Source organism: Haliotis rufescens, unplaced genomic scaffold, assembly GCF_023055435.1.
Source record: "Haliotis rufescens isolate VD_foot unplaced genomic scaffold, xgHalRufe1.0.p SCAF_26, whole genome shotgun sequence".
In the NCBI taxonomy this organism is placed as follows: Eukaryota; Metazoa; Mollusca; class Gastropoda; order Lepetellida; family Haliotidae; genus Haliotis; species Haliotis rufescens.
This window is the reverse complement of record NW_025963957.1, coordinates 7687554-7831732: the sequence shown is the minus strand read 5'-3', so window position 1 is coordinate 7831732 and position 144179 is coordinate 7687554. Positions and strand designations below refer to the sequence as shown.

Sequence of the window (144179 nt, the reverse complement as noted above, 5' to 3'; positions counted from 1 at the left end):
CGAGAACTTGCGATTTAAAAAAATATATATTCTTCCAAAGCGGCACCATTAGTCTTTTATGCCAAAACATGATGAACATATGCATTATGCATTGCAAGTTTGATTTAAACACATTTTATTGCGGAAAATCAAATGGATTAGGCACAAGTGACCCACTTACGAGGCCTTCTCCTATATACATTTCATTACATTGTGGTATGTGAATAATGATAATGCAGAATAAATGTACGGTGCATAGGAATTACAAGTAATGAGAAAATATAATAGCACACATATTCATATATATATACATTAGTACACACTAACACATATACCTACATACACTCACACATATACATTTACATATGATGAATTTACATTTTTGGTATACAATGGTACATGATATATTTATAAATTAACACAGTAGTTAATAAACTAATAGACATTTTAAATTTATGTGAAGGGCGGGAAATATAGAATGTAACTAAGCTGTGATAATTTCATGGAATGCTATTGTTTTACATCAAAATCAAAGTTATAACGATTACCCAAACTGAAAGAAAGATAAAATAAAATAAATAAATAAAATATACAAATATAACTTAGACTGTTTGTGTTGAAACAAACATGTATTATATGTGCAAGTCCTATGAAAAATCAAGATAATTTGAAAGTAGCTCGTGAAATATAATTGTTGTTATGATTCTTGTTATATTAATATACTATTTAAAATCTGTTTTAAAATCTGTTTGTTTCTACACTAAATTGATGGACATATTTAAAAATTAAGTTATTTTGCTCTTCGGGGAGATTTTTGTTACCACTAAGAATTGTTTCTAAATTTGGCTGAGTCCCTACATTCCTAATGTTGATAAACAAAGATTGTCTTATTAAAGAATATTTTTTACATTCAAGAAAATAGTGGAAAGCATTTTCGCATGGGGAACCGCAAGGGCAAGAAATAGTGTCTGACAAATTAACCCTAAATAAATCATCATTTAGATTGCTACATCTATGTCTAAGTCTTGTGTGTATAATATTAATTTCACGCTTTCCATAACTGAAATATTATGGAGATTTAATAACATTTGGGTAAAGTTTTGTTTCTAATTCAGCTACAGAGGTACTATTTTTAATATTTTCATTTTGTGAATTCCATTGTTTTAAAGAGTCTATTATAAATGATTTCTGAAATGTACTTGTACTGGCGAAAGGTACAGTCATGTTTGTTACGTAGGTTATAATTTGAAGCAGCTGATCTATTGTGGGGTAACAAATCATTTAGATATAAGGGACATTCATTTATTATTATTTTGTGCACTGACGTAGGTTTTTTTAATTTTTCATCTCTCTTTTAGTGGTAGCTATATAGCCAGCCGGTTTCGAAGTATAAACTTTCTCTCGAGGCAAAACCTGTCACAATTCTGGCAGCGTCAAGTTGTATTAATTCAAGTTTATTTTCGTTATAAGCAGAACAATTGTCCCATACTTCCGATGAGTATTCCAGAATAGGTCTGTGGTCGATGTAGTTTTTTTGTATATATTTGTTTTAATTTCATTTTAGGTTTTTGCATATATTTATTATAAATAGCTAGTTGTCAGTTTCAGTCAGCTATAACAAAGTGTATCTGACCTGTCTTACCTACGAACTGCCCCATGGCCAGAAGCTTCATTTGCTGATTGGCCAAGCTAACACCTATTGTTAAACTGCATGCTTTGATTACACTGCATACTCTCTCAGCACATGAACTGACAGCATAAAGACATTATCTTAAATCAGGTGAGTTAAATGGTTACATTTTCTATCTTCTGTTGTATTGAAATAATACAGTATGTTTAAAGTGTAATAATAAGTAAACTAGACGGATGTAATCTAATATAAATGTTGATTATGTCTAATTATTTAAATCTGCATAAGCTAAGCTAAACAACCGTACTTTATCACTTAAATATATTCTATCACTTCAATTAAATATGTGTGAAAGTGTTTTTCTTCAAGAATGTTATAAAAATCTTTTTAATGTACAGATTCAGAGGTGATACATGTAAATCATTGTAAATAAACGGCGTGTCTTATCCTGTTCAATAGTGTTTAGTTTATGTATTATTTATTCAGATCATCTATGTCCACAGGGTATGCATTGTATTATTTATATTTGTCTTTGATGACCACATTTAATATAATATTATAATATCATTCGTTTCTGTCTTAAAGTATTGTATATGTTTATACAGAATATGTAAGCGTTATGGTGTATATATTAAAGTCAAGGAGTTATCTCCCTTGTATGTCGGTATTTTGTCGCATGTATATTACTGCATTTGTTCTGTTATAATCGTTTAGCGTACAGTCTATCTAGTGGTCTAATGGATGACTGATATGTGTAATACTTACTTGTAATAAGCCTATGCTATGTATCTAGCATTAATGATAATGTTTTCCTTATTATTTATTATGTAATTATGTGTTTCAGGGTGTCTGATATCTTAGATCCTTGATCTTTGGCATCTGCAATAAAGACCTCAACCCTGTAGTATGTGTTTGTTGATTCGTAAAAGACATGCACTAAACTACTACAGGTCTTATAAATGTCAGATAGATTTCTGACAGATTATATCTATTTAATTTCTTTTTAAGTTTACGCATAGCTGAAACCATTTTCGCTGTTGACCTAGCAATAATTGAAACATGTGCAGTCCATTTCGCATCTTGAGAAAACGTGACTCCCAGATGTTCGTGGGTTTCTACATGTTCAATGGCACTGTTAGCATAGCCAATAGTTGGATATTCCTGTACCTGTTTGTGACTAAAAAGCATGTTTTTTGTCTTGGTTGGATTTAAGTTTACACCCATGTGCTTGCCCACTGGTGGAGAGAGAGAGAGAGAGAGAGAGAGAGAGAGAGAGAGAGAGAGAGAGAGAGAGAAGGTCTTCATTTAGTAATTTCTTTAATTACGACCATATCAGTAGATGAAGTTCCAATACATGTATCGTCGGCGAATAACCTAGTGATATTTTAAAGATGATCAGTAATATCATTTATGTAAACTAGAAATAGGAACGGCCCCAGTACAGAGCCCTGTGGGACCCCTGCTTTAGTGAGTTTGGCAACGTGCTGACAGATAACTACGACACCAAGCTAATAATTTACCAGTTATACCATATTGTTGAAGTTTATGCAATATACCTTTGTGCCATACCCTGTCGAATGCCTTAAAAATATCACAGAATATCATACAAAAATATTTATGATCATCAAGCGAATTACAAATGTGATGGTACATTTCAATTAATTGATATGTAGTACAATTGCATGAATCCTGATTGATATTTGGAAAGTAGTTTATTCTCATGAAAGTAATTATACATTCGTTTTAAAATAAGTCTTTCAAAGAATTTCCCAAGACAAGATAACAGTGAAATAGGCCTGTAGTTGGAAGGGTTGGATTTATCTCCTTTTTTGTACGGAGTCATAACATTAGCTAGTTTCCACAGTGATGAGAATGTGCTTTTTTCAAGAGACAAATTAAATAACAAGCATAAAGGATTGGCTATTGATAGTGATATATGTTTTAGTAATCTGTGATTCAGGTTCTCCGGACCGCTTGCTTTATTTACCGGTAGTAGTATAGACAATGACAGTTCTGGACCACTTCCACTGGAGCCAGATTTATATACCTGTGCCGCCACTACAGAGGGAATATTTTATGTCAAAATGATGATGCGATTCAACGATCGTTATGATTCGTATTAAAAGAATGATCAATTTTAATTAATAATTGATATAATTCACTATAGCCCACGAGGATATTAGAAAGGTATAAGAGCAATACAAAAATTAACCACCGCGGCTAAGGTATCTAGAGATGTGACCAAGGATTGGCTAAAAACAAGCGAAGTTTGATATTTTTACTTAGTTCTAAGCATTCGTTTAAATGTGATCCAACGATAGTAAACAATCTATTTTTAATCTCCAACCAGTTCTTTGGTTTTGGTACAAAATATATGATGCGCTTGTTGTCTCCCTTGTTCTATGAACTTTTTTTTCTCGTCTTCGCTAATACCACTGGTCTTACGAGAATTGGATCGAATCTCCTGCTTCATTGCGTTGTTTTTGGTTAGTTCTGACAACACTAAACGAAACTCATTCTCAGATATCTTACATGATCTTACATGATCCTCAATACTGTTCAACTTTGCTTCGGTGAGTATCAGAATATTATCATGTTTTAATGCTTTCTTTTGCAACTTACGAGAAATAAATTTTATTGCTATTCCTGCCAGTCCTGAGACTCTGGCCACTACTTCCATACCAAGTACGATATGCGCGGCGATTATAGTTGATAAAAAAATCAACGCCGTCTACAACGGGTCCCATGCTAGCCGTTACAAGCGCAGTGTCAACTCCGTCGAGAACATTCACTGCTCTGTTGTACTTTTTATACAATCCAAGTCTAAACTCCCTCTCCTTCTCTATTCAATGTTTTATGTCGGTTATTTGATGTAATCGTAATCCATCAACAGTATCCATCTTTTCAGATGCTTCATCTAGCACTGGATATAAACCGATAATGTCTATTATTATATCATATAATAGTCTTTAATTGGTCTTGTTTCAATGTTTTGAGAGTATACATCAACCATATTAAATGTATATAATGTAGCATAAATACTTTAGTAAGAGAAATGCTGTCACTTTTATTAACTTGGACCCCCTCGAGGGTTGCAACGGGTGATACTCCCATATAAATAATACAACAACGTCGACGCTCGTGTTTCTTGAGCCATTTAATTGATAGACCTGGTAATATCTAAAAGGCATCTTCTGGTGCATCTCCAAACAAAACTTTAATAATAAGTGTAGAAGGATTAGGTATAGCAATCAAGTTCTGTTTTATATCATTGAATTCAGTAACCAAATTTAAACTAACATTTTTTACTGCGGGACGACTCAATAACATATGACCTGGGTTTTCTGGTAGGGGAGAGACTAACACACTTTTTCGTTTTGAGCTGATATAAGCCCCGAGTACGATGCCACTATTAATTATCTTAGTTATTTGATGTCCGTTACCCATCATGGTATATCGTTTGGGTAATGACTATATTCAGTAGCCACTCGATTTTTTCTTCGATCATGGTCCCTTTATTATCATCATTGCGAGTAAGATTGTATGAAGGGTTTTTATTGAGTCTACTAACGTCAACATTACTTAAATCTCCTAGATTACCTGTGAATGTAACTTCTTTCCGCTTGTATACATTATCTTGTAAGTGTAAAGCATATAACTTTCCATTGGTACCGGGTTTACTAAATCCTTCTGTGTCTCCAACATCGGAAAGCGCAATTGTATTACATTGTCTAGGGTTATTGCTCCAGGGCCAGATGAATCAACCATTATTTATAATATGGAGTGTTACACTCAAGTATCCTGTATGCACAGGTTGATGTTTTACATCTAATACAGAAATTTTTAGATCTGAAATAAAACCCCGCTTTAATTTTTTATATTGTAGTGATGAGAAATATTCCGTACTACCGCTATTGTATTTTTCATCTTTGACTGGTATAGCTCTTAGTTGAGTTGAAGGACTTTCGAGTTGAATATTATCCGTTGTACTGATCTGATCAAGATGGATGCACAACTCTTTATAGGTAACTAAATCAGGCAATTTAACTCCGTGTGTTGTTTCGTTGGGTGGTATAGATATTATTCCTCCTCCGTTTTTAAATCCAAGTGTAACTGCTATGTCCTATTGAAAAATTATTTCATTTTCTCCAGTGCTTAAAATCAGCATCTCATTCGACTGATTTTGTGTGATAATAACTCCCAAAGGCTTAAAAATTTCATCATTTAGTGAGCATACACTGTAATACCCATCAGATATAGTGAACAAGTCTCCACCTAATAGTAATAACTTATTATTTACTCTCGCAGCACTTATATTGGTCCAAAGCGGGTAATATGTTAAATCCCAGAGAGCAACTTCAAGTTGACCAGTCGAGTTATCGATAGTATAAAGCAGTTCAATAGACTGGACATTTGTTATTCCTTGGAGTGTAACCTACATATTAAATATACAAAGATACTATATCATAACTTAAAATTTTATATGAAATCAACTTACATTACGAATCAATCGATTTTAGTAAGTGCATCTGGTGCTAATTTTTTTGTTAAATTTCCTGATATCAGGGTCACGGCAACAAGCGATAAAATGGTGCATGATTTGTTCCACAATCCAATGCAATTTTTGCAAGTTAAACTTTGCCATATTGTGTGCAACAACTGGATATGGTGTATCTCTTTATGCTCCCGGATTTTTAACTAAATAAGTCTGTTTTATCATTTCACGTGTACTATAAGATTAGACATATACTTAAAGAAATAAGTGCCCCATTACCACAGGATCAAGCATGGAATTCCAAAAAAAATCCATACAATAGGTTCGCGTATGAACGTATTTGTCAGGAATTTAAAATTTCTACCAGTAAAGATTGGCGTATTAAAGGACTTAACCATGGTCTAGGTGTTCCGTACAGTGGACAAAAAACTGTTATAGAAGAAAGTGATGATTTAGTTAAAAAAACTCATCAACCATTCGATCCATTTCAGTTGTTACAGAAAAACAATCTTTTTGTAAGAATGCATAATCATATTCATGGCTGGTAACTTTCGAGTAACGATTGTAGAGGAGATTTTATGAGTTTTAAGTGTTGTTTAGCTTATATTGTTACAAAATTTGTGCAACTAAACCATACTGTGAACACTTGGAATGAATTTTTGTAAGATAAAACAGAAAATAATTTTACTAATCCAGGAGTTGCAAGAGTTAATGAATCAATAAGAACTTATGTATGGGCAGTTCTTGGTGCACAGTCGCAAACACGAACGGCAATAATTGGTTCTTGGACGGCACTCAGTGCGCAAAAACAGTTTCTGGCAAACGCAGAGGATGCTATTAATTCACCAGTTGGCATACCATCTTCTATAAAACGTTATCAAGATGTATTACAGTATGCTCAATCCAAAGTAGACTACGTTTATGGGGCAGGACTATACATGTCTCTGAGTAATATGGAACTTAAGATTGGTCAAGTGATAGGCTATAATAATAAAATTGTTATTGCTTCCGATCAACAAAAAACAGGTTTAAATTCAGATATTAACACCGAATTAATAACGCAAACAAACACAGGTGAAACGGTAATAGTAAAACCACAGACACCACATGTTTCACAGCCATCTACTGACTCACAACCACAAGTGCCGCCACATATTACCGCTAAAAATCAACAACATATTGATGAAAAAACAGCGCTTATAGTAGGAGGAGTCGCGGCTGGTTTACTCATGATTTTGATAAATAGTTCTTAATGAACTGATTTGGATAAATAGTCTTTAACGGATAAGTACAACAGCCCGGCAATTGCTACGATCAGTGCCCACAAGTTTTGACTAAGCCAAGTGGTGGTCTTTGCTAATAAATTCAAGAGCCAGGAAACAATACTCCCTATTATACCGGGAAGTGCAGATGCGGCTTTCCCAGCGAGCTTTCCCAGTGCTTCTCCTAATGCCTTTAAATGCTTTTTTATCCACTCTTTTACAGCACCCTTATCACTAGGTGGTGTGCCACCTCCTGAACCACCACCACTGGTTAACGTGAGAGTCAAAGTCGATATAATAAATACCAATGCGGTTAAAATACTGGCAATGGTTATCCCCTGTTCTCTGAACAATGTTTTAATTCTATCGGCCAGTGTGGTATCATCGTCAAAGACTTGATCGATAGTTTCTCAAATTCCACTGATTTGTGAACGAAGTGCCTTTCTATTACTCGAAGCTGCTTCGAGGTGGGCCGATCTTTCGTCTTCTAAGTTACGCAATCTTTCAGCAACGCAGCGTCTACTGAATTCATCGCCCGCTGTTCAAGTTTTGTTTTCTCATAAGCTATATGCTTATCAAGTTCAGATAGCTTGGCTATATTATTAATGAGTTCTCCCGTACTGTTTGCATTGCCTTGTCAAGACCCCACGTAATTCCCTTATATTGTACACAAAGGATGGTACCTTTTACGTGGAATAATCGTAGTAGGTATCCAAGATCTATGACATCGAGTTCAGTACGCACAGCCCGAAAAACCTGAGTACTCTTCGTAGAAAGTTTTTCTCGTGAGAAGTCTACAAGACCTAATTCATTACGAACAGCGTCGATGCCATGCTTACTGGCTATTGTAGACAAGGCTTGGGGCTTACGAGTATGAGAATTCATAAGATCAATATCAGGAGAGCCACGCAGTCGCAATATTCCTTTACTATCTATCGTAAACTTTAATAGTCGCAATAATATCGTAATAGTCACGACCAATAGGAGTTTCTTTTAAGGCATCGTAATAATCATTAACGGCTGGTTTCAATAGTTTATCATTAAGATTCATAAAGCTAGATTCATCAGTACCCTCTTCGATTGTACTAGTATCAGTTAAGTTATCTAGATTAATATCATCCATTTTTATATTACACATAAGGGTACATAATTTCAATGTTCAATAATTTCATAAACAATGTCTTCGCAATACGGGCGCAAGTTAAACCCACAACGTAGACTTCGGGATCCATTAGGGGTCAAAGCAATTCACCAGTCTGTAACTATAACTAATAACTCAAGTACCATTGATCAGAATCAAACACTTCTGATTCGCTTTCTTAATCTAGGCGCTCACGGTGTGTTAGTTCCAGGAACTGCCCGACTATCATTTACAATCAGTTTGAATTCTACTGACACTAGCAGAGAGCTCGTTCAGAACATAGGTCGTGCGATTGTTAAGAAAATCGCGATTAAAGTTAACGGTAATGAGGTTTTGAGTATTGACGATAGCGATGTATACTTCTGTTGCATGGTTTTCTTGAGAACGGCTACAGAACGGAAACACTTACAGTACCAAGGTATTTGTAAACAGAACACATTGAAACTGCGTGTGGGTGCTCCTACTGGTGATATTACCGCCATAATAGATAAGGCCGTTGCTGATGCATTTGGTAACCGATTCTATATTCCACTCAACTTTGAATTACTAGAAAGTGACATGCCCTTCTATGAAGCATCCCTAAGCAATAGGTTAGAATACGAACTCACTTTTAATGACTACGGCAGAGTAATCAAAGCTACTGAAAATGGTAGCTATTATATTGACAATATCTCACTGGAGTATGATATGATAACAGATCCTGAATTAGCCAGACAAACTCGTAACCAGTATACCGGAAGTTTAGCCATTTTATAGGATCGCGTGCTTCGACACCGAGAGATCACCAGGAACAAAAGAGAAACGACGAGGAATATTAATCTAAACGTCCGCGCTAGATTGTTGAAGGGTATTTTAATGTTGTTTCGAGGACCGCTCTGAAGCATTTGCAAGAGATACCGAGGCGTTCTACAACCCTAAGATTACAAAAGTAGAATTGACTATCAAGGGCGTGCCTAATCAACTATATAGTCAAGGCATGCGAACATATCAACAGTGGGATGAGATTAAAAAACTCCCTTCTATAAAACGAAGCTCAGAACTAAACGCGGTCGTCAAAGATCTATCTCTCAGGGATGTATCGATGGCTGAATTCCTTACCACTAAGTACACTTTATGGCTCGACATGAGAACCACAGACGTCGATCAACTACACGGAAGTGGTAGTAGAATAGAAAATGCTGGCGAGGGTATTACTATGCAGATATCTAAGACACAGGAATCTGATGGTAAATTAAATATATATTTGTACGTTATTATGGATGCTCAACTCAATATACATAATGGTAGATTCGTGCAAGCGATCTATTAATAATCTTTTACCTAAAGAACCGCACTGCGCTATCCATTGGGCAAACGGGTTGTGGGAAAACGATATTTTACAAAGTCATCACCTGGCTGTTTTCACTCATATTATTATTCTGGGTCAGACTATAAACGTTAATAAAACTTACCTATCGAGAGATTGGGTAATGAATGATCCCGGGGTGTACAAAGTTGATCCTGGCGATCGTTTACAAGACTGTTTACGGGTATGTCATGAATCGTAAAAAGGAGAATAAACACTTTTCATAATAGTCGATTCCAGTGCTAGTTAAGAACTTACCAAAAAGAAAGATATGCTTTCATATTTCGCATTCTCTGGTTGGCATATGGAGCATAGTGTTTGAGTCTTTACTCAAAAATACAACTCTGTCCTGAAAGATTTCAGAGAGCAGACCAAATGGGTAGCCCTGTTTCATTGCAAAGACCGAGATTCATTCGAGGAATGTCTACGCAAAAATGATGTTATTTCTACCAAGTTCAAACAGGATAAAGTGAGAAACGGAAACGAAGCACTGTAAACTCGTATTAAAAACTGATCATCCAGCTGCTTATGCAATTGCTTAGCAAAAGGTAGCAACTGCTGAGCAAAAATATAGCAGCTGATGAGCAAAAATAGCAAAATTTAGCAAATATAGCAAAAATACAATAAATTGAACATTTGTGGTTATTATGTAATAATGTGGTTTGAAATCCTCATTACTTCACAACAGTTTATTATTTCAGGCTGTATTTTATATGTCATATTTTATTATGTTAAACTTAAATATCTACCTTAGGTATTACATTATGGAATGCGATGAATTGATCGAACAAATGCTCAAAGATGAGCCAGATCAACATACAGAAAAATCTTTAGATAAACATACAGAAAGACTTGCGGCTTTGGTAGCAGGTGGAAAATGTTCCAAATATTTTGGTGAAAATTATACCACCGAAAAAATTGATAACATGACCGACGAAGAAATTAAAAAACTGTACGCGCGTTACGAGTCTAGACTAGGAGCTACCATTACTAAAACAATAGGTTTGGCTATGTAACAACTATACACAGTCGTAGCTAGTATGTTTCTTCCTATCCCGGCAGAAAATTGCCCGTATTTATGCGAATCTCTCGAGAAAGACCAATTCATCGAACACTCTATAGGCGTGAGTTTTATCATAGATACGGAATGTTCTTAGCGCCACTTACCACCGCTTAAATAACGGCTAGGTATTGTCAATTTAAACATACATGCCCACTTAATAATATAAATAATGGAGACTCAAGTGACACCACAAGTGACCGAGGAAACACAACAAATGAGAGAGGAAACACCAGCCATTTCACAACAAGCGATCGCATCACAAGCCACAGTGACTGAGGAAGGGTGTGCTAGCGAGGAAGGCAAAGGTCCGCAATTCAAATACTGAACATAGTCTGATAAAACTTGGGCTGCCTATGCTATAGGCATTATAGCGGTGGTATGGTTGTTTTTTAAGACTGGAGAAGAGAAAACACCACAAGTTCAAAAATTTGAATTAGAGTTAAGCCCTCATGTAGTGTTATAAAAGCATGACTACTCCAGTTACAGATGGTAAAATGTTGGTAAACGCAATGTATCATTCAGTGGTGGTCAGCAGCTTGGCTATTGGCTATGCCTGTATAGCTAAAATGACTACTAAAGCCACACCACCCAAGCTAGATTTTAATGGTTATTATATCGGTATGATGATTTTCGATATAGGATTAGCGATGTCATCAAAAGATATGCTAATCAAACAAGGGCTTATACCGGAAGACATAATGAAGTAATTAAACAATTGAATATTTTATAAACATAGTATGGCATCAATTGCGATGATGGTTGGTGGAGCTATTGTTAATGCTCTAGCTTTTCGGGGAGTAATTTTTATTTTCTAATCTGTGTAGATATACACTCATGGGGAAGTCAATTCAATGTCAGAAACCATGCGTTGGTATATATTGTGGTACTCATGCTTTTTCCATGAGACAAGGAAATTTAAATTATACGTGTTCTGTGTGTGGGATAGGTGTCAAATGTCGTTATTGTTTATGTAAGAAACACGGTGCTGATAGGGTTAGGAAGCAGATTATTTACGCTAGGAAGAGAGGTTACATCAACGACAGGAATAGGTTGGGGAGAATAATATATATGGAAATATAACCATTTAGACATTTGATTCATTTTGTATATACCACAATGGTTTTCTTGTGAGAGCTGAAAGCTTTGGCAAAACAACGTGGTCTACGTGGTTATTCTCGAATGAGAAAAGATGAATTGATGCATTTACTCGGTTTGGAATACAACAAACCTCAGAATGTTAGAGAACTCAAAGCTCGAGCAAAAAACAGTGGGTTGGGGGGTTGTTCTCGAATGAGAAAGGCTGAATTGATTGATTTACTAGAAAAAAATGAACTGGTTATTGATAAAATTAAACAGATGATGTTGATAAAAACAACCAGATGATGAGTTAAGATTTGTACCCACAGACGGTGTTGGTAAATATCTAAGAGGTTGAAAGATGGATATTAATTCCAACATAGATGTTATTGATGTTAAGCCCATCATATCAAGCAAAATTAACGAGGAGTTAGATAATTTAAATAGTATAAAATACCAGCTAACGGTTAAAATGTCATTGAGTTAAAATGACGCTGAATATACTGAACCTTATGTCTGGAGCAAGCAAGAAGTTATAACAGAATCTGATACTATAAACACATCATTAGATGCATCAAGTCAACGGATACAAGAAATTTTAGAATGCTGGACTAATAGAGGTTCGGGTTGGGTTGTAGATAAAATCAATAGTTGATATATAAATATAGCAAATTATATGCCTTTCAAAGGTGGATCTAATATAGATTTACCCCTGTATTATAAGAAGAAAAAAGCTATAGTTAATGTAAAAAATAAAGGCGATGGTTGTTTAAGAATTGCGATAAGATCTGCATTGTTCCCCATAAACAAAGCTCTGCCCCAGAACATATTCCCAGAATCAATTTATTTCTAATTGAAAAAGATGATAAATATCATTATACATGGATAAAGAGTTTAAGCAGACTATTATGTGATAAAAAAAAACATGATGGAAAGAAATATTTCTCTGAAATATGCTTGCATGGGTACAGCAGACAATATTTATTAGAAGCGGATAAAGAAGACTGTAGAGGTGTTGGACAGACTACTATAAGGATCGATATGCCTAAAGAGGGAAAAAAATTATTAAAATTGAACATTATGGTAATGAAATGCCAGTACTGTATGTAATTTACGCCGACTTCGAAGCACTTATCAAACCGATAGAAAATACAGAACACAATACTGAATGTAGTTTTACATACAAAATTCAAGTACATATTCCTTGTGGGTTTGGATATATAGTTGTAAGGTATGATGGGAAAACAAACCCGCCCGTGATTTACAGAGGTCCCGATGCAGTGGGAAGTTCCTAGAATACCCACAAAACGAAGAGAGAATAATCAGGGAAAATTTATCGTGTAAGAAACCCATGTGTATGACGAAGGATGATTGGAGGGCCTATAAGAAGTCAGTGATTTGTCATATTTGTAATAAACCCCTTAATGGGGATTCTGTAAGAGATCATTGCCACGTCACGGGTAATTATCGAGGAGCCGCGCATAACGAGTGTAACTTGAAACTAAAAATGAATTCTTGAACAATACTCATCCCCCTTGTGTTTCATAACCTTAGAGGATATGATTCTCATCTCATTATGCAAGCTATCTCAAAGACCGACGGAGGTTTAACGTGCATTCCTAATAATATAGAAAAATACCTCTCATTCTCAAAACTATACATTATACGGATAAGGATGGAGAGCCAGAACAAAGCAAAGTAATGAGCTTAGATTCATAGACTCCGTCCAGTTGCTGTTATCTTCCCTGGACAATTCAGCTAATGCCAACAATCCTGATGACTTAACCGATCCTTTAACTCGTCATTTGTTGCTGAGAAAAGGTGTATATCCTTACGAATATATGGATGATTGGTCTAGATTCAATGAAACTAAATTACCACCCCTTGAATCATTCTATAGTAACTTAACAGAATCTAAAATAACCACTGTCGATTATGAACACGCTCTGACAGTGTGGGATAAATTGAGTTGTAAGAATTTAGGTGATTTTCATGATCTGTACTTAAAAACCGATGTACTGTAACTCGCCGATATATTCGAGATATTTAGAAAGACATGTTTAAAACAATACGGTTTGGATCGGGCATGGCACTATTCCACTCCCAGACTTTCATAGGATGCATTGTTGAAGAAGATCGGTGTAGAACTAAAATTACTCACCGATTATGATATGCACTTGTTTGTTGAAAAAGTATTAAGAGGAGGTATATCGATGATGGCAAAAAGGTATTCTAAGGCCAATAATAAATTAGTGGAAGGGTATGATACGAGTAAACCTGATACAGACATATTCTATTTCGATGCCAACAATTTGTATGGATGGGCTATGAGTCAACCTTTACCCACGGGTGGTTTTGAGTGGGTTGATGTGAATGATATCGATGTGATATTGTTCCCCACAGATTCTGATAAAGGATACATACTAGAAGTTGACTTGGAATTTCCAAATTCGTTGCACAAAGACCATAACAGTTATCCGCTAGCTCCCGAAAGATTAAAAATGGTTAACAAAGATTGGATGTCGGAATATCAACACTCCTTGATGGGTAATACTAGGTTAGCTAACGTAGAAAAACTCGTACCAAATTTGATGGATAAGACAAAATATATAGTTCACTACTGAAATCTCCAGTTCTATCTATCGTTAGGTATAAAAATAAAGAAAATACACAGAGTTCTAAAATTTGATCAATGCCCTTGGATGGAACCCTATACAAGACTGAACAAAGATTTAAGAAAGATGGCTACCAACCATTTTGAAAAGAACCTATATAAGCTCATGAATAACTCAGTATTTGGTAAAACTATGGAGAATCTAAGGAAGCGTGTTGATGTTAAATTAGTCAGATCTAATGAGGAAGAAAGACTCAGGAAACTTATAGCCAGTCCGGCTTTTAATAGATATTTGATAACGACTTAACGGCGCCGCATATCCAGAAAAGTAATATAAAATTCAACAGACTGGTGTACGTTGGTATGAGTAGTCTTGGCTTGTCAAAAAACTTAATGTATGACTTTTATTACAACGAACTTAAGAAGCAATATGGCGATAGATGCCAGGTGTTAAATACCGATACAGATTCTTTGTTGATGGAAATACAAACCGAGGATGTATATAAAGATATGGCAGAAAAAATAGATATGTACCCAAAAGATAATCCACTGCACAGCGTAGTAAATAAAAAGGTATTAGGTAAGATGAAGGATGAATGTGCTGGGACCCCTATTGCGGAGTATGTCGGATTAGGACCTAAGATCTATTCTATAAAGAAGTCCGATAATGGAGAGATAAGAAAAGCTAAAGGCATTAAGAAGTATGTGGTAAAAAAGCATGTCAAACACGAACAGTATAAAGAAGCATTATTCAATGGTAGAACATTCAAACACGAGATGAACACTTAAGAAGTGTCAATCACAGGATATATGGATAAAGAATGAACAAGACATCATTATCCCCCTTAGATACAAAGAGATTGATTGATAATGATGGTGTAACTACCTATGCTTATGGTAACCTAAAGCGGTAATACTGTATCGTTGGGAACTATGAGCAACTCTTCCTTGCCCGTTCCATCTTTAAGATAATAAAGAATAGGCTCTCCTTCTTTCATAACCAACCGACTAATGTTATCTATCTTAAGGGACCAAATCGGATCGGTTGCGCGATGTTGGCCCCCTTCGAGTTCACCAGGCTGGTATAGATATCTTATGCTTACTCTATCCGGAAGTTTTTGTTCTTTAACTTTCCTCGGTGCTGAAGATTCGGAAGTCACAAATTTCATTTTAATCGCATCGGATGGTTTTTTACCGATCAATCTCGTTACTTTATTATTCTGCGCTGACACAACAGCTGATAATTGTGTTACCCATTCATTTGATCTTAATCGTTCCAATTTAATTTTGATCCCATACTGATAGCCAAACAAACATTCCGCTAATGTCCAATTAAATCTTCAACGATAGTTTGGCTATGGTGGGCCTCTTTTTCACCACGCCTGATTTCGACATCGTGCTTTGTTAACAGTTTAGTTAGTTAAGGCCTATTGATACATTTTGCGTCTTACCTTCTCATGGGGAAGAAACAAGAGGTCAGCCTGATGAACTTCATTCGTTGTAAAAATGTGCCGGTAAGTATATTTGCCACATCGCTTGTTTCTTTAGCCAATCCTTGGCCACATCTTTAGATATCTTAGACGCAGTGGCTAATTTTTGTATTGCTCCTATACCTTTCCAATATCCTCGTGGGCAATAGTAAATTTTATCCATTATTATTTAATATTGATTATTCTTTTAAAACGAATCATGACGATCGTTGAATCGCATCATCATTTTGACATAAAAAAAATGCCTCTGTAGTGGCGGCATAGGTATATAAATCTGGCTCCAGTGAAAGTGGTCCAGAACTGTCATTGTCTATACTACTCCGGTAGGGACTTTAAGAGATCTGTTATTTCTTGACTTTCAATAACGGTATAACCCAATTTATGATCTCATAGTTTAACAAATGGTGGTAGTGAGGCGCCTTCATCTTCAACATTGGAAACTGACGTAAAATAATCGTTGAGAGCTTCAGCTTTATCAAGATCAGAAAATGCTTCATTTACAGTGTTTATATTAGTGACCAGAGGTGGGATCACAGTGCTGGCTCCAGGCTCTTTGATCAAGTGAGGTAGGAGTTTCCAATAATTAGAATTGTTTTCCTTGATTTGTGTTGATAATAATTCATCTAAGTTAAGATAAAAGTTTTCCTTGGCAGCTTTCTTCAAATTGTTTACTTTATTTCTTTGTTTTCTATATTTAGATATATCGCGTTCATTGCATGGTCGTCTGTCTTTTTTTCTCAGTCGATCTCTTATTCATATTTCTCTTCTTAGTTCACTATCAAACCATGGTTTATCTTTTGGCCTTATTGTAACAGCATGGCTTGGTATGCATAAGCTTACATAGTTTTTAAATGTGGACAGAAAAATATCACATATTTCATCAATAGACTCGCAGCTATTAAACATGCACATCCAATCAGTTGATTCAATCAATTCATTTTACTTCGCATAGTCACCATCTTTATAAATTAGAACCTCTCTGACATAGGATTTTTTCATGTCAATGCAGTTCGTTAGCGAAACAACAACTCCCTTGTGGTCACTTATATCCGTGCTGAAGTCGACAACACCCGACTCTATGCAATTACAATCGTCACTGATAACAATAGGGTCAAGCAGAACTTGTGAATGCTGAGTGACGCTATCGGCTCTTTAATTACATTACGTAAACTCTTCCTAACTAAGATATCATGCAGATGGTGAAGGTTGCCGTTGAGTAAATCTTCGTTAAAATCACCGAGTAGAACAACGCAAGGCGTATACTCTAGAGCAGTTTCAAGTGAGTGTTCTAGTTGATCCCAATACAACACAGGGGTGTTAGGTGGTCTGTACCACGCACATAATAATAATCTCTTCTGAGGCAAGAAAACCTCGAAACACATATTTTCATAATTGCATGATTCTAAATCTTCCCTACGTTAAACGTACAACAATGCCGAGAAATATACAATAATACCACCACCAAAACAATTCCTATCCCTCCTATAGGGAGCATGATAAAGGCCTATTTTCATGTCATTTGTGCTTACAGAATCATCAAGGTGTGTCTCTGTAAAACATACTATGTCATATTCAGAGATTTGCTCAGAAATACGAGGTAGTTTATATCTGAGACTTCTTACATTTAAGTGAAATATGGATATTTCCTTACTGTGCGAGTTTACTGAAACAAGGCCAGGATTTTGCTCGACATCTCTTGCAATATTGAGAAGTAAGATGAGGATTGGCATAATATGGAGTTAGTGAAAGACTGTCCCGAACAGAGGTATATTTGAACAAGACTACAGCTGATGGATAAATGAAAGTGTTCAAAACATCCATGGAATAACCAACTAAAGTAGGCAGTGGATGATTGATTGATAATGCGGAATTTCCCCTTTTTTAGGTGAGTTGAATAACATTTGTTGTAATGCATACCTATCGATGCTCTGTACGCACTCAAATCAGTCATTGGCTAAAACAGGAAATGGTATTATCCAGGCAAGGGCACCGACAGGTTTGCTATTGTTTACGTTATGTGAATCGAAGTTAATTTTTCTATTCCAAGTATGAATCGTACACCAGATACAGTATCTCAAAGTTCTACAATTAAAACTTGTAAAAGTAGAGCACCATTGTACCACTTAACACATGAGTAAATGAAGGGTATTTACATGCAGTGAACTACTTGTGTGTGCATACAGTACAAGAGTGAGTGTGATGACATATACAGTAGCAGACAAACTAAATGAAATAAAGTGCAGTGATAAACATATACATATAGTAAGCATTAGGAATACACGTGCCCAGTTTGTGTTGTGGTCAACACATATGAATGTGTTAGAAAAATGACATGAGTAACATAAAAGAAAGATATAGAGCTATATCTCTCGATGGGTGCACAGAGCTCGATCTCATATATAATTAAACATAATATTGCAACTTTCGAGTCTCATCAGCAAAATTAATTGGATATGGATGTGAGATCTCAGAGTTTGTTTTGTTCTTGATTTGAGTTTTAATTATTTAACATTTTTTTTATGTCAGTTGTGGTTTTTTTTATCATGAATTGTTTTCCACCTTTTTCTTTGCAAGCAAAGATTCTCCCATCAAGGGTCCAAAATTGAATACAATGAAGTGGCCTTGTTTAGATTTAGAAGTTTTCTCACCAAGTCATGGCGATACTTTGTAAGGTCCTCCGTTACAAATATTCTGGAGGGGTGACCCTTTAGTTTCTGTTTTGCCATGTAGACCTGGGTTTTGGTATTGTGCGCAACAGACTTAACAATGACCTGTGCTCGGCCATCAATGATCTTGCCGATAACATGCGAGCAATCAATATCACGCTGAGAGATCTTAGCATGGAGACTTGTATCACAAATGTCAGTGATTATTTGGTGATTGCAAGTATTAGAGGTACGTGCAAGTTATGAATACTGTTGTATAACACAATTTATACAAACCATATTATTTCTGCCGTCATTTTAGTTCATATTCATAACTTAGCGAATCACTACTTTGTCTGCATAGACTGTAAATAGAGTTTTTTCTTTAGTATCGTGGGTGAGAGGGATGTTACAGTGTTAGGAGATGCAAATGTACCCGTTAACATATCCAGATGCGCAGTTATGTGATCTACATGTTTTACACAACTTTAGTGATTACCCGTGTCATCACATTGCACTTGTCAGCACATTTGGCATATTTATCGCAAATATAATTTCACATACAAAACACATTAATTTATTTTGAGTGAAGTAGTTGATTAGATATTTCCCGCGTGTTGTTAGTAGACGCTCACAGTGGTAACGTAAAGACAGCGGTGACGTTGGTTGACTTGCATGGATTCCTACAGGATCGCAAATAGTCAATCATGTAATGGTAATATGTGTCTCATTTATTGCAAGAGAACTACATAATGTCATCAAAGTGGAACAAACACTGTTTGATTAAACGTTTTTAGCATTATGTATTGTTTTTACATAGAACTGTAATCCGCGTCATAGAAGAGACAACATGGAGACGTCCTACAGCACTCAGACTGGAGAGGCCAAGACCCTGGGAGTGGTGGACTTTGCTGTGTTTGGCTGCACACTCTCTGTCATGTTATTTATTGGACTATATTTTGCATTCAAAAACAAGAAGGATCAAGATCCAGCTGAATATCTGGTAGCAGGAAGAAGTATGGGCGTACTTCCGGTGTCCTTGTCCCTGGCTGTGACGTTCCTCTCCTCCATGACCTTGCTAGGACTTCCGGCTGAGATCTACAACTACACCACGATGTTCTGGTGGCTGGCCCTGGGGATGGTGCTGGCAGTGGCGGGAGCAGCGCATGTGTTCAACCCTGTGCTGTACAACATTGGGATCACCAGCGTGTACGAGGTACCTGTGTGCATGTCACAACCTTTCACTCGTTTGTATCGAGATTGATCTTTGAATATTTATTCGTTTCTGATATAAGAACATACATATTTGGTTTCGTACTTAGTAATAACCTTCCATCCTTGTTCTGAAATTTGTTTCATAAATATGTTCTCATGATTTCAATCAGATAATATATCCAGTTGTTCATGTAATGTTGAGCATCGTATTATGTTACCCAGTGATAACTACTTAGCTGTGCATGTTTGGGGTTTGTCTGCTGTCACTGCCTTTCATCTTTGTTCTAAAAATACTTCCTACACAAATGTGTTGAAGAACAATTATTACATTTGCTACGTTTGGTCGTATTCATCCGCTGTCAAGACTTATCAACACCTATCTGAGGCAACATTGTCAAAATGATCACCAAATGGTAAAAAGGCTCTGACACAAAATAAATAGAAATGACCTTGATATTATGTGAAATCCAATCGTCATCTAGAGATGTACCCATCATTTACTTGTTCCACCTTCAAACACGTTACAGTTAAAAAGCTGGACGAGAAATACCTTTCCTTGTGCTTTTATTTCAGTACATTGAAAAGCGTTTTGGAAAAACTGTGAGGACGTCTGTGACCATTGGCTGGTTATTTCAAACAGTGAGTTGTTTCGGTTCAAAAGCACAATTAGTGGAAGTACACGCACGCACGTACGCACGCACGCAAGCACGCACGCACGCATGCACACATATATACAACATCTTTATAATGAGAAACACATCGTTTCGGATCTTATGCTTACTTCTTCATCAGGTGAACGAATAACTGTATATATGCATGCGCACACACAAATACTCCAAATTTGTGGTATTTCAGTTCTCTGGTCTAGCAGCTACTTGCAAATAGAACAATCAGAAATGTGCATCATAATACATTTTGTTATCCGCTTTTTAAGATATGACTTGAGTTCAGTAAGATGTCTACCTAAATCTCATCAGTGTTTAAGGTGCTCCCTTTTTTCTTTGCAGATATTTTACATGGGAACTGTGTTGTACGCACCTGCATTAGCTCTGAAAGCAGGTTGGTAATTACTGCACGTGCAACTCTGAAAATGAAAACTATTGAATATATAAAACATCATAGCCAGAGAATAATCAGTCTACACCACCTGCCAAAACAGATTCCATCTGGCGTAAATGAAAAGAACATGAGTGAGTGAGTAGGGTTTTACGCCACTTTTTAGCAATATTCTAGCAATATCACGGCGCAGGACACCAGAAATGGGCTTCACACATTGTACTCATGTGGGGAATCGAACCCGGGTCTTCGGCGTGACGAGCGAACGCTTACCAACTAGGCTACCCGAACGCCCCTGAAAAGTATTTGAATAGATCACTCAAAATCAGTGAGGACACCGGGTGTTCGCGTTAATGGTAAACATGTCCTACCGGTAGTACCCGCCACTCGCACAATTTGATTAACATGTAAGTGTTTGTTGCCTGGCGCCGCATTGTGGTTCTCCTGCCATGCGACAGCGGCCTGTAATCAAGTGATCTGTGGACCAGAAAATCCAGTTGCTCAATAGCTCATTTACTGATTGTATTAAAACTTAAAATGAAATGTTGATTTTAACATTACATTGTATGTCTGCCGTGTACAAGTGCACATATCAATGTATTTTCTCATGTGACTAATATGATATTTAAACTTACAGTAACTGGCATGGAGTTGTGGGTGTCGATTGTCACGATAGGGTGTTTGGTCACAGTGTATACAACGTTGGTGAGTTACATTGGACTGATCAACCAGTGAGTCACTATCAAACGAACGTGCAAAGCGACTGGTACACTACACACTGTAACTTAACTCGGGCGTTACTAACAATAATTGAGAGACATGTTTAACATCTCAGGTATCTATTCTTTTACTCACTTACAATTTACAAGTTTAGGATTTTAATTGATGAGGAAATATTCATAATTTTACTTGACTTTATTTCTCTCTTTGTCTGTATTGTATGTCCCGTTAGGGTGGTATGAAAGCTGTTCTGTGGACTGACAGTTTCCAGGCTGGGTTGATGGTAGTTGGTCTACTCTCTGTCGTCATCCAAGGCTCTGTCGTCCTAGGAGGATTTGACAGGGCGTGGCAAATTGCAAGTACAAACTCCAGGATCTATTTTGATAAGTAAGACGAAGTATATACTTTTAGATTATTAACCATTTCAATAAATGACAAAGACATAATATTAAAGACATTTTCTCTGGATAGATTATACAACATAAAGAGACCCCTGCGAATGAGGGCCTTTCATACTCCTGTGTTCGTCTGTTACTGTTTTGTGTGTTTGATCATGAGAGACCTATCTGGAACAACTAACTGAGGTAATGCTGTTCAGCTTCAGTGTCGATCCTGGTACCCGAGTGTCAGTCTGGTCCGCTGTTGTTGGTGGGGGTATCATGTGGATGTCCTTCTATTCAGTCAACCAGTGTCAGGTACAACGACTCATCGCCTGTCCAACACAAAAGAAAGCTCAGATGTAGGTTTGCAGGAATTACGGGAATCTTGATAAATAAATGCGTTACAGGGCCACATTCTCCTTTATTACACCACATACAGTAGTAGAGCAAATCTAACAACGAAAACATGACCATAACCATCAGCAAGCTCGACAGAAAGCCGACAGAGACCATTGTACTATTCCGACTTTATAACAGGGATGTGTCAACAAAAACTACCAAACATCGACCCACATAATAAAGGATACGGTAATACGTTTTACCCCGTACCTGTGTCTTCAGGTGGGGAGCTTCGGTACAACACGGTACAACACGGTACAACACTGTACAACGCGGTACAACACGGTACAACATAATCACAGTTAGTACATGTTTGACACACCAGTTGACATGGAAATAGCAACTAGCCAATGAAGTGGAATGTACGAAATTCGTATATATGAATGTATATGCAAGACATGTTGATAATTTGGTATTTCGTTATTTGGAGGAATGTGATAAGGTTGCACTGCAAGTTTCAGTTGCATCCTGAATGCATTTGACATTTCATCTGGATGCTTTCGTATAAACAAACATTATTCAGCAATCACCAACACCTGTTTTCATTAACTGGGAAGTAAATGAATAACTAATAATGTGCTTGTACGAGCATGTCCTGAACGTATTAATATACGCAGTGAAGCTTTCTGCCTCCCAGGCCTTCGCCAGGCACACTCTGTTGGTTTCCTGCTACATCACTTGAAATCCTTGTAATGGTTGAGCTAATACGTGAATTAAAATTTAACGCCACATGGGTACTATTTCAGTCATATCGTGACGAAACAAAATTTGACATTAATAATACATATTCAAACGATATTAAAAAAAAAAAAGAAACGCATAGTTGTTACTGATATGTCAAAACGAAAATAAATACCTATTGTATTCATATTATCGTCAAAATATGTATCAATATTGGTAAGCGCATCAATTGACACACTTCCGTTTGCAACAAATCGATTTTTCTTGAAAATGTTGACTTTGATGTGATTTTTTGAGAATGAGTATGAAATGCATCGCCACAACGCAACAAGTGGCATCTTGCACGTTGAAATTGGGCAGGAAAAGCATGCAGTGTTTGGCAATAAAAAGCAAGCTTGCTTTCGGAAATAGGCATTCGTTCAGAAGGTGTTTCCAAGCCAAATGAACATGCCACGTCTTGATGCTGCCACAAGGAACATCGCCATTGGAAGACTGCAGGTTGGCGAGTCCCAATCTTCTGTTGCCCGACGTCTGAATGTTAGCCAAAGCACAATATCACGGCTTACAGCTCGCTACAACCAAACAGGCACAACAAATGACCGTCCCCGTACAGGAAGAACTAAAGTCACCACACCAGCCCAGGATCGCTACATCCGGGTCCTCCATTTGCGTGACCGTACTGCTACGGGTGAGAGCACTGCGGCCAGGGTGCCAGGACTTAGGAGGATATCAGGCCAGACTGTACGGAACAGGCTGAGAGAACATGGACTGAGAGCCAGGAGACCGTACGTCGGGAACGTGCTACGTCGTCACCATCGTGCTCATCGTCTCCGTTGGTGTAACAACGTGACTGCCTGGAACCTTCGCAACTGGCGACGCATTTGGTTTAGCGATGAGTCCAGATTCCTGTTGCAGAGACGAGATAGTGGGAACCGGGTCTACAGACGTGTTCATGAACGTTATGCCCCTAACTGCGTTCGTCAAGTGGACAGATTTGGTGGAGGGAGTGTGATGATGTGGGCGGCAATATCCTACACTGATTGTACCGATCTTGTCCACGTCCAGGGAAACCTGACGGCTGTACGCTACAGAGACACCATCCTGCTACCACACCTCCTGCCAGCCATTGACGTCCAACGTGAGATTTTCCAGCAGGACAACGCCCGGCCCCACACGGCACGTGTCACAATGACCTTTCTCGCTGCTAACAATGTCAACGTGCTCCCCTGGCCGTCCCGTTCCCCGGATCTTAACCCAATAGAGCACCTGTGGGATGAACTTGATCCCCGTCTCCGTCACCGTCAACATCAACCCCAAACTTTCCTGGCACTAGCTGCATTTCTGCAGGAGGAGTGGCGGAGGATTCCCCAGGCCGGTATCCAGCGTCTCATCCAGTCCATGACAAGGCGTGTGAGAAGTGTTATTCGTGCACGTGGTGGGCACAACAGATATTGATACTCTCTTCACGTTTGAGGAATATTGTGAATGCCTTACCTCAAGTTATGGACATCATTGTATAGACATTGATCTCTCCTAAACGGATGTAAAATTTCATGTACTCAAGTTCATTTCCTACCAAGTTATTCATGTTTGAATATACAACATTTTCTCAGCAAATACGGGTTATGCGTTTCTTTTTTTTAATAGTATATTACAGATGTACGTAAAGCCAGTTTAAGAGCATGTCAAAATATACATTCAGTCAACAACACAATATAAAGACGGGCTATGGATCGCCAGCTACTGAAGTTAGATCACCATACTTGGGACCACAGGGACTTACAATATTTGCAATGCTTGAAGAAGGATTCAATTAATTGAATTGCCCTTTGAGAGTGAATGTAAAAAAAGCTGACTTGATTTGTCTGATAACCTGCTTTGTCTTGCAGTGCGATGTGGTGCAGCGGGGCCCAGCTGGTGCTCATTGTCAGCCTGTGCTGCATGGTCGGGGTAGTTCTGTTTGCCTTCTACAAGGACTGTGACCCCCTCCAGTACAACCTCGTCAGCACGACGGATGAGGTGAACTACTCGGGGATACTACTTTACAGTAAAATAAGGATCGCATTAGAATGTTTACCTCATTGATCGGAAATTTGCATTTTGACATCAAGCAAAGGAACCTGTACTTTCCCCTTGAAAATTACGGGTGAATATACATAGCCTATATTTAGACATATATCAATACTGTTATTATTGTTAGATAACAAACAAACCTCATTACAAAAAGAGCAATATGGCGCTGAATCTTTAATCAATATTGACGTCACAGCCACACTGAGAAACAAGCCTAGTGAGTTCTTCAAACTTAAATAGTGACTGTGAACTCTTAAGTTATCTAATTAATGGAGATAGAGGATATCAAAGTTTCAACTCGATCCAGCACTTTAATATTGTCTTTAATTTCAAACTTCACGAATTCCATATAACATAATTCCATAAATTCAGTGAATATCCACACAATGATTGAGTAATATATCACACACTCCAAGAATAAGTCGTAATATAATGAACAGCACAGTTGCAGGATAAATGCAGGATAGTAACTCGGACAGTAGCTCGGACAGGTTGAAAAACCGTATGTCCTCTATTCCCTTAACACAATCTTCTTACACTCTCTTAGAAACATGTCTTACTTCTTTCGTATCTTAAAACTCTCTGCTCTCTTTCTCACTCATTCGTCCAACTATATATCTGAAATTCTTGTGGGATGCTTATCGCTGTTGATCAGGTCACGACCTCTAAGACTCCACACAAAACAATTAACTTTAAAGTCTTAGCTGCAACATTATACTATTGCTGTCACCAACCCCTGGGAAAATAGCTTGAAATGGCCACTGGCAGCAAGGGCTGGCTGTTTCTAATGTTTTATCTTATAACTATACTAAACACATGCATCCATGTACACATACAAACCCTAACAAAGTTCTAATTAAAAGGATTCTCAATGAACCACAAATACCTAAAATTCGGCTCTAACAGTGACAGCGACCAGAAGGTTTTCAAAAAGCCAATATACTATCCTGCCTGGTAGATAGGGCGAAGATGCTGACGATTAGTAAATATTACTTATTTAGAATAATGCACTTTAACACAAAAAAGAATTAAACACATACATGTTTAGGAACTAGTTTCAATCCTAAGGGTTTTGCGCATTTAGAGTTGTCTATCTCAATACGTTTCGTGTGTAAACACATGACATGACCTCAAACTGACAGCTGAACACATCCTTAACGCAACACCCCCAATTCCAAACATGTTTAGAATTTTAAAACCGTTTAACACGTTTAGAATTTAAACACCTGTAAACATGTTTAGAATTTAAACATGGTTTATAAAGTGCATATCATCAGTAAAATAGGGATGTGATGTATAATATACTAGTGTATTGAAATTACATGTGCAGATCAGATTCAAGGGCACTTGCATAACACATGTACCACAAGGACTAACAATAAACTTGATAGACTATGATTGGTTGCTTTTTTGTTTAACGCCGCAATCAGCAATATTCCAGCTATATGTCGGCGGTTTGTAAATAATCGAGTCTGGACCAGACAATCCAGTGATTAATATCATGAGCATCGATCCACGCAATTGGGATCGATGACATGCATCAACCAAGTCAGTGAGCCTGACCACCCGATCCCGTTAGTCGCCTTTTACGATAAGCAGAGTCACCTTTTACGGCAAGCATGGGTTGCTGAAGACCTATTCTACCCCGGAATCTTCACGGGTTGATAGACTATGAACATAATGATGTACAAATATATCAAGTTAATGATGAATAGGAATATTGACACTTGTGACTTTCGATTCCAGTCTGGGGACAAAGACCCAGTCCTCTTTCTTTTAATCATGACACACATCAGTATGGCGGCCATCTTAATCTTTATTTTTAGACCCATACGGTTCCTGAGACAAGATAGTACTACCTTACAAACCACTCGTATTAAGTGTGTTGGCGTCTACTGGGCACTACAGCACAGCACAGGGGGTTCTGAGGCGGTTTGAGTTCCACCCAATATATCCGCCCTGTTCCCGGATTGTCTGGTTTCCTCGCAATATGTCTGCCCTGTTCCAGGCTTGTCCGATTTCCTCCCAATATGTCCGCTCTGTTCCAGGACTGTCTGATTTCCTCCCAATATGTCCGCCCTGTTCCCGGACGGTTTGATTTCCACCCAATATGTCCGCTCTGTTCCAGGACTGTCTGATTTCCTCCCAATATGTCCGCCCTGTTCCCGGACGGTTTGATTTCCACCCAATATGTCCGCCCTGTTCCAGGACTGTCTGATTTCCTCCCAATATGTCCGCCCTGTTCCAGGACTGTCTGATTTCCTCCCAATATGTCCGCCCTGTTCCAGGACTGTCTGATTTCCTCCCAATATGTCCGCCCTGTTCCAGGACTGTCTGATTTCCTCCCAATATGTCCGCTCTGTTCCAGGACTGTGAGATTTCCTCCCAATATGTCCGCCCTGTTCCCGGACGGTTTGATTTCCTCCCAATATGTCCGCCCAGTTCCAGGACTGTCTGATTTCCTCCCAATATGTCCGCCCTGTTCCAGGACTGTCTGATTTCCTCCCAATATGTCCGCCCTGTTCCAGGACTGTCTGATTTCCTCCCAATATGTCCGCCCTGTTCCAGGACTGTGTGATTGCCTCCCAATATGTCCGCCCTGTTCAAGGACTGTCTGATTTCCACCCATTATGTCCGCCCTGTTCCAGGACTGTCTGAGTTCCACTCAATCCGTCAGTCCTGTTCTAGTTTTTTCGTTTCCACTCGTGTATGTTGTGACCCCATCACTAATGTATTTTCACAGTTTTCCTGTACGTTTTCTATACGCTGCTTGCATTACACTACACCCATCATGCCGTCTGCCTGTCATGTGTTAACTTTTCACGAACATCATGCATTTTACTTTTACCAAGTCCTTGAAACTGTTTTCATTTTGCTATTCTGCAATAGGTCGCATTCGCTTGTTTCTACTCTGTTTCATGGAGGCTTGAGCGCTCGGTTCCAAATTATATACACGATATGTAATCTACATTTAGACTCAATTCTGTGAGAGGCCTTAAAAAGTGATACACATAAAAAAGTGAATGGATGGATGTCAACTTCTTCATAATGAGGAACACAACGTTTCAGAATGAATGCTTACTCCGCCATCAGGTGCATAAATGCTAGGATGCAGAGAGCAGATGTATGTACATGTAAATACAACAAATGTAATAAGATCACAAAGGTGGACACTTTACAAAGGAAGCCAGCAGTAATGTAGTGCTGAGAGGATACTAGCAATGGACAGTGCAAGTGGAAGCCAGCTGGATTACTTGACGTTGATGGGGATAATGCGACAATTAAACCAATTATTGGTAACGAGTTCTTTATTTTCTTGTAATGGCGACGTTGCTTGAACACGGCATAAGGATCTATAACGTCGCCATTACAGTAAAATACATAAATTGTTATCCATGAATTGTGTCTACTTTGTCATCCGTCAACTTCTAAGTAATGCCTACTGTGTCATCCGTCAACTTCTAAGTATTGCCTACTGTGTCATCCGTCAACTTCTAAGTAATGCCTACTTTGTCATCCGTCAACTTCTAAGTAATGCCTACTTTGTCATCCGTCAACTTCTAAGTAATGCCTACTTTGTCATCCATCAACTTCTAAGTAATGCCTACTTTGTCATCCGTCAACTTCTAAGTAATGCCTACTGTGTCATCCGTCAACTTCTAAGTATTGCCTACTGTGTCATCCGTCAACTTCTAAGTAATGCCTACTTTGTCATCCATCAACTTCTAAGTATTGCCTACTGTGTCATCCGTCAACTTCTAAGTAATGCCTACTTTGTCATCCGTCAACTTCTAAGTAATGCCTACTTTGTCATCCGTCAACTTCTAAGTAATGCCTACTGTGTCATCCGTCAACTTCTAAGTAATGCCTACTTTGTCATCCATCAACTTCTAAATAATGCCTATTTTGTCATCCGTCAACTTCCAAGTAATGCCTACTTTGTCATCCATCAACTTCTAAGTAATGCCTACTGTGTCATCCGTCAACTTCTAAGTAATGCCTACTGTGTCATCCGTCAACTTCTAAGTATTGCCTACTGTGTCATCCGTCAACTTCTAAGTAATGCCTACTTTGTCATCCGTCAACTTCTAAGTAATGCCTACTTTGTCATCCGTCAACTTCTAAGTAATGCCTACTTTGTCATCCATCAACTTCTAAGTAATGCCTACTTTGTCATCCGTCAACTTCTAAGTAATGCCTACTGTGTCATCCGTCAACTTCTAAGTATTGCCTACTGTGTCATCCGTCAACTTCTAAGTAATGCCTACTTTGTCATCCATCAACTTCTAAGTATTGCCTACTGTGTCATCCGTCAACTTCTAAGTAATGCCTACTTTGTCATCCGTCAACTTCTAAGTAATGCCTACTTTGTCATCCGTCAACTTCTAAGTAATGCCTACTGTGTCATCCGTCAACTTCTAAGTAATGCCTACTTTGTCATCCATCAACTTCTAAATAATGCCTATTTTGTCATCCGTCAACTTCCAAGTAATGCCTACTGTGTCATCCGTCAACTTCTAAATAATGCCTACTTTGTCATCCGTCAACTTCTAAGAAATGGCTACTGTGTCATCCGTCAACATCTAAGTAATGCCTACTTTGTCATCCGTCAACTTCTAAGTAATGCCTCTCAAACAGATATGTTCCCTTGTCACGGTTCATGACTGGCTGATGTCTTCTGATGTCAATGGCCACTTTTAGTTTCCTTTCACGGCAGATCTCCCGATGAAGGATTAAGCATGTACTCCGAAATGTTGTGATCCCCATAATCAATCCATAAAATATCATTCTTACAGTAAGACTACCTCAAATTCAAAACAACGTATCTGCATCAGTTATGTAGTGTCTGAAATGTGATGTTGTGACTATTGCAGTTACTGCCCCTGTTTGTGATGGACATCTTGGGGCACCTGCCAGGTCTGCCTGGACTCTTCCTGTCATGTATCTTCAGTGGCAGTCTCAGGTACAGCAATATCATTTGTTTATATATGCAATACCTAGAGATCAATACACAAGTGTCTGTCAGATACCCTGTATCTCATAGCGAGTTGTTTCAAAACGTTTCTAACGAGTTAGATACTCTTACAAACAACAATATGTGACCCTACACAAAAAGGTTTCCGCCATATAAGTGGATAATCAAGCCGATCATCTAGCTTAAAGGTATTGTTGAAAAAGACCATTTGTCATCGTTTCCAGCACCCTCTCTTCCGGGATGAATGTAACATAGTCATATCTTCCAGCACCCTCTCATCCGGGATGAATGTAACATAGTCATCTCTTCCAGCACCCTCTCATCCAGGATGAATGTAACATAGTCATCTCTTCCAGCACCCTCTCATCCGGGATGAATGTAACATAGTCATCGCTTCCAGCACCCTCTCATCCAGGATGAATGTAACATAGTCATCGCTTCCAGCACCCTCTCATCCGGGATGAATGTAACATAGTCATCACTTCAAGCACCCTCTCATCCGGGATGAATGTAACATAGTCATCTCTTCAAGCACCCTCTCATCCGGGATGAATGTAACATAGTCATCGCTTCCAGCACCCTCTCATCCGGGATGAATGTAACATAGTCATCGCTTCCAGCACCCTCTCTTCCGGGATGAATGTAACATAGTCATCACTTCCAGCACCCTCTTTTCCGGGAAGAATGTAACATAGTCATCGCTTCCTGCAACCTCTCTTCCGGGATGAATGTAACATAGTCATCACTTCCAGCACCCTCTTTTCCGGGAAGAATGTAACATAGTCATCTCTTCCAGCACCCTCTCATCCGGGATGAATGTAACATAGTCATCTCTTCCAGCAACCTCTCATCCGGGATGAATGTAACATAGTCATCTCTTCCAGCACCCTCTCATCCAGGATGAATGTAACATAGTCATCGCTTCCAGCACCCTCTCATCCAGGATGAATGTAACATAGTCATCTCTTCCAGCACCCTCTCATCCGGGATGAATGTAACATAGTCATCTCTTCCAGCAACCTCTCATCCGGGATGAATGTAACAAAGTCATCTCTTCCAGCATCCTCTCATCCAGGATGAATGTAACATAGTCATCTCTTCCAGCACCCTCTCATCCGGGATGAATGTAACATAGTCATATCTTCCAGCACCATCTCTTCCGGGATGAATGTAACATAGTCATCACTTCCAGCACCCTCTCTTCCGGGATGAATGTAACAAAGTCATCGCTTCCAGCACCCTCTCTTCCGGGATGAATGTAACATAGTCATCTCTTCCAGCACCCTCTCATCCAGGATGAATGTAACATAGTCATATCTTCCAGCAACCTCTCATCCGGGATGAATGTAACATAGTCATCTCTTCCAGCACCCTCTCATCCGGGATGCATGTAACAAGGTCATCTCTTCCAGCAACCTCTCATCCGGGATGAATGTAACATTGTCATCGCTTCCAGCACCCTCTCTTCCGGGATGAATGTAACATAGTCATCTCTTCCAGCAACCTCGAATCCGGGATGAATGTAACATAGTCATCTCTTCCAGCAACCTCTCATCCGGGATGAATGTAACATAGTCATCTCTTCCAGCACCCTCTCATCCGGGATGAATGTAACATAGTCATCGCTTCCAGCACCCTCTCATCCAGGATGAATGTAACATAGTCATCTCTTCCAGCACCCTCTCATCCGGGATGAATGTAACATTGTCATTGCTTCCAGCACCCTCTCATCCGGGATGAATGTAACATAGTCATCGCTTCCAGCACCCTCTCATCCAGGATGAATGTAACATAGTCATCTCTTCCAGCACCCTCTCTTCCCGGATGAATGTAACATAGTCATATCTTCCAGCACCCTCTCTTCCGGGATGAATGTAACATAGTCATCTCTTCCAGCACCCTCTCATCCAGGATGAATGTAACATAGTCATCTCTTCCAGCACCCTCTCATCCGGGATGAATGTAACATAGTCATCGCTTCCAGCACCCTCTCATCCGGGATGAATATAACATAGTCATCGCTTCCAGCACCCTCTCATCCGGGATGCATGTAACATAGTCATCGCTTCCAGCACCCTCTCATCCGGGATGAATGTAACATAGTCATCTCTTCCAGCACCCTCTCATCCGGGATGAATGTAACATAGTCATCTCTTCCAGCACCCTCTCTTCCGGGATGAATGTAACATAGTCATCGCTTCCAGCACCCTCTCATCCAGGATGAATGTAACATAGTCATATCTTCCAGCAACCTCTCTTCCGGGATGAATGTAACATAGTCATCTCTTCCAGCACCCTCTCTTCCTGGATGAATGTAACATAGTCATCTCTTCCAGCAACCTCTCTTCCGGGATGAATGTAACATAGTCATCTCTTCCAGCACCCTCTCTTCCGGGATGAATGTAACATAGTCATCTCTTCCAGCACCCTCTCTTCCGGGATGAATGTAACATAGTCATCTCTTCCAGCAACCTCTCATCCGGGATGAATGTAACATAGTCATCTCTTCCAGCACCCTCTCTTCCGGGATGAATGTAACATAGTCATCTCTTCCAGCACCCTCTCATCCGGGATGAATGTAACATAGTCATCTCTTCCAGCACCCTCTCTTCCGGGATGAATGTAACATAGTCATCTCTTCCAGCACCCTCTCATCCGGGATGAATGTAACATAGTCATCTCTTCAGCACCCTCTCTTTAAAAATTGACCTTCACTTTGTGTGAGTTCATTGGAGTATGAACCTTCATAGAGTGAGGGCCAAACTGTATGAACGACGGAGCTTGCGAAAGTCAATTTCTTATAATCTTTTTATCACAATTTCTTACCTGAAAGTATGTAGGCCAAGATCTAAACACAATTATATTTAGTACGTGTGACTTCATGTTTACACTGACAGCCATTCAACAACCAGCTATATCGCGGAGTAAAATAGTTCCTCAAAAAGAGAGGTGACATGGGCGTATGGATGCACAACTTGTTCTTCAGAAACACCTTACGCAGCACATGTGTTCAAATCACATCCTCATTAGATGAGAAAGGTCTGTAAAGAACTACCTCAGTAAGTCAGTCACAATGACAGCGCGTCGTAATACATTTACATCAAGTACAAGACGTCAAATTGGCCGACACGATAAACGTGACGGGAGAGATTTCCGAAGTTGTTAATGAACCTGTGGCGGTTACATGTGTAAATCATCATTGATCAAATGACCGATCATTGAAAGGTGAATAAAGATGCGTCAAACAGACACAAAGGTAAATTCATAGATTGCTGGAGACGGTCAATGTCAGCCTAGGCACGGATCGAGTCGATACTACGATAGTTTAGATGTGCATTTCTTCGTTTGTTCATTAGGATGGGCGGTAGCGAGGATATTCGTGAACAATCATGCAGTCACGCTCTCTGACATTTCTCAATGTATACTGAAACGCTGAGACCAAGAATAAAGGTTCTAAATGATCAGAAAGAACGCTTATGCATGTTTTCTTGCTAGGGAATTCCCAGGGGTTTCCCCAGGAATGTGGAAGTAGTCCGTCAGTGTTTACGTCATTTCAAGAACACAGTCTCGTGAAAAACATTTGAACGTCAAATTGTGTCGTTCATACAGTTATGAACGTCAATTTTGCGGTCATGTGACCGACCTCTCGTCCAATGGAAAAGCCTAATATCGTGTAAACTTCAAATTAAAAAATTATTCCAGGATGAATGTAACATAGTCATCTCTTCCAGCACCCTCTCATCCAGGATGAATGTAACATAGTCATCTCTTCCAGCACCCTCTCTTCCGGGATGAATGCCGTGTCCGCGGTGGTTCTACAGGACTACATCCGACCTTTCTGCAGCTGTAACATCAACAACTTCACAGCTTCTGTCATCACCAAGGTTACAAGTAGGTCATAGGTCATTCATGACAGAGTGTAATCCATTAAATTATTTTGAAGATTCAGTGATCATAAACAAAAAAACGCTCAAGCAAGCATTATGGAGACATAACCACGTCTATGGCCCCTAGTCGGGGCTGACATTGCAGTCGAGACAATACTGCTGACCATCCGATTCCAATGCAGGTTTGTGTAGAAGTGATTGATATAGTCCATGCTGATAACCAGTCACCTGTGTGGTACGGGCGATATTATCATTGTACCAGAATAAAATCATTGTAGGAAGAAACATTGCTTTGCGTAAATAAAAGCGACAAAACCCTTTCCATATTCAATAGAAATTTCTGCAGAGCCGATAGTACAATTATATCATGAATATGTGTTGTAAATGACCTCCACATGTTTACTGCTTTGTCTGGGCCTTGAGTGTGGGCATCTTGATCAAATAACTTCTGAGCAAGAGTCGTATGAGAGAGTTGTCTTGTGATTAAACAGTTTGGAATCCCCTGGGTTGATCAAGAGGTACGATTTGCTGGAAGTATTGAGTTGTCACTTAACAAAAGAATGTATGTGGTATGTACTTTCAGGAGATACTGTTACCAACCCGGCCCGGGATTAAATATGTCAGAAAAGATATCAGTGTACTATGAACATTTTATATTGTCTGCTTTCAGCTGTAACATGTGGAGCTCTGTGCATTGGGATAGCGTTTCTTGCTTCAGGAATAAATAACTTGCTTGAGGTATATACAAATACCGCACGCACATAGCCCACCAATGTAACAAGGTTTTAAGTACTTCAACACTGCACGACCCTCAAGTTTGTCCATTTTCCAAGCTTATTTTTCTTCTCACTTGTGGCTTGAATTGACTCAAAATTTGTGAATATACCTCTGTGACGTCATGAAATGTTCGAAATTAAAAAGAATCACTGCTAGGCAATTCCTTCGATGTCAGGCCTGAAACGTACAGTATAGAGTATGTGCTATAATGGATTGTTTATCCAGAAATAATACCAGGCCTCGTGAAAAATCAGCATTATTATCTTTTACTCAAAGCGCTCTGGTTTTACAATATTCAATGATGTTTACTTTTCTGCCCCTAGTTTTAACCCTATCTATATGCACCACATGTCATATATACATCAAAGCCTCCATGCAAATAATGCGGGTCAGTGCGTTAGTCCGTGTCCAAGATTACTGAATTATATTTCTAGCAGCGCGTGTATTATGACATTATAGATACACTATATCAATATTACCATACATCATACATTTATGTTTCGTTCTTATGAGCAAGCTTGAATATATACAAACATCTTTATCCAGCTAGCCCATGATATAATGTTATCTAAAAAGTACACTCAATGGCATACAAAAATAATGTCAAGAATTATGGTGCAGGTGGTCAATAGCCAATGCATGTTCATTCTGATTTTTTTAAAGCAATGGTTAAGAATCATAAAAACGGTGGATCACTGCGTCCTTAAGCACTATATGGCACACTACCCCTTTTCGATGTCCAGCACAAAATATCCGCATGTATGAATAACGTTCATACATGAGTTTCAAATAAATCTTACAGAGTGAAATGCCCAAATGGCTTCCCATTGGTTTGGCCAGTATTGACAAACCAATATCATGTTTTGTTGTCGTGCATTCTAACCTACAAAAGAAATAAGTACCTGTCAACTATATCACGTTTGCTAATAAGAATAACTTTATCTCTGTATATGAGAAACCTTGCACAACGGAAGTTAAGCTTCTGATTCTTTGTCCATTGACAATAACGCGATGATGTTGACACTTGATTTACTTAGAGTAAGGAAGTGTATATGCTATTGTCCTCTTTGTGGAAATGCGTCATTTAACGGATGATTCCATGTGTGTCACATTGCACAGTTGTCCTACATCACCAATGTCATTGATGGACCAGCGTTCGGGGTCTTCATACTTGGGATGTTCTTCCCTTGTGCCAATCACTGGGTGAGTCATCACACCTTTGTAGCAATAACGTTATTTATTAACTTTTTCACAGAACACTTTCAATACTGACACTAACAATAGAACGCTATGCCACCATGTATAAGATGAACAACGTTTGATCATGCTGTGTTCACTTTCTGACAAAGTTCTCATTGATGAGTGAGTGAGTGAGTTGGGTTTAACGCCGCTTTTAACAGTATTCCAGTTATGTCGCGGCGTGTCAGCTTAATGTGGGAGGAAAGCCCGAAGTGATGCAGGTCTCAGACGTTTACCACTTCGGTGAAACCCACGAGCACGGGTATGGTGCTGACAAACCTAGAAACATAATCGGGGCGAACCGGGATTCGAACCCACAATCATAGGTTTCTGGCGTCCCTAAGGGACGCAACTCTGCACAGCGAATCGCGGCGCCTTAGACGACTGGGCCACCCGTGCCCCCTTCTCATTGATGACCCACATGTAATAATACATCGTCTATGTACTGACCGCACGTTTAATGCACATCAAGAACATTGATATAGTTGTTTTCGACGAAAATCTTTCAATGCACTTTGAAAGTGGATATTATATTGACAAGGGGTGTCATGGAAACGGAAACTAACTTTGCTATGCAAACACAACGCTTACACTATGTTTCATCTTCAGGGAGATAATACTGACATATGTAGGGTTACAATACGTGTCGTGTCATTATTCCGTGCAATTCTCTATTCTCCATATATGTGCTGAGGTAAATGATTAGTGTCACATGTTTACCAATTGCAGGGCGCCCTGTGCGGCTACATCTCGGGCATCACCGTCATGTTGTGGATCGCAGTTGGGGCCTTCATCCACGACATCACCTCGCCACTGTCGCAGTTCTCTGTACAAGGCTGCAACTGGAACGCTACCAACTCCACCATGCCCACGACACCAACACTGGTTGCCAACAATACTGCCGAACAGTAGGTTAATGTTCATGTACTCTTGTGGTTTCAAATACTGCGTGACTATATGAGGCCGAGAGAATGAAGGCACGTCCTGTCTCGACTCTTAAGTTACTGATCATACTTATTTGTCCAACACTTTCATAGTCTTAAATATAGCTTCAAAAACAAGTCATCCCACTGAAACAGTGCTGTGCTTTTACACAGGAATGTTAGCCTTTAAATCAGCAAACGTTTCTTCATGAACACAATAACTTGACGTAAGGTACGTTCTGATGTATTAAGAAATGAAGCCTCGTGAACGTATACTTCCAGGGACGACACTCTTGCTATCTACCGCTTGTCGTTTCTCTACTACTCAGCCACAGGGGCCTTCATCAACGTGGTTGTCGGCATCACCGTTAGTCTCATCACAGGTAACTCCTTAATCTCATCACAGGTAACTCCTTAATCTCATCACAGGTAACTCCTTAATCTCATCACAGGTAACATCACAGTCTCTTAAATCTCATCACATGTAACACTATAAGTCTCATCACAGGTAATTAACTGTTTAATCCCATCACAGGTAACACCGTCAGTCTTATCACAGGTAACTCCTTAATCTCATCACAGGTAACTCCTCAATCTCATCACAGGTAACTCCTCAATCTCATCACAGGTAACTTCTCAATCTCATCACAGGTAACACCACAGTCTCATCACAGGTAACTCCTCAATCTCATCACAGGTAACACACCAATCTCAACGCAGATAATTCTAAAATCTCATCACAGGTAACATCACAGTCTCATCATAGTTAACTCTTAAATCTCATCACAGGTGACTCCTATATCTCATCACATGTAACACCACAGTCTCCTCACCGATAACACATCACTTACATATAAGGTAACAAATCAGTCTCATCACAGGTAACACCACAGTCTCATGACATATAACACATCACTCACATTTCAGGTAACACCACAGTCTCATCACAGGTAACACCACAGTCTCATCACAGGTAACACCACAGTCTCATCACAGGTAAGACGATGTCTCATCACAGGTAACACATCTCTCACATTCAAGGTAACAAATCAATCTCAACAAAGGTAACACCACAATCTCGTCACAGGTAACACATCTCTCACATTCCAGGTTACAAATCGCTCACATCACAGGTAACACCACAGTCTCATCACAGGTAACACCACAGTCTCATCACAGGTAACACCACAGTCTCATCACAGGTAACACCACAGTCTCATCACAGGTAACACTACAGTCTCATCCCAGGTAACACCCCAATGTTATCACAGGTAACACCACAGTCTCATCACAGGTTTCACATCACCAACATTCCAGATAACAACACAGTCTCATCACAGGTAAGATCACAGTCTCATCACAGGTAACTCCTTAATCTCATCACAGGTAACTCCTTAATCTCATCACAGGTAACACTATAAGTCTCATCACAAGTAATTAACTGTTTAATCTCATCACAGGTATCTTTAATCTCATCACAGGTAACTTCCAGGTAACAAATCAGTCTCATCACAGGTAACACCACAGTCTCATCACAGGTAACACCACAGTCCTATCACAGGTAACACATCTTTCACAGTCGAGGTAACCCCACAGTCTCATCACAGGTAACATTGCAGTCTCATCACAGGTAACGCCACAGCCTCATTACATGTAACACATCTCTCACAGTCCAGGTAACATCACAGTCTCATCACAGGTAACGCCACAGCCTCATTACAGGTAACACATCTCTCACAGTCCAGGTAACATCACAGTCTCATCACAGGTAACACCACAGTCTCACCACAGGTAACTCATTTCTCACAGTCCAGGTAACAATACAGTCTCATCACAGGTAACAACACAGTCTCATCACAGGTAACACATCACTCACTGTCCAGGGAACACCACAGTCTCATCACAGGTAACACATCTCTCACTGTCCAGGTAACACCACAGTCTCATCACAGGTAACACATCTCTCACAGTCCAGGTAACACCACAGTCTCATCACAGGTAACACCACAGTCTCATCACAGGTAACTCATCTCTCACAGTCCAGGTAACAACACAGTCTCATCACAGGTAACACCACAGTCTCATCACAGGTAACACATCTCTCACAGTCCAGGTAACACTTACACAGCACATGATGCTGCTGCCATGACATGTTCACCATTATGTTTCTTGTTACGGAGTTGAAGGCGAATAATAAAAACGGGAATATGTTTGCATATGACTTTAGATACAAACCGTAAACTAGTCACTTATGTAGCACACATTCCAATCAAATATAAAAACAATCACGTATATAGTATTAATATCATGATTTTAACTGTAGTGCACCATTTGAATTCTCAATGTGTACTTTACCTCCAGCTTGTCTGGATAGACAATACATACCCAGTGTACAGATGTACTATACTGTGTACAGATGCACTATACTGTGTACAGATGTACTATACTGTGTACAGATACACTATACTGTGTACAGATGTACTATACTGTGTACAGATACACTATACTGTGTACAGATACACTATACTGTGTACAGATGTACTATACTGTGTACAGATACACTATACTGTGTACAGATACACTATACTGTGTACAGATGTACTATACTGTGTACAGATGCACTATACTGTGTACAGATACACTATACTGTGTACAAATGTGCTTACTATACTGTACAGATGTACTATACTCTGTACAGATGTACTATACTGTGTACAGATACACTATACTGTGTACAAATGTGCTTACTATACTGTACAGATGTACTATACTCTGTACAGATGTACTATACTGTGTACAGATACACTATACTGTGTACAAATGTGCTTACTATACTGTACAGATGTACTATACTCTGTACAGATGTACTATACTGTGTACAGATGTACTATACTCTGTACAGATGTACTATACTGTGTACAGATGTACTATACTCTGTAAAGATGTACTATACTCTGTACAGATGTACTATACTGTGTACAGATGTACTATACTGTGTACAGATGTACTATACTCTGTACAGATGTACTATACTGTGTACAGATGTACTATACTGTGTACAAATGTACTATATTGTGTACAAATGTACTATACTGTGTACAGATGTACTTCACTCTGTACAGATGTACTATACTCTGTACAGATGTACTATACTGTGTACAGATGTACTATACCCTGTACAGATGTACTCTACTGTGTACAAATGTACTATACTGTGTACAGATGTACTATACTGTGTACAGATGTACTATACTGTGTACAGATGTACTATACTCTGTAAAGATATACTATACTCTGTACAGATGTACTATACTGTGTACAGATGTACTATACTGTGTACAGATGTACTATACTCTGTACAGATGTACTATACTGTGTACAGATGTACTATACTGTGTACAAATGTACTATATTGTGTACAAATGTACTATACTGTGTACAGATGTACTTCACTCTGTACAGATGTACTATACTCTGTACAGATGTACTATACTGTGTACAGATGTACTATACCCTGTACAGATGTACTCTACTGTGTACAAATGTACTATACTGTGTACAGATGTACTATACTTTGTACAGATGTACTATACTGTGTACAAATGTACTACACTGTAAAATGTTTAAAAGATTCATAAACAGATAAAGATTACATGATGTATGATGTAGTAAATGACGTGAAGTGTGATAGGTTGTCAAAATATTTCAATAATGCACATTCGATTACTTGTGTCACTGATAGAAATGATGAACAGTTGCTTGGTACCTATTGCCTTTTTTGAGCCGCCCTTTCGTCCACAGGTTATGGGAAGAACGTTAACGTGGACCCTAAACTGATCTTCCCAATCGTCAGAACGCTCTTTCCGTGTCTGCCCAAGAACGTAAAAGAGAAATGTACTTATACACCTCGGGTACGTATTTAATGTCAATGTCGGGGGCACGGGTGGCCAAGTCGTCTAAGGCGCCGCGATTCGCTGTGCAGAGTTGCGTTCCTTGAGCAAGCCAGAAACCTATGATTGTGGGTTCGAATTCCGGTTCGCCCCGATTATGTTTCTAGGTTTGTCAGCACCATACTCGTGCTCGTGGGTTTCATCGATATAATTGGATCACAGTTAAAAGTGGCGTTAAACCCAACTTACTCACTAATGTCAGTGTCACGTGCTCCTGGGATGACATTATAATATATAGCAGTTACACATTCACTTTATCAAGTTCCCCAGACACCCCTGATTCTACATGCTTTGTCTGTAGCGTCTCCGCCATGTACCCAGCAGTGATGTGACATTTCCCTGGGTTCTGTTGTGTCCATGTGATCTTGTATTCTTTATACACATCATTGTATTTTGTTTCTGTTGTCTTGCAGGAACCCCAAACAATAGAAAGTACAGAACTAACTGAAGCTGTGTGAAAGTTTGTTACAGGCATGCAGCAATGTCAATATCATGCAACACTCAATAACATCAATACAGCATATAATCCTGTCAGAACATAGGTACTTGTTGTGACAGACAGACAGTTTATTCAATTTGCAAGGCCATATGCCCCAAAGTGCAGTTCACTTTTAATTCTACCATGACATTGATGAATGCTTGATTCTGATTGGTTAAAAAGAGGTTTCCTTTTTGCTACGGAAACCCCTTTCAAATATATTAAGCCTTTTCACACCAAAAACGTGCGTATGAATACATAGATAGCCTATATGGCTGCCGATCGATCACCCCCATATGAACTGTAAAACATATCTATATTTCCTCTAATACACGCTGGGTCTCTAATACCAGACAGGTCTCTAATACACGCCGAGTCGGGGGCTCTCGCGAAATTAATAGACGGCGTATAGTGTCAAATAGAGGAAATACGGTAGTTTGATATCGGATGTTTGGGGCGTTCTAGGGGTCGCAACCCTGACTGCTTCGATGATGACATTAAAAGATTTAACGAAGGCATTTCTTTTGCATACAAATGAAATGTTTATGAAACTGTTAGAGAAATGTTCTATGGTGACCAGAATCGGAACAATTTAAGCTATTTCCTCATTGAAACAACCGACAATGAAAGTAAAATATAACATTATAAAAATTGTTTGAAAAAACAACATCACATCAGCAGGGCTAGTTAGTCAACGTGTTAATGTTGAACAGCATCACACTGTGCATCAGTACTGGGTTGTCTTCTGGTTTCCTGCAATTCTTTAACAGCACTGTTACTGTTAACAATTTCTTTGGCAGCCATAACTGAGAGTGCATTGCAGAAACATGACAACCGGGACACGTTAGGACGGTTCTCATTTCAGGGTGGGGAGGTATAATTCAAAGATTCACACATTCAAAATAAATGAAAGAGTGATATCTAATAAATTTTGTTGAGAAATAATAATTTTTGATTTTTTTGGTAACTTTTTCTGAAACCCACGAACAGGTAATTTCATTATTGAAACAACCGACAATGAAAGAGAAATATAACATAATAACATGTGTTTGAAGACATTTTATTCATATCCATTACCATCCCCGTCAACCACGCCCGTTAGAATTTGGCAGGAGGGGATTTGAAAGTGCATCTGAAAACACTCCCTTTCGAAAGTCCACGAAAACAATGTCCCAACTGAAGTGACAGCTTATCAAACTTGATGAAATTCATTTCAGAACACGCACAATTATGAGAATATACACGACCTACTATTTCTGGACCAGAAATGTCTAAGTTCTGTCACTATTTGGCTTTGGATCCGTGAAATTGACAGGTCACACCATGCAGATTCCTCGTTTCAAAATATCCGGCTCGTCTGCAGCCTAAACAGCGGCTGTTCAGTCATACTCAGTTCCATTGGTCATCATATGGATGTACCAGCAGGCTCGATCAATCCCAGTAAATCTACAGGTAAATGTTGAACCACATCATAGATCGGGATTGTCATCTTGCTTCTTTTAACTAGATCAAGTTAATGTAAACATATGATTGTCAGCCATTGACAGCTGTGAGGTGTGAGTAACCGTGATTTAGGTCAAGTTCTGCCACATCCAAGTTCGGGGTGGAGAGGCATTTACTTTGATGTTATTATTGTTTACTGGGGGTAATTGCTATCTAACTAATAACTCTTAGACATGTTAAATGTATATTAGAATGTTAATTCATAAAGTTTGCTGTAGAAATATATTCGTTTAGCATTTTAAAACCTTTTTCTATTACCCGTCACCCCTACAATTGAAATGATGGCATGTTCGATTTCCAAGCAATGACCTCTCTCACAAATTTCCGAGAAACGACAGCCAGTCCCCAGTGTTCGATAGGATCGACATTGAAAGAAGCGAGTCAAAAATCTTTTGTAGTTGTTGTTGTTCTAAACATAGACGTGGTGGTGGTGGTGGTGAAGGGAGGGTGGTGGTGAAGGGAGGTGAGGGAAGGAGGAGGCGGGTTCATCGTTTTGTTTTGTTTTGGTGTGTGTGTGTGGTAATGGCATGTGGAGATGATAGCTCACTGAGACGAGCTTATCATACACAGTCGACGACTCTGCCACTTTGTTGCTAGGTTGACGTCATATCGGGGAAGGATCTTGCAACAACATTCCACAAATCATGTCATCGGGTATGGTGATGTGATTGTAAACTTTGAGTTGTAAGGTTTCGTTCCACAAGGCGATCGTGTATTGCAGCCCACTATGACAGTCGTTCGTCTAAGTTACAGTCGGTGAGTGGCGAATTTAAAGGTGCTTAAGGTGTTGCTTGAATTTCTAAAGGTGAATCGACAGGCACAGACATGGACGTGGTGTAGGAATGCAGGAAGCGGTCAGATGTCGATCTTGTTTTGTTTTGGTTTTGTTTTTCTCTGGGGTGTGCATGGCGATGCTGTTTTGTTTTTCTTCATCCTACAGACAACACAACACTACTATTTGTTTAACTTTTTTTAATCCCCCGCTCACATGAGCCAACACAACAAAACAAAAGTCACAGGATTAGGGGCGTCCCTGTGACTTTTGTGAACATGAACGTATGTACACGTATGTGAACGTATGTACACTTTGAAAAAAAAGAACTTTTGCCACTTTGATAGTGAACGTATGTACATTCCTAAAACGCAGTCCTCAATCAGGAATGTTGAAAGTCAGGTGATCGTAGGTTCAGTGAAGAAGTGTCAGGTCAATAAGGGCAGAAAGGTTGGTTCTTTTGAAGTAGGGTACGCGTCTGGCCACTCAGTCGAAAGGCAGGCATCTCATCCACAGGAACGGAGGTAGACACTTTGGTATGAAACCATGCTAATACCGTGGCATCTTTCTTGGCGGTGTCCTTCCAGTCCAACGTATCTAACACTTGATTAAAAGTCCACCCACGCACGCGATAGGTCAGCATGTAGAGACAGTACACACCACACAACGTGCTGTATCCATGTTGTAAGGGGCGTGTATTCCATCGTTGTTGAATCTGACTAATGCGATTCAAAGTCTCTTTAAACAGGGGTAATGAATACAGTCCATAGCTATCAATCATTTCCACGGATCCAGGAGCTGGACGATAGATGCTCACCCAGTGTGTGCCAGGTTGATCGCTTAAATCTGTGTTGATCACGTAGGCTTTGGGGTAAAAAGGGTCATCCTGTTGCCATCCCAGTCTGGCAAAGTCATCTCTGGCCAGGGTGCCCCAGTAGATGGCATGAAGTGGTTCGTCATCAGCCACGAGGGCTTCTAAATCCAAGGTGCTCAACCCGAGTGGTTCATCCATGGTTCCTTGTAGGAGGAGAAAAAGTGTGCCATGACCGTCTGTCGCTGCTCTTTTTATACCATCATCGCATTCCGGAAACGATCTATTTCCAGAACATTTCCGTATTCCTCATAGCAGATGAGGGTGACTGGGTCCTCGAGAGCTTGTCCAAACTGGATTTCCAAACCCAACTTGCCAGTGTGTCGTGGGTAGTTGATGCCTTCATCAACGCCAAGGTCTGGGGTGAGATCCACCACCCACAAGGTGTAACCTTGAGTAAAGGCATTGGGAGTCAGTTCGCAGGTCTCAGGTCGCCATAGCTGCCCCATGTTTCGGAACAGATTCATGTAGACTTGTTTCAAATGGGCGCTGTTGTTGCTTAAGTCGTTTTTCATTTCCGTGCCATGGACTTCCTGGCCGTTGACTTTGAGCTTCATCATGGTGACATGATTGTGTTTGAAGTTGTACGGATTCTTCTCTTTGCTTCCTACATAGGCACTATTGTCCACTAGTCCCAGGACCACGCGTTTGGTAATTGGCCCCCGATAAGGTAATCCTTGTGAAAGTCCCTACCGCCTCTCATCGGGACTTTGTAGCAATTCCAGTTTCATAGGGACACCATCCAGCAGATAATGGTCTTGAAGAAACAGGTCACAGTGTAGACGGCCTGTAAGTTCCACTTCTTTGGTGGGTACGATAAGATCGCGTCGCGTTCTGACACCTGTGTTTCTTGTGTTCACATCTGCATCAGGATTGAAGACGTCCATTTTACCAGCACTATCGGTGAACCATCCAGGACATTGAAGGTGAGATGTTTTGGCTCCTGTACCATAACTCAGAAGGGTTTCCAAGTAGGCTCTGTAAGGGTAAGTACCCATGGAGGGTGTGATCTCCAACTGATTGTGTCCCACTTGCAGCTGCACTTCGCGAAACAGGGAATGCATCACATTGTTGACTGTCGATACGGGGTTATCCGCTAGAACGGTATCCGTGCCATCATCTTTCGTCACGCGTAGACATACTCTCAGGTAGCACTGTTTCAAATCAATGTAAGCGTTCACGGGATTGGAAATGTTAAACTGGAGCGGTCCTGCTACAGAGGGTGGTGCCAAGGGACTATAGCGAATCCACTGACCCTCTTGCACAGAGGTGGTCACAGGGGGTACAGTAATGAGATCCAACTGGGCCTTTGAACATTCGCAGCATCTCGGCGCATCATGATGATGGATGTTTCTCCCTTTTCTCTGCCTTGAAGGACGTCTGGTCAGGTTGAAAGTCTGATGAGGACTGACCTTTAAACCATTTTTCTTTTCCTTTTTTTCTGGTGGGTGGTGGTGGTGGTTGGGACGACTTTACGGCTTTTAGGGGGTCTCGGCTCCTCACATTCCTCCAAGACATCCACCAGGGCTGCTGTGCCACAATGTTTCAGACTCTCTGACCATTTGCGTTTGCCTCCAACCACATCACTCACCAACCCAGGCAGGATCTTTTTACCCATCTTGAGCACTGATGTTCCGGCAGATTTAAGGAAAGGCAACGCCATCTTCAAGATACCTCCCAGGCCACTGCCAGGTTGATGATATCGTCCTTTGTATACTTTGATGCCACTCCCTCGCTGGCCTAACTATCCTCGATTCATCTGGTGTGCCAATGCGTGTTCCAACATGTTGCTTTCTGCGTTAGTAGCGGCGTCTGAAGTGAAGTGTCACGATGGCTTTCCCCATATTAAATGGCACGGGTCGCCCCGTGTCGTCCATGATATAGAGTTTAATACCGTCAAAGGAACCATGACGCAGCCCTAGGTAGTGAATGTGCTGAGGGCTTTTAATGACCACACTGTCTTGCATCATCTTCTTTGACACAGGCACGTAGATCAGCAAGGGAGCCATCGTATTGCCCACAATTTGATCTTCGACCAGGTTGGTGTAAATGTACACAGTATCAAATCCTGACAGACGATGTGCTTTTGTATCACCTGTGATTTCTACATAGCCACTTGTCATTGGAGTAGCCCCACTTGCCATTGGGCCAAGGCAGTCAAGGGAACGGGCTTCTCTGTGTAGGTTTTATAGTCCTCCTCACCGAGGATCGGTAGTTGAACAAATCCGAGCATTCTCGAGAGTGGACTGTGCATGATCACTTCCGTGGAATAGAGTGGTCCACATGTATTTCCCATGAGAGGATGATTGATTGCTACTTCTTGGGGGGCTTGGAATCGCACCTTTCCATCTTCAAGCATGTCAAATCGAAGACTATCTTTGGGATACATGACATCAATGACAAACCGTCTTCCATCACTTTGGACGCTGTCTGAGGGCTGTTCTTTCAAGACATCCGTAATATGTTCCTGAATCAAACGGTTGAGGGTTTTCACCAAATCTTCAGATGAATAGACGCCTTTCTCGATTGGAATCTTCTTGCTTTCGTAACGGACGATACCATACTGTGGCTGTGGTATAGAGCTCCCCGTGCTTTCATACACAAGGGTGTCTTTTTTCAGTTTGAGGTTCAGCGCAAACCAGTCAAAGGGTGGGGCGACGTTGTACCATGTCATCGGTAAATTAAATTTCGCTATCACCTACCTCCCACTGTTGACGGTCCAGATGCAGAGGATAAGGCAACTTGATTTCATACGCATTGACAGTGTTGTTTGGATAGATGTCCATGGAGGCATCACTGGGTAGGGTCATGTAAAAGTCTTGTTTCAAAAAAAAGGTGACAGCCATGATGACGTGAGTTAGGGTAGAAAACTCTGGGTGGATGAGGTATCAAGTTGAAGTCTTCTGGTGGGTGGGGTCGTCCTGGGTATGCCTGGTGAGGCGGCCAAGGTGGGTGGTGGAAGTATGTATCCCAAACAACTGGAGAACAGGGCTGTCCACAATTGTTTCTCTCCGTGATCCAAGGCCAACTGTACCATGCCCATGATGATCACACCATATATCACAATGATCAGAGCAAAAAACACGACTTCACTGCGTGGTAAAGTCATGCCAAAACAACACCAAGGTGAGTGTAGGCGCTGGTGATGACGAGGTGCAGCAGCAAGGGGTGGTTCATCGGTACCCACGGATGCTGAGAGGCTTCTCTGCAGAGGTGATGACGGTGGTGGTGGTGGCGGTTCTGTCATCGCGTGTGTCCACCCTCTGAATGAGTCTGAGAGACAGCATGCTCCTTTATCTGTAAATGATCTGCAGGGATCCACGAAATAAAACTGGCAGGGAAGCCAGTCCATTTCACCAAGACCTCTTCTTGACCCTGTTTCTGTCCTGGACGTCTTTTCAGCACGCGATCCACGGCATACACATCGTCTGTTTTCAAGATGGGCTGTATTTCTTCAGGGTAAAAAGTTCCTTGGAGGACTTCACCATGATCATCTTTGATCCGATACACAGGAGGTGTTCTCCCAGTCACCAACCGATCCACTGTAAACAGTTCAGTGGTCCAATTGGGGAGATAACCTTTCTCAAAGGTGCCTTTGCTTTTGTTCAGACGTACACGGGTGCCCGGCAGTAAAAGAGAGGTGGATCTTGTCTTGGGGGACGACAGTCTTTGTGTTGTTATTTTCTTTTTGCGCTGCAGCTGTTGTTGTTGTTTTTCCTCCATGTAGTCTAACACCCGAATTTCTGACAGGGGATCTCCTGGGAGATAGTGTCTGGTCCCATGCTGTGTAAAGTATCGCCACATTTTATTTTTTGAAACCGTTCCACCACGGCTGCTTTCGTTTCAGGATTTTGACTGGTGTAGAAATGAATGCCATGGCTCGTCATGAGAGCCTGGAAAGGACGGTTGACAAATTCTCTGCCTTTGTCTGTTTGCAATTGAGCAGGGAGTCGGCCTTTGGCTTGTTGCATCAGCAAGGTTTGAAAACCTTCGGTCAAAGCAGAACTGCTCTTGGCCTTCAGGGGTTGCACCCATGCCATCTTTGAAAACACATCGATCACGCACAGCAGATATTTGAATCCTTGTCACTCAAGTCTGCTTGCCACAATTCATCGACCCCTCCCACACCATAGTGGTCTCTCGGAAAGGAGCGTCTGGCTGGTTTGTGCAAGGTGTAGGTACTTTTGGTTTGCAACCAACACTTGATTTGACTTTGCGATGGCTTGGTTTTCTTCTTGCTTTTACTGGTTCTTGCATCTTGAGCGTGGATGCGTGCTGCTTTCCACAAAGGTCGCCAGCCTCCAAAACTTGCAGGATGTTCAGGATGAAAGTAGGTTTTTTCCAACCAGGCCGTCCAAAGGGAAGTAGGAAATCCTTTGTTTTGTTTCCCTGCAGCAGCAGCAGAGGGAAAATGCGCTGTCGTGTCTTGGTCTGTCGCTTCATTTCTCTCAGACTGATGCCATTTCTTACATGAATGGCCTTTTTATAGAGAAGGGGAGAGATTTATTTTTTTTCTTAGGTGGTGCTAAAGGGTATCCATGAACCTCGCCTGTTGATGAATCTGTCCTGTTTGGTATCAGATGGAGGTGGAGTCATCAACCATGGGGTTGGCATCACATCTTTTTCTTCCTCCACTGGTGGATCCAGTTGCCACGAAGGAGGTGGGGGTGGCATCTCATCTTCTTCTTCTTCTTCTTCTTCCGCTTGTGGATCCAGCTGCCGCCTCCTTCTTCTTCTTCTTCTTCTCTCTTTGAGACTTTGCGGGGAGAACGTGGGGAGGGAGAACTGGGTTATGGGTGTTTCTGGTGTGGCATGAGGATGGTGTTGCTGCTGCTGCTGCTTCTGCTGCTTCTGCATCCATAGCCATCGTTGAGGATTTCCAATTATTTCATGAGGGACATGTCTGTTGGCCAAATGGTGACTCAAAATGGTCCAACCTGCAGGCCCCTCTTTGGTTTTCCGGTGACGCACTAAATCGTTGATCAAGTCCACCATGTGTGTGCCAGGGACAGGTTTCCCTTCCACGGTCAGGGTTCCCTCTGGAGTCCAACTCAAGTCGGGATTGTTTTGAATCCTTGTCATCAAATTCATGGCTTTACTGGACATGGCTTTAGGAACACTCATGACCACTTCGTCTATCACTTGTTGAGGAGGGGCAGGTCTACCTGTGGTGTCCATTGTTGATGGTGATGACAGTGGTAGTGTTGGTGTCACTTTGGGTTGTAGTGGTTTGATGGTGTTGTTGTTGCTGTTGTTGTTGTTGTTGTGCTGTTGGCGCTGCAACTCTAGCATGTGTTGCAACAGTTGGTTGTATTCTTGTTCCCGCATGTGAAAAGGCTGCTGTGACCTCAGCATCAACGCGTCCATCTCTTCCAATTTTTGGAGACGTTTCTTTTCCAAGAGAGGGGTATGAAGTGTCTGACGATGACGTTGTTTGGTGGCCTGTAGACTTTGCCATGTGTCTTCAGACACAAACACCATCTTGCGTGCGTACTTCATGGTGGCACACCACACACTGATCCCAACCTTCCTGGTGTCAGACCATTTATTACTTTCCTCCAAACAAAGAGGCTAGGGCAGAACCAATAAGAGGCATGAGTCCTCCTAATAATCCTCCTCCATGTTGAAGAAGTTTACATTTCTTGCTTAGAGGTACTTGTTTTTTCATGAGCGTATTCAAGACTTTATCGTGTCGTTGCAAGTTTTGACGTTGCGTTGTGGTCATGGGAATATTGCCTGCCTACAAGTTCACCACACATTCACAAAGGGCACGGATGAGATTAGTATGAGCATGTTTGAGAATGGCTTTGCGCATCGCTGGAGCGGCAGCACACAAATGACACAGAGCGTGTTTCTGTTTCCTGAGGCACTGAGACATCTTTCTTGCATGGAGGTGTTAGCCTGAATGAGGCACCTGATCTGCAGCTTCTCTCTTTTATCAGGCAGTGGCAGGAGGGAGTTGCAACTGTTGATCTGCCTTCTTGGACTTTCTTTGGGTCCGCATGTGCACCAATCGTCTGAGAGCATCAGCTTGATATGCTTTCATGACATTTTCATGACCCTTTACTTTTGGCTTAGTAGTCATCGTTGTTGTTGTTGTAGGTCGGTGGCGCCTGGTGTTACCCTGTTTGAGGAGTGGTGCTTGAAGATAATGTTGCCATTGCAACAGAATGCGTGTCAAGACCCCTGCAAGTGTTCCACTACCACTGCGTTGCATCAGGTAGTCAAGGCGTCCATCCACAGGCAGACGTGGATTGACAATTTTAGTCAGGGTATCATTATGTCTCTGCAACCACGTCTTATTTTGAACTCTCAATGGGATGTGTCCTGCTCTCAGGTTCTGCACGACAATCGCAAACCACTGCAAAAGACGATTTCTTCCTTTGACGGCAAGGGTTGTCGCATCCCTTGTCGGAAAAATAGACGGTCTCTTGTCTTTTTTCTTCCTTCGTGGGGGCTCCTGCTGCTGCAGACGTTGAAAGCATTGAAGATAGAGTGGGGGTGAGGGTGCTGATGAGGAAGGCCGTTGTTGTTCCTGACGATGCTTGTTCAAGGGTCCCATCGAAGAGTAAGACGGATCTGGCGTGGACTTCTGCTGCTGCTGCTGTTGCAGAGGTTGAAAGCGTTGAAGATCATGTGGTGATGAGGGTGGCTAAGGTGCTGATGATGTTGAAGGACGTGGTGATGGCTGCTGCTGACGATACCATTGAAGAGGGAGACGATCCTGGTGGTGAAGGAGTTTTGTGAAATACAGAGGTCACAAGTCCCTGTAGCGATGAGGGGGAGACCATACTGTCATAGACATCATTCACCATCTCTTTGTCTTTGTTCTTTCCCTTCGTAGGATGAATCTGTTTCCGTCTTTGCCCCATGATGAATGTAGGTCAACTGAAGGAAGGTCTGAGGGTTCACCTCCTTTTATGAAAGTCTCTTCATCTCATAGGATCGGCACATACACGAGGGGTAATTCGGATCTCGAAAACAGGCGGGCGCGTACGCAATGGTCTTGCAACGTGGTTGGCTTCAAGTCCAAGAACAGGTAAGTGTAAGGCTCTCGGGTAGCGTCTTCATAGGCTTCACGCAGAAAAGGAACTTTGCCTGGAAACACCTGGCGAGCCAGACTGTCGATCTGTGATGCATCTCTCGGATGTTTAAAGAGGACCATGTAGTGAGCATTCAGACTGATGGTGCGATGTTGCGGCGATTGAGCAAACAAGTTCTGAGTGAGATACAGCACAGATGTGTTTCGGTGATGACTTTTCTTGGTGAACCATCGCAGCACTTCTTCTTTCGTATTGTCCCCCAGCAAATCATCGATGACCAGCCAATGTGGGGCCACCCCTTTTTCAGGCAAGGCACGATCCGCTTCTTTCATGTTGTGGACAAACTCAAGAGCGACCCCTAAGCGGTCTGCCATCTCTTCCAGTTCATGATGAAGCGGTTGCCATTCGCTGTACACCCACACGATGCGATGGGGTGACGTATCCAACACCTCGGGGCGATGAATCTGCTCCATACATGATTTCACAAAGGAACTTTTTCCTGATCCTGTGGGTCCCGCAATGAACATCGTAAAAGGATGGCGTAGGGTCAAAGGGCTGGTCATGACCTCTTCATCATCATGTGATGCCATCCTATGTTCTGGCTGACTGACACCAGGCAACTGATCCTTTCAAGCATGACCTTTCTCTTTTATCTGTTATTTTTTTCTTCCTATCTCTCCCATGACCCATACAATTTCTTATGAAAAAAAGAAACACAACGGTCGGTCCGATTTAGAAAACCGGGGCTCAGATCAAGTGTCGGAACGAACCCATCAGCACGATGCGTTTTCGACCAATCAGGAAGCAGGGTGTCAGTGTCTCCTATAAAAAGAGCAAAGCCACGCACACCGTCACAGTCGAGCACTGAAGGAGAGATCAACCATGTCGTCTCGATGCAGCTGTCTGACGTGCCAGACCAACAGTCAACAATGCCAGCGGAGGATGAAAGTCTATTCGTGGACAATAGTAGGCTACCCACGGGGTAAATCGGAGACGATACTATCGCAGAGCCAACACTGGTTTAAGAACAAGTCTGAGGCTATGTCAGCATTACAACAAACTATTCAACGCGGAATTGACATACCCGACTGTTGGGGTGGTCCGTATTATTATCTAGTATCGAGATCAAGGAAAGTAATGTAATCAAGGAGACAACCCTTGTCCAGCTTGTTTCCAGTTTGTTTTCCAACGGCCCTTTTCAGGGCCACCCATCTCTCCCGAAAGAACGCTTTCATCCTTTGCTTTGACGACCCTCAAACCCCCACACCGTGAACCCGCCTCCTCCTTCCCTCCCTCCCTCCCTCCCTCCCTCCCTCCCTTCACCACCATTGCCTTTTCTATTTCTATTTTTAGAACAACAAAAGAACAACAACCATGTCGATCTTTTTCACCTTGTACGACCGTTTCTCTGGGTTTTTCCCCCATCCCTCCTCCCCGGAAACGGATACGCCGCCATCTTGGATGCGCACGCCACCAGAAACGGGTGGGACGCCATCTTGGATGCGCACGCAGGACCCATCATGCACTGCGCAGGTCACGTGACCGGAAGTGCCGCCATCTTGCTACTGTAATCCTGAGCGGTACTAGACTGATGTACTGAACTACTGGTATCTATTCTACAGTGGGTCTACATCAAATTTCAAAACACAGTAGGTTTATATCCTAACTAATACATGATAATCACAATATAGATAGATATATGCATGTACCACCTGTATCTTCACCACGTGGGTAATAAAACGTATTATTACCCACGTGGTGAAGATACAGGTGGTAAGATACTAAATCCGTACGTCACACGTGTGTCGTACAAGGTTGACCTTGTTTTATTCGTTTTGATTGGATAACCGTGACCTCTGTCACACCGGGACTACTTTTTCCATTCATAAAAAATCGCGAGACGTCATTCATTTTGCGATTACGAGGCAGAACTGAAGAAACGAGAGATATTTACACACACTTTATTAAACCAAACAAAATAGTCACACGCATAAAATTCGGTTTGCATTCTATATAAGTTATGCATAGAGCTCCTACAGACATATAATCGAGCTAGATCTATAAATCGATTTACAATGTACGACTGCCGATCGAGCGCGTCCCTTGAGCGTGACGCACCCGACAATTTTCGCAACTTTCAATTTGATTTACGTAAAAGGATAAGCGTGGTGAAATGAAGTCTGTTTAAACTATCTGGACAGATATCTAGACTTACTTGGGATGATCCGGTTGTGCCATCGGTGTCACTTTGAAGCGTATTTTGTGGCGCTGTTTCGAGAGGTGTTGTTCATGAATGAACAAACACGACAGCACGGCCAGATCACTTAAAGTTCATAGTTCCGATGCAAATCATTCGAAAACTCCGTGGAAGTGTGCTTGACTTCTGATTTTGTGGCCCCAAACATCCCAAATGTGAACAGTAATATTCCCTATCTCTATCATAAAACGCTGTGAGTGGATCGCGGTTGTCTTTTCTTATTCCGGTGGCGACCTTGCCCTTCGATCGTTCGAAGCTGTCACTGACATGCAAGCAGATTTGAGTTTGTTGATTTTCCCGTCTTCAGTATATAGGGTGGTACAGTTAACATGAATGTCTTTGGCAAACAGTCTGATTTCCCTCTTCCAAAATGGTACGGACATGATATAAATTCAGCTGATCGATCAAGGAAACCGAACCATTTTGATTGCACAGACGGGACCCCGGCAGTGTGATGCGTGTGACTGTTGGTCCGATATTCAAAGCGCGGCGCTAATGTGACATTTCAAATTTTCTTATCGGTGTCCTGCGTACTAACAACATGGCGCTTGAATTACCATAAGTTGAAGACTTTCTTCCAAAAGGATCTTGAGCGTCGGTGCTGGTTTGTTTGCAAACAGAACAGCAGGCGCATGTTGTTAATGCGTATGCATAAACATGTCAACAATATCGCTCATATGTCAATATTCATGCGAAACCAGATTTTGCAACCGGTCTCAGTTTGGTCTGTCAACGAACGAAAGTTGTTATGTATTTACACTTAAATATATATTTAACGTGGGTAATAAATAAAATACCACTCGTGAACTTTCGTAAAAATGATATCTAACGAGAATGAGTGTAGTATTCTCTATTTACTTCTCCCTGTATTGTCACTGTTACATCATAGGCATTATGACGTCACAAATACTACTGTTGGCGTCGCCTAGGACTACAATGTAAGTTAAAGTTTTCATTACACCCGAAGAGCCGTTGAACGGCGAAAGATCTTAAGGGATAAAGGAGTTTTGAAAAGCACGAATAATTGGACTCTGTTTTTTGTATATTTAATACTTATACGCCTAAATTAGATAGAAACTTTATTCTCAACGTTTTATATTTCTCACATATATAAAGAACATGTACTTGTTATGCAGATGGCATGATGCATGGCGGCCACGTGTGTCTGTACGCATCTATACACTCACATGTTATTTGATGTTGTGCCAGCACAACTACACCGTTATGTTCTGAGACTTTCTCATTTCATGCGTGGATGCTGGGTCCGACGTTGCTGGTATTTGACTTGTACGCAACAACCCGATGTATTTCTATAGCTCTTCTAAGAGTCCTATATTTCTACCGCGTGTCATGGTTCACCCGGTCGGAGTGTGTGTGTGGTGAGATGTATTACTTGAGGTGATGACGTATGTTTTGTTGTTTTCCACACATTCATTTCTTGCAATAAAAAAATGTTCATTGATAACAAAGTTGTCGAAATGTATATTAATCGTTTGATATTCTGGGTTGTAGGTTTGAGTCAACTGTGTATGATGCCACTGACGTCAGTGCTAAACTCATAGCCGCCACCTTCTGGCGGACTTGCAGGGTGCGTCATTGGTTACGTGTTGCTTATTCGGCGGAATTTAGATTGTTTAGATAGATGATATTGTTACGAGCAAATGTATAATGAAAACATTATACTGAAACACACATTTTGAAACACACACTCTCACTCTCTGTCTGTCGGTCTCTCTCTCCCCTCTCTCTCTCCCCCCCTCTCTCTCTCCCTCACTCTCTCTCTCCCCTCTCTCTCTCTCTGTCTCCATGTCTCCCTCCCTCTCTCTCTCTCTCTCTCCCCCTCTCTCTCCCTCCCTCTAACACCCTCTCTCTCTCTCTCCATCTCCTCTCTCTCATTTCCTCTCTGTCTCCATGTCTCCCTCCCTCTCTCTCTCTCTCTCTCTCTCTCTGAACCCATATCTTGGGCTCCAACTCATGTTGTTTATGACAAAAGTCATCCACAGACACCATGAATAGATCATGTACTTGAAGATAGAATATGCATACGGAGACATGTCTTTTCGAAATGGATTCGAAATCGATTTTAGCCTTTGTGACGTTAATCAGAGGGACATAATGAAGTAGTAAATAGTGATTTTAAACTATTCCCAGTAATCCTTGTTGTATTGTTGTCCACTTGTAGGATGAAATCGTGGACTGATTCAATAACGTATGTAGTATATGTATGTGTCAGTTTATATAGGGAAAGTACGTCAAAATATTTCAGGTACAAAATGACCTAAGTGTTGCCTTATGGTCCTCATGATACACTAGGGCGGTCGGGTAGCCTAGTGGTTAAAGCGTTCGCTCGTCACGCCGAAGACCCGGGTTCGCCGTGATATTGCTGGATTATTGCTAAAAGCGGCGTAAAACCATACTCACTCACTCACTCATGATACACTGCGGCTTCGCCAATATCATATTGCCGCGGCTCATTTAGAAGGAATATGTATGTGACAATTCAGTATTTTGAAACGGTCCTGGCAAAATCGCACACCACACGAACAGAGAATGCCGGTGACACTGCATAATGTCCTATAATTCAATCTTGAGGCACTTTGGTATTGGGCGGAAAAAACTTTCAGGAAATATGCAACTGCCATCAAATCGTTATTTTCTGGACGTGTTGCTCTTGAATCCAATAATAGCATCTCCATCAGATGACAACTTGGTACAATACACTGCTGTAATCAACAAATGTGTCCGGTCTTTCCACACATGTGCTTCGTGATCCAATGTCTGTGTAAATCAATAACAGAGTAACTGTAAACGTAGCAGCTGTTAAACATAACGGTACTTTACCTACATATGTATACTTACACAAGAGCACACGCACCTGTTTGTATTGCGGCTATAACTTTTACTTTTCATGTATATATATACAAGACTCGTGATCTGTGAAAGTAAGTTTATGATGCACGTGCACGCTGAAGTTCATTGTGTTGTTACTATTTGACTTAATAAGAACGCATCAGCTTTGGGGCTACATTGGGGCATGAGTGCCCCAGTCGTCTAAGGCGCCGCGATTCGCTGTGCAGAGTTGCGTCCCTTGAGCACGCCAGAAACCTATGATCGTGGGTTCGAATCCCTGTTCGCCCCGTTTATGTTTCCAGGTTTGTCAGCACCATATCCTTGCTCGCGGGTTTCACCGAAGTGGTTAACGTCTGAGACCTGCATCACTTCGGGCTTTCCTCCCACATTAAGCTGATACGCCGCGATATAACTGGAATACTGTTAAAAGCGGCGTTAAACCCAACTCACTCACTATGACTACAGACGCTTCAACGAGTTTTGTCGTAGTTTAGTGATATGTTGCTGTTAATGTTTATACATGCAAAGGTAGTCCGTGCTCAAGTCACAATATGGCTGCAAAGGCGGAGGGACGAAGGTGCAAAGATGGCAAATAACCAGAATGCCTTCTACAGCGTTGTCTTGATTGTCTGGTTCATCGATCACTTGATTGTCTGGTTTGTTTAAAGACCGCCGTTTCACATGTGTCTGGCAATAAATACTTACTTTTTTATGCAAATTGTGTGAATGACGTGTGCTACCGGAAGGACAGGACATGCTTACCGTTTTCGCGAACACCTGGTGTCATCACTGATTTTCAGCGGTCCATTAATATAATTGTCACAGCAATGTTCCTATTTACGGCAAATGGACTCTGTTTCGGTTGATAATCTAGACTGGTTACATGGTCAAACCAATGCTGTGAAGAACCTTCCACGATCAGGACAGACACCTCTGACGTCACCGTGAGAAGACAGCCGTCCTGAAGCGGCCCTGGCTACTCAGTCCGTCAACCAGGACCGTGAGGAACGTCTTCAGAACAGCAGAAATGGCGCCCAGAAGAATCATCAAGCGCCCCCTATTGGCAAATCGGTATGAGAGGTGACGTTTGGCATGGTGTTTAGCAAGACGGATATGAGAACCTGGCGGAACATGTATTGGTCTGAAGGGAGAAGGCTCCCGCTCCATGTTACGGAAGGGCGAGTCAGGGTTTGGAGCACAGGAATAATGACACCCATGAACATCGGGCCAACTGGTCCTTATGGGGGAGGCTCGGTATTGATTTGGGTATGTATCTCACACAAAATTTTAATGCTGGCTGGACCTTGTCACCATACTTGTGTACCTAAGTACTCATGGACTGATGACGTCACCACAAATAGTGATGACGTCATGATGACATAGCAGAATAAAACATGGCTCCTGTAAGAAATCATCTGTATTAAAACCTAATCTGAAGCAATCCGCTCTCCATCATATATGTTACAGTAATCAGAACATACGACATGCCCTGAAACCAGTGGTTGTCCACCATTTTGACAGCCATCACTCACCACAAGACCACAGTTAGGGTGACAGCGCTAGGCCCCATTGTTCCCGGGCAGCGACAGCCTACCTTCAGAACATGCTGTGACGACTATCTATGCTTTTGCCCCCCGGGAGTCCAGGTCTGAATCCGCTGGAGCTAATTTGGTCTATGAGCCTCTTGTACAGAATCGGCGTGAATTGGAAGCAGCTTTACATTGGGATTGGCTGCAGTTGCCCCATCAGTACATCCGACATCTGACTGGAGGGACGAGGTGCAGGATGGAGACCGTCATCCGGCGCGGGCACGCGGAGGGTTCACTCGTTACTTAACCTTTGAACTACGGGTGTCATGTTGTGACTCAATGTGACATTTGGATCCAGAAATAGGCACATGAAATCGTTGTATGGGCTCTGCAGGTCAATACTTGAGGGTATCGTTATGGGGCCAAAACATCACCGGTGGTTGTGCTGTTAGTTCGTGTTATTAAAATCCAAGCTCATCTGACAATTGTCAGAGAATTGTTCCGCAGATCATATTCGCTTCATGAGTAACTTCCAGCAGTAACAGTAAACCACGGTTGTAACGAAGTTCGTTGTAAGCATATATATATACAACACATGTACAACAAATAGACGGGAGTAAAAAACAGTTCGTTATATCCGGCAGTTCGTTATAAGGGCGTCCCTTATAAACGTACTTTACCGTGTTTCATTAGTCATTAATATATTCTGGGGTGCCTAAGTCTGGGATGCAACGTTCAAGATACTATCCCGGCCATGCAGTTTACCAACCCTTCCCATTTAACACACAACGCATTCTTCTTACAACGGACAACTTTTATTTGTACCCTTGGTCACAATAACCTCAGACAAGGCAGCACACAGCGAATCTGTCCCCCGGGTCAATGTGGCATTCGCTGAATTCTGGACACTCCCGGGAATGTGGACCCCTCCCACAGAAATACTCTTCCCCCTTGACGTCCACCAGGGGGACTCCTGTGGGGCACTGAGCTGAAGATGGACAGAAACACAGCCTCGTGTAAGTTCAAACAAAGCACACATTGTCTTTATTAACGCATATAATAATGGTGTTCACGCCGCAGTCAGAAATATACCAGCAAAATATGCAACTGTGCTAAATATTCGAGTGTTAACTAAGTACAAGCTGCTAATAGTGTAAGCAGCCACCTTTATCGCCGGGGTACATGTCACTCCAAGCTTCACTACAGATATACCAACAGCTTCACTACAGACACACCATCAGCTTCACTACAGACACACCAACAGCTTGACTACAGACACACCAACAGCTTCACTACAGACACACCAACAGCTTCCCTACAGACACACTAACAGCGTGAATAGGGACACACCAACAGCTTCACTACAGACACAACAACAGCTTGACTACAGATACATCAACAGCTTCCCTACAGACACACCAACAGCTTCACTACAGACACACCAACAGCTTCACTACAGACACACCAACAACTTCACTACAGACACATCAACAGCGTGAATACAGACACACCAACAGCTTCACTACAGACACATCAACAGCGTGAATACAGACACACCAACAGCTTCACTACAGACACACTAACAGCTTCATTACAGACACACCATCAGCTTCACTACAGACACACCAACAGCTTCACTACAGACACACCAACAGCTTCACTACAGACACACCAACAGCTTCACTACAGACACATCAACAGCTTGACTACAGACACACCAACAGCTTCACTACAGACACACCAACAGCTTCACTACAGACACACCAACAGCTTCACTACAGACACACCAACAGCTTCACTACAGACACATCAACAGCTTGACTACAGACACACCAACAGCTTCACTACAGACACACCAACAGCTTCACATAAGAACAACTACATCTACAACAGCTTCACTACAGACACATCAACAGCGTGAATACAGACACACCAACAGCTTCACTACAGACACATCAACAGCGTGAATACAGACACACCAACAGCTTCACTACAGACACATCAACAGCGTGAATACAGACACACCAACAGCGTGAATACAGACACACCAACAGCGTGAATACAGACACACCAACAGCTTCACTACAGACACACCAACAGCGTGAATACAGACACACCAACAGCGTGAATACAGACACACCAACAGCTTCACTACAGACACACCAACAGCGTGAATACAGACACACCAACAGCGTGAATACAGACACACCAACAGCTTCACTACAGACACACCAACAGCGTGAATACAGACACACCAACAGCGTGAATACAGACACACCAACAGCTTCCCTACAGACACACCAACAGCGTGAATACAGACACACCAACAGCGTGAATACAGACACACCAACAGCTTCACTACAGACACATCAACAGCGTGAATACAGACACACCAACAGCTTCACTACAGACACACTAACAGCTTCACTACAGACACACCAACAGCTTCACTACAGACACATCAACAGCTTGACTACAGACACACCAACAGCTTCACTACAGACACACCAACAGCTTCACATAAGAACAACTACATCTACAACAGCTTCACTACAGACACATCAACAGCGTGAATACAGACACACCAACAGCTTCACTACAGACACATCAACAGCGTGAATACAGACACACCAACAGCTTCACTACAGACACATCAACAGCGTGAATACAGACACACCAACAGCGTGAATACAGACACACCAACAGCGTGAATACAGACACACCAACAGCTTCACTACAGACACACCAACAGCGTGAATACAGACACACCAACAGCGTGAATACAGACACACCAACAGCTTCACTACAGACACACCAACAGCGTGAATACAGACACACCAACAGCGTGAATACAGACACACCAACAGCTTCACTACAGACACACCAACAGCGTGAATACAGACACACCAACAGCGTGAATACAGACACACCAACAGCTTCCCTACAGACACACCAACAGCGTGAATACAGACACACCAACAGCGTGAATACAGACACACCAACAGCTTCACTACAGACACATCAACAGCGTGAATACAGACACACCAACAGCTTCACTACAGACACACTAACAGCTTCACTACAGACACACCAACAGCGTGAATACAGACACACCAACAGCTTCCCTACAGACACACCAACAGCGTGAATACAGACACACCAACAGCGTGAATACAGACACACCAACAGCTTCACTACAGACACATCAACAGCGTGAATACAGACACACCAACAGCTTCACTACAGACACATCAACAGCGTGAATACAGACACACCAACAGCGTGAATACAGACACACCAACAGCGTGAATACAGACACACCAACAGCTTCACTACAGACACACCAACAGCGTGAATACAGACACACCAACAGCGTGAATACAGACACACCAACAGCTTCACTACAGACACACCAACAGCGTGAATACAGACACACCAACAGCGTGAATACAGACACACCAACAGCTTCACTACAGACACACCAACAGCGTGAATACAGACACACCAACAGCGTGAATACAGACACACCAACAGCTTCCCTACAGACACACCAACAGCGTGAATACAGACACACCAACAGCGTGAATACAGACACACCAACAGCTTCACTACAGACACATCAACAGCGTGAATACAGACACACCAACAGCTTCACTACAGACACACTAACAGCTTCACTACAGACACACCAACAGCTTCACTACAGACACACCATCAGCTTCACTACAGACACACCAACAGCTTCACTACAGACACACCAACAGCTTCACTACAGACACACCAACAGCTTCACTACAGACACATCAACAGCTTGACTACAGACACACCAACAGCTTCACTACAGACACACCAACAGCTTCACTACAGACACACCAACAGCTTCACTACAGACACACCAACAGCTTCACTACAGACACATCAACAGCTTGACTACAGACACACCAACAGCTTCACTACAGACACACCAACAGCTTCACATAAGAACAACTACATCTACAACAGCTTCACTACAGACACATCAACAGCGTGAATACAGACACACCAACAGCTTCACTACAGACACATCAACAGCGTGAATACAGACACACCAACAGCTTCACTACAGACACATCAACAGCGTGAATACAGACACACCAACAGCGTGAATACAGACACACCAACAGCGTGAATACAGACACACCAACAGCTTCACTACAGACACACCAACAGCGTGAATACAGACACACCAACAGCGTGAATACAGACACACCAACAGCTTCACTACAGACACACCAACAGCGTGAATACAGACACACCAACAGCGTGAATACAGACACACCAACAGCTTCACTACAGACACACCAACAGCGTGAATACAGACACACCAACAGCGTGAATACAGACACACCAACAGCTTCCCTACAGACACACCAACAGCGTGAATACAGACACACCAACAGCGTGAATACAGACACACCAACAGCTTCACTACAGACACACCAACAGCGTGAATACAGACACACCAACAGCGTGAATACAGACACACCAACAGCTTCACTACAGACACACCAACAGCGTGAATACAGACACACCAACAGCGTGAATACAGACACACCAACAGCTTCACTACAGACACACCAACAGCTTCACTACAGACACACCAACAGCGTGAATACAGACATATGAACACCTTTAAAATGGACATGAGAACCTTCACAACAAATACACCAACAGCTTCACTACAGACACATCAACAGCTTCACTACAGACACACCAACAGCTTCACTACAGACACACCAACAGCGTGAATACAGACACACCAACAGCTTCACTACAGACACAGCAACAGCTTCACTACAGACACACCAACAGCTTGACTACAGATACATCAACAGCTTCCCTACAGACACACCAACAGCTTCACTACAGACACACCAACAGCGTGAATACAGACACATCAACAGCTTGACTACAGACACACCAACAGCTTCACTACAGACACACCAACAGCTTCACTACAGACACACCAACAGCTTCACTACAGACACACCAACAGCGTGAATACAGACATATGAACACCTTTAAAATGGACATGAGAACCTTCACAACAAATACACCAACAGCTTCACTACAGACACATCAACAGCTTCCCTACAGACACACTAACAGCTTCACTACAGACACACCAACAGCTTCACTACAGACACACCAACAGCTTCACTACAGACACACCAACAGCGTGAATACAGACATATGAACACCTTTAAAATGGACATGAGAACCTTCACAACAAATACACCAACAGCTTCGCTACAGACACACCAACAGCTTCACTACAGACACACCAACAACTTCACTACAGACACACCAACAGCTTCGCTACAGACACACCAACAGCTTCACTACAGACACACCAACAGCTTCACTACAGACACATCAACAGCTTCACATAAGAACAACTTCACATCAGACACACCAACAGCTTCACTACAGACACACCAACAGCGTGAATACAGACACACCAACAGCTTCACTACAGACACACTAACAGCTTCACTACAGACACACCAACAGCGTGAATACAGACATATGAACACCTTTAAAATGGACATGAGAACCTTCACAACAAATACACCAACAGCTTCGCTACAGACACACCAACAGCTTCACTACAGACACACCAACAGCTTCACTACAGACACATCAACAGCTTCACATAAGAACAACTTCACATCAGACACACCAACAGCTTCACTACAGACACACCAACAGCGTGAATACAGACACACCAACAGCTTCACTACAGACACACCAACAGCTTCACTACAGACACACCAACAGCGTGAATACAGACATATGAACACCTTTAAAATGGACATGAGAACCTTCACAACAAATACACCAACAGCTTCGCTACAGACACACCAACAGCTTCACTACAGACACACCAACAGCTTCACTACAGACACACTAACAGCTTCCCTACAGACACATCAACAGCGTGAATACAGACACACCAACAGCTTCACTACAGACACACTAACAGCGTGAATACAGACATATGAACACCTTTAAAATGGACATGAGAACCTTCACAACAAATACACCAACAGCTTCACTACAGACACACCAACAGCTTCCCTACAGACACACCAACAACTTCACTACAGACACATCAACAGCTTCACATAAGAACAACTTCACATCAGACACACCAACAGCTTCACTACAGACACACCAACAGCTTCCCTACAGACACACCAACAACTTCACTACAGACACATCAACAGCTTCACATAAGAACAACTTCACATCAGACACACCAACAGGTTCACTACAGATATACCAACAGCTTGACAACAGACACACCATTAGCTTCACTACAGACACATCAACAGTTTGACTACAGACACACCAACAGGTTCACTACAGACACATCAACAGCTTGACTACAGACACACCAACACATCAGACACACCAACAGGTTCACTATAGACACACCAACAACTTCACATCAGACATATCAACATGTTTACTACAGACATACAATTGAGTTCACAACGAACACCACAATCTTAACTACAGATATGATAACAGGTGCACCACAGACATAATAACAATATTTTCACTATATATATACCAATATGTTAACACAAGACATACCAAATGGTCATCAAACGCTTACCAAAAAGATCGCGACAGACATACTAACTTGATGTACTAACAGGGACACAACTGATATAACAACAGCTTCACAACCGACACACCTATGTGTTCACAACACATACACACGACAGCTTCACTACAGACATACCTACATGTTCAAAACACATACACACTACAGCTTCACTACAGACATACCTACATGTTCACAACACATACACACGACAGCTTCACTACAGACATACCTACATGTTCAAAACACATCCAGACTACAGCTTCACTACAGACATACCTACATGTTCACAACACATCCACACTACAGCTTCACTACAGACATACCTACATGTTCACATCACATACACACTACAGCTTCACTACAGACATACCTACATGTTCACATCACATACACACTACAGCTTCACTACAGACATACCTACATGTTCACATCACATACACACTACAGCTTCACTACAGACATACCTACATGTTCACAACACATACACATTACAGCTTCTCTACAGACATACCCACATTTTCACATCACATACACATTACAGCTTCACTACAGACATACCTACATGTTCACAACACATACACATTACAGCTTCACTACAGACATACCTACATGTTCACAACACATACACATTACAGTTTCACTACAGACATACCTACATGTTCACAACACATACACACGACAGCTTCACTACAGACATACCTACATGTTCACATCACATACACATTACAGCTTAACTACAGACATACCTACATGTTCACAATACATACACACTACAGCTTCACTACAGACATACCTACATGTTCACAACACATACACATTACAGCTTCACTACAGACATACCTACATGTTCACAACACATACACATTACAGCTTCACTACAGACATACCTACATGTTCACATCACATACACATTACAACTTCACTACAGACATACCTACATGTTCACAATACATACACATTACAGCTTAACTACAGACATACCTACATGTTCACATCACATACACACGACAGCTTCACTACAGACATACCTACATGTTCACAACACATACACATTACAGCTTCACTACAGACATACCTACATGTTCACAACACATACACACTACAGCTTCACTACAGACATACCTACATGTTCACAACACATACACATTACAGCTTAACTACAGACATACCTACATGTTCACAATACATACACACGACAGCTTCACTACAGACATACCTACATGTTCACAACACATACACATTACAGCTTCACTACAGACATACCTACATGTTCACATCACATACACACGACAGCTTCACTACAGACATACCTACATGTTCACAACACATACACACGACAGCTTCACTACAGACATACCTACATGTTCACAACACATACACACGACAGCTTCACTACAGACATACCTACATGTTCAAATGACATACACACTACAGCTTCACTACAGACATACCTACATGTTCACAACACATACACACTACAGCTTAACTACAGACATACCTACATGTTCACAACACATACACACGACAGCTTCACTACAGATATACCTACATGTTCACAACACATACACATTACAGCTTCACTACAGACATACCTACATGTTCACAACACATACACATTACAGCTTAACTACAGACATACCTACATGTTCACAACACATACACATTACAGCTTAACTACAGACATACCTACATGTTCACAACACATACACATTACAGCTTCACTACAGACATACCTACAGGTTCACAACACATACACAGTACAGCTTCACTACAGACATACCTACATGTTCACATCACATACACACGACAGCTTCACTACAGACATACCTACATGTTCACAATACATACACACTACAGTATCACTACAGACATACCTACATGTTCACAATACATACACATTACAGCTTCACTACAGACATACCTACACGTTCACAATACATACAGATTACAGTATCACTACAGACATACCTACATGTTCACAACATATACACACAACAGCTTCACTACAGACATACCTACATGTTCACAATACATACACATTACAGCTTAACTACAGACATACCTACATGTTCACATCACATACACATTACAGCTTAACTACAGACATACCTACATGTTCACAACACATACACATTACAGCTTCACTACAGACATACCTACATGTTCACAATACATACACATTACAGCTTCACTACAGACATACCTACATGTTCACAACACATACACATTACAGCTTCACTACAGACATACCTACATGTTCACAACACATACACATTACAGCTTAACTACAGACATACCTACATGTTCACAATACATACACACGACAGCTTCACTACAGACATACCTACATGTTCACAACACATACACACTACAGCTTCACTACAGACATACCTACATGTTCAAATGACATACACACTACAGCTTCACTACAGACATACCTACATGTTCACATCACATACACACGACAGCTTCACTACAGACATACCTACATGTTCACATCACATACACATTACAGCTTCACTACAGACATACCTACATGTTCACAACACATACACATTACAGTTTCACTACAGACATACCTACATGTTCAGATCACATACACACTACAGCTTAACTACAGACATACCTACATGTTCACATCACAAACACACTACAGCTTCACTACAGACATACCTACATGTTCACAACACATACACACTACAGCTTCACTACAGACATACCTACATGTTCACAACACATACACATTACAGCTTCACTACAGACATACCTACATGTTCACAACACATACACATTACAGTTTCACTACAGACATACCTACATGTTCACAACACATACACACGACAGCTTCACTACAGACATACCTACATGTTCACATCACATACACATTACAGCTTAACTACAGACATACCTACATGTTCACAATACATACACACTACAGCTTCACTACAGACATACCTACATGTTCACAACACATACACATTACAGCTTCACTACAGACATACCTACATGTTCACAACACATACACATTACAGCTTCACTACAGACATACCTACATGTTCACAACACATACACATTACAGCTTCACTACAGACATACCTACATGTTCACAACACATACACATTACAGTTTCACTACAGACATACCTACATGTTCACAACACATACACACGACAGCTTCACTACAGACATACCTACATGTTCACATCACATACACATTACAGCTTAACTACAGACATACCTACATGTTCACAATACATACACACTACAGCTTCACTACAGACATACCTACATGTTCACAACACATACACATTACAGCTTCACTACAGACATACCTACATGTTCACAACACATACACATTACAGCTTCACTACAGACATACCTACATGTTCACATCACATACACATTACAACTTCACTACAGACATACCTACATGTTCACAATACATACACATTACAGCTTAACTACAGACATACCTACATGTTCACATCACATACACACGACAGCTTCACTACAGACATACCTACATGTTCACAACACATACACATTACAGCTTCACTACAGACATACCTACATGTTCACAACACATACACACTACAGCTTCACTACAGACATACCTACATGTTCACAACACATACACATTACAGCTTAACTACAGACATACCTACATGTTCACAATACATACACACGACAGCTTCACTACAGACATACCTACATGTTCACAACACATACACATTACAGCTTCACTACAGACATACCTACATGTTCACATCACATACACACGACAGCTACACTACAGACATACCTACATGTTCACAACACATACACACGACAGCTTCACTACAGACATACCTACATGTTCACAACACATACACACGACAGCTTCACTACAGACATACCTACATGTTCAAATGACATACACACTACAGCTTCACTACAGACATACCTACATGTTCACAACACATACACACTACAGCTTAACTACAGACATACCTACATGTTCACAACACATACACACGACAGCTTCACTACAGATATACCTACATGTTCACAACACATACACATTACAGCTTCACTACAGACATACCTACATGTTCACAACACATACACATTACAGCTTAACTACAGACATACCTACATGTTCACAACACATACACATTACAGCTTAACTACAGACATACCTACATGTTCACAACACATACACATTACAGCTTCACTACAGACATACCTACAGGTTCACAACACATACACAGTACAGCTTCACTACAGACATACCTACATGTTCACATCACATACACATTACAGCTTCACTACAGACATACCTACATGTTCACAATACATACACACTACAGTATCACTACAGACATACCTACATGTTCACAATACATACACATTACAGCTTCACTACAGACATACCTACACGTTCACAATACATACAGATTACAGTATCACTACAGACATACCTACATGTTCACAACATATACACACAACAGCTTCACTACAGACATACCTACATGTTCACAATACATACACATTACAGCTTAACTACAGACATACCTACATGTTCACATCACATACACATTACAGCTTAACTACAGACATACCTACATGTTCACATCACATACACATTACAGCTTAACTACAGACATACCTACATGTTCACATCACATACACATTACAGCTTAACTACAGACATACCTACATGTTCACAACACATACACATTACAGCTTCACTACAGACATACCTACATGTTCACAATACATACACATTACAGCTTCACTACAGACATACCTACATGTTCACAACACATACACATTACAGCTTCACTACAGACATACCTACATGTTCACAACACATACACATTACAGCTTAACTACAGACATACCTACATGTTCACAATACATACACACGACAGCTTCACTACAGACATACCTACATGTTCACAACACATACACACTACAGCTTCACTACAGACATACCTACATGTTCAAATGACATACACACTACAGCTTCACTACAGACATACCTACATGTTCACATCACATACACACGACAGCTTCACTACAGACATACCTACATGTTCACATCACATACACATTACAGCTTCACTACAGACATACCTACATGTTCACAACACATACACATTACAGTTTCACTACAGACATACCTACATGTTCAGATCACATACACACTACAGCTTAACTACAGACATACCTACATGTTCACATCACAAACACACTACAGCTTCACTACAGACATACCTACATGTTCACAACACATACACACTACAGCTTCACTACAGACATACCTACATGTTCAAATGACATACACATTACAGCTTCACTACAGACATACCTACATGTTCACAACACATACACACTACAGTATCACTACAGACATACCTACATGTTCACAACACATACACACTACAGTATCACTACAGACATACCTACATGTTCACATGTTCACAACACATACACACGACAGCTTCACTACAGACATACCTACATGTTCACATCACATACACACTACAGCTTCACTACAGACATACCTACATGTTCACAACACATACACACTACAGCTTCACTACAGACATACCTACATGTTCACAACACATACACACGACAGTTTCACAATAGACACGGTGTACATATTATCTTTAGATTTCATCACTGAAAGCATGACGCTTGAACTCACCATTGGAATGCGACAACATGGCGACGTAAACAAGGGCAGAAACCTGGAACAGATATGACAGACATCAATGACAAGGAACAAATCGCTAAACTTTGACTGTCTGTTGATCTGAATGTGAATGGCAACATGATCAGCACTGGGCTCCTGTACTTACCAAGAGGACAACACGAGCCGCCATCTTGCCGTTACAGTCTTTGTTAGTCCAATGTGTTTGTTGTCGTTTAACACTGCGGAACAGCTGTCGCAGCCTGTTCAACAGGTTGCGCAACATTCATGTGTAACGAATAGGCGAGGTGGGTCGAGAAGAAATGGGGCGTTAACGTCGCGATCAAGATCATTGTAATTGTATAGTGACGTGCATGTACTTGAGTCTGTGTGTGTGGACGACTGTGCGTCCGGACAACTGCTGGTTTTATAGCGCTAGCCCACTGAAATACCACTCTGCAGTTTTAACATGGAGACCCCACTCAGACACAATATACTGACTCTGATCCAAACTAGTCTTTGATTTATCTCAGGCAGGGTAACAACAAGTACCACCATAAAGCGAACCGGTATCGAACTACCGACATTCCCCCTCTCCTGGGAGTCACTCTATCCACTAGACACTTCGGGCAGACGCTCTATCTGGACTGTGGAAGCGGTTACATAGATCAGGAAAGATCAGAGGATAATTTTGAGATACAAATTACAAGGGGTTTATTGACTAAAATAAACAAAATAGTATTACTTCCCAGTATTTGTTATCGCGTATAGTACAGGATACCTCTGGAGTTTTGTATGACAAGAAGTAACAACTGAATACGCGTCTCAAAACAGAATTATAAAAAATTCCTGCTGATACAACGTCACTGAAATACCGTGTGTATTGTTTATAAATTCCAACATGTCAGACAAACCAGTGATTGATGATAAGCCCATCGCCATGCGCCGTCGGGGCACGATGACATCACATGAACAACGTGTCAAAGCCAGAACTGCCAATCCAGCTCATTGTCAGTCGCCTGTTACGAATAACGTTCGTGTATGTAGGACGTGCTGTATGAACGAATGAATTGAAAGTTTCACAATACCGAATATTTACATTGCATGATCCAGGTAAGAGATACACTGTCTACAGAAAGATCATTGATAGCAGGTTCCAGGAGCTTATATCTCGTGATACATAAGATATGAATTCAGCCCAGCTGTCAGAGCTCATATCCTCTACAATAGGGGTTATACCACCTAGTGATGTCACAAGTTTTACTTCGTCATCTGCGCAGTCCTCAATACACATGTATTGTTCGAGGTTTAAAGTGTCAAATAGATGTTCATGGAGGGTGTCCTGTGCATTAGCTAAAGCTGTACAACATTTACATTTGTAATCTATGGGGGATATCGGGTTCCATATATTTGATATACCTATCAATTCTCTCTAACAAGATCTTTTCGAACAGTTCGTCGTCTAGAAGTGATATCTTTGAGATGTTGTTTATTCTGGAGTCCGTCTCAACACGAAAAACGATATCAAACTCCGGCCGGTCAAGAGGTGATGATAAAGCTGCACAGTGGTCTGCCCACAAGTTGCACACTTCTGATGGTGTATTGCAACAGCGTCCTGTGTACCTCAGATGTGTATTGACAGTCTTAGGTCTTTGTTTGTTTACAGTCCTGTAGAATTCAGCAATATCTAATTCACCTGCTGAGCTTATTTTTACATATTTTTCTTTTCTTTTCTTTTACAATGCTGAAAGTCACATTTAGCCACTTTATATAGGATATACGGGTCGCTACCGGCACCCCGAGGCCTGCCTTCTGTTGACTACACTCTTTTTGCCTGGCGCATCTGGTAATAATAGAAGTCAAGATTCGAACTCTTCCAGTAACGTTTCAGGTGCGGTCTATAGTGTCCACGTGGTGTCTCGTGTGCACTGCAGCTCCTGTACCAAACACATAACACATGTACGATACATCAGCCTTAATGATGTTCGCGTTTGTCTGTGATTTTGCGTATATAGGAGGGCCAGTTGTGTCTACGCGTCGTGTGTGATACGTTTACAAAATAACTGCCCTGTCAACAGGACAGAAAGTCAGTCGGATTAATTGTCCAACTGAGGTGGCACTTGTCACACCATGGCAGGTTGATGGTATTGTCTGTACTTAAACTAGTACTGTTGCCTGATGTCAGTGGTATATTTAGCACGGAATTCGTCCTATATACATGGTGTAATCTGGAGTTTGATCAGATGCACTAGCTTTGATTGATGAGTTGTTGGAGTAAACTGCTAAACCAGATATACAACGTGTGAAGAAAAACTGAATATTTCTGAGAAGATGCCGGAAGTCACAAACAACTATTTAGCACTGGTTGATGTCTCTGTTCAACATACGGTTGATTACAGTTTTACTCAGGTCAATGATTGACTGCTCACTTGTAATTTTTTCAAAAGTCCTGAGCATAATTTATGGATCTAGATACAAGGTACATTGTCCCACCTTACATTGACAAACTGGCTTATGATTGGTTAAGGAACGAGTAATTATTTCCCTTGTACCCCGCTGAGAAATTAATCGGAACACACCTAAGTCAGCTTGCTTATCTCGCACAAGTATCTTTGAGCTGAAATAAACCGATGTTTCTCCGAATGCATTAGGTAAACGGAAGCACGTTGTGATCGTTTGAGTCGTCTGCTAGCTGTCGAAATAGGTAATTTCAAGCGTTTTATTCAGTGAAGCTTCGGACATATATTCCGGGTCAGTATGAATGGATGTAGATGAGATTAATTCGTTGTTAACCGATCCCTTGGGGCATATAGTGTGATGTACCCTGTGTGTGGGCGTATACATCACGAACCCCATATCGATACACATACGTGTGTGTGTTTATATCACTCAAAACAGGTGCATGGTATATACATGTAATCGATGTTTTGATTGGTATAAGCAGGTACAAAAACTAAGTAATGATCAATTTCAAAGTACTTGCAATTCGAGTGTATAGTCCATTATAATATATTTACATTTTAAGCAAAACACAACGCTGAATGCTTCCTCCGACATGTCTCACTCACATTCAGATTCTCCCCGTTGAGTGAAACATGACATCGTTTTGTTTTACAAGACAATACAAGACAAGAGGTTTATTCAGTATACAGGCATATGACCAACAGTACAGATCGAAATAATAAGTACACCAGCTTGCGGTTAGGTAGTGGTGATACTGTCTAAACACAAGATCTAGTATCTACAATATGCCATGGTCATCAATTCAGGTAATTTATGGTATTGAATGTATATCAAATTGAAGTAATAGCTATTTAAAGTTGTCCCACTTGAAGCGTTCACCACTACCTAACCGCATAGAATAATCATGAGACGTTGTATCCCTTGAAGCATTCATAAAGTGCCCATCTGAATTTTGTTTGTTTGTGTGTTGTTTAACGCCGGATTCAGCAATATTTCAACAAGATGACGGCGGTCTGTCAATAATCGAGTCTAGAAAAGACAATCCGATGATTGACATCGTGAGCATCGGTCTACGCAATTGGAATACGATTACATGCATCAACCAAGTCAGCGAGCCTGACCACCCGATCCCGTTAGTCGCCTTTTACGGCAAGCATGGGTTGATTGCCCATTTGAAACATCACTGAAATACATATTTCATGAATCAAGCCATTGATTGATTAGGCCTATATTATTTGAAGCTTAAAATATAAATATGAGATATTTTGCATGGGAAATCTTGGCAAATGTTTCGAATATGAAGGAATATTTCCTACATTTGTTAGAACGTGGTCTTCGTCATAAATCTGTCCAAGATAACCGTTACTACACACACAATCAAGTTTTGGACATCATGTCTTCTTCTGTACAGATCTATCTTAAAGTTATGGAATGATGTTCTAAATTTACATAGAGCTCTAATTAGTGAGCTATCCTGTAGTTCAACGCTATATGATGCTGGGTGCACGTGTGACTTTAAATCGGCATGAGTACTTGAAAACTCTGATGTACTTGTCGATTCATGCCACGATTGTGAACAAATATATATTAATCTTTGTTTGATGGAAATCCATACAAAAGACAACCCTGTGGTAAAAAAGTAAGTGTCTGACATCAGACACCTAATACAATTTATTTTGCCTCTACTTAGCACCCAAACATTTAACAAATGGTATCATCACTATTTTATGCACATGCCATAGTCAGAATCCTACAATCGACTATGCTTTTAGCAAATCTGTCTTGTGAATATGAAAGTGGTGTTGTTTTATTCAGTGGTAACATGTTCAAACTGACGGGAGACATCCTCCGCAAACACATTGTAATCCAAGTATCTTCATTCTCAAGTTGTCATGCTCATACAAAAACAAACGTCGAAAACATTTCCATAACCTTAAGAAATCATTCTTAAAAATGCAATTTCTAAGATGCTCCCGAAAAAGCGGCGCCGACAGTACTATATTCTGCGATAAAGTATACTTTTTTAGTTTCGTCAGAGTGGGCTGACGTCATGACGCTGTTCAAGTTACCTCCCACTGTCACATAAGGCATCCTTGGTAACACTGTTCTATCATTCCTGTCAAAGAGGGTGCACACCACATCTTTTAACGATGGTGAAACAGTGTCTGATAATGAGTCTAATAAGACAACCTATGTCGTTGACAATTTTGAGAAGGTAAAATAGTCACGGGTGTGTCAAGAAAATAGTGACAATTACCCCTTAAACGTTTAAAACTCTCCTCGTACCTTTTCAAACGAATCCCAACAAATGATGCTTTCTTTCCTCATCTAATTTCGAAACAGAAGTCGCATTGTTGACATTGTCAACAGCCCATGTGTGAATACAGTTTACAACAGATGACGTCCGCCATCTCCCTCACCGTTACTGTAACCGTACAACAAACACACGTGTCCTCGCCACAGCAGCCACAAAGTTGTCCGAGGTGAGCATTGTCTGTCACAGTCTGACAGTGCCAATGGACACAGAACCGGTGACGATCAGGGTCAGAATTGATCTTCAGCAACCCATGCTTGTCGTAAGAGGTGACTAACGGGATCGGGTGGTCGGGCTCCCTGACTTGGTTGGTGCGTGTCATCGTATCCCAATTTCTTGGATCGATGCTCATGACGTCAATCACTGAATTGTCTGGCCCAGACTCGATTCACAGACCGCCGTCATATAGCTGGAATATTGCTAAGTGCGGCTTTAAACAACAAACAAACAACATAATTGGAGTAGATAGATTTACCCCCAAAAGCCTCTTACATGCCGTTATCTATACAGATTCCAATTCTTTTAATCTACTCCCGTATTTAAGCGCCATAAAGTAGAACTGGAGCAACCATTGTGTCAAATATCTCAAAGAACAGGTCATAATGAATTGGCTTTAATTTATATGGCAGTCTCAAAACATTGAACAATATCTTCTTAGCCTGTCTAGTAGCATTTCCTATATGTGGGACCAAGGTGAAAGTTTTACTGAGAGTAACCCGCAAGTCTTTATAACATGAAACACATTCCAGCACTCTTCACTTCTCGCCAGAATACCTCCTTTCTAAAAACTACTTTTGTCTTATCCAGGTAAATAGTTAGTTGGTAGTTACAGCAATATTGTACTATGACCCAATTTGCCTCTGGAATTCAGAAATAAGAATAACATCATCAGCGAAAAGTGAAAGGATGTCTGGATGAAACTGGATACCGTAACTCCAAGATGTTTTGATTTCCTCTGCCAATAAACATCGAAAATAAGTGGGGACTGAGTCCACAGCTATGGGTTTTCAATGTGGCGCCCAGCACCAGCACAAGGCTATGGGGTCGGTTTCAACAGCATGGGTCAACACGTGATAGGCCAAGGTCGGGAAGACCAAGGGTGACCAACCCCGCCCAAGATCGTTACATCCGACTGCACCAGCTACATGACAGGACGACCACAGCCATCTAAACCGCATCCCAAATACCCGGACTGCGGAGAAGTTCCGACCACACCGTACGAAACCGTTTAAGAGCAGCAGATCTACGAGCAAGACGTCCTGTTCGACACGTCATATTGAGGCGACAACATCGTCAACAACGACTGCACTGTTGTCGTCAACACAGGGTAGGGCCTCAACTGCGATGAAGAGATGTCTGGTTCAACGACGAATCTCGAATCTCCTCCGTCGAGGGGATGGACGTCGTTACGCCGGAAACAGCGTACAGGAGGTGGACGTTTGATGGGGTAGCGTTATGATGTGTGCGGCTATCTCTCATCGTGGCAGGACAGGTTTGGTCCATATCCAGGGCAATCTTACGGCTCAACGATACATCAACGAAATTCTCCTACCACACGTCCTCACAATTGCCGCCGACGGCAACGATGTATTCCAGCAGAACAACGCTCGACCGCATACAGCACTGATCACAAGAGCCTGTCTACACAGCAACAACGTTGATCGCCTCCAGATCCCAGGACATACGCGTTATTGATGGTAGCTGACCTTCACCTTGGACTTTTCCGATGTACCGATAACTGCGATGACTACAATAACCAAGTATTCTCTCCACAACATTTTTGCTCACTGCCTTTACGGTTCCTCGTATAAATGTATTTCCCTACCTCACACAGCGTTTTTTTTTAAAGAGTATACTTTACTATGGTCAATTGTATTCAAGAAACCGTTGTCTGATCAGTATACAACTGTCTTCTCTCTGCCACAGTAGTAAACGCATTACGGACTTGAATGTAATTATCTAGAGAATCCCTGTTCTTACACCGACGGAACACATGGACAAGTTTGATTCTCTCACAACGAAGAAACTCACACTCTTTATCAAACGACCTCTGAGGTTTAGACCTTCACAAATCAGGAGTTACTTTCATACTGCTAGAAACACAACATATAGCGTCAGTAACGATATCAACGACATTATCTAAATCATCCAATACTAAATCAGTAAAAGTGTCAAACAGGGAAATAACCACATCAGAGAGTAGGTTTGCTCTGAAGCAGTCTCGTTTTCAATCGTCCCAAACATAGCGGTAATCAACACAGGATGCACGTGCTTTCTCTGCATCAGGGGCTACCGGTACAGAGTCACGTGACAGCAGTGAGCGTGCAGACGGAAGGTGACGGGAGTGGGATCGGGATACAATCTCCAACGCTGTGCATAAAGAAAACACTTGAAGAGATGACATAACATAATCGACAACACTAGACTCATTCGTACTAATAAACGTAAAATCACTCCAAAGCTACAAACATTCAATGCTGTATCCAAGTATTTACACTATTCACAAATTTGCTCTGGTTTAGACATATAATGTATACCAGCTAGCACAGATCATAAACGCAAAGATATATAAGATTCGAACGAATTATTTCGAAACTTGTAAAAGAAAAGAAAGCTATCATCGTAAAGAGATCAGCATAAGATACTGATAGAAAGTGTTAATGAAAACTTAATGTAATGAATATAATGGGGTTTAAATTACCTAAATGGGTGACGTACATATATTCTGATTTATCTAACCTGTAAGATACAAGCATGCTGCTCCCACGCAGTGTAATGAGTTAAAGATATTTATGGCATATCTAGCACATATCTTGTACTCAGCTACGTATCTCCACATTAGTTGATAAGATTGTAATTCTTCCTTTTTTCTTAACACCTTAAATCTGAACGAGCTTTGAATATTAAAGCTTGTTTGTTTTTGTTTAACGCCGCACTAAACAATATTCCATCTATAAGACGGCCGCTCGTACAGAATCGTGACACCACCAGGCAAACCAGTAACTGATATAGTAAACAACGATCCATTATTATTATTATTATTATTATTATTATTATTATTATTATCCGTCATTATATAAAGGAGTTATAGATTGTGTTTCAAGCATTGAAAAGACAATGTCAAATTTGCCACATTTCCACGCTTAACGGCGTATGTCTGAGAAATTCATTATTGAAATTACTTTAATCCCTAAAAACACTTTTGTCTTTCGTCAGTTTTCTTCATCTAACTTAAATATCTTATTTAAAACTAACTAATTTGCAAACAGAACATGAAAAGTTGAGAATGAATGAGTTGAATAGCCTGCCAAGTATACTTTTGTACAAAAGTACATACTATTATTTATATGAAAGAGGTTCAATCCTTTTACAACAGGAGTAAGGGAGCGCTGCTGTAACGCCTACATCAATTTTACAGGAAGATGCTGGTAACATAAGAGTTATCGTTCTTGTTTGAAGTAATCCATACGCCAATATGGAAACTATTTAAAAGGCAGTACTTAGAAGTTGCGGATGACAAACAGGACACAATATATGGATAACAACTTCTTTAATACTGTAAAAAGCGACGTTTCGGTAAAGATCAACCGTTGTCAAGCAATACTGAATGAGGGACATTGTACAGAATATGTATAGTAGGTGGAGTGGAGGATTAACAGTAACAACAACTGCTTGCATGAGTTGGATAACTTGAGTAAGTAATGACAACAGAAGGATAATACTGTTACACATGATGGACAGAGAGCACCTACGTCCCAAAGAGAGACGAAAAATTAAAAAAAACTAACGACAGCGCACAAAATAATAATGAACGAATGTCCCTCATATCTAAATGATTTGTTACCCCACAATAGATCAGCTGCTTCAAATTATAACCCACGTAACAAACAGAACATGACTGTACATTTCGCCAGAACAAGTACATTTCAGAAATCATTTATTGTAGACTCTTTAAAACAATGGAATTCACAAAATGAAAATGTTAAAAATGGGATCTTTGTAGCTGAATTAAAAACAAAAAATGTACCAAAATGTTATTAAATCTCCATATTTTTCCAATTTTGGAAAGCATGAAATTAATATTATACACTCAAGACTTAGACAAAGATGTAGCAATCTAAATGATGATTTTTTTTAGGTTTAATTTGTCAGACACTATTTCTTGCTCTTGTGGTTCCCCATGCGAAAATGCTTTTCACTATTTTATTGAATATGAAAATCTTAAGACAATCCTAAATGAGATTAAACAAATGTGACGTGTCCAAGGGACGCAACTCTGCACAGCGAAACGCAGCGCCTTAGACGACCCGTGCCACCATGTATTGATGAAGATATTGAGGTCGAGAATATTTCTTCATGCTGAGATTTCTGTTCAAGCAGATGGGAGCTAGGAACTAGACATAGTGTTTACTCTCGCGTGTCACATTATCGTGCTTACCGCCGTGCAGCAATATGAATACAAGTGCGTTAGAGTAGAACCATTTCCTCGCTATCCGAATTGGAACGCTATCAGAACTTGATGCGTTTCAGATCCTAGATCACGAAATGATTTCTCTTTTACATGTCACCTTGCTCATCAACAGTCGCTAGCTTCCTGTTGTTCTATTGATTTATTCACAATTACTTAGGCCTAATTATTTTGCTGGTGTACGTTGGATCAATATTGCCGACCAGCGTTTTTCAACCAATCATTTGTCAGCATACCTGCCCATTTTTTTCACAATGTGTCTTTGTGTGGCCTCCGCATCAGTGATATATGAACCGGTTTAGGAAACCAGATATAGCATCTACCCGTGTGGCCATGCATGAATCATTCTACTGTAACACGGCCATGCCTTATAGCGCATCGCATCATAGCGTGTTTTTGGTTTTGTAACCGTTATTGATTTATGTAGATGCAAATGAAACGACAGCTGTTGGTCTTGTTGAGTCAGTCACATTGTGAACGCGGACGGAAAGTGAAGGTTGTAAGAGATATTGTGCAATACTGTCAATAAGTAGTGAGTACGGTACCGGGATACCCCAAGACTGCATTCACTCGCATCCTCAAGTCCCCCATCTCTCACCATGGCTACGACAACGCTGGCTGTTGTGTGCTTCCTGTATAGTCTACATCTCATGGTGCTAGGTGAGTTCAACTACGGCAATACAGTGTTAGAACTAAACTCAAACCTTTACTGATCTTTACTGGGCTAGCCCGGCTGAAGGTAACACGCCCTTGTAATCTAGCGGAGAGCTGCGATAGGGTCCTTCAGTCAAAACATAGCTAGGGTCATGTTTAGACTGTTGGATTACATCGCAGCTCTCGGTTTCATTGTAATGTTAATAGGGACATGTGTACTAGTTCAGGGGATTCGCCGATGCTACGTTGATGATACTGTGTTATCTAACTCTGGATTTTGGAGCACCTTTAGAATACAGTACCACATTAGTCTGGTCATTTTGGTCGAAATAAATGGCCAACCTCAAGAAAATTGCAACAGAATTAATTCATACTTTATGTTATTTGGTAGCATGTCAGCTTTCAGGAAAAAAAGGTCTACCAAAATCAACTCATGGGAATGACCTTTCTCAAGGTCACAAGACATAGGCCTTATATAATTCGTATTTTCGTATTCTTTGATATTTGTAGGAAGGAAGAGATTCAAATTTATTATAGTTTTCTTTCTAATATAACTAAATTTAAGAACAATCTGGGTATACAACTTTTATTTTTACTTTCTAAAAAATATCACAGGGACAATTTAATTCATTAATAGTTCAAGGTCAAATAGAGGACATATATGAAGAGTGGCCGAGAAGTTAAATGTTGCCATAGATTTTCAAGTATTGGAATAAAGTCATACATATTATATTCAAATGTAAGATAATCACACTTCATATATCATCTTAAGAACTTAATGTACTTATTGTGGAAGAAACCACCTTATTGTGTGTGTGTGTGTGTGGGGGGGGGGGGGGGACAGTCATACATAGCCATTAATAATTGTAGCCGGTGACAGTCTGAGGTAACAATGAGCAAGCCTCCAAGCCTCCGACGGAAATATTTGCTATTTTATGTTATTTGGATGCAAGTTTTGTCGTTTATATAATTCCAAAGACAATGGATTTTGATAAGTCAAGTGTCCTTCAATACAAGTTTTACAATTTCGTACAAGTAATACTATTTTGTCCGTAGAATGTTCCTTTGATTGAGACTCTGCCCGATTTGTCACTCGCGTACAAGGGGAAATGAATATCATTTGTTCCAGTATACTTGTTTTAGATTTGAAAGAAAATTATTACCAAACTATTGTCGTATAAATCCCAACTTTTATAAACTACGATGCTTATTCACAACTACTGATAGTTGAACACTCATTCGTTTAAGCAAGTATATTGGTTGCATATTTCAGAAGTTACTTTTGTTGTTGTTGTATAATGCCGCACTCAGCAATATTGCAGCTATATGACGGCGGCCAGTAAATAATCGAGTCTGGACCAGACAATCCAGTGATTGACATCATGAGCAGCGATCCACGCAATTGGGATCGATGACATGCATCAACCAAGTCAGCGAGCCTGACCACCCGATCCCGTTAGTAGTCGCCTTTAACGACAAGCACAGTCGCCTTTTACTGCAAGTATATATGATACTGTGATGTTGTTGTGCTAGATGTAAATAATATAACGTAGCTGTAGTTTCGAAAGATAATCCAGTAATAAAACACTTACAGAACAATAATCATCTTTAATGTCAATTATATCATGTATGCTATTTCTCATATCACTTTAATACATTGTAATTTGTATGTGTATCATGTTTGGGAGAGGCATTCAGATAAGCAAAATTTGCTTGTTTGCCAATCCCTCCACTTTATGGAAATAAATATGTTAATATCATAAAGAACTGAAACTTGGTACCGCATGGGTAGTTGGCCGACTATAGTCTATTCTGGTGAAAGGGGCCGCGGCGAAACTCATGTCAGCCGGTTATCTATTACTGTCGCTGATACGCTGAGTGAACACAGGCTATACTGACTATAGATTCATTTATTTTAGTGAGCGAATCTATTCAATTTGAGTATAAGTACAAGATAATTATAGACTATTGCATAGCATAGCAATATGGCAAACGCTCAAGTGAGTGAGTGAGTATGGTTTTACGCCGCTTTTAGCAATATTCCAGTTATATCAGGGCGGGGGGCACCTGAGTGAGTGAGTTGGGTTTGACAGTATTCCAGTTATATCACGGCGTGTCAGCTTAATGTGGAAGGAAAGCCCGAAGTGATGCAGGTCTTAGACGTTTACCTCTTCGGTGAAACCCACGAGCACGGGTATGGTGCTGACAAACCTAGAAACGTTATCGGGGCGAACAGGGATTCGAACCCACAATCATAGGTTTCTGGAGTGCCCAAAGGACGCAACTCTGCACAGCGAATCGCGGCGCCTTAGACGATTGGGCCACCCGTGCCCCCGAGAGCAATCTCATTAAAATCAGATCAGAAATTTAAAACTGATAAGAAGAACACTCTGGAATGGCTTATAGATGGCCTAGATTGTATGGATATAATCATAAAACCCGTAACTGTCGTTCGGAATACCCCGTGTCAAATATTTCGTGGTTGCATGATTAGAAAACACATTCCTACTGTCACTTTCATGATCTGGTAAGCGACGCTCTGATTGGTCGGATGAAAGGTCGTTCTGACGCGACCCCTAATGGGATGTCCTCAGATCTTTGTTTGGCGATAGCGAGTATAAAGATTTGACTTTAATGAGATTGCCCCGAGGGACACCAGAAATGGGCTTCACGCATTGCACCCATGTGGGGAATCGAACCCGGGCCTTCGGCGAATAAACACACAAGTGCCTCGCTGTATTCCAAACAATCTTTGGGGACAGTATTTGGTCTACTCCTGCTACAAATTTAGTTTCAAGTCAAGAAACGGAGACAGAATCCACTGGCGCTGTTGTCTGAGATCATGCCGTTCCAGAATGGTAGCCGTAATTCTGAAAGAAGAAAAATGTCTTACAGCATCGTGCCAAAAGAGAGTAAAGTTGTTTAAATTCCTATATATTTCAAGTAATAACATCTGCATTTGCTGAATTTTCCTGGTTCCGTTTTTCACCAATTTCCCAGACAAAAAAAAAGTTACAAGCCGGTTAAAAGAGTTAATTTTGTGATTTTAAACAGTAAAACAAATTCACTCAAGACGAGAAATGTCAATATCGGGTGTTTTAGAAATAGGTAACTTGTTCCGATATCAATATTGTCAAGATTGGTTGTAAAACGTAATGAATTTAATGAATTGCAAATTACGTACGCATTACGCAACTGATTATACATCATGTCACTCATGGGCTTCCATACATTTTTTATTTTATCAAAGAGGGTCCACTTTTCGATATAATTTTTCACATATTTATGTTTCTAACAATTGTAACAATGTTGGATGAATTTATAAAAGACAGGAATATGGTTATCGGTCGTGTTTGACACACATGTTCTCTGCTGGTGCAGCCCTAGTTACATAGCAGACGACGCTACACAATTTATGGTTGACGGGCATGTTAGAAGTATATTGGAAGCCAACTGCTATTATTTTCATCATTATTAATTACATTTTTAAATAAATGTTTATTTGTCAACTTACCATGAAATAATACGGCTCCGTTAGCGTTGTTTTTTTCTGAATATTTTCCAAGGCACTAGCAGGATCACTACGAATTATCTCCCTTTGCGAGCTCTTCTTGATGTACGGCGGCCCGTAGATGCTATATTCTCCTCGTTGGTTTTTATCTTTTTTGATGCGGGAATTAACCATTTTCCCCGAAGGTTGATTTTGGTAGACTTTTTGATACAAACTCAAATACATTCAATTAAAAGGAAACAGTCGTAAAATATTCTGCAATTTTCTTGAGGTTAAATTACAGAATGACCAGACTACATGTACAACTTCTCGTGAGGACGATCTCTGTCGTAGGTCACGTGTCTCAAAGACAAGCAACCAGCTTCTGTGGGCTTTTGTCCTATTTCGTTATCTTCATGTACAAGAGTGGTGAGGAATGAGCCGATATGGGGAGAACAGGGTACGGCTCTTGGGATGTAATAATTCTCTGGGTGATTTTTGTGACAGAAAAGTGTGATCTGGAACACTGTATGGATAATGTGGATAACTGTTAGGAACAAGGGAGGCATGAGCATTGCTAGTGACGACACAAGGGTGAGTTCGCTTTTGAATCAGTACTGAAAATATGTAGCTGGTGAAAGTGGCTTGTGTGAATGTTCCAGGACAGTTTCCAATAGCCAAAATATTCGACACTTAACCATTTCATCCTATTTTCTCGACGTTTTTGTGTGAAGAATATTAGGAGCAGCTATAGAACCAATGATAGGTCACTATAAACAGGTACCTTACCCAAATGATAGTAAAGGGTGATTAATCGTATAGGGGATCCAAGGGCTAAGGATAGCGTTCGGGGTAACCTGCACTAACACAGGCGACATTTGGATGTGTTCAGCGCCAATATAATATTTAAGGACCGAACAGATAATATATGTATATTAGTTCCTATTTATCATCATTTTAGCCACTTGAATTACGAAAGAACAAAATAAAAAATATATAGCCGCAGGCTATATTTTGTGAACAAATATTCAAAACTCTCAACATCGCTGGGCCTATTCAATGACATTGCGTGTAGAGATGATAGATCACTGGGTGGAGCTTATGCACACTCGATGACCCCTAACGTCACAGGGCATTGTTTCGTAGGTGTGACTGGCAAAAAAACAAACTAAGAATTACGTCATAGGGTATTGTGACGTGTTTGAAAAGTTTGTGGTACTGTATTCTAAAGGTAGGCCAATTTTTTAAAGACCCGTGGACATCATGAACATAGTTGTCACGTGTGCTATCTCGGCTGACCAATCAGACTCGACACCTATGTGAAACACCTGAAGCGAACTTATGTGGTCAGTTGGGAAACGAAATTGGGTCATAATATCACAAAATGCTGTATATATTTTAAAATATTAGATTGTTACAAAGACACGTGACATTGGACAAGTTGTTTTTGTTCCTTTATGTGGAAATCTGCGGACACATTTCTCAAACAAGGTAACTGCCTGATATTACACATATAACTTTTGTCGGCTGTAATTACGATTTTTGCATTTTGTTTTCATACATTTGCTGTAGCAAGAACACGGGAGGCCTCAACGGCAATTGATCAAATTGTTCCATACACATATCACATATCCGGCAATCAGTTGTTCCAAAGTGCTTCACTTATAGTTATTATTATTTTACATATACGTAGTAAAATCTGGAACTGAAATACCTCGATGTTGCAATATTTTATATCCGATAAAATATTGGTTTCAGATATTATTCATCCGATCATTGCATCAATATTCTTTGAAGTATTTTTTATTGTGTATTTTTTTAACCGAATCACCAGTAGATTGGTAGAAAATATGTACAGCTGATTGCTATATCCAGCTTAGTTCACGAGAAAATACACTCGTAAAATTATAATTCTGCATATAAAACATTGCCTAGCAGAACGGAAAATACAATTTAAATGGTAAATCATCATGTTTAGTGCTAATTTATCTGAATTTCACATTTTCTATTGATGAAGAGTGTTATCACTTTGTCATTATATCAGAGGAATATGTAGGTTTTTGATATTCAATGTTGACCGATATTTCCATCCCTTTCGAGTCGTACATGCATTAATCAACAACGAAACACATGTCAGTTTGGCTGCAGCCCTTACTGTATACCTTTGTTATGATATACGGCTTCTCATTCTTCGATCCTCCAATAGGTGTCGCTTCACACATCGCAGCGAGAATAGCACCGAACACAAGTCGAGCCAATTGAAAGTATAGTCCATAATAAGGAATTTTGAATCCATGAAGACAATGCCGATCCATATATACAAACTTTCCAAATTGGAGTGTTGTTTCCCTTTAACGCTAGGTACTATGTGTGTCTTCTGGCCATACTTCTACTTCATTCCAGGTGACGACGTGAAGGAAGTGAAGACGTGTACCTCCGATGCCAATACTACATTCAGTATCACCTGCCAGGAACAGGAGATGATGTATTTCCTCTATACAAATTTGCAAGATATGACAGACGATTGTAAGTCTGGCAGCTGCTCTTTCCGACTCTCCGTCAGTACTGACAGTGACTGCACCGGTGTCAGAGCGTGTGAGAAGACAGTGAGGAAAAGCTGGGGAGATGGCAGTTGTAACAAGACGACCAACTTCTATCAACCTACGTTATTATATGAGTGTATTTCTGGTATGTATTGTCTGCATATTGCTTTATTTGTTTGATTGTCACCCACTCAGCCTGGTCACACACTCAGCCAGGTCACACACTCAGCCAGGTCACACACTCAGTCAGGTCACACACTCAGTCAGGTCACACACTCAGTCAGGTCACACACTCAGCCAGGTCACACACTCAGGTCACACACTCAGCCAGGTCACACATGCAGTAAGGTCACACACTCAGTCAGGTCACACACTCACTCACTCACACACATGCAGTCAGGTCACACACTCAGCCAGGTCACACATGCAGTCAGGTCACACACTCAGCCAGGTTACACACTCAGGTCACACACTCAGCCAGGTCACACATGCAGTAAGGTCACACACTCAGTCAGGTCACACACTCACTCACTCACACACATGCAGTCAGGTCACACACTCAGCCAGGTCACACATGCAGTCAGGTCACACGTTCAGCCAGGTCACACACCCACAAACTCACACACATGCAGACAGATCACACACCCACTCACTCACACACATGCAGTCAGGTCACACACTCAGCCAGGTCCCACGCTCAGTCATGTCACACATGCAGTCAGGTCACTAACTCAGCCAGGTCACACACTCAGGTCACACACTCAGCCAAGTCACACATGCAGTAAGGTCACACACTCAGTCAGGTCACACACTCAGCCAGGTCACACACGCAGTCAAGTCATACACCCAGTCAAGTCACACATGCAGTCAGGTCACACATGCAGCCTGGTCACACACGCAGTCAGGTCACACACTCAGCCAGGTCACACACATGCAGTCAGGTCACACATGAAATAAGGTCACACACTCAGTCAGGTCACACAACCACTCACTCACATACATGCAGTCAGGTCACACACTCAGCCAGGTCACACATGCAGTCAGGTGACACGCTCAGCCAGGTCACGTGCACACATGCAGTCAGGTAACACACTCAGCCAGGTCACACATGCAGTCAGGTCACACACTCACTCACTCACAAACATGGAGTCAGGTCACACACTCAGCCAGGTCACACATGCAGTCAGGTCACACACTCAGCCAGGTCACACACCCACTCACTCATACACATGCAGTCAGGTCACACACTCAACCAGGTAACACACTCAGTCAGGTCACACACTCAGTCAGGTCAAACATGCAGTCAGGTCACTTTCTCAGCCAGGTCCCACACTCAGGTCACACATTCAGCTAGGTCACACACTCAGTCAGGTCACACATTCAGTCAGGTCAAACACGCAGTCAGGTCACACACTCAGCCAGGTCACACACTCAGTCAGGTCACACATGAAGTAAGGTCACACACTCAGTCAGGTCACACACCCACTCACTCACATACATGCAGTCAGGTCACACACTCAGCCAGGTCACACACTCAGTCAGGTCACACACTCAGCCAGGTCACACACTCACTCACTCACACACATGCAGTCAGGTCACACACTCAGCCAGTTCACACATGCAGTCAGGTCACACGCTCAGCCAGGTCACACACCCACTCACTCACACACATGCAGTCAGGTCACACACTCAGTCAGGTCACACACACACTCACTCACACATATGCAGTCAGGTCACACGCTCAGTCAGGTCACACACCCACTCACTCACACACATGCAGTCAGGTCACACGCTCAGCCAGATCACACATGCAGTCAGGTCACACGCTCAGCCAGGTCACACACTCAGTCAGGTCACACGCTCAGCCAGGTCACACGCTAAGTCAGGTCACACACTCAGTCAGGTCACACACTCAGCCAGGTCACACACTCAGTCAGGTCACACACTCAGTCAGGTCACACGCTCATCCAGGTCACACACTCAGTCAGGGCACACACTCAGTCAGGTCACACACTCAGCGAGGTCACACACTCAGTCAGGTCACACACTCAGTCAGGTCACACACCCACTCACTCACACACATGCAGTCAGGTCACACACTCAGTAAGGTCACACACCCACTCACTCACACACATGCAGTCAGGTCACACACATGCAGTCAGGTCACACACGCAGTCAGGTCACACACTCAGCCAGGTCACACACATGCAGTCAGGTCACACATGAAATAAGGTCACACACTCAGTCAGGTCACACACCCACTCACTCACATACATGCAGTCAGGTCACACACTCAGCCAGGTCACACATGCAGTCAGGTGACACGCTCAGCCAGGTCTCACATGCAGTCAGGTCACACACTCAGCCAGGTCACACATGCAGTCAGGTCACACACTCACTCACTCGCAAACATGGAGTCAGGTCACACACTCAGCCAAGTCACACATGCAGTCAGGTCACACACCCACTCACTCATACACATGCAGTCAGGTCAAACACTCAGCCAGGTCACACACTCAGTCAGGTCACACACTCAGTCAGGTCACACATGCAGTCAGGTCACTTTCTCAGCCAGGTCACACACTCAGCTCACACATTCAGCTACGTCACACACTCAGTCAGGTCACACATTCAGTCAGGTCACACACGCAGTCAGGTCACACACTCAGCCAGGTCACACACATGCAGTCAGGTCACACACTCAGTGACACATGAAGTAAGGTCACACACTCAGTCAGGTCACACACCCACTCACTCACATACATGCAGTCAGGTTACACACTCAGCCAGGTCACACACGCAGTCAGGTCACACACTCAGCCAGGTCACACACTCACTCACTCACACACATGCAGTCAGGTCACACACTCAGCCTGGTCACACACGCAGTCAAGTCATACACCCAGTCAAGTCACACATGCAGTCAGGTCACACATGCAGCCTGGTCACACACGCAGTCAAGTCACACATGCAGCCTGGTCACACACACAGTCAGGTCACACCCACAGTGAATTCACATACACAGTCAAGTCACACATGCAGCCTGGTCACACACACAGTCAGGTCACACACACAGTCAGATCCCACAGGTCCCACACTCAGCCTGGTCACACACGCAGTCAAGTCACACATGCAGTTAGGTCACACATACTTGGACAGGTCACACACTCAGCCTGGTCACACACGCAGTCAAGTCACACATGCAGTCAGGTCACACACACTGTCAAGTCACACATGCAGGCTGGTCACACACACAGTCAGGTCACACACACACAGTCAGGTCACACACACAGTCAGATCCCACAGGTCCCACACTCAGCCTGGTCACACACGCAGTCAAGTCACACATGCAGTTAGGTCACACATACGTGGTCAGGTCACACATACGTGGTCAGGTCACACACTCAGCCTGGTCACACACGCAGTCAAGTCACACATGCAGTCAGGTCAAACACGCAGTCAGGTCACACATGCAGTCAGGTCACACACTCAGGTCATAAACTCAGCCTGGTCACACACGCAGTCAGGTGACACACTCAGCCAGACAGACACTGTTAGCAAACATATGGCTGGACATTATTTGGCACTAAATACTAAATGGGTCAGTCACTCAGGGAGTGTATTTCTATAATGATAAAAATATTATTAGCCTTGTGTATTTCTGTATTTTATATACAATATATACTCACACGCAAAAGAAACGCAAGTCGAGTATGCAGTCTACATGTTATTTATTTAAAGACAAGAAATACTAATAGGGCAAGATTGACAAAAATTTGACTGAAAACAGTTTAATGGATTTAAAGGCAGATGACATAAGTGGGTTTTTTCAAATGTTAAGGGCTTACACAGTTTCGGGTCAATACCATAAATGTCAGTAAATACCTGGTGTGACCACCATTAGCATTGATCACTGCCACACATCTCCTGTACATTGAGTGGATCAGACGATTTGTGAAGGCCCTAGGGATCCTCCTGCCCACATCCAGAGCAGCTGTGCGTAGTTCATCGGCAGTTGTAGGGACTGGGGGCACATTGTGCAGACGCCTTTGAACCTCATCCCACAAGTGTTCGATGGGGTTCAGATCAAGGCTGAGGGCTGGCCACGGTAGAACACAGATGTGTTGTTGCAGACACTGCAAACACGAAAACGTCGTTTTTTTCCGTATATGGTCATTGGACGGAAAAACGACTAAAAATTCATTAAAATTGATTAATTGGTCAGCGTCTAGAAAGTGTCCAGAAAAGGGTCGAGTTTTTCAAGCGTAAAATGGACGGAAAAACGATGCTTTTTGCTCCGCCTTGTACAACTGTTAACGGCCAATCAGATGGCGCTGGTCCCCCGACGCACGTGATGTCCAAGGCTTCCTTTCGGAAGCTTTAGGTTTCGTATTTCTGGGATGCCTTGCTCTAGTATCTGTCGCGCGCAGTGCAGCGAGATTTGCTGATAAGCTAGTTTTAGGATATGTAACATGTTAATGGAATTCAGACACGCGCCAAGAAGTCAAACCAAACAATGTTACTAAGTTTATTGTGGTAACGGCTATGTACAGTTACCCCTATCGGACAATGGGTTGTGTTTCATTTGGTTATAACAATAACTAAGTTTTTAATGTGAAGTTTACTAGATATACGACTTGGACGCGAGGTCGGTCACATGACGTTCTTCACGTGACTGTATTCTTGAAAAGGCGTAAACACTGACTACTTCCACATTCCTGGGGAAAACCCTTGGAATTCCCTGGTACGAATTCATACAGAAGCGTGGTTGCAAGCCCATTTAAGTATACCCTCGCTACAACCCATCCCAGAGAGAAAAAAACACGAAAAATCCAAACTGTCGCAGTGACAATTTACAGAAATCTATGAATTGACCTTAGTATCTGTTTGACACATCTTCACAATCACCTTTCAATGATCGGCCAATTGATCAGTGATGCCAAAGGCTTGAAATAGCCACAGGTTAATTAACAACTTCGAAAATATCTCCCGTCACGTTTATCGTGTCGGCCATTTTGACGTATTGTACTTGATGTAAATGTATTACGACGCTGTCATTGTAATTGACTCACTGAGGTAATTCTGTAAAAGATCTTCTCATCTAATGAGGATATTGTTTAGAATATATTTCTCGTAAACATACTAAAACATATGTTCCTCGCTTTGGGGGGAACTATTTTATTCCGGGGTGGCCCATTTAATCTAGTAGTGAGTCAAGGCACCATGCGTGATCTGTTATTTTATGTGTTTAAATTACGATTTGGGGCGTTAATAAAATACACTGACGCAAGTATATTCTATTCAAATCAATTTTACATATTACATAACATCACTGCACAAAATATGAACAATTGCAGTAACACACTACGGTAATCGCATTAAACATCATTTTCAACTGTACAGTATTTCAGTATTTCAGTTATATCATGGTGTATCAAACTGATGTGGGATAAAAATCCGAAGTGGTTCAGGTCATCCAATGGGTGTTCGGGAAAAGGTGAGCGTATCCTGCCACACAAGTGGCACCCGTCACAAACACATGCAAGGACAAGTCAATTGTTCACCTGAACAAAGCACGGAAACACACAATGATGCCCGTCCTCAGTTTAACCGAGCATGTAAATTATTTTGTCCGTCAAAAACATGGACGAGTATAAACAATATGTTCATTCACGTAATACATGTCATACATTTGACAAAATGTATTGACTCGGAGCATTATTGTTAATCACAGCGTAAGCAGTTGAACTCATCACCCATCCCATTATTGATAACCCTTCTTGAAGATCTATGAAATCAGAAGCTGCAACACTCTATCTTTTAACTGGCATGTCAGACTTCTATTTCATTACTCAGTTTTATTTGCACGGATTACTATGGAAGGGACATTGTCTCGTTGTCGCATTGTCGCATTGACGCCTTTACAAAAACAAGCAAAACGTGTCAAAATTAACAAAAGCGCGACAATTGGCCATTTGTCGCATTGTCGCGTGTTCGCATTGTCGCTCTTTGATAATCCTTTTCTGTATTTTACAAAAGGGCGACGATGCCGTAACGCGACATTTTCAAGGTCAAAATATGTCTCGTTGTCGCATTGTCGCCCCATCACAAATGTGTATAAAAGGCGTAAAGTTCAGTTATTGTTACAGTTAGGAAGTTCAACCTGATAAATGTACGTCTTGAAATGAAAACACAAGTCCGTCCGAGAGTCCATAACGTTTTATTGTGAGCTCTTCTCTAAAGGTGCTTAGTGTTCAACTCCCAGTTCCAAACACGTAGTACCTCCTCAATAATCCACATACCTCCAGTGCAGTGGTCTTCCGGACGATCTTACTCTTGACCGTATTAGACAACTGACGAGTGCACGCCTGACCTATGACCTCGTTGCAACACTCGTGATGTGTTTGCCGAAGGGAGAGGTGTAGGAAATGTGTGCTCCAGCCCAGCGCAGAGCTCGCGACACACTGTATACTGATGTATACAGTGTATTGCAGTTGATATACTGTATACTGCATGTGATATTTATTTGCGGAAATGTTACAACTTTCAAGATTCAAGATTCAATTTGCATATATTTCATATACAACAGACCGCCGTCATATATCACTGGAATACTGCTGAGAGCGGCGTTAAAACAAATTGTTTTCATAATGGAGCGCTGCAGTCATTTAAAATAGAACCATTTACATATGTACAGAAAATATATTATTAACCAGGTCTTTGGGAAAAGATATCAGATTTTTATAAGCAGCCAGCAGAGAATAATGTAAAACATGAGGCCAACTCAAGTCTATAATGATTGGGAAAGTCTAGATTTCCACAGCTCTAGCCTGAAATTAAGAATTGTTCTATGCTCCATTTTAATTGTATTATTTTCATTTTGTAGACATGGATGGACCAACCAGGAAAGAAATTGATGGAATATTAATATCACATGTTACCACTGATCCAGTTAAATTCATCACACAATAATAAATTAGTATTTGACATTACGGCATTTCATTATTAGGGCATGATCATGTACATGTTCACTGTAGTAATGTACACACCAGTCAACTTGATTATAATTTTTATCAAAGTGTAGCGCGGCATCAACGATTACTTTATGATATCCTCACTTGTCATCGATATATTGACATCGAACAATGGACGGCAATTCGAAATTCTTATGGATAGCTTCAATAGGGACAGCGCCGGTGTCAGTACAATTTTCCTAGTTAAAATAAGTATCTACAACATATAATCTGAAGCAGACAAGAACAATATTTTTTTATTAATGCTTACTTTCATTGATAGAATTAAGGCAATCTAGGCTTGCCAAATCGTTCTAGACTTGAGCTGGATTCCTTTTAAATTTATTCTGTATGGTCTGGGAGACGAACGGGCGTCAGTATCGCATGGAGAACTGGGACAGCCTTAATCAGTGTAATCGGATATGTTGTGGAGTTTCGGTTTTGGGCTGTTTGCTGAATATATAGAATTGCGAGTTATGTATACTCTGTATTCTTTCGTCATGGTAGCATATATATTTTCTATGTTGCTTTTTGAATTATCCACAAATAATGAGAACTACAATGTAAACCTCTCTCTGGAGATATGCAATACTACTACTGAAGGGCATATCTGAAAAATGGGACTTCTCGACAAATATTTCTTTCTTAAATACTACCCGTTACAGGCATTCTGATCATTATATCATACTTTGTACAGTTCAAAAGTCAAATAATGGCAAATTGTGTATCTTTCTACATTTTGAATTCATTATATTTTCTGAAATAAAACCTTAGCATCAGATAGTGATATACACGAATATGATCTATACTATTATAAATGAATTATCAATTTCGTATTATGAATTAGATAAACAGAAATATGATAGTAAAACAAATTATTTTAATCTATTCTTGTGAATAGGTAACGAGAGATCTAGGCAACGCACTAACGTAGCCATTTATGAAAAATGAAATATTAAAAGTTTAGGGGTTTGAACATGCACATTGAATGACAGGGAAGAAAGCAACGCAATAATTAAATTATGAATCAAATTATGTTATAAATATAACAGAATATTTAGAAAATATAACTTTAATTTCTCATTGTTGGAAGGTGTTTAATAATTATATAGATTTTGTTTGATTGTTTGTTGTTTAACGCCACACTCAGCAATATACCAGCTATATGACGGTGGTTCGTAAATAATCCAGTCTGGACCAAACAATTTAGTCATTATCATCAAGAGCACCGATCTACGCATTTGGGATACGATGACATGCATCAACCAAGTCAGCGAGCCAAGTCGCCTTCGTACAAGCTTGGGTTGTTGAATGCCTATTCTAACCCGGATCTTCACGGGTATTTTTTTAAATAATAAGGTACAATGAAATTCTGTATATGTCCATAATAAGTGTGTATAAGTAGATGGATAATATGTCCATACACGCCAAGTAAATGGTATATGCATTTAATTTAATTTAAATGCAAATGATTCAATGATGAGTTCTTTCACAAGTTCATATTTCAAGGCATGTATTTATTTGATATTCATAATAACTCCACAAAAGCTACACAATGGCAACAAAACGGTACCAGCATCACAGATACCAATAATACATGAGATACATATAATTACTTTAAAGTTAAAACATGTATCTAAATAGAAAATTAAAAGGATACACTTCCGACATTTTTCGTATTTTGTTTTCGTTTGGAGAGAGAAGTTGTGATTGGTATCTGATGGGTGCAAACAGGTGTTCCCTTCCGCCCAGGCCTTGCGGCAATGCTATAGCCCAAAATGAAACAAGCCTTGTTCAACAGGTTCAGACTCAAATTTCTATCCCACTTGGGCTCCTTTTAAATTTAAATATAATTTCTCGTGTCGATATGTGTCAGAAGAAATGAAATATTACAGCACTGGTGAATAGGTTATATGCGCATGTCAGCGTCGATCCTATAATATCATTTTATGCAAAATACATATATACTGATGAATTAAGGTAGTAATACTACGCAAATATATGTCCAGATGCATACATCAGTATCATCTCGTGATCTTAATTCGTGCTTTGAGCCCATTTTCTACCGGAGATTCTGGGGTGTTACATCACACCAGAAAGCCAGGTCCAAATTCAAGTCATAATTTCATGGTCCGTCTTGTATGTTGGAAATCAATATCGCAATATGGCTAAACATTGCTGAACGTGGTATTAACCCGATTACTCACATAATTATTCCATTTTCTACAGTCATCTACGAACACTGTACTATCTTTAAGGAGGTATATCCATACATATATGTCCACATTTATATGTATAAAGCAAGTCGTCCTGCACTCTTCCTTAAAAGATAAATGTTAAGCATTTCCTCTGTGTGGATTTATATAATGTAATATCGTTTTAATGTAATGCTGATGCAGTAAACGTACCACAGACCTGATGCTAGAATAACATCTAATTTCTGAAATGAACATATTTTACAGAAAAAAACAGTTGTTTAAACAATACTTATAAAATATAAGAACAAGGAGCCAAGAGCCAAATATTGGGCTGTGTTGGACATATTTGTTTCGGGGTCTTATGACAGACAAACCTGATGCCTTTAAGTATAAAGATAAGTAAGTATAGATGTTGTACATATTCAAATATGTTCGTCATTAACCCAGCCTTGAAAAATATTGAAAGATGAGTGGTAACTATTTATGCCATTATTTCAAATTAGAATGAGAGCACATTAGGAAAGCATGGTACTTTAATATACGTATCTTGTTAACCCAATATACTTTTTTAAGTAAGAGCAGCATGTATATGGAGAGTATATGTTTGGTGCGTGACTTATCACACAGTACTTTCAGAAAGTGTGCATATTCTGTTTATCGGCAATAAATAACATAAGACGATTCATACGGGTAAATACGATTTACTTCAGAACTAGTATAGATTATTTAAGGTTAGGGGGAAATGTATGTAATTAACAGAACTTTGGCCGGGTTTGAAGGATTTGGGTCCTGGCTTGGGCTTTGTGTTGGGCGTGTAGACGGCATTTCCAGGTTTGACGTGTCAATGACAAAAATGATGTCAGATGCAATTCTCTGCCTTTTCGGGTGAACAATTGGCTTGCCTTTGGATGTGTTTGTAGCGGGTGCCACTAGTGGATCGGAATGAGCTCGCGTTTTTGCGAGCATCCAATGTCATCATTTATTATGATGAATCATGAAACATGCTCCTGATGTTGTCGCAATGGTGCAGTTGGCGCTACTTTTGGCAAGGGTTTCTCATGATAATGGAAATGCTTATGTCGCTTTTGTTGACCGATAAACATGAAAAGATATAATGTTAGTGTATATGTAGTTAAGAAACAAACGACGAGTGGGAGTTGTTTATTGTACGATAAACAACGACCGAGACTCGTTTATTTCTATATTAGATATCAACATTACGTACAGCCTCTTTTAGGGTGTTAAATTAGGAAAAAATACACGCTTTACATTATTTACACGTACTTAAATAATGATGATTCCTTGAATAGAATCCGACAGCAGCCATGCTAGATAAATCCATTTTAGGATTTGAGTTTGGTCCCGCATATTCTCACAATTTTCTCGTCAATCATCTGTTAGTACCTTTTCTCCCAATACCGATTGTCATATCACTCTCACTTTCGGATTCTCCAGCAACATTTATTGGGAACAACTCACTAGACACATACCTCTCAAAAATAAGGTCAAATTTACAAATTTTACTCTTCAAGTTGCGAGTGCATGTTCGAATCTCAATAAATGACGTCATGATAGAACAATTTTTATCGTGAAATAAATATCGCTTCCTTCTTTGTTCTTTGTTATTTATCGCGTAGCTATCTTATATCATCAAATGCCAATTTCTAATTGCTTTATCATGACGTATCCGTGTCATGTAGCAATAACACACACAAATATCGTTGACTTCGACGTTGAATAGTGTCATGAAATATGATTATCCTCTTGTGTGCAATATTTCTGGTTGATAAATCTAACATATTCTTACTTTAAGAATAGCGACTATACATTATTATATATCCCTTATCAGGTCTCTGTAACATTTGCAAAATGATACAAATATAAAAATACAACTGAACCTAAATGTAATGTTTTAATATCCTTACGTTGCTGAGTGCAGCATTTAACAACAAACAAACAAAACATAATATCTTTAAGAATTATGTTAACAATTCCGATGCTAAAAATAGTCTCACAATCTCCATACCTCTTTCTCTCTATGAAAACATAATAACTTTTTTTTTTAATAATCTGAAGGAATAATAATGGCAATACTATCATAATTATCATCATTATTTATGTTACTTATCCTCAAGTGAAGTAGTCCTCCACATTATACATTCAGTGAAGAAGCCCATGAACATATGAACTATGTAACCTACATTCATGGAAATTAGATGAACAGTTGAAGTTAGCATTTGATATTATTCGGTCGAACGTCTATTCTATTCGTGAAGAACATTTCACGTGGGACCAACAGAGGGAATTATGACTATCGACTTGCTAATTATTTTTTATATTCATGCCAGCTCAAACGATCTATTGGCTTGATTTATTGTTATGGTATCCACAAAATAAGTAGGATCCGATTTTTTCCGTTTTTGTTGAAATAAAACTGAATAATATTTGCTGTTTAATATCAAAGTTTGCCAAATTGTTACAAAATGTTTGCCCACAGCAAGGCTACGTATCCCCAAAATATTGTGCTAGGAACAGTATCACTGGACTGAGGGAGGGCGGTATTCCTCCTTGTGGGTCACCTGCTTGGCAATATGGGACAGGAAAACTGCAGGGGGTGAGGGCAGTTAAGTTGATGGTACAGACAGATAAGAGAGATCATTTTACAAATGTGAAACCTCAGTCCACAAAGGAAGAGGCGAAAGCTGAAACTTGGTGAGGTTTACAGAACAAAGGCAGTTACTTCTAGTTTCTTACAGACTCTCGAAGATACTTTTAATAAAACAATTAATGCGTGTGTGTGTGTGTGTGCGTGCGTGCGTGCGTGCGTGCGTGCGTGCGTGCGTGTGTGTGTGTGTGTGTGTGTGTGTGTGTGTGTGTGTGTGTGTGTGTGTGTGTGTGTGTGTGTTTGTGTGTGTGTGTGTGTGTGCGTGTGTGTGCGTGTGCGCGTGTGTGTTTGCGTGCGTGCGTGCGTGTGTGTGTGGGGGGGGGGGGGGGGGGGCGTGGGGGTGAGATTGGGGGGATAGATGATAGATTTAGCAACAAGTAAGGTCATCTTGAGTGGGAGGGTATTCACCGATGGATTAGCATATGAACTATGATTCTCTTTAGGCAGAAAATGAGGATCCACGATGCTCGACCTGGTAGAAGTTTGTTATCAAACCTCACAGCATTGGTTTTTTTGACTGACTGTAGCGTCAAAACAAACTCATTCATTTACTTGAACTGAATGTTCATCTTAATTGTTATGGATAGTCACGGAGCCATGATCCAGAGTGCAGGGTGTCATTAGATAGACATAAACTAAGTAATAATAGGATTACCAGAAAAACGGGGTTTTACACACAAGCCAATAAACATCGCTCATTAACACCAGAGTAAGTCAGTACAAGAACGAAAACTGCCCCATAATTATGTATAACATGCTTGTCGGGTATTGCTACATATATATGTGAAAACAAAGTTATTAAAATGAAGAGCAAAAGTGATGAAAGCTAACAATAAACGTGTATACGTGTTATATCGTCACTGCAAAAATAATGATTGTTTGTCTTTAGTATTAACATTAAAATACGTTATATCTGTATTAGCGTTATTGTCTTTGTTCCACCGGTGAGTCAGCGTTAGCCGTACTATCTCGTAGTATAATTGTATTTCTGAAGACATCAAGATACAGTTTTTTTACGATACATCACGTCTGCACTAGCGCTTGATAACAGCCTTGTGTTTGGGTGTTTCAGTGGTTTAAATCGCTGCTCTTGATATTGTTGATTAAACTTTGATACTATGAACAATATTATGTTATGTGAGAGGATGACTTTAGAACGGTAACATACTAATAGTATATAGGATGACATAAACAGAACAATGAGAAGTTCGACCAGATTAGTGTATAGGCAACATTTAATAATTAAAATAATTACATTCAACAACTCCCCTTTTAAGTCCATTTTCCTGACTTATAAGTAAATGCAAGAACAATCGGCCGGAATACAATGTATAGTTCTTGTCCACTTCCATATGACTATATAGCATACAATAAGCTATCGGATCCCGTTTAGATCGGTTTCGGTGGCAGCCTAGATAGCCATAGAATAGTTTCATCTTGGAATCTCCCATATCACTGGGGATACTCTTCAATTTAAATGGAGTTACTCATTACGATTCCGAACCTTCACGTGACTGTGTTTATGAATCATTGTCAAATAGTGGTGACATTAAATCTAGGAAACAATACGCGAAATCGCGCATGCACAGAACGGAAAATTTGGTCAAGGCATTAAGTAATCCGCATGCGCAGAACGATTGATTTCAGTACTTCCGCTAAGCGCTTCGAGTGCAGCGTCAAACGCGGGCCTGTAATCTAACACGCGGGGACTGACCAATGAAAACTGAGAAGTAGAAATACCGGTAGAGGCTGTTGCTTGATTGACAATGTCAATCAAGAAAGGGAGGAGCTTAACGCTATCGTTCTCTCCCAAAAAATTCCGATGTCAAATAACGACGTTATTTGGACGGAAAAACGATGGTTTGAAAACGTCCAAATAACGTCGTTTTTCCGTCCAATGACCATATACGGGAAAAAACGACGTTTTCGAGTTTGCAGTGAGAAAGGCCATGGTAGCTCTGGCAACACGGGGACGAGCGTTGTCCTAATGGAACATGTGTTGTTGATGTTGTGCAAAAAATGGAACAGCGTGGGGTCTGATCACTTGGTCGATATACCGCTAAGCAATGACGCCGTGTCCCCGACCTTGACCAACATTCAGAAAGCATATGGGTCCAAGTCTCGAATTTGGTCCAATCCCTGACCATATCATGACGCTAGGTCCACCCCATGGATCCCTTTCCACAACGTTTCTGTCAGCGAAACGATCACCTCGACGCCGCCAAATTCTGACTCTTCCGTCTGCATGAGAGACACAAAAGCGACTTTCATCAGAGAAGATGACACGCCTCCACTCACGATGACGCCAATTGTGATGACCCTGTGTCCACTGAAGTCGTGCTTGTCGATGCCGTGGTTGGAGAACAGCACGACGTGCTGGTCGGCGACATCTGAGGTTGTTGGAACGGAGACGTCGGATCACAGTGTCCCGACCAATGTGTCGATTATGTGTTCCTATGGTCTGTCGAGCGGAACGGATGTCGCTGGTGTTGATTGGTAATCTGCCGATCTTGTCGAGGTGTGGTGACCCTAGAACGACCGCTCCGAGGAAGGTCATCTGTGGTCTGTCTAGCATTGTATCGATGCAGGAGACGGTAAATTGTGGTTATGTTAATGTTGAAATGACGGGCAACATCTTGGACAGGCTCTCCAGCTTCCAAAGGTCCGATAACCTGGTTTCTCTGAATTTGATTTAGGCGTGGCATTGTTGACCAAGGAGTGGTAGGTCCAAGAATCGGCCACAGTTTTATACCCACTACGGCTCGTGACAGTTCGTGCATTTTCGATATCGCGAGAAATGGGTTCATAATACCCACATATTCATTGAAATGGTGTGTTTGGGCGATTCGTTTTTTATGTTGCGTTTTTACTCGGGGCTTCCAAAATGCAACCAAAAATATTGATAACACCATCAGGCTTCACTACATGCTAAAACCCGTATCAATTTATGGTTCCGTGTTTGTTACCTATTTGCTTAAAACCACTTCGTTTCTTTTGCGTGTGAGTATATTAGGACTAAAAATATGTAATATCTCACTCGGCTAGAAATCTATATATATCGTACGGAAGCATGACCTAGGATATGGGCAAACCCTATTTTTAACATTATACACAACAAAATATTGAGGTCATTCACAAAATGTTTTCTTAGATTTTCAAAGAACCACTAAATGGCATCTTCATAATGAGTTGTGTAATGTGCTGGAGACGGGACAGCTGGGATGGCCTGTGGGGCCCGGGTCCTACTTAGGACCTGACCCGAGTACCCGAGTTACGCTTCCCAGCCTTAATCCACTCACTCACTCACTCAGTGTGTGTTGCTTTCCAGAGAAACCACTTGACATCTGCAGTGTGGGCGGAGTTGCATCCGGGGTGGACAGTTACTTGTATCTGAAGTCTCCAAACTACCCAGGGAACTATACCGCAGACTACCCAAACAAGACCTGCACCTGTGAGATCCGGGGAGCGGGATTGAGCATGCTGATCATTGATGCCCTGATCCTGCCCCGCGCCAACGACACTGACAAATATACCATGACTGCAGGTTCCAACGTCTATCCCTCAGCTGGAGATGTTAACACTGTTGTGGGACACAGATTTTCTGGTGTACGACCATTTTCTGATCGGGAATTGGAGGATGTGAAGCAGGTGCAGTTGGTGTACAATGCCGGAGGGAATGAGAGCCATGACGGCAACCACTTGTGGATGAGAGTGAAGGGTAAGAGGGTTGTGTCACAGAAGGCAGCACATGTTACTGAATGTAGACATTTCTGCACCAAGTTCTTCCGTTAATACTTCTATTATCGAAAAGCAGAGGGAGGTTTCCAAAGAAGGAGCTTTAAGATATTTTAGTTACTTAGAAATGAATTATGCATGATGAATAATTCAAGTTCATGGTTATGTTTTTACGTCAATGTCATTGGGTGTCCTACTACCTTCCTCTTCACCATGATCGTCCGAGAGCGCTGCGGTAGTCTCGCAAAACTTGGCGTGTTCGGGCAGTAAAGTAAGTATTAGAGCCAGAGGTGTCTGCAAATACTTGTGAAAACAGTGCAGTCCCTTCACTGACATTTGCTCAAAGCTACAAGGCCTTAACATATCGACCATGGACTTCCAGATGGGGCGGTGGGGTAGCCTAGCGGTTAAAGCATTCGCTTGTCACACCGAAGGCCCGGGTTCGATTCACCACATCAGTAAAATGTGTGAAATCTGTTTCTTGTGTCCCGCTTCGATATTGCTGGAATATTGCTATAAGCGGCGTAAAACCATACTCACTCACTTACTCCCTCTGCTTCCAAACCTCTTAACAAAATTCTTTAGATCCAACAAAAACCAAATTTCAGGATTATAAGAGTGCAACAGTAACTGACAATGCAATGACTGATGCAGGGTTTTACGAGGCGCACAATCGTGGGTCTATTACGCACAAATATAAAGAATGGATGCAGAAAAACATACTACTGCGTCCCAATGGACGCACAATAACATTCATTAAGAGCAGTTATGGGTGTCTGTTATTTCACCCCTCAATCATGACCACTGTCCACATGATCACTGATTCATTCCAGGCTCTATAGTTTTTATCTGAACGTACAGTATAGATCAAAATTGTAATGCCATAAATATTGATATTTTGCATAGTACACAGAGATTTTCACAGGAGTTGTATAATGATTAACATACTAACAAAATATCTTTCATGAAACACGCACTTATTTACAACCATGTCAATCGTGACTGCATTAAATATTTTCGCTTCTATGGAAGTTTTTTGGTTCAATGTGAGCACTCGCACTCGGTGGTATTTGCTGCCGAAACTTTATTTCTTTTTAGACTGTTCCATTTTGACAAAAAGCGATCCTCTCTAAGGTTTTTCACAACAATTCCAACGAATAAGCACTTCGTTTGAAATGAAAGGCCTACATAATATTCATGATATTCCATCAAAATAAGGAAAGATGTGTTTACATTCAAATGTAATTTTACGTATAATCAAACGCCTGAAACGATGGAGGAATTGGGGTTTAATTTTGTCAAAACATGAAAAATATTAATTAAGTACCTTTTATGAAAATGACTGTGCCCAGTAAGCATTATACATTCAATTCAAGTGTGCCGTTTCCTATTTATGTGTGCCGCGGGAACAATGGCACTCTGTCTAGCCCTGAAATATGGAGAAACATGGCTATAGAGATAACATCAGAATCTGACAATGATGTGACAAAAAGCTGTACTCTGACCTTTGACTTATTTTGACCAACGCGTTTCCAATCAGGGCTACATTGGGAAGGTGTATCCAAGTTTGATAATAAATGTATTTGTTACTTTTTGAGAAAGTGTAACCATAAACCTTATATGTTAATTGTTTCTTTCTCATGACCTTGACCTTTGACCAATTCATGACATGTATCAAAAGAATATTCTCGGATGTCAATGATCTTTTTGTATTAGACATTAGAAAAATGCAGGGGAACAAATTCCCAAAAAATCTTAAAGCAGTCCTTTTATTTGGGGAATTAAATATCCCGATATGCTGTGGAAGTGAACATGATTCACAGTTAGTGGGAAGGAAAGTAGTTGTAAGTAATTGTGTAGCCTCATGTAGTGAAGCCAGTCGTGCATGTGACTGATTTGCCTTATTTGCCAAGATTTCAAAAAACGACTCTTGCTCAGAGGTTGTTTGATCAACGTTACAACATTCAATAAAGTAAAGCTTTTATGGGAGCTTTATAGGAGACATGTGGAGGACATTTCCAAACTTTCGCATCAGTGACAAGAGTGATGTCCGATGCAATTCCCTATTTTGACTTGTACCATATGCTACTGTGGTTGTTTTTTTTCAGATGAACCATTGACTTGCCTTTGCATGTGTTTGTGACACCGATAGGGCCGGATACACTCCCCCTTTCGCGAACACCTGGTATCATCACTATTTGATAGTGATTCATAAACACATGCCCATGACATAATCGGAATCGTACAATCGACCCTGCAACCTCGATTTCTATTGGATATGGAAAGGGTTTTGTAGCTTTATCATTTTAACAACTTATGAAGCAATGAATAACATGAGGATCATATATTATGTTATGAATGTCGAATGTACTTTTGTATATGTTGTAGGCACATCAGCCACAACCGTGTCTTGCAATGGAGCTCCACATCCAAGCACACCTGCCCCAACCAACACAGTCAGCCCAACCAACAAAGCCGCTCCAACCTACACCGGTATGTCCAACACACGTTCCTGCTTCAATAGTCATGCTTTACCTCAACCGAAGTAGGGGCGGACAGGTAACCTACTGGTTAAGTGTTTGCTCGTCACACCGAAGACCCAGGTTCGATTCCTGACATGGGTACGATGTATGAAGCCCATTTCTGGTGTCCCCCGCCGTGATATTGCAGGAATATGGCTAAAAGCTCAACCTGAGTATCTGCGTGGCAGCACCGACATGTTTGTTCCATGTCAATATCAAAGTACAGAGGAGTCGATACTGTCGATAATGTCGATAACATTATGTGTGTAGACTTTAGAATGGAACTAGTACTCCTTGAACTACATTTTCCAGATATATCAAATCTTGGTGTATTTTTACACATACGTCTAAGGGTGCTTCTACCTCATGCCAGGCACATACAGACCTCAGGGTGTATGTATATTAAGGGTGCTTCTACCTCATGCCAGGCACACACAGACCTCAGGGTGTATGTATATTAAGGGTGTGCTACCTCATGCCAGACACACACAGACCTTAGGGTGTATGTATATTAAGGGTGTGCTACCTCATTCCAGACAGTCTACACAGACCTTAGGGTGTATGTATATTAAGGGTGTGCTACCTCATGTCAGACAGTCTACACAGACCTTAGGATGTATGTATATTAAGGGTGTGCTACCACATGTCAGACACACACAGACCTTAGGGTGTATGTATATTAAGGGTGTCCCACCTCATGTCAGACAGTCTACACAGACCTTAGGGTGTATGTATATTAAGGGTGTGCTACTTCATGCTAGACATTCTACACAGACCTTAGGCTGTATGTATTATAAGGGTGTGCTACCTCATGTCAGACAGTCTACACAGACTTTAGGGTGTATGTATATTCAGGGTGTGCTACCACATGTCAGACAGTCTACACAGACCTTAGGGTGTATGTATATTAAGGGTGTCCTACTTCATGATAGACATTCTACACAGACCTTAGGGTGTATGTATATTCAGGGTGTCCCACCTCATGTCAGACAGTCTTCACAGACCTTAGGGTGTATCTATATTAAGGGTGTGCTAGCTCATACCAGAGAGTCTACGGAGACCTTAGGCTGTATGTATATTAAGGGTGTGCTACCTCATGTCAGACAGTCTACACAGACCTTAGGGTGTATGTATATTAAGGGTGTGCTACCTCATGCTAGACAGTCTACACAGACCTTAGGGTGTATGTATATTAAGGGTGTGCTTCCTCATGTCAGACAGTCTACACAGACCTTAGGGTGTATGTATATTAAGGGTGTGCCACCTCATGTCAGACAGTCTACACAGACCTCAGGGTGTATGTATATTCGGGTGTGCTACCTCATGTCAGACATTCTACACAGACCTTAGGGTGTATGTATATTAAGGGTGTGCTACCTCATGTCAGACATTCTACACAGACCTCAGGGTGTATGTATATTAAGGGTGTGCTACCTCATGTCAGACAGTCTACACAGACCTCAGGGTGTATGTATATTAAGGGTGTGCTACCTCATGACAGACATTCTACACAGACCTTAGGGTGTATGTATATTAAGGGTGTGCTACCTCATGCCAGACATTCTACACAGACCTTAGGGTGTATGTATATTAAGGGTGTGCTACCTCATGTCAGACAGTCTACACAGACCTCAGGATGTATGTATATTAAGGGTGTGCTACCTCATGTCAGACATTCTACACAGACCTCAGGGTGTATGTATATTAAGGGTGTGCCACCTCATGTCAGACAGTCTACACAGACCTCAGGGTGTATGTATATTAAGGGTGTGCTACCTCATGTCAGACATTCTACACAGACCTTAGGCTGTATGTATATTAAGGGTGTGCTACCTCATGCCAGACATTCTACACAGACCTCAGGGTGTATGTATATTAAGGGTGTGCTACCTCATGTCAGACAGTCTACACAGACCTTAGGGTGTATGTATATTAAGGGTGTCCCACCTCATGTCAGACAGTCTAGACAGACCTTAGGGTGTATGTATATTAAGGGTATGCTACCTCATGCCAGACATTCTACACAGACCTTAGGGTGTATGTATATTAAGGGTGTGCTACCTCATGCCAGACACACACAGACCTCAGGGTGTATGTATATTAAGGGAGTGCTACCTCATGCCAGACAGTCTACACAGACCTTAGGGTGTATGTATATTAAGGGTGTGCTACCTCATGTCAGACAGTCTACACAGACTTTAGGGTGTATGTATATTCAGGGTGTGCTACCACATGTCAGACACACACAGACCTTAGGGTGTATGTATATTAAGGGTGTCCTACTTCATGATAGACATTCTACACAGACCTTAGGGTGTATGTATATTAAGGGTGTCCCACCTCATGTCAGACAGTCTTCACAGACCTTAGGGTGTATCTATATTAAGGGTGTGCTAGCTCATACCAGAGAGTCTACACAGACCTTAGGCTGTATGTATATTAAGGGTGTGCTACCTCATGTCAGACAGTCTACACAGACCTCAGGGTGTATGTATATTAAGGGTGTGCTACCTCATGCCAGACAGTCTACACAGACCTTAGGGTGTATGTATATTAAGGGTGTGCTTCCTCATGTCAGACAGTCTACACAGACCTTAGGGTGTATGTATATAAGGGGTGTGCTACCTCATGCCAGGCACACACAGACCTCAGGGTGTATGTATATTAAGGGTGTGCTACCTCATGCCCGACAGTCTACACAGACCTCAGGGTGTATGTATATTAAGGGTGTGCTACCTCATGTCAGACAGTCTACACAGACCTCAGGGTGTATGTATATTAAGGGTGTGCCACCTCATGTCAGACAGTCTACACAGACCTCAGGGTGTATGTATATTAAGGGTGTGCTACCTCATGTCAGACAGTCTACACAGACCTTAGGGTGTATGTATATTAAGGGTGTCCTACTTTATGATAGACATTCTACACAGACCTTAGGGTGTATGTATATTAAGGGTGTCCCACCTCATGTCAGACAGTCTTCACAGACCTTAGGGTGTATCTATATTAAGGGTGTGCTAGCTCATACCAGAGAGTCTACACAGACCTTAGGCTGTATGTATATTAAGGGTGTGCTACCTCATGTCAGACAGTCTACACAGACCTTAGGGTGTATGTATATTAAGGGTGTGCTACCTCATGCCAGACAGTCTACACAGACCTTAGGGTGTATGTATATTAAGGGTGTGCTTCCTCATGTCAGACAGTCTACACAGACCTTAGGGTGTATGTATATAAGGGGTGTGCTACCTCATGCCAGGCACACACAGACCTCAGGTTGTATGTATATTAAGGGTGTGCTACCTCATGCCCGACAGTCTATACAGACCTCAGGGTGTATGTATATTAAGGGTGTGCTACCTCATGTCAGACAGTCTACACAGACCTTAGGGTGTATGTATATTAAGGGTGTGCTACCTCATGTCAGACATTCTACACAGACCTTAGGGTGTATGTATATTAAGGGTGTGCTACCTCATGCCAGACATTCTACACAGACCTCAGGGTGTATGTATATTAAGGGTGTGCTACCTCATGTCAGACACACACAGACCTCAGGGTGTATGTATATTAAGGGTATGCTACCTCATGCCAGACATTCTACACAGACCTCAGGGTGTATGTATATTAAGGGTGTGCTACCTCATGCCATACATTCTACACAGACCTCAGGGTGTATGTATATTAAGGGTGTGCTACCTCATGCCAGACACACACAGACCTTAGGGTGTATGTATATTAAGGGTGTGCTACCTCATTCCAGACAGTCTACACAGACCTTAGGGTGTATGTATATTAAGGGTGTGCTACCTCATGCCCGACAGTCTACACAGACCTTAGGATGTATGTATATTAAGGGTGTGCTACCATATGTCAGACACACACAGACCTTAGGGTGTATGTATATTAAGGGTGTCCCACCTCATGTCAGACAGTCTACACAGACCTTAGGGTGTATGTATATTAAGGGTGTGCTACTTCATGCTAGACATTCTACACAGACCTTAGGCTGTATGTATTATAAGGGTGTGCTACCTCATGTCAGACAGTCTACACAGACTTTAGGGTGTATGTATATTCAGGGTGTGCTACCACATGTCAGACACACACAGACCTTAGGGTGTATGTATATTAAGGGTGTCCTACTTCATGATAGACATTCTACACAGACCTTAGGGTGTATGTATATTCAGGGTGTCCCACCTCATGTCAGACAGTCTTCACAGACCTTAGGGTGTATCTATATTAAGGGTGTGCTAGCTCATACCAGAGAGTCTACGGAGACCTTAGGCTGTATGTATATTAAGGGTGTGCTACCTCATGTCAGACAGTCTACACAGACCTTAGGGTGTATGTATATTAAGGGTGTGCTACCTCATGCTAGACAGTCTACACAGACCTTAGGGTGTATGTATATTAAGGGTGTGCTTCCTCATGTCAGACAGTCTACACAGACCTTAGGGTGTATGTATATAAGGGGTGTGCTACCTCATGCCAGGCACACACAGACCTCAGGTTGTATGTATATTAAGGGTGTGCTACCTCATGCCCGACAGTCTACACAGACCTCAGGGTGTATGTATATTAAGGGTGTGCTACCTCATGTCAGACAGTCTACACAGACCTTAGGGTGTATGTATATTAAGGGTGTGCTACCTCATGTCAGACATTCTACACAGACCTTAGGGTGTATGTATTTTAAGGGTGTGCTACCTCATGTCAGACAGTCTACACAGACCTTAGGGTGTATGTATATTAAGGGTATGCTACCTCATGCCAGACATTCTACACAGACCTTAGGGTGTATGTATATTAAGGGTGTGCTACCTCATGTCAGACAGTCTACACAGACCTTAGGGTGTATGTATTTTAAGGGTGTGCTACCTCATGTCAGACAGTCTAGACAGACCTTAGGGTGTATGTATATTAAGGGTATGCTACCTCATGCCAGACAGTCTACACAGACCTTAGGGTGTATGTATATTAAGGGTGTGCTACCTCATGTCAGACAGTCTACACAGACCTCAGGGTGTATGTATATTAAGGGTGTTCTACCTCATGTCAGACAGTCTACACAGACCTTAGGGTGTATCTATATTAAGGGTGTCCTACCTCATGTCAGACATTCTACACAGACCTCAGGGTGTATGTATATTAAGGGTGTGCTACCTCATGTCAGACAGTCTACACAGACCTTAGGGTATATGTATATTAAGGGTGTGCTACCTCATGCCAGGCATTCTACACAGACCTTAGGCTGTATGTATATTAAGGGTGTGCTACCAGATGTCAGACACACACAGACCTTAGGGTGTATGTATATTAAGGGTGTGCTACTTCATGCTAGACATTCTACACAGACCTTAGGGTGTATGTATCTTAAGGGTGTGCTACCTCATGTCAGCTATTCTACACATACCTTAGGGTGTATGTATATTAAGGGTGTGCTACCTCATGTCAGACAGTCTATACAGACCTAAGGTTGTTTGTATATTAAGTATGTGCCACCTGATGCCAGACATTCTACACAGACCTCAGGGTGTATGTATATTCAGGGTGTGCTACCACATGTCAGACATTCTACACAGACCTTAGGGTGTATGTATATTCAGGGTGTGCTAGCACATGTCAGACACACACAGACCTTAGGGTGTATGTATATTCGGGTGTGCTACCTCATGTCAGACAGTCTACACAGACCTTAGGGTGTATGTATATTAAGGGTGTGCTAGCTGATGCCAGAGAGTCTACACATACCTCAGGGTGTATGTGTATTAAGGGTGTGCCACCTCATGCCAGACAGTCTAGTCAGACCTCAGGGTGTATGTATATTAAGGGTGTGCCAACTCATGCCAGACAGTCTAGACAGACCTCAGGTTGTATGTATATTAAGGGTGTGCTACCTCATGTCAGACAGTCTACTAAGACCTTGGGGTGTATGTATATTATGGGTGTGCTACGTCATGTCAGACAGTCTACACAGACCTTAGGGTGTATGTATATTAAGGGTGTGCTACCTCATGTCAGACAGTCTAGACAGACCTTAGGGTGTATGTATATTCAGGGTGTGCTACCACATGTTAGACATTCTACACAGACCTTAGGGTGTATGTACATTCAAGGTGTGCTACCATATGTCAGACACACACAGACCTTAGGGTGTATGTATATTAAGGGTGTGCTACCTCATGCCAGACAGTCTACACAAACCTTAGGGTGTATGTATATTAAGGTTGTGCTACCTCATGCCAGACAGTCTAGACAGACCTCCGGGTGTATGTATATTAAGGGTGTTCGAACTCATGCCAGACAGTCTACACAGACCTTAGGGTGTATGTATATTAAGGGTGTGCTTCCTCATGTCAGACAGTCTACACAGACCTTAGGGTGTATGTATATAAGGGGTGTGCTACCTCATGCCAGGCACACACAGACCTCAGGGTGTATGTATATTAAGGGTGTGCTACCTCATGCCCGACAGTCTACACAGACCTCAGGGTGTATGTATATTAAGGGTGTGCTACCTCATGTCAGACAGTCTACACAGACCTCAGGGTGTATGTATATTAAGGGTGTGCCACCTCATGTCAGACAGTCTACACAGACCTCAGGGTGTATGTATATTAAGGGTGTGCTACCTCATGTCAGACAGTCTACACAGACCTTAGGGTGTATGTATATTAAGGGTGTCCTACTTTATGATAGACATTCTACACAGACCTTAGGGTGTATGTATATTAAGGGTGTCCCACCTCATGTCAGACAGTCTTCACAGACCTTAGGGTGTATCTATATTAAGGGTGTGCTAGCTCATACCAGAGAGTCTACACAGACCTTAGGCTGTATGTATATTAAGGGTGTGCTACCTCATGTCAGACAGTCTACACAGACCTTAGGGTGTATGTATATTAAGGGTGTGCTACCTCATGCCAGACAGTCTACACAGACCTTAGGGTGTATGTATATTAAGGGTGTGCTTCCTCATGTCAGACAGTCTACACAGACCTTAGGGTGTATGTATATAAGGGGTGTGCTACCTCATGCCAGGCACACACAGACCTCAGGTTGTATGTATATTAAGGGTGTGCTACCTCATGCCCGACAGTCTATACAGACCTCAGGGTGTATGTATATTAAGGGTGTGCTACCTCATGTCAGACAGTCTACACAGACCTTAGGGTGTATGTATATTAAGGGTGTGCTACCTCATGTCAGACATTCTACACAGACCTTAGGGTGTATGTATATTAAGGGTGTGCTACCTCATGCCAGACATTCTACACAGACCTCAGGGTGTATGTATATTAAGGGTGTGCTACCTCATGTCAGACACACACAGACCTCAGGGTGTATGTATATTAAGGGTATGCTACCTCATGCCAGACATTCTACACAGACCTCAGGGTGTATGTATATTAAGGGTGTGCTACCTCATGCCATACATTCTACACAGACCTCAGGGTGTATGTATATTAAGGGTGTGCTACCTCATGCCAGACACACACAGACCTTAGGGTGTATGTATATTAAGGGTGTGCTACCTCATTCCAGACAGTCTACACAGACCTTAGGGTGTATGTATATTAAGGGTGTGCTACCTCATGTCAGACAGTCTACACAGACCTTAGGATGTATGTATATTAAGGGTGTGCTACCACATGTCAGACACACACAGACCTTAGGGTGTATGTATATTAAGGGTGTCCCACCTCATGTCAGACAGTCTACACAGACCTTAGGGTGTATGTATATTAAGGGTGTGCTACTTCATGCTAGACATTCTACACAGACCTTAGGCTGTATGTATTATAAGGGTGTGCTACCTCATGTCAGACAGTCTACACAGACTTTAGGGTGTATGTATATTCAGGGTGTGCTACCACATGTCAGACACACACAGACCTTAGGGTGTATGTATATTAAGGGTGTCCTACTTCATGATAGACATTCTACACAGACCTTAGGGTGTATGTATATTCAGGGTGTCCCACCTCATGTCAGACAGTCTTCACAGACCTTAGGGTGTATCTATATTAAGGGTGTGCTAGCTCATACCAGAGAGTCTACGGAGACCTTAGGCTGTATGTATATTAAGGGTGTGCTACCTCATGTCAGACAGTCTACACAGACCTTAGGGTGTATGTATATTAAGGGTGTGCTACCTCATGCTAGACAGTCTACACAGACCTTAGGGTGTATGTATATTAAGGGTGTGCTTCCTCATGTCAGACAGTCTACACAGACCTTAGGGTGTATGTATATAAGGGGTGTGCTACCTCATGCCAGGCACACACAGACCTCAGGTTGTATGTATATTAAGGGTGTGCTACCTCATGCCCGACAGTCTACACAGACCTCAGGGTGTATGTATATTAAGGGTGTGCTACCTCATGTCAGACAGTCTACACAGACCTTAGGGTGTATGTATATTAAGGGTGTGCTACCTCATGTCAGACATTCTACACAGACCTTAGGGTGTATGTATTTTAAGGGTGTGCTACCTCATGTCAGACAGTCTACACAGACCTTAGGGTGTATGTATATTAAGGGTATGCTACCTCATGCCAGACATTCTACACAGACCTTAGGGTGTATGTATATTAAGGGTGTGCTACCTCATGTCAGACAGTCTACACAGACCTTAGGGTGTATGTATTTTAAGGGTGTGCTACCTCATGTCAGACAGTCTAGACAGACCTTAGGGTGTATGTATATTAAGGGTATGCTACCTCATGCCAGACAGTCTACACAGACCTTAGGGTGTATGTATATTAAGGGTGTGCTACCTCATGTCAGACAGTCTACACAGACCTCAGGGTGTATGTATATTAAGGGTGTTCTACCTCATGTCAGACAGTCTACACAGACCTTAGGGTGTATCTATATTAAGGGTGTCCTACCTCATGTCAGACATTCTACACAGACCTCAGGGTGTATGTATATTAAGGGTGTGCTACCTCATGTCAGACAGTCTACACAGACCTTAGGGTATATGTATATTAAGGGTGTGCTACCTCATGCCAGGCATTCTACACAGACCTTAGGCTGTATGTATATTAAGGGTGTGCTACCAGATGTCAGACACACACAGACCTTAGGGTGTATGTATATTAAGGGTGTGCTACTTCATGCTAGACATTCTACACAGACCTTAGGGTGTATGTATCTTAAGGGTGTGCTACCTCATGTCAGCTATTCTACACATACCTTAAGGTGTATGTATATTAAGGGTGTGCTACCTCATGTCAGACAGTCTATACAGACCTAAGGTTGTTTGTATATTAAGTATGTGCCACCTGATGCCAGACATTCTACACAGACCTCAGGGTGTATGTATATTCAGGGTGTGCTACCACATGTCAGACATTCTACACAGACCTTAGGGTGTATGTATATTCAGGGTGTGCTAGCACATGTCAGACACACACAGACCTTAGGGTGTATGTATATTCGGGTGTGCTACCTCATGTCAGACAGTCTACACAGACCTTAGGGTGTATGTATATTAAGGGTGTGCTAGCTGATGCCAGAGAGTCTACACATACCTCAGGGTGTATGTGTATTAAGGGTGTGCCACCTCATGCCAGACAGTCTAGTCAGACCTCAGGGTGTATGTATATTAAGGGTGTGCCAACTCATGCCAGACAGTCTAGACAGACCTCAGGTTGTATGTATATTAAGGGTGTGCTACCTCATGTCAGACAGTCTACTAAGACCTTGGGGTGTATGTATATTAAGGGTGTGCTACGTCATGTCAGACAGTCTACACAGACCTTAGGGTGTATGTATATTAAGGGTGTGCTACCTCATGTCAGACAGTCTAGACAGACCTTAGGGTGTATGTATATTCAGGGTGTGCTACCACATGTTAGACATTCTACACAGACCTTAGGGTGTATGTACATTCAAGGTGTGCTACCATATGTCAGACACACACAGACCTTAGGGTGTATGTATATTAAGGGTGTGCTACCTCATGCCAGACAGTCTACACAAACCTTAGGGTGTATGTATATTAAGGTTGTGCTACCTCATGCCAGACAGTCTAGACAGACCTCCGGGTGTATGTATATTAAGGGTGTTCGAACTCATGCCAGACAGTCTACACAGACCTTAGGGTGTATGTATTTAAGGGCTGTGCTACCTCATTTTAGACAGTTTACACAGACGTTAGGGTGTATGTATATTAAGGGTGTGCTACCTCATGCCAGACAGTCTACACAGACCTTAGGGTGTATATATATTAAGGGTGTGCTACCTCATGCCAGACAGTCTACACGGACCTTAGGGTGTATGTATATTTAGGGTGTGCTTCCTCATGTCAGACAGTCTACACAGACCTTAGGGTGTATCTATATTAAGGGTGTGCTACATCATGTCAGACAGTTTACACAGACCTTAGGGTGTATGTATATTAAGGGTTTGCTACCTCATGTCAGACAGTCTACACAGACCTCAGGGTGTATGTATATTAAGGGTGTGCTACCTCAAGTCAGACAGTCAACACAGACCTTAAGGTGTATGTATATTAAGGGTGTGCTACCTCATGCCAAAAATTCTACACAGACCTTAGGGTGTATGTATGTTAAGTGTGTGCCACCTGGTGCCAGACATTCTACACAGACCTCAGGGTGTATGTATATTAAGGGTGTGCTACCTCATGTCAGACAGTCTATACAGACCTCAGGGTGTATGTATATTAAGGGTGTGCCACCTGATGCCAGACAGTCTAGACAGACCTCAGGGTGTATGTATATTAAGGGTGTGCCACCTGATGCCAGACATTCTACACAGACCTCAGGGTGTATGTATATTCAGGGTGTGCTACCACATGTCAGACAGTCTACACAGACCTTAGGGTGTATGTATATTCAGGGTGTGCTACCATATGTCAGACACACACAGACCTTAGGGTGTATGTATATTAAGGTTGTGCTTCTCATGTCAGACAGTCTACACAGAACTTAGGGTGTATGTATATTAAGGGTGTGCTAGCTCATGCCAGACAGTCTACACAGACCTCAGGGTGTATGTATATTAATGGTGTGCTACCTCATGTCAGACAATCTACACAGACCTAAGGCTGTATGTATATTAAGGGTGTTCTACATCATGGCAGACAGTCTACACGGACCTTAGGGTGTATGTATATTAAGGGTGTGCTACCTCATGTGAGACAGTTTACACAGACCTTAGGGTGTATGTATATTAAGGGTGTGCTACCTCATGTCAGACAGTCTACACAGACCTTAGGGTGTATGTATATTAAGGGTGTGCTACCTCATGTGAGAGAGTCTACACAGACCTTAGGGTGTATGTATATTAAGGGTATGCTACCTCATGCCAGACATTCTACACAGACCTTAGGGTGTATGTATATTAAGGGTGTGCTACCTCATGTCAGACAGTCTACACAGACCTTAGGGTGTATGTATTTTAAGGGTGTGCTACCTCATGTCAGACAGTCTAGACAGACCTTAGGGTGTATGTATATTAAGGGTATGCTACCTCATGCCAGACAGTCTACACAGACCTTAGGGTGTATGTATATTAAGGGTGTGCTACCTCATGTCAGACAGTCTACACAGACCTCAGGGTGTATGTATATTAAGGGTGTTCTACCTCATGTCAGACAGTCTACACAGACCTTAGGGTGTATCTATATTAAGGGTGTCCTACCTCATGTCAGACATTCTACACAGACCTCAGGGTGTATGTATATTAAGGGTGTGCTACCTCATGTCAGACAGTCTACACAGACCTTAGGGTATATGTATATTAAGGGTGTGCTACCTCATGCCAGGCATTCTACACAGACCTTAGGCTGTATGTATATTAAGGGTGTGCTACCAGATGTCAGACACACACAGACCTTAGGGTGTATGTATATTAAGGGTGTGCTACTTCATGCTAGACATTCTACACAGACCTTAGGGTGTATGTATCTTAAGGGTGTGCTACCTCATGTCAGCTATTCTACACATACCTTAAGGTGTATGTATATTAAGGGTGTGCTACCTCATGTCAGACAGTCTATACAGACCTAAGGTTGTTTGTATATTAAGTATGTGCCACCTGATGCCAGACATTCTACACAGACCTCAGGGTGTATGTATATTCAGGGTGTGCTACCACATGTCAGACATTCTGCACAGACCTTAGGGTGTATGTATATTCAGGGTGTGCTAGCACATGTCAGACACACACAGACCTTAGGGTGTATGTATATTCGGGTGTGCTACCTCATGTCAGACAGTCTACACAGACCTTAGGGTGTATGTATATTAAGGGTGTGCTAGCTGATGCCAGAGAGTCTACACATACCTCAGGGTGTATGTGTATTAAGGGTGTGCCACCTCATGCCAGACAGTCTAGTCAGACCTCAGGGTGTATGTATATTAAGGGTGTGCCAACTCATGCCAGACAGTCTAGACAGACCTCAGGTTGTATGTATATTAAGGGTGTGCTACCTCATGTCAGACAGTCTACTAAGACCTTGGGGTGTATGTATATTAAGGGTGTGCTACGTCATGTCAGACAGTCTACACAGACCTTAGGGTGTATGTATATTAAGGGTGTGCTACCTCATGTCAGACAGTCTAGACAGACCTTAGGGTGTATGTATATTCAGGGTGTGCTACCACATGTTAGACATTCTACACAGACCTTAGGGTGTATGTACATTCAAGGTGTGCTACCATATGTCAGACACACACAGACCTTAGGGTGTATGTATATTAAGGGTGTGCTACCTCATGCCAGACAGTCTACACAAACCTTAGGGTGTATGTATATTAAGGTTGTGCTACCTCATGCCAGACAGTCTAGACAGACCTCCGGGTGTATGTATATTAAGGGTGTTCGAACTCATGCCAGACAGTCTACACAGACCTTAGGGTGTATGTATTTAAGGGCTGTGCTACCTCATTTTAGACAGTTTACACAGACGTTAGGGTGTATGTATATTAAGGGTGTGCTACCTCATGCCAGACAGTCTACACAGACCTTAGGGTGTATATATATTAAGGGTGTGCTACCTCATGCCAGACAGTCTACACGGACCTTAGGGTGTATGTATATTTAGGGTGTGCTTCCTCATGTCAGACAGTCTACACAGACCTTAGGGTGTATCTATATTAAGGGTGTGCTACATCATGTCAGACAGTTTACACAGACCTTAGGGTGTATGTATATTAAGGGTTTGCTACCTCATGTCAGACAGTCTACACAGACCTCAGGGTGTATGTATATTAAGGGTGTGCTACCTCAAGTCAGACAGTCAACACAGACCTTAAGGTGTATGTATATTAAGGGTGTGCTACCTCATGCCAAAAATTCTACACAGACCTTAGGGTGTATGTATGTTAAGTGTGTGCCACCTGGTGCCAGACATTCTACACAGACCTCAGGGTGTATGTATATTAAGGGTGTGCTACCTCATGTCAGACAGTCTATACAGACCTCAGGGTGTATGTATATTAAGGGTGTGCCACCTGATGCCAGACAGTCTAGACAGACCTCAGGGTGTATGTATATTAAGGGTGTGCCACCTGATGCCAGACATTCTACACAGACCTCAGGGTGTATGTATATTCAGGGTGTGCTACCACATGTCAGACAGTCTACACAGACCTTAGGGTGTATGTATATTCAGGGTGTGCTACCATATGTCAGACACACACAGACCTTAGGGTGTATGTATATTAAGGTTGTGCTTCTCATGTCAGACAGTCTACACAGAACTTAGGGTGTATGTATATTAAGGGTGTGCTAGCTCATGCCAGACAGTCTACACAGACCTCAGGGTGTATGTATATTAATGGTGTGCTACCTCATGTCAGACAATCTACACAGACCTAAGGCTGTATGTATATTAAGGGTGTTCTACATCATGGCAGACAGTCTACACGGACCTTAGGGTGTATGTATATTAAGGGTGTGCTACCTCATGTGAGACAGTTTACACAGACCTTAGGGTGTATGTATATTAAGGGTGTGCTACCTCATGTCAGACAGTCTACACAGACCTTAGGGTGTATGTATATTAAGGGTGTGCTACCTCATGTGAGAGAGTCTACACAGACCTTAGGGTGTATGTATATTAAGGGTGTGCTACCGCATGTCAGACAATCTACACAGACCTTAAGGTGTATGTATATTAAGGGTGTGCGACCTCATGCCAGACAGTCTACACAGACCTCAGGGTGTATGTATATAAGGGGTGTTGAACCTCATGCCAGACAGTCTACCAGATCTAGGGTCATAGATCCATGACTCGAGATGCATCATTTGTCTCGTTTTGTCGTTAAGTGGTAAACAGCGGAAACATCTCTCCTTGAGGTACATTATTCTCTTTCTTACCTCCGAGGGCAAACATATCGAAGTTAATAAAACTCATATGTGCCCTAGGGTAATATCCCGTCACGAGACAACTGTGTATGGACCATCTTTTTGTTCCAAAGGGCAATTACCCTCCTTTTGAAATTATATACGCGACGGTCCGACCTGTCGCTTTCGGTCAGGTTCACGGATCTATGCGCGCTGCGACAACTGGCAACGGAAAACGGAGCCAAGATAATTCGTTACCCTGTTGCACCGACATTCAAAAACGGTCATTTACAACTGGATATGTTTAACTAGCACACATTTTGTAGTGATTATTAGTTTAGAAAATCAACATCTGTTGAGTCTTCAACTAAAAGACGAATTGTCACGATGGAAGATAGCTGGAAAATCGGCATGAAAAACGGTACATTGACACGATATTTTCAACGTTAGAAAACGGCGATGCATTCTGTCAGTCTGGGCGAACATATCGCATCGATGAAATAATGCAAACTCATTTTATTTATCAGCCTTTGTGTTACTTCCCACGACAAGTCCAAGTAGTCCATGGACTTCAATGTAATACAATTGGACTAACACTTACTATTGCAGCACACAGACATCTTTGACAGGCCTTTACGACTGATCTGTAGTTAGTTTACATCTGTGCCAAATAATTGAAGAAGAAATAACATTCAGAATAAAACAACTGATTTTAAATGTTACTCTTATGTCAGAATTCAAGTTACATCTTACTTTTATTTCTTTAATTCTGAAATTATTTTTTTATAAGATAAATGATATAAAAATAAAATAGAAATCTACCATGCATCTATCAAGCAGTCAGTTGCTCAGTTGCAATTAATATACATACCAGTCATTATATACTTTGAAATAAGAGATTTACCCATATTATTCCTCCCCTTACAAAATGTGTCCGCCATTAAGTGTTAATTCATTGCTCCATCATTTCTTACAGGACTCTGATACTCATGTTCTCAAAATTGTGGTAAATTACAGAGATTTGTCCAAACAAACAACAAATCATACTGACTACCCCAAAAGTGAGTGAATATGGTTTTACGCCGTTTTTTCAACACCAGAAATGGGCTTCACACATTGTACCCATGTCGGGAATCGACCCGGGTCTTCGGCGTGATGAGCTAACGCTTTAACCACTAGGCTACCCGACCGCCCCGACTACCCCAAAAGACGTGTATGATACATAAATAGATGTCAATCATAGTTGTATAGTTTTGTTTTAGTAACATAATATTTATCATTCTATTGACAAGTTATTTCCCTTACAACCCATACACTACCCTGCTGTAGCTATGTATCAACAGTACTTCAAGCTACCTGTAGTATTAAGTTTATTTATCGTCCAACACTGGCTCTTACAGGAGATATTGCTTGGATGAGATCAAGCGATATCTACACTGTAGATATCGCTGCAATGAAATTACATCACAATGCTTTGCAGACCATTGTGACATCAGTGGTTACCATGACGTCACAATCACATGACATCACTAATAGCTCTGCTACTGAAGCTGTTAGCAGTACTTTTTACACTGAAGACACTGATAATTACTGTCTACAAAATTGAAAAAGTTGGAAGAATGATGTTGGATGATTAATAAAATCTCACCCGCGTGTCTTTTGACATCAAATATATCAACACTCATTGATAAAAGTGGCAAAACTCCTCGGCAAGCCTCGGAATTTTTCCACTTTTATCAACTCGTGTTGATATATTTGATATCAAAAGCCACTCGGATGAGATTCTCTATTTATGAGATATTATTATCATCTAGCAAATATGATTTAAGAAAGTTTATAATCAAATATTCTGATGATGACATAAATGCGAATTTAACCGCACAATCATTCCATGTAGATGTATTTAATTATCTATGTTAACTGGTTTTGCATATAACAGATTATATTTATATATGTTACAGTCAGTGTCTACAATCAGGCATATGAATATTGACTGTATCACTCAGTGTATATTGTCTTACATTTTCAGTCAGTATACATATTACTGAAATGACTCCTTAAATTAATCTCATTTTAATTTGGATCTATTTTGATCTTACAAAGATCTAAGTAACTTATGTAAGTAATTAAATATGTTCCCACAGTGAACTGAGTGGTTCTTCAAACATGAAAGTATACTGGAGTCCTTTTATATGTTACTTATGTGTATTGACATAGTATGCAGTTCAGTTACAGATAATGAAAAAGTAAAGGTAAAAAGTCCCGCATGTGTAATTTAATACTAGCACACATGTACAAGTATACCAAGACATCAAATAAACTAATAACAGTCATTGTGCAATGCAGATACCTGTTGGTGTAAAGGGAACAAAGAATAACATTAATAATAAGTTTAAGTGGGAATTTGGGACATCAGTTTAGAATAAAGAAACATTGAAAGCCAGGCCTAATGAAATTATGAATGAGCTCTATCCCTATTACAATCATCTGATTGTTGTTAAAGCAAACTGGATAAAGACACTGCAATGTTAATATAATCATCATTATAGATATTGAAAATTAGCATGGATTTATTGTTCCAATTTATAAGATGAAAAATTGTAGTTGGTATAAGAACCTTTAAATAGGTTTTCAAACTAATATGTATAGTGTCTTGTGTCTGAAAAAAATATAATTTTCTAATTTTTAAAATTAAAAAGGACACATTAATAAGTATTTGGCAAAAACAGGCACCATTCATCCATAAAATCTTTTTATACAACATGCACCAACTAACCCTTAAATATCAAAATATATTTCAGAAATTTCCATTTCTGTTATATTGAACATTGTTAATGATATCTAGTTGATGACATAATTTGTCAGTGGCTGTTTCTTTTACCATATCTTGAAAACCTGATAAACACTTACATGTGTTGCAACATTTAGGCTACTGGCAACTATTACGTTGCATAAGACCTTCACATTCCGCGTACCGCATCGCCTAACCGCTGTAATGATATTCATGCATTTGATGTGGCGATACTACAAGATTGATATGGGAACGTGTACAATGAAATTCTACTTCATTTTTTAAAAGTGTGATACTTAAACATCAAGGTCAGCACTTTCAGTACCGATTGCAAAACGTCGACAAAGCGACCTGGAATGAACGATCAGCTGATCTCACCCTATCGCTTCGAACGGCTATCGAGTGGTTAACTATACAATTTAATCAGTCGTGGTCATCCCTAATGCATCGCTGAATCACGGAACAGTTATTTCCGGACGTGACAATAGTTGAATCATTGTTTAGGCGAAAAGATATACTGTCAACACACCAGCGTGACCGTTGCCGAGAGAGATGAAGGTAATACTGGTTAACTGTCTATACATAGGCGTCATAGTAACATGTAGTGCTCGTTCACCACAGCGTACACTAAAATGCATGTATGTAATAAATAAAACATTATATTCGTGTTCATGTCATACTATATCATATGTTTCTGTGGTTTTGCGTTTCTTCAGGCCATCATCAGCTGACATTGACCAGTCTGGTGGCTATGGTTACTGCCGTTGTAGTGTCCAGTGCTGCCTAACTCAAGGACTACTGTAAGTGACATCATCCACAAGACCAAGGCGTGTCCGGAAAGCACGACGAGTTTACTGTTGTTTATATTAATAATATAAAACCAGTGCCGACATTAGACATAAAGTTTGGAATCAATGATGATAATCAGTTGACATTACATGATTTGTTGGTGTATTCATGCGCTCGTCATGTTTCAGGACCGATGACACGGCAAAAGAAGAGTTGGAATCCTTCTATACCGGAATATATATTTCTTATACACCAGATACATGCTTTACTGAACAATTACAGAAGATTGGTTGGAATCCTTCTATACCGGAATATATATTTCTTATAAACAGAGACATGCTTTACTGAACAATTACAGAAGATTGGTTGGAATCCTTCTATGCCGGAATATATATTTCTTAAACACCAGATACATGCTTTACTAAAAAATATATATGTCTTATACACCAGATGCATGCTTTACTGAACAATTACAGAAGATTGGTTGGAATCCTTCTATACCGAAATATATATTTCTTATACACCAGATGCATGCTTTACTAAACAATTACAGAAGATTTGTTGGAATCCTTCTATACCGGAATATATATTTCTTATACACCAGATACATGCTTTACTAAACAATTACAGAAGATTGGTTGGAATCCTTCTATGCCGGAATATATATTTCTTATACAAAAAGATACATGTTTTACTAAACAATTACAGAAGATTGGTTGGAATCCTTCTATACTGGAATATATATTTCTTATACACCAGATACATGCTTTACTAAACAATTACAGAAGATTTGTTGGAATCCTTCTATACCGGAATATATATTTCTTATACACCAGTTACATGCTTTACTAAACAATTACAGAAGATTGGTTGGAATCTTTCTATGCCGGAATATATATTTCTTATACACCAGATACATGCTTTACTAAACAATTACAGAAGATTGGTTGGAATCCTTCTATACCGGAACATATATTTCTTATACACCAGATACATGCTTTATTAAACAATTACAGAAGATTGGTTGGAATCCTTCTATACCGGAATATATATTTCTTATACACCACATACATGCTTTACTAAACAATTACAGAAGATTGGTTGGAATCCTTCTATACCGGAATATATATTTCTTATACACCAGATACATGCTTTACTAAACAATTACAGAAGATTGGTTGGAATCCTTCTATGCCGGAATATATATTTCTTATACACCACATACATGCTTTACTAAACAATTACAAAAGATTGGTTGGAATCCTTCTATACCGGAACATATATTTCTTATACACCAGATACATGCTTTACTGAACAATTACTTTGCTTTCCTTCACCGTGTGAGACGTAGAGCAGTTTAAATGGGAAACAACTTTTGGGGTGTGATATCTTGAAGCAGCGCCCACCTCACTCACACCCTTAGACCCCTGCACTCTCGAACCCCATCTCTTCTAATACTAAGGCAAACGTAACTGATCCGATACATTCATAAATGACTGAAAACAGCTTGGAAATAAACTTGTTTATGCCTACTGGAGTTCGTAGACAATTATTGTATATGTGGTGTGGCAGGGGTGACGTGGTGTGGCAGGGGTGACGTGGTGTGGCAGGTGTGACGTGGTGTGGCAGGGGTGACGTGGTGTGGCAGGGGTGACGTGGTGTGGCAGGTGTGGCGTGGTGTGGTAGGTGTGACTTGGTGTGGCAGGCGTGACGTGGTGTGGTGGGTGTGACGTGGTGTGGCAGGTGTGACGTGGTGTGGCAGGTGTGACGTGGTGTGGTAGGTGTGACGTGGTGTGGCAGGTGTGACGTGGTGTGGCAGGTGTGAAGTGGTGTGGCAGGGGTGACGTGGTGTGGCAGGTGTGACGTGGTGTGACAGGTGTGACGTGGTGTGGTAGGTGTGACGTGGTGTGGCAGGGGTGACGTGGTGTGGTAGGTGTGACGTGGTGTGGTAGGGGTGACGTGGTGTGACAGGTGTGACGTGGTGTGGCAGGTGTGACGTGGTGTGGTAGGTGTGACGTGGTGTGGTAGGTGCGACGTGGTGTGGCAGGGGTGACGTGGTGTGGCAGGTGTGACGTGGTGTGGCAGGGGTGACGTGGTGTGGGAGGTGTGACGTGGTGTGGCAGGTGTCACGTGATCCCAGGCTTATCTGCAGTACAACAGGACAACAGGGGCCATTGTATCATCAATACAGTCCATCAGATGATTAAGCTGGAGCTTACGGTTTGGGGAACTGAATGATTGGGTGTAACACAGGTGTAACACGGGTGTGTCACTGGTGTATCACAGGTCTATCGCCCAATCATTCAATTCCCCAGACCGTAAAAACTCCAGCATCAAGGGGTGAGAACTGCACAGGAATTAGACAACTGAGTGAATGATTCTCTGTGTAAGGATAAGCTGTGAAAACAGCTGAGGTCAATGTAATAAGTTAGTTGAGTTTGAAGAACTTCATTTCCAATTTTTGTAACGAGTAAATTGGAACGCTTGTTGTGAAAAACCATTAGCATTGTCATTACAATCAGGGTGTCATTTTGACCAGGGTGGCATTATGAACAGGGTGGACTGTGCCTGTCAATAGTAGGGATTTCACCATCATGCTCATTGAGTCTGTGTCTTTTAACAGATGGCGCTGGCCATGTATTAATGATATTATACTCTGTAGTGTACGATTTATTGGAATACCCGTGAAGATCCGGGTTAGAATAGATCTTCAGCAACCCATGCTTGCCGAAAAGGCGACTAGCGGGAATGTTGATGGAATGTTGGTGTTTGTCTCTGCACGTTCACATTTCACAAAACAATTTAAACCCTACGAACATTGTACTAGTAACTGAAATATGGACGTTTATCCCACCGTCGGGTTCGCCATACTATACTCAACAACAAAAGTTCCTGTGACACCAATATTTTAGTGTATTTTTCAAATAAGAAAAGTTTGGTTTTCAATATTGTAGTACATGTATGACATCAAGTCACAAAAACGCAACTGCTAGAGAAAAGCATGCATTCCATGCATTTCACTACCCAAGAATGGGTATAAAAACATGTGCGTCAACGGGATTCCATATGCATTGTCTAGCATCGTGCTGACAACAACCACTCAGAAAAGCAACAAAATTACGCAATTACTCAACATTACGAAACGCCACGCCTGTCCGAAAATGAGCGTCAGCGAGCCATTGGTATGCTTGAAGCAGGATCGGGTCAACGTGATGTTGCAAGACAATTTAACGTCCACAGAAACAGCATTTGGTGTTTATGGCAACGTTGGCGACAGACGAATGCAGTCAGAGACTATCCTCGGAGTGGCAGGCCGTGCGTAACCAATAATCGACAAGACAACTGGATTCGAACAACACACCTACGTAATCGATTCCAGCCAGCAACAGTGACTGCAAGAAGCATCCCTGGCCTTCGACGAATATCTTCACAAACCGTACGTCGCCGCCTCAGATGTGCAGGGATTGTCGCCAGAAGACCCGCCAGACGTACTATTTTGACAGGAAACAACCGTCAGGCACGTCTACAGTGGTGCAAACAGCGTCTACGCTGGACGGCCATGCAGTGGGGACAAGTTCTATTCACTGACGAGTCTCGTTTTCACCTCAGCCACAGCAATGGACGGATTCGAGTGTCCCGAAGTCGAGGTGAACGTTACGTCAATCATTGTGTCATGGAAGAAGATCGGTTCGGGGGCGGCAGCGTTATGGTATGGGATGGGATTACAGCAAGACAGAGGATCCGTTTGATAGTGGAAGAGGGAAATCTCAATGGACAGCGCTACCGCGACGAGATCATCGGCCCTGTTGCTCTACCGTATTTGCGTCGTCATGGCCCAGGCATTACCTTTCAACAAGACAACGCCCGGCCTCATATTGGTCGACTTGTTAAGGATTCTCTTCAACAAAACAACGCGAATGTCATCCCCTGGCCGGCTCGTTTTCCTTATCTCTCTCCAATCGAGCACAGGTTGGATGTGATGGATCGGCTCCTTCGACGTCAACCACGTGTTCCACAGACACTCCAGGAACTTCGAAACATGCTCCAGCAGATATGCACAGATATCCCACAGGACTTCGTGCGACGCCTGGTCCATTCCACGAGACGAAGATGTGTTGCTTGCATCGCAACCAGAGGTGGACACACACGCTACTGATTTGTAAATTGACATTTTGTCATGCTCATGTTTGTTTTATGAAATCACGCATTTCCTGAAGTCAGTATGGCAAATAAAACAATTTGAACACTAACAGGAGTCTATTATCTGTTGCAAACCGAAATTGTTTCAGATTTGGTAAAAAACATAACTTTGCCTTAAATCTTATTCATTGTCATAGGAACTTTTGTTGTTCAGTATATAACAATAGTAACTCTAAATGTAACATTGAACTGCTTGATCAGTTCTTATTAGAAAACTTTTGAGAAATTAGTGATTCTTACACTGTTATTTGTGGTGATATGATTGAACGTACAGTTGAACAGAACAACCAACTTGCTAACTTGCTAACGTTGATGATGCTTTTGAGAAACACAACATTCCATTTAGTGAGGAGGAAGATCTACCTGTTGATGATCGTAAATCCCATGACAGTGTGATAAACAGATTCGGACAGATATTGTTAGACATGTGTCATTCATTCCAGCTATTTATTGTTAACGGCAGGGTATATGAAGACGCAGAAGGGGAATATACATATTGTGGTCACCGGGGACGTTGTGTGAATGATTACTTTATCTGTTCTCCGGATCTTTTTCAATACATTGACATGTTAAACATTGGTGATCGTATAGAGCCCGATTATTTACCATTAGAATTAACATGTAAATTCCCAAACATGAACAGCCAAAACGATAAGCCAACATCTGGTTGCTTTATAGAAAAGACTGTTTGGAATGAATCTCTTTGTGAAACGTTTTTAAACAGCCTGCAGGAAAGGATGGTGTCTTGTAATCAACTACTTTTGAGTAAACTTGATTTTAACATTGATGGGGCTATAGATGATTTCGTCGATGTTATCTTAGATTCTGCAGATTGTATGAGGAAAAGAACTAGAATTATGCATTATCAACATACGAAGGCCCCATTAAGTGACGAATGTAAGATTGCTGGACGGGATGCTCGAAAAGCATTGAGAACATTTTGACGTAGACGTATTGTTTCTAATAGAAACATCTACAGCAAAAAGAGAAATCACTATAAATCCTGCTGTAGGAAAAATAAACCTGACTATTTAGGCATAAAAAACTGAGTGATGCTATCTTTTCTCCCTCTATGTTTTGGAAATAAGCACGTTCATTAAAAAAGCAGACAAATAGAAAAGTTAGTATCTCAAAGGCTTATACATTTTATGAAAGTGTTTTTCAAATGACACTGTTTTCAACACTTACGATGTGGTGACGATGTAATCGATTTCTTTGACTGTCCTGTTGGCTTACGACAAGGATGTATCTTGAGCCCGATAGTGTTCTCATCTTTTATTAGTGAATTATAATTATTACGAGTTATGGCTAAGGGTAAACGTGGTATTCAATTGTTCCCAAATGTAATAGAAATTTTGAAGCTTCTTTTTGCCGATAATGTAATTCTAGATTCAGATTATGTTGTTGGATTACAAAAACAACTTAACATTTTAGAATGTTACTTCAAAGCGTGGAAACTATCAGTTAACTATGATAAAACAGATATTGTCATTTTCAGAAGAGGGAATCAGTCGTCACTGAATGAAAGACGGGTTTTTCGATGGTAAATGTGTTAATGTTCGGAACCATTATACATATCTTGGTGTCATGTTTACCCATACAATGAGGGGCGGTCGGGTAGCTTAGTGGTTAAAGCGTTTGCTCATCACGCCGAAGACCCGGGTTCGATTCCCGACATGGGTACCATGTGTGTCCCCCGTCGTGATATTGCTGGAATATTGCTAAAAGCGGCGTAAAACCATACTCACTCACTCAAACTTGAATGTTGATAACATGCATATGTGTGATCAGACCTGTCACCTCTGTTGACCAAACTATTTTCTTATGGGAGTTCTAATTCCAGTAAGAAGTTGTATGCAAGGTTGAGTGATAACATTTATACTTCCAGTTAAATGTAACCAAACACTTTATTAAGAAGTTTTATTCAAGTGACCTTGACCTCATGACATAATTTATTGGCCTTATCATTCACCAAAGATACGAAACTGTCGCAACCAACATAAGATATTGTTTTGCCCGCCTTGATTCTGTAGAGGGCGAAATTTATATCCTGTTTAACTGTCCCAAAAATACCATAGTTATGCTACCATCACACCAAAGTAGTTCTATCACGTTCTAAACAAAATATATACTAGATTGGGCTGTGATCACGGTAGTCTCGCGTAAAATACGATGCTAGTTCGTTCATAAGCAGTCCCCAATACGTCTATCTCGTTCTTATCTCGTTCTTAGCCAGTCAGCAGTGCGTTTGTATCCAGTTCAGATCGTGTAAAAGTGCCCGTTCACCTCATCCCGAAAACGTTTCGAAGCAGTTCGAGCACGTCCGTAGCCGTTCTCAACCCGTTCTTAACCAGTTCAACCTCGTTCTACCTCGTTCACAATACGTTCAAGCCAATTCTAACTAATTCTTAACCCGACCAATTCGTTCGCAGTACGTCCTCATCTCGTCCCAAGTGCGTGTGTATTCGTGTCCTGGTCCGTCCTGACCCGACTCCTATATATACCGAGCGCGTTGTAGCCAGTCTTCATTCAAGTTCAGGGCTCCGAGCTGTACACATCCTCCTCCAAAGAGAAGTCGACCCGGTCGGTGTGCACACGTTCTGAAATATATGTCCGACTGCACCACGTCGTAACACGTCCCTAGTAGGTTCGAAGTACGGCAATTCTGTTCGTAATACGTCTCTCTAGTTTTAAGTACGTTGTCAATCCGACTAATTGCAGAACGGGATGGACGGGATAAAATTTTGAGCAGACTCAAAGTTCTGGAGCACCCTCCCCGTCCGAGCCCGTCCATGAAGTTCGTAAAAAGACTGTCAACAGTTGCTACCACGTCCACTACGTTCTCACACAGTTGGAGCCCGTTCGACAACATTTTTACGAACGTATTGAGAACTAGTTTGGTGTGATGGGGTTATTACACTTCTCTTCTAACACGATCATAGTACACTAGTTTACGATTTTATTATTTTGTCCATGAGAAAATGTTATGACAGCGTTTCATGACAAGGCATTACTGTTGTTTTCTTCAGGTAAAACCTGCATATGTATATTTTACAAAGAAGAACATCATGTATATTGAGGTTTGTATGCTCGAAGCATCAGAATGCCACCTGTATCACCTGTTTATCGGATGGTCTGTCTCAACTTCTGCAGAAGTGGCTTGTACATCTTTGTTTTACATGTTGTATATGTCCTAATGTATAACATCAACCTTATAATAGTGATGTATACATTCACGGCGAGTGCCTTATTGTAGATGAATGTTTTACCTGCATATATACTGATGGAAATTGATTAGGGAACACGCAATTTTAGACACAGTATAATGATATGCTATCATGGGTTCCCTGCCTTGTTGACTTAATATATGTGGGACACAATGCACACAAACACATCTCAACATTTGATTGTGACATGTGTTGAATGTGTATTGGGCTGTTTCAAATGTACTGACAGTAAAGTTTATGTCCCTGTATTTTTCATTGTTCCCTTATTCGTTTCCATCTGTGTTTCAAACAGATGTTTTTATTTCATGTGAAGAAGGGCATTGTTTCATCCTGTATATGCTACAGTCTCTCCTAATTGATACATGCATATGTATATATGTTGTAACCTGCTTACATTAACTGCCTTCCTGTCTGCCCAAACATCTACAGCCTAAAACAAAATGGTGCTTATCCCTTGTCACTTCTACCCAGTGTATTTAATTGTTTTATTATATTTTTCTTAATCTAAAAACATGTTTTGTTTTTGCTCGAGAGTATAACGTAGACACATAGAACATTACACGTAATCGGGCTGTGCAGTTTGAATTCAAGTGTTGAGGACAAGGTTTCACCCGATGTCACTGTGTTGGCTCCTAGAAATCGCTTATATTAAGCAGGGTAAATTCAGGGTGTTGACACCCTCACAAGAAGAATCATGTCAGACAATAGATCCCACCACACTCGCTGTTCCCTGAATCGCTTATATTTACCAATCATCATGGGAGGGCGTGGTATGATTAACATGGAGGCTCTTCATGATAGAATTGTTTTGTGCATTTTTGCACACGTTTAGTCTGATGATCCTTTTGTTACGCATGTCAAGACTCATGATGAAAACAAGGCTTACTACAGCTTACGTAAACTAGCCAATGATGAGGGAAATAATCTCAATGTCATTGTTGATTCGTTGATGGTTCTGTACTCTGTACTGCTGGACGGTACGGACATGAGTCTCAACCAAGCGGATTGCCATATCAAATCGGCACAGGCTCGGTTTCTCAAGTGAAGGCTCTCTGAACGACCACTTCATCGAGTTTATGTGTAGTGTGTTGAGAAGATCAACAACCCTGCATAGTCCTACGCTTTGATGAGGTCGGATGGCCTGCAAAGTGAAACAGAAGGCTTTCTGTTTGCTGCTCAGGACCAGGAAGGAAAGTGCCCACTCGAAACCGTCAAGTGTGATTTTGTTTTAAAATGTAAATATGAAATGTAGATTATGCAATGAATTAATGAGACTGTCAACACATTGTCAGTGGCTGCCGAGCTTTGGCACAAACACAGTATCTTAAGCAACATGGAGTGGCTCGATCGTTCTATTACAGTCTTTGCCTTGCTTGTGTTTTTTTTATTTAGAGGTCCATCCATGGTACGACCCAGCATATGTAGAGGGAATCATGGAAAATAATAATTATAAACTTCTTTGGAATAAGGCCGTATGCAACCTCAGACCTATTCAGGCCAACAAACCTGGCCTTGTCCTTTTCGATGAAATCCAATGAAATTATCTGAGGCTCAGAGCTGAACGCTCGCAATAAGGTCAAAGCCACAAATACCTATGCTGTACCCTCGTACTCTTCCACCTACAGACCTTGTTCATAATGTTTTTATAGTGCAAGTACAATTGCTGATTGTGATTGCTACTGCAATAGCCTTCTCTCTAACATCAGTCAACAACAAGTAAACCGACTTCAACTACTACAGAATGCTGCTGCAAGAATCGTCACAAGAACCCGCAAAATTGAACATATAACCCCGATTCTAAAGAACCTACACTGGCTGCCGATACCTGCACGACTTGACTACAAACTTCTCTTTGCCTACAAATGTGTCAACCATCAAGCTCCAGCCTACTTGACAGAACTGATTACACCTTACAAGAATGTGCGCTCTCTGCGGTCCCCAAACCAGCTACTTCTCACAGTGCCACCTGTGAAGACATTATCATTGGGCATGCGATCCTTCGGCTACACAGCAAGCTCCAAGTGGAATGAACTCCCTCTCTCCATAAAGACTTCCTCATCACTCTCCTGCTTCAAAAAACCCTTCAAGACCCACCTGTTCAAAAAACACTATTACTGACTATAAGTTTAATTGCAGCGCACAGAGCACTAATGCACAGTGAATGCTGCACTATACAAATGCATATATATTATTATTATTATTATTATTAATAGTATTATTACTATTATTTTTATTATTATTATTATTAATATTATATTATTATTTTTATTATTTTTATTATGGAAATGGTTTTTGTCATTTTCATTCACACAAATCTGCATTCTATCCCTTGAGCTATCTTGACCAAAATCTTTCCAAAAAAGGTTCCATAAAGAAGGTATATTATAACTTTAATGATAAATGTATTGCTACTTTTTGAGAAAGTGTAATCACAATCTTTTGTCAGATGTTTCTATCTCTTGACCTTGACCTTTGACCTCATTAATACATGTCACCAAAAGAACTGTCAAGGTCCATGCGATGAAGTCCATGGAAGAATATTCTCTGTCGCCAATGAATGGTCTTTGTGTAGTAGACATTACAACAGCACGGGAAACTGAAGCCAAATTCCAACAAAACTTTAATCCAGCATGGTATGTGAATTACCCCAGTAAATTTCGGGAATTAAGTATCACAATATGCTCTTGAAGTACTGCACCGTGAACAGGATGCACAGTTAGTGGGAAGGAAAGTAGTTGCAAATAATTGTGTACTCTAATGTATGCACGGCCTCAAAACTTGAGCGATGTTAAGTGAGTTTCAAGGCAATCAAGACAACTTATGAAGTAAAACATAACATTAGCATGCAAAAGTATGTTTTTACATGTTGTAGGCACGTCAGCCGTGACTTGCAATGGAGCGCCTGCCCCAACCAACGTTTTGCGTGGTAGCACCGATATGTTTGTTCCATGACAATATTAGAGTATGGAGGATACGTATCTGTGTAGACTATACGAAATGGTACTGCTACTCATTGAACGACATTTTCCAGCTGTACAAACACTGTATGCTCCTTCATCTGTGTGATCCTGATGTTTCCACGCAGCATCAGTATCCGCTGTTCGCGATGTGGGTCATGATGACGTCGACCACTGGTATATTTGTGTTGTCATACCCAGACGGGGTGGGTCATGCCTGCTCTAAATTCCTTACTTGTTGATACTTTCCGTGAAGATCTGGGTTAGAATTGGTATTGAGCAACCAATGCTTGTCGGTAGAGGTGATGACGGGATCAGGTGGTCAGTCTTGCTGATTCGGTTGATGTAGGTCATCTTATCCCAATTGTGTAGATCGATGCTCATGATGTCAATCGCTGGATTGTCTGGTCCAGACTCGATTATGTACAGACCGCGTCACTTAGCTGGAAAATTGCTAAGTGCGACGTTAAACAAGAAAACCAACCCAACCAAACCCAACCAAACCCTGTTATGTGTCGATTCCCAAATGTAAGCAATATGTTAATCAACATATCTGAACGTTATAGAACTTAGAGTTAAACTAACAAACAACCAACACATGGTATACATTCGACAAATGTGTTACTAAATACATCAAGTTTACAAATCAGCACAAATTACTACACAGCAAATACAATGACAGTAAACAATAGAGTGGTAGTACATTATTCAATGGCAATATATAACATGATGGCAGTGGACAGTATCAAATACACAAATACAGTGATGATAGCAAAGGTCAGTGATAATAATATCTATTGACACAGATATGAAAGCATGAAAGCTGGTTCCAAAACGAAACGAGCGAGAGACCAGATGTGTTCAAAACACGCTCTTTTCGTCTCACATACAACCTACCAAGCTACGGGAAATATTTACAACCTTTAGGACAATGCTGAAAGGCTCAAAACAATGCTGGACAAGTCTCGCTGCTTCCGGAAGGTTACTCGCCACTCGAGCCAAGCTCCTGCCCAGCGCGTTACACCTTCGTTAAACTTTCGGTAACATCGCTGTCACCGGTGTGGGCGCGGCCATTACAAGAATCTTGAAATTTGCCCTTTAACCCCAGATGTAGTAACGTTTATACTATTGTTTATGTCTTTGGGAATGCCATCATATTTCATTTTGAAAAGGTTTACGACTGACCACTGCTTATCTTAAATAGTACTACATTCCTGACGGCTAATCACTGGTCAAATACAATGGAATCAGCGTATACCGAATCTCAACAGCAACTATATCACACAGTTACAATCATTGTTAAATAATAAAATACACTGCCATAAAACAATATGTTTTACCACATCTTTTTCATTACCCGGCTTCTCAGGCACATTGAACAAATGTATAGTGTTGCAGCTCCACTGTTCCTGCCTCTCTACAGAATCGTGGAGAGTATTTACCTTGCCATGCCAGCTCAGTCACCAGTAGCTCCACGTCCATCTTTAAGTTTATTTTGTCTTTCATAAAGTGCTTCAATGTCCAGTCTCAAAGATTCCTGTTTATGTCTCTTAGGTCAAAGTCAGTTTTCAGTTCATTGATACCCTTCAACTGTTGAGCGTTATGATTTTTTTTATCTTAAATGTCTTTCAAAGGATCACGCGTCATGGAACGAAGTTCATCTGAAATCTCCGATTAAATTGACGTTTACATGTGGAGGTTTCAGGTTGTTTAAATTCCTATAAATATCACAAATATTCTCAAGCAAAGTAGACCACAACTTGACACACACACGGTAGGTGGCGCACCCGATGTGTACCTACAAACCGTATAAGGTGTTACCAAACTGAACAGGTATTACGATCTGCATGCCAACAACAGATGGTGGTACCACCAGCAAAGACAACAACAGACGGTGGCACAACCAGCCCGGACAACAACAGATGGTGGTACCACCAGCCCGGACAACAACAGATGGTGGCACCACCAGCCCGGACAACAACAGATGGTGGCACCACCAGCCCGGACAACAACAGTAGTGGTACTACCAGCCTGGATAACAACAGATGGTGGTACCACCAGCCCGGACAACAACAGATAGTGGCACCACCAGCCCGGACAACAACAGACGGTGGTACCACCAGCCTGGACAACAACAGTAGTGGTACCACCAGCCTGGACAACAACAGACGGTGGCACCACCAGCCCGGACAACAACAGACGGTGGCACCACCAGCCCGGACAACAACAGATGGTGGCACCACCAGCCCGGACAACAACAGATGGTGGCACCACCAGCCCGGACAACAACAGATGGTGGCACCACCAGCCCGGACAACAACAGATGGTGGCACCACCAGCCCGGACAACAACAGATGGTGGTACCACCAGCCCGGACAACAACAGTAGTGGCACCACCAGCCCGGACAACAACAGATGGTGGCACCACCAGCCTGGACAACAACAGTAGTGGTACCACCAGCCCGGACAACAACAGATGGTGGCACCACCAGCCTGGACAACAACAGATAGTTGCACCACCAGCCCGGACAACAACAGACGGTGGCACCACCAGCCCGGACAACAACAGATAGTTGTACCACCAGCCTGGACAACAACAGACGGTGGCACCACCAGCCCGGACAACAACAGTAGTTGCACAACCAGCCTGGACAACAACAGACGGTGGCACCACCAGCCCGGACAACAACAGACGGTGGCACCACCAGCCCGGACAACAACAGATGGTGGCACCACCAGCCCGGACAACAACAGATGGTGGCAACACCAGCCCGGACAACAACAGATGGTGGCACCACCAGCCCGGACAACAACAGATAGTGGCACCACCAGCCTGGACAACAACAGACGGTGGCACCACCAGCCCGGACAACAACAGATGGTGGCAACACCAGCCCGGACAACAACAGATGGTGGCACCACCAGCCCGGACAACAACAGATAGTGGCACCACCAGCCTGGACAACAACAGAGGGTTGTACCACCAGCCCGGACAACAACAGATAGTGGCAACACCAGCCTGGACAACAACAGTAGTGGTACCACCAGCCTGGACAACAACAGATAGTGGCAACACCAGCCTGGACAACAACAGATAGTGGCAACACCAGCCTGGAAAACAATAGTAGTGGTACCACCAGCCCGGACAACAACATATGGTGGCACCACCAGCCTGGACAACAACAGACGGTGGCACCACCAGCCCGGACAACAACAGACGGTGGCACCACCAGCCCGGACAACAACAGATGGTGGCAACACCAGCCTGGACAACAACAGTAGTGGTACCACCAGCCTGGACAACAACAGACGGTGGCACCACCAGCCCGGACAACAACAGATGGTGGCACCACCAGCCTGGACAACAACAGACGGTGGCACCACCAGCCCGGACAACAACAGTAGTGGTACCACCAGCCTGGACAACAACAGACGGTGGTACCACCAGCCCGGACAACAACAGATAGTGGCAACACCAGCCTGGACAACAACAGTAGTGGTACAACCTGCCCGGACAACAACAGATGGTGGCACCACCAGCCCGGACAACAACAGATGGTGGCACCACCAGCCCGGACAACCACAGGTGGTGGCACCACCAGCCCGGACAACAACAGTAGTGGTACCACCAGCCCGGACAACAACAGACGGTGGCACCACCAGCCCGGACAACAACAGATGGTGGCACCACCAGCCCGGACAACAACAGATAGTGGCAACACCAGCCTGGACAACAACAGTAGTGGTACAACCAGCCCGGACAACAACAGATGGTGGCACCACCAGCCCGGACAACAACAGATGGTGGCACCACCAGCCCGGACAACAACAGATAGTGGCAACACCAGCCTTGACAACAACAGTAGTGGTACAACCAGCCCGGACAACAACAGATGGTGGCACCACCAGCCCGGACAACAACAGATGGTGGCACCACCAGCCCGGACAACCACAGGTGGTGGCACCACCAGCCCGGACAACAACAGTAGTGGTACCACCAGCCTGGACAACAACAGATGGTGGCACCACCAGCCTGGACAACAACAGACGGTGGCACCACCAGACCGGACAACAACAGACGGTGGCACCACCAGCCCAGACAACAACAGACGGTGGCACCACCAGCCCGGACAACAACAGATGGTCGCACCACCAGCCCGGACAACAACAGATGGTGGCACCACCAGCCCGGACAACAACAGATGGTGGCAACACCAGCCCGGACAACAACAGACGGTGGCACCACCAGCCCGGACAACAACAGACGGTGGCACCACCAGCCCGGACAACAACAGATGGTGGCACCACCAGCCCGGACAACAACAGATGGTGGCACCACCAGCCCGGACAACAACAGATGGTGGCACCACCAGCCCGGACAACAACAGATGGTGGCACCACCAGCCCGGACAACAACAGTAGTGGCACCACCAGCCCGGACAACAACAGATGGTGGCACCACCAGCCTGGACAACAACAGTAGTGGTACCACCAGCCCGGACAACAACAGATGGTGGCACCACCAGCCTGGACAACAACAGATAGTTGCACCACCAGCCCGGACAACAACAGACGGTGGCACCACCAGCCCGGACAACAACAGATAGTTGTACCACCAGCCTGGACAACAACAGACGGTGGTACCACCAGCCCGGACAACAACGGATGGTGGCAACACCAGCCTGGACAACAACAGTAGTGGTACCACCAGCCTGGACAACAACAGACGGTGGCACCACCAGCCCGGACAACAACAGTAGTTGCACAACCAGCCGGACAACAACAGATGGTGGCACCACCAGCCCGGACAACAACAGACGGTGGCACCACCAGCCCGGACAACAACAGATGGTGGCACCACCAGCCCGGACAACAACAGATGGTGGCAACACCAGCCCGGACAACAACAGATGGTGGCACCACCAGCCCGGACAACAACAGATAGTGGCACCACCAGCCTGGACAACAACATACGGTGGCACCACCAGCCCGGACAACAACAGATGGTGGCACCACCAGCCCGGACAACAACAGATGGTGGCACCACCAGCCCGGACAACAACAGATAGTGGCACCACCAGCCTGGACAACAAAAGAGGGTTGTACCACCAGCCCGGACAACAACAGATAGTGGCAACACCAGCCTGGACAACAACAGTAGTGGTACCACCAGCCTGGACAACAACAGATAGTGGCAACACCAGCCTGGACAACAACAGATAGTGGCAACACCAGCCTGGACAACAATAGTAGTGGTACCACCAGCCCGGACAACAACAGATAGTTGTACCACCAGCCTGGACAACAACAGACGGTGGTACCACCAGCCCGGACAACAACGGATAGTGGCAACACCAGCCTGGACAACAACAGTAGTGGTACCACCAGCCTGGACAACAACAGACGGTGGCACCACCAGCCCGGACAACAACAGTAGTTGCACAACCAGCCGGACAACAACAGATGGTGGCACCACCAGCCCGGACAACAACAGACGGTGGCACCACCAGCCCGGACAACAACAGATGGTGGCACCACCAGCCCGGACAACAACAGATGGTGGCAACACCAGCCCGGACAACAACAGATGGTGGCACCACCAGCCCGGACAACAACAGATAGTGGCACCACCAGCCTGGACAACAACAGACGGTGGCACCACCAGCCCGGACAACAACAGATGGTGGCACCACCAGCCCGGACAACAACAGATGGTGGCACCACCAGCCCGGACAACAACAGATAGTGGCACCACCAGCCTGGACAACAACAGAGGGTTGTACCACCAGCCCGGACAACAACAGATAGTGGCAACACCAGCCTGGACAACAACAGTAGTGGTACCACCAGCCTGGACAACAACAGATAGTGGCAACACCAGCCTGGACAACAACAGATAGTGGCAACACCAGCCTGGACAACAATAGTAGTGGTACCACCAGCCCGGACAACAACATATGGTGGCACCACCAGCCTGGACAACAACAGACGGTGGCACCACCAGCCCGGACAACAACAGACGGTGGCACCACCAGCCCGGACAACAACAGATGGTGGCAACACCAGCCTGGACAACAACAGTAGTGGTACCACCAGCCTGGACAACAACAGACGGTGGCACCACCAGCCCGGACAACAACAGATGGTGGCACCACCAGCCTGGACAACAACAGACGGTGGCACCACCAGCCCGGACAACAACAGTAGTGGTACCACCAGCCTGGACAACAACAGACGGTGGTACCACCAGCCCGGACAACAACAGATAGTGGCAACACCAGCCTGGACAACAACAGTAGTGGTACAACCTGCCCGGACAACAACAGATGGTGGCACCACCAGCCCGGACAACAACAGATGGTGGCACCACCAGCCCGGACAACCACAGGTGGTGGCACCACCAGCCCGGACAACAACAGTAGTGGTACCACCAGCCCGGACAACAACAGTAGTGGCACCACCAGCCCGGACAACAACAGATGGTGGCACCACCAGCCCGGACAACAACAGATGGTGGCACCACCAGCCCGGACAACAACAGATGGTGGCACCACCAGCCCGGACAACAACAGATGGTGGCACCACCAGCCCGGACAACAACAGTAGTGGCACCACCAGCCCGGACAACAACAGATGGTGGCACCACCAGCCTGGACAACAACAGTAGTGGTACAACCAGCCCGGACAACAACAGATGGTGGCACCACCAGCCTGGACAACAACAGATAGTTGCACCACCAGCCCGGACAACAACAGACGGTGGCACCACCAGCCCGGACAACAACAGATAGTTGTACCACCAGCCTGGACAACAACAGACGGTGGTACCACCAGCCCGGACAACAACGGATAGTGGCAACACCAGCCTGGACAACAACAGTAGTGGTACCACCAGCCTGGACAACAACAGACGGTGGCACCACCAGCCCGGACAACAACAGTAGTTGCACAACCAGCCGGACAACAACAGATGGTGGCACCACCAGCCCGGACAACAACAGACGGTGGCACCACCAGCCCGGACAACAACAGATGGTGGCACCACCAGCCCGGACAACAACAGATGGTGGCACCACCAGCCCGGACAACAACAGATGGTGGCACCACCAGCCCGGACAACAACAGATAGTGGCACCACCAGCCTGGACAACAACAGACGGTGGCACCACCAGCCCGGACAACAACAGATGGTGGCACCACCAGCCCGGACAACAACAGATGGTGGCACCACCAGCCCGGACAACAACAGATAGTGGCACCACCAGCCTGGACAACAACAGATGGTTGTACCACCAGCCCGGACAACAACAGATAGTGGCAACACCAGCCTGGACAACAACAGTAGTGGTACCACCAGCCTGGACAACAACAGATAGTGGCAACACCAGCCTGGACAACAACAGATAGTGGCAACACCAGCCTGGACAACAATAGTAGTGGTACCACCAGCCCGGACAACAACAGATAGTTGTACCACCAGCCTGGACAACAACAGACGGTGGTACCACCAGCCCGGACAACAACGGATAGTGGCAACACCAGCCTGGACAACAACAGTAGTGGTACCACCAGCCTGGACAACAACAGACGGTGGCACCACCAGCCCGGACAACAACAGTAGTTGCACAACCAGCCGGACAACAACAGATGGTGGCACCACCAGCCCGGACAACAACAGACGGTGGCACCACCAGCCCGGACAACAACAGATGGTGGCACCACCAGCCCGGACAACAACAGATGGTGGCAACACCAGCCCGGACAACAACAGATGGTGGCACCACCAGCCCGGACAACAACAGATAGTGGCACCACCAGCCTGGACAACAACAGACGGTGGCACCACCAGCCCGGACAACAACAGATGGTGGCAACACCAGCCCGGACAACAACAGATGGTGGCACCACCAGCCCGGACAACAACAGATAGTGGCACCACCAGCCTGGACAACAACAGAGGGTTGTACCACCAGCCCGGACAACAACAGATAGTGGCAACACCAGCCTGGACAACAACAGTAGTGGTACCACCAGCCTGGACAACAACAGATAGTGGCAACACCAGCCTGGACAACAACAGATAGTGGCAACACCAGCCTGGACAACAATAGTAGTGGTACCACCAGCCCGGACAACAACATATGGTGGCACCACCAGCCTGGACAACAACAGACGGTGGCACCACCAGCCCGGACAACAACAGACGGTGGCACCACCAGCCCGGACAACAACAGATGGTGGCAACACCAGCCTGGACAACAACAGTAGTGGTACCACCAGCCTGGACAACAACAGACGGTGGCACCACCAGCCCGGACAACAACAGATGGTGGCACCACCAGCCTGGACAACAACAGACGGTGGCACCACCAGCCCGGACAACAACAGTAGTGGTACCACCAGCCTGGACAACAACAGACGGTGGTACCACCAGCCCGGACAACAACAGATAGTGGCAACACCAGCCTGGACAACAACAGTAGTGGTACAACCTGCCCGGACAACAACAGATGGTGGCACCACCAGCCCGGACAACAACAGACGGTGGCACCACCAGCCCGGACAACCACAGGTGGTGGCACCACCAGCCCGGACAACAACAGTAGTGGTACCACCAGCCCGGACAACAACAGACGGTGGCACCACCAGCCCGGACAACAACAGATGGTGGCACCACCAGCCCGGACAACAACAGATAGTGGCAACACCAGCCTGGACAACAACAGTAGTGGTACAACCAGCCCGGACAACAACAGATGGTGGCACCACCAGCCCGGACAACAACAGATGGTGGCACCACCAGCCTGGACAACAACAGACGGTGGCACCACCAGCCCGGACAACAACAGTAGTGGTACCACCAGCCTGGACAACAACAGACGGTGGTACCACCAGCCCGGACAACAACAGATAGTGGCAACACCAGCCTGGACAACAACAGTAGTGGTACAACCTGCCCGGACAACAACAGATGGTGGCACCACCAGCCCGGACAACAACAGATGGTGGCACCACCAGCCCGGACAACCACAGGTGGTGGCACCACCAGCCCGGACAACAACAGTAGTGGTACCACCAGCCCGGACAACAACAGACGGTGGCACCACCAGCCCGGACAACAACAGATGGTGGCACCACCAGCCCGGACAACAACAGATAGTGGCAACACCAGCCTGGACAACAACAGTAGTGGTACAACCAGCCCGGACAACAACAGATGGTGGCACCACCAGCCCGGACAACAACAGATGGTGGCACCACCAGCCCGGACAACAACAGATAGTGGCAACACCAGCCTTGACAACAACAGTAGTGGTACAACCAGCCCGGACAACAACAAAGTGGCACCACCAGCCCGGACAACAACAGATGGTGGCACCACCAGCCCGGACAACCACAGGTGGTGGCACCACCAGCCCGGACAACAACAGTAGTGGTACCACCAGCCTGGACAACAACAGATGGTGGCACCACCAGCCTGGACAACAACAGACGGTGGCACCACCAGACCGGACAACAACAGACGGTGGCACCACCAGCCCAGACAACAACAGACGGTGGCACCACCAGCCCGGACAACAACAGATGGTCGCACCACCAGCCCGGACAACAACAGATGGTGGCACCACCAGCCCGGACAACAACAGATGGTGGCACCACCAGCCCGGACAACAACAGACGGTGGCACCACCAGCCCGGACAACAACAGACGGTGGCACCACCAGCCCAGACAACAACAGATGGTGGCACCACCAGCCCGGACAACAACAGATGGTGGCACCACCAGCCCGGACAACAACAGATGGTGGCACCACCAGCCCGGACAACAACAGATGGTGGCACCACCAGCCCGGACAACAACAGTAGTGGCACCACCAGCCCGGACAACAACAGATGGTGGCACCACCAGCCTGGACAACAACAGTAGTGGTACCACCAGCCCGGACAACAACAGATGGTGGCACCACCAGCCTGGACAACAACAGATAGTTGCACCACCAGCCCGGACAACAACAGACGGTGGCACCACCAGCCCGGACAACAACAGATAGTTGTACCACCAGCCTGGACAACAACAGACGGTGGTACCACCAGCCCGGACAACAACGGATAGTGGCAACACCAGCCTGGACAACAACAGTAGTGGTACCACCAGCCTGGACAACAACAGACGGTGGCACCACCAGCCCGGACAACAACAGTTGTTGCACAACCAGCCGGACAACAACAGATGGTGGCACCACCAGCCCGGACAACAACAGACGGTGGCACCACCAGCCCGGACAACAACAGATGGTGGCACCACCAGCCCGGACAACAACAGATGGTGGCAACACCAGCCCGGACAACAACAGATGGTGGCACCACCAGCCCGGACAACAACAGATAGTGGCACCACCAGCCTGGACAACAACAGACGGTGGCACCACCAGCCCGGACAACAACAGATGGTGGCAACACCAGCCCGGACAACAACAGATGGTGGCACCACCAGCCCGGACAACAACAGATAGTGGCACCACCAGCCTGGACAACAACAGAGGGTTGTACCACCAGCCCGGACAACAACAGATACTGGCAACACCAGCCTGGACAACAACAGTAGTGGTACCACCAGCCTGGACAACAACACATAGTGGCAACACCAGCCTGGACAACAACAGATAGTGGCAACACCAGCCTGGACAACAACAGTAGTGGTACCACCAGCCCGGACAACAACATATGGTGGCACCACCAGCCTGGACAACAACAGACGGTGGCACCACCAGCCCGGACAACAACAGACGGTGGCACCACCAGCCCGGACAACAACAGATGGTGGCAACACCAGCCCGGACAACAACAGTAGTGGTACCACCAGCCTAGACAACAACAGACGGTGGCACCACCAGCCCGGACAACAACAGATGGTGGCACCACCAGCCTGGACAACAACAGACGGTGGCACCACCAGCCCGGACAACAACAGTAGTGGTACCACCAGCCTGGACAACAACAGACGGTGGTACCACCAGCCCGGACAACAACAGATAGTGGCAACACCAGCCTGGACAACAACAGTAGTGGTACAACCTGCCCGGACAACAACAGATGGTGGCACCACCAGCCCGGACAACAACAGATGGTGGCACCACCAGCCCGGACAACCACAGGTGGTGGCAC

The 144179-nt window shown here is 42.3% G+C and overlaps 4 protein-coding genes across 4 annotated transcripts; 2 read left to right on the top strand and 2 right to left on the bottom strand.

Moving 5' to 3' along the window:
* The first annotated feature begins 19591 nt into the window (after nt 1-19591).
* LOC124137420 (sodium-coupled monocarboxylate transporter 1-like) lies at nt 19592-37055 on the top strand. The gene is made up of 11 exons (XM_046503702.1): nt 19592-19957; nt 20964-21015; nt 21650-21717; nt 21965-22119; nt 22331-22471; nt 25082-25211; nt 30140-30228; nt 34016-34131; nt 34798-34865; nt 36024-36107; nt 36873-37055. The coding sequence occupies exons 1-11, from the start codon at nt 19592-19594 to the stop codon at nt 37053-37055; spliced, it is 1452 nt and encodes a 483-aa protein (XP_046359658.1).
* A 10828-nt stretch (nt 37056-47883) lies between these two features.
* LOC125383684 lies at nt 47884-48363 on the bottom strand. Its single transcript, XM_048402388.1, has one exon. It carries the CDS (start codon nt 48361-48363, stop codon nt 47884-47886), a length of 480 nt encoding a protein of 159 aa, XP_048258345.1.
* Nucleotides 48364-59115: 10752 nt separating this feature from the next.
* On the bottom strand, nt 59116-70986 carry LOC124137344. Its single transcript, XM_046503610.1, has 3 exons — nt 70826-70986; nt 70672-70714; nt 59116-59307 (listed from the first exon to the last, which is right to left on the bottom strand). Exons 1-3 carry the CDS (start codon nt 70940-70942, stop codon nt 59162-59164), a joined length of 306 nt encoding a protein of 101 aa, XP_046359566.1. The 5' UTR covers nt 70943-70986; the 3' UTR covers nt 59116-59161.
* A 9179-nt stretch (nt 70987-80165) lies between these two features.
* Nucleotides 80166-124166, top strand: LOC124137325. Its single transcript, XM_046503583.2, has 6 exons — nt 80166-80561; nt 86449-86733; nt 101793-102182; nt 104588-104692; nt 122557-122640; nt 122818-124166. The coding sequence occupies exons 1-5, from the start codon at nt 80501-80503 to the stop codon at nt 122625-122627; spliced, it is 912 nt and encodes a 303-aa protein (XP_046359539.2). The 5' UTR covers nt 80166-80500; the 3' UTR covers nt 122628-122640; nt 122818-124166.
* The last annotated feature ends 20013 nt before the right edge of the window (nt 124167-144179 follow it).

Bases quoted from the DNA above. Each gene is read 5' to 3' on its own strand.
- LOC124137420 (XM_046503702.1), top strand. From the start codon at position 19,592: ATGGAGACGTCCTACAGCACTCAGACTGGAGAGGCCAAGACCCTGGGA. The intron at 21,016-21,649 runs GTTGGTAATTAC...TTAAACTTACAG, and splicing joins TGCATTAGCTCTGAAAGCAG to TAACTGGCATGGAGTTGTGG. The intron at 34,132-34,797 runs GTAGGTCATAGG...GTCTGCTTTCAG, and splicing joins TGTCATCACCAAGGTTACAA to CTGTAACATGTGGAGCTCTG.
- LOC125383684 (XM_048402388.1), bottom strand. From the start codon at position 48,363: ATGGAGGAAAAACAACAACAACAGCTGCAGCGCAAAAAGAAAATAACA.
- LOC124137344 (XM_046503610.1), bottom strand. From the start codon at position 70,942: ATGTTGCGCAACCTGTTGAACAGGCTGCGACAGCTGTTCCGCAGTGTT. The intron at 70,715-70,825 runs GTAAGTACAGGA...TATCTGTTCCAG, and splicing joins CGGCTCGTGTTGTCCTCTTG to GTTTCTGCCCTTGTTTACGT. The intron at 59,308-70,671 runs GTGAGTTCAAGC...GTCCATCTTCAG, and splicing joins CATGTTGTCGCATTCCAATG to CTCAGTGCCCCACAGGAGTC.
- LOC124137325 (XM_046503583.2), top strand. From the start codon at position 80,501: ATGGCTACGACAACGCTGGCTGTTGTGTGCTTCCTGTATAGTCTACAT. The intron at 86,734-101,792 runs GTATGTATTGTC...GTTGCTTTCCAG, and splicing joins ATTATATGAGTGTATTTCTG to AGAAACCACTTGACATCTGC. The intron at 102,183-104,587 runs GTAAGAGGGTTG...TATATGTTGTAG, and splicing joins CTTGTGGATGAGAGTGAAGG to GCACATCAGCCACAACCGTG.